General features: G+C 56.2%; 9 protein-coding genes and 1 long non-coding RNA gene across 22 annotated transcripts; 7 read left to right on the plus strand and 3 right to left on the minus strand.

Moving 5' to 3' along the window:
* Positions 1-15590: 15590 nt before the first annotated feature.
* LOC105941939 (large ribosomal subunit protein eL39-like) lies at positions 15591-17140 on the plus strand. 3 transcript variants are annotated; one of them, XM_036492968.2, is made up of 2 exons: positions 15591-15725; positions 16772-17140. In XM_036492968.2, exon 2 carries the CDS (start codon positions 16821-16823, stop codon positions 16974-16976), a length of 156 nt encoding a protein of 51 aa, XP_036348861.1. In that variant the 5' UTR covers positions 15591-15725; positions 16772-16820; the 3' UTR covers positions 16977-17140. The 3 variants fall into 3 exon arrangements, with proteins under 3 accessions (XP_036348861.1, XP_036348860.1, XP_058536649.1); XM_036492967.2 differs by having other exon boundaries at positions 15604-15737; XM_058680666.1 differs by lacking the exon at positions 15591-15725 and adding an exon at positions 16213-16249.
* Positions 17141-22121: 4981 nt separating this feature from the next.
* Positions 22122-45310, minus strand: BCL7C (BAF chromatin remodeling complex subunit BCL7C). 2 transcript variants are annotated; one of them, XM_012927542.2, is made up of 6 exons: positions 44884-45310; positions 44256-44334; positions 43822-43930; positions 43572-43733; positions 41848-41933; positions 22122-23443 (listed from the first exon to the last, which is right to left on the minus strand). In XM_012927542.2, the coding sequence occupies exons 1-6, from the start codon at positions 44973-44975 to the stop codon at positions 23249-23251; spliced, it is 723 nt and encodes a 240-aa protein (XP_012782996.1). In that variant the 5' UTR covers positions 44976-45310; the 3' UTR covers positions 22122-23248. The 2 variants fall into 2 exon arrangements, with proteins under 2 accessions (XP_012782996.1, XP_004586951.1); XM_004586894.2 differs by lacking the exon at positions 22122-23443 and adding an exon at positions 41178-41373.
* Positions 24021-24523, plus strand: LOC101518630 (small integral membrane protein 29-like). Its single transcript, XM_012927543.2, has one exon. It carries the CDS (start codon positions 24117-24119, stop codon positions 24423-24425), a length of 309 nt encoding a protein of 102 aa, XP_012782997.2. The 5' UTR covers positions 24021-24116; the 3' UTR covers positions 24426-24523.
* Positions 45311-47697: 2387 nt separating the features above from the next.
* On the plus strand, positions 47698-52446 carry CTF1 (cardiotrophin 1). 2 transcript variants are annotated; one of them, XM_058680855.1, is made up of 3 exons: positions 47698-48346; positions 49441-49556; positions 51838-52446. In XM_058680855.1, exons 1-3 carry the CDS (start codon positions 48322-48324, stop codon positions 52303-52305), a joined length of 609 nt encoding a protein of 202 aa, XP_058536838.1. In that variant the 5' UTR covers positions 47698-48321; the 3' UTR covers positions 52306-52446. The 2 variants fall into 2 exon arrangements, with proteins under 2 accessions (XP_058536838.1, XP_058536837.1); XM_058680854.1 differs by having other exon boundaries at positions 47699-48346; positions 49438-49556.
* A 204-nt stretch (positions 52447-52650) lies between these two features.
* LOC101518070 (cardiotrophin-2) lies at positions 52651-69633 on the minus strand. Of its 2 annotated transcripts, XM_058680857.1 has the most exons (4): positions 69346-69633; positions 60459-60502; positions 55192-55328; positions 52651-53877 (listed from the first exon to the last, which is right to left on the minus strand). In XM_058680857.1, exons 3-4 carry the CDS (start codon positions 55225-55227, stop codon positions 53419-53421), a joined length of 495 nt encoding a protein of 164 aa, XP_058536840.1. In that variant the 5' UTR covers positions 55228-55328; positions 60459-60502; positions 69346-69633; the 3' UTR covers positions 52651-53418. The 2 variants fall into 2 exon arrangements, with proteins under 2 accessions (XP_058536840.1, XP_058536839.1); XM_058680856.1 differs by lacking the exon at positions 69346-69633 and having other exon boundaries at positions 60397-60533.
* FBXL19 (F-box and leucine rich repeat protein 19) lies at positions 67584-86788 on the plus strand. 5 transcript variants are annotated; one of them, XM_004586896.3, is made up of 11 exons: positions 67584-68459; positions 69657-69857; positions 71052-71195; positions 71288-71374; positions 71467-71685; positions 72177-72338; positions 73363-73874; positions 80592-80755; positions 80845-81006; positions 84774-84992; positions 85089-86232. In XM_004586896.3, exons 2-11 carry the CDS (start codon positions 69681-69683, stop codon positions 85265-85267), a joined length of 2025 nt encoding a protein of 674 aa, XP_004586953.1. In that variant the 5' UTR covers positions 67584-68459; positions 69657-69680; the 3' UTR covers positions 85268-86232. The 5 variants fall into 5 exon arrangements, with proteins under 5 accessions (XP_004586953.1, XP_058536834.1, XP_058536833.1 ...); XM_058680851.1 differs by lacking the exon at positions 67584-68459 and adding an exon at positions 69006-69146; XM_058680850.1 differs by lacking the exon at positions 67584-68459 and adding an exon at positions 69219-69242.
* A 230-nt stretch (positions 86789-87018) lies between these two features.
* On the plus strand, positions 87019-91741 carry ORAI3 (ORAI calcium release-activated calcium modulator 3). Its single transcript, XM_004586898.2, has 2 exons — positions 87019-87509; positions 90503-91741. The coding sequence occupies exons 1-2, from the start codon at positions 87282-87284 to the stop codon at positions 91169-91171; spliced, it is 897 nt and encodes a 298-aa protein (XP_004586955.1). The 5' UTR covers positions 87019-87281; the 3' UTR covers positions 91172-91741.
* LOC131483242 (uncharacterized) lies at positions 89113-92844 on the minus strand. Its single transcript, XR_009247583.1, has 3 exons — positions 92739-92844; positions 91911-92043; positions 89113-89241 (listed from the first exon to the last, which is right to left on the minus strand). It is a non-coding gene; the product is annotated as an uncharacterized LOC131483242 (long non-coding RNA).
* A 1568-nt stretch (positions 92845-94412) lies between these two features.
* On the plus strand, positions 94413-117469 carry SETD1A (SET domain containing 1A, histone lysine methyltransferase). Of its 4 annotated transcripts, XM_058680849.1 has the most exons (19): positions 94414-94571; positions 95131-95295; positions 95503-95598; positions 97322-97592; positions 101309-101430; positions 101660-101886; positions 102124-102964; positions 103096-103851; positions 104306-104482; positions 104603-104690; positions 105537-105694; positions 105834-105921; positions 107404-107748; positions 113408-114469; positions 114787-114959; positions 115038-115148; positions 115246-115365; positions 116517-116654; positions 116731-117469. In XM_058680849.1, the coding sequence occupies exons 2-19, from the start codon at positions 95146-95148 to the stop codon at positions 116902-116904; spliced, it is 5097 nt and encodes a 1698-aa protein (XP_058536832.1). In that variant the 5' UTR covers positions 94414-94571; positions 95131-95145; the 3' UTR covers positions 116905-117469. The 4 variants fall into 4 exon arrangements, with proteins under 4 accessions (XP_058536829.1, XP_058536831.1, XP_058536832.1 ...); XM_058680846.1 differs by having other exon boundaries at positions 94413-94571; positions 114787-115148; XM_058680848.1 differs by having other exon boundaries at positions 94413-94571; positions 107458-107748; positions 114787-115148.
* A 510-nt stretch (positions 117470-117979) lies between these two features.
* HSD3B7 (hydroxy-delta-5-steroid dehydrogenase, 3 beta- and steroid delta-isomerase 7) lies at positions 117980-120944 on the plus strand. The gene is made up of 7 exons (XM_004586899.4): positions 117980-118106; positions 118469-118640; positions 118884-119039; positions 119247-119355; positions 119435-119534; positions 119651-119813; positions 120046-120944. Exons 2-7 carry the CDS (start codon positions 118475-118477, stop codon positions 120459-120461), a joined length of 1110 nt encoding a protein of 369 aa, XP_004586956.2. The 5' UTR covers positions 117980-118106; positions 118469-118474; the 3' UTR covers positions 120462-120944.
* Positions 120945-121653: the final 709 nt, after the last annotated feature.

The following is a 121653-nucleotide window of genomic DNA, read 5'->3' on the forward strand; positions in this document are numbered from 1 at the left end:
AGCCAATCAGAAGCCAGGAGCCTCTTCCAAGTTTCCCACGTTGGTGCAGGGTCCTAAGTCTCTGGGCCATCCTCTGTTGCTTTCCAAGACCACAGACCGGGAACTGGATGGGAAGTGGAGCAGTCACGGTATGGACCGGCACCCATATGGGATCCCAGCACATTAAAAACTGAGGATTTAACCATTAGGCTATCACGCTGGGCCCCATTTACTGAATTCTTACTGCATGCCAGACACTGTTCCCACTGCACAGGACTCCAAACCACAGACTCTGCCACTTAGATGGGCTCAAGTGCAGGTAGAGTCCAAGGGCAGCCCCTCAGCTCCTCCCTCTCATCCCACTCTGAGATTTGCGACAGGCTGGACAGCCTGGTTGGAGCTGAGCCATTCTCCCCCCAGGATTGGTGTGGGTACCCTGACTGTGCACACCCGGGTGATGTCACCTGACAGGGGAACTCGCAGGCAGGATGAGGGGTGAGCCCGCCCGCGCACACCTTCCATGCACGGCCTACCATCTCGTCCTCTTGCTTGTGGCTGACCAGCCACCTGCAGGGACCTCACACACCTGGCTTTGTGCCCCGTGGCCCAGGCTGCTGAGACAGAGCCCTGCTCTCCACCTTGCACCTCCTGCCTGGGCACTTACACAGAAAGGTGAGAGGTGGTCTAACTTCCTCTTTTCTGTAAAAGAGCTCTGGCCTTGTGGTTAGAAGTGAACCCAGGGCCAGGCTATAACTCAGGGGTCCAGTTGCCATTTGCCATGCCTGGCAGCTGTGGGCATTTAAGTGATGAATCAATGGGCCTGGCATATGAGTGCTGGTTCACGTCCCAGCTGCTCCACTTCCCATCCAGCTCCCTGCTTGTGGCCTGGGAAAGCAGTCAAGGATGGCCCAAACCTTTGGACCCTGCACCCGTGTAGAAGACCCAGAAGAAGCTCCTGGCTTCTGGCTTCAGATTGGCTTAGCTCTGGCCTTTGTGGGCACTTGGAAAGTTAACCAGCAAATGGAAGATTTTTCCTCTCTCTCTTTCTGATCTGCCTGCCTAAATCTGACCTGCCTTTCCAATAACAGTAAATCTTCACAAAAGAAACGTGGATCAGGTATTAGAACCATCACCTGCTGCCTTCCAGAGTGAGGGCTTCTGGGAACTCGGAATGGGAAGCAGAGCCAAGCCCCCGTCCCCAACCAGAGCAGCTCTGCAACGGGCAGGGGAAGCTGCCCCCAGCCCACCTCGGGCAAGACTGGAGCCTTCCTGCCTACAGACAGGCAGCTCACAGGGAGATGAGGTGTTCTGGAATGTGAGAGGAAAGCTGGGAGTTCCCTTCTCTCTCGCAGAGTCAGGGATTCTGGGACCCATCACCAGGGACTCCCTAAGGAGTGCCCCAGACACCTGCTGACTGCAGCATTTCCTGTGGCTCTGACCCAACACTGTCCCTATGTCCTCCTGGCACACTCACTGGGGTCAAGGTCCATGCCCTTGGCCAGCAGCAGCCCTCTTCCTCTCTGCTTGCTCTTCTTTTACCTGGTGTAACACATCTTCCCACTCAGCAATCATTCCATGCTCACTAGCTCCATTGTGACAGAGGTGTCTGATTTCCTACCCACTTCTAGACTTCCGGACTAACTTTCTAGAAAAGCCATTGATCTCGCCTTAGGAACAATGCTGTGCTGAGGTGTAAGGATGGGAAAGGAGGATAAACACACAGTTACACCACCTGAAAACCCAAGAGCTTTCCAAAGGTTTGAAGCCTGATCCCCCGCCCCCATCGCTAACCCTCCAAGGAACCCAAAATTGTGCCACACAACATGGAAGTCAAAACTCTGAAAAGGAGCCCGGTGTGGTGGTCTAGCGGCTAAAGTCCTCACCTCCCATATGGGCGCTGGTTCTAATCCTGGCAACCCTGCTTCCCATCCAGCTCCCTGCCTGTGGCCTGGGAAAGCAGCTGAGGATGGCCCAAGGCCTTGGGACCCTGCACTCATGTGGGAGACCCAGAGGAGGTTCCTGGCTCCTGGCTTTGGATCAGCTCAGCTTCAGGCATTGAAGTTACTTGGAGAGTAAATCAGGAGATGAAAGATCTTCCTCTCTGTATATCTGACTTTGCAAGAAAATAAATAAATCTTTAAAAAAAAGTCTGAAAGGATGGGAACAGCATGGTAGCATCGCGTTAATCCTCTGCTTATGATGTTGACATCCACTTGGGCACTGGTTCAAGTCCCAGCTGCTCCGCTTCTGATACAGCCCTGTGCAAATGGCCTGGGAGAGCAATGGACACCCACTCCTGGCTCCTAGCTTCAAACCAGGCCATTGTGGCCGTTTAGGGAGTGAACCAGCAGATGGAAGATCTCTAGCTCTTCCCTCCTTCTCTCTTTCTGCAAGTCTGACTTTCAAGTAAAATAACTACATCCTTTTAAAATATTTATTATTTTTAAAAAGGTTGATTTATTCTTATTGGGAAGTCAGGTATACAGAGAGGAGAAGAGACAGAGAGGAAGATCTGTCCCACTGACTCACTCCAAATCCAGCTGGGTCCAAATCCAGCTCCTGCGCCCAGCAGCGTGGCCTAGTGGCTAAAGTCCTCTCCTTGAACACACCAGGATTCCATATGGGTGCCGGTTCTAATCCCAGCAGCTCCACTTTCCATCCAGCTCCCTGCTTATACCCTGGGAAAGCAGTCGAGGACGGCCCAATGCTTTGGGAGAAGAGACAGAGAGGAAGATCTGTCCCACTGACTCACTCCAAATCCAGCTGGCACAGCACCGGCCGTTGCACACACTTGGAGTGAATCATCGGACGGAAGATCTTCCTGTCTATCTCTCTTCCTCTCTGTATATCTGACTTTGTACTAAAGATAAAATAAATCTTTAAAAAAAAATCCAGCTCCTCCTACCTCTTCCTCGGAGCTGTCCCACCCAGACTGACTAAGCAGCCCCAGGTTTCACTCACCTTACTTTCCAGCACCCTGCACTGTGATTTAGCTGGCAATTTGCTCCAATTTAACTAATTTCTCTTAATGGGAAGAGACATACCTGAGAAGAAAACTCAATGTCAGTATGATTAATAGAAAACTGCTTATTATAATTATAGCAAGACATTTGTATGTGTGCATTTATGTATAAATTTATATGTGAATAATTTCATATAATTATAGAGTACAAACCTAGCACAAAGTGGAATAAAATCCTGAATTTTATCTTTAATATTGTTCATAGAGTTGAGAAGGATGCATGCTCAGATGGACTGATTAGGGTGGGAAGGGTTGAGGAACAGGGGAACGTGGATGAGATGATTTGTTTCCAATTTTCCATTTCTTCTTCCTGTATCTGGGGCAATCAGGGAGAGAATGGGGACGCTGCACCCAGCATTCTAACTGCCTCGGTACCTGGGGATGGGGGTGGCCGCACAACGTCATTCCAGGGTCCCTAATGTAGAGCATGCTCCGAGGGGATTGCTCAAGTAGTTCCAATAGTTCTGAAACAGTATCGATTTCATTGCTTCAAGGATGAGGAAATCCTTCCAAGGTCCATTGGCTGACATAATCCACCCTAGCATCTCTACTTGCCCAAACACTAGCTATCAACTCTTGTCTGGGAGAGTTGTCCAATTCATTCTGCCCTCCATCCTCTGCTCTGGCACCAGATGTCCACTGTAGGCCCCAGTAGACTGCCGTATCCTCCATGTGCATCCAGGCATGCCGTCCACTGCACAATCTTCAGCAACTGAGGAGGTCTGGTTCTGATATCTAAGCATTCCACAGTCGGACCACACATCCTGAGATTCTCCACGTGGTTGGAGTTCTGAGTTCAAGGGGGTGGGCTGGGTCCCCCCAGCATGTCCCTCCAGCCCCAGCTTTTGCACGCATCAGCAGGTAGTAGGTGATGTTATTTAGCCCAGTCCAGGTCTTCTATTTGGGTGGGTGCCTTAGCCTGACCCAGACACACTCTTCAGTTTCCTTAAAAAAAAAAAAAAAAAAAAAAAAAAAAAACAGTCTGTCTCAGCTCCCTCATTGCAAGTGCAGTGGCCTGGTCTATGGAAGCCACAGTACCCATGAATTCATGTGAGAGATGGGATTGGGGCAGAACTGATCAGGCAGCTGCATTTCCCAATATGTGCATTGACTGATGCTGGTGGGATTGAACCTGACCCTGCACTGGCTGGCACACACAAGAGTCAAATCTGAGATCACCCAGGTGAGGTTTCTTGGGAGACAGGACTACCAGGCTCAAACCCCAGCCACAGGGAAAATCACAATATATGTGTCAGGACTGGCCTCCTCAGGTGCTGATGTCTGCACACACACAGGGGACAGCATGTCCAGATGCATGCAGGGGACATGACAGCCTGCTCATCTGGACCAGCAGGGGATATCAAGTGCCTCATCAGCTGATGGGAAGCAGAACAAGTTGGACCACTCTCCTGGCCAAGCTAGCAGCGTGTTCCTGGACCTGTGGATGCGCTAAGGTGGACCTAGACAGCCAACAGACCTTGGAAAGATTTTCTCAACTATGATGCAGTGAAGCCAAAAATATCTCAGAACTATCAAAACCATTCAAGTAACACCCTCAGAATACTGTTCCCCACACCGTGGTCTCTAAGATGTCATGGCCTGATCGTCCCCCATCACCGGGTGCTGATGTGCTTTGACATCAAGGAGCACCCCCCACACACACAGGAGGAAAAAAAAAAATTGAGACATTTGTCCCACCCACTGCTCTCCATACCATGACCTTCCTATCCTATTCAGAGACCCACATGGACATGCATCCCTCTCAACTATGTAAAAGATATTTTAAAAAAATAAATAATAATAATAATAATAATAATGGTACTTTTTGGAACAACTCTATCCTATTTTGGAGTGCCTGGCTCTAGTCTAAGCTCCTCTCCTTCCCTCCCAGCCTCCTGCTGACAGAGCCTCCTGGCAGCCTCCACTGGGTGGGTCTCTGCCACCCACATAGGAATTCTGAGCTCTTGGCTGAAGCCTGGCTGGGCCCTGGCTGTTGCAGATGTGTGGGAGTGACCCAGTGCATGGGAGATGTGTCTTTTGTGTGTGTAAGTCAGGAACTGGAGGGGAACAGAACTCCGGTACGCTGAGGTGCAAGGGAGGCATCTTAACCGCTAGGCTAGACCACGAGCCATGCTGTTACATAATCTTGTAATTAGCGGTAACTTCCAGCATAGCACATTCAGCCTCTCTCTCTCCATCTTGTCTAAAGGAAGTGAAGAAAGATTTTATCACACACCTTTGCTGAAATCTATATAAATTAGACTTTCAACATTACCTTGGCCTGTGAACTTAGCCTTGTAACTGAAAAAAAAAAAAAAAAATAGCTCCTAGGGCAGGCCCTGTGACACAGCCAATTAAGCCTCCACCTGCAGCCCGGCTCTCCCCAGTGGTCGAGTCTTAGCCACTCCATTTCCAAGACCTTGGGCCCCTGCACTTCACGTGGAAAACCCGGATGAAGTTCCTGGTTCCTGGCTTCAGATCAGGCTCAGCTCTGGCCGTTGTAGCCACCTGGGAAGTGAACAAGCTCTCTCTGTCTCTCCTTCACTTTGTAAATCAGCCTTTCCAATGCAAAAATCAATCATTTTAAAAAACAGACCCTACCTGACATGGCAGATGTGGCGACAGTGTGGTCCCATCTGGGTGGTATCAGTACGGAGAGAGGCATGAAGTGACACCCTCATCTTCCAGTGGTCACACACCCCCATTTTTGTAGGGGATTTTCAAAAAGCTCATGAAAAGCAAGGACTAGAAAATAATTGAGCATGAAGTTCAGAAGATTTTGCATCCAAATAGAATTATTTTAATGTGTTTTTAAAGATGGCTTATCTTGGGCTTGGCAGCGTGGCCTAGTGGCTAAGGTCCTCACCTTGATCCCATATGGCCGCTGGTTCTAATCCCAGTGGCTCCACTTCCTCTCTATCCCTCTTTCTCTCAGTATATCTGACTTTGTAATAAAAATAAAATAAATCTTAAAAAAAAAAAGATGGTTTATCTTTATTTTATTTGAAAAACAGAGACCAAAGAGAAGAATGGCCAGCAACAGCCAGGAATGAGCCAGACCAAACCCAGGAAGCCAGCACGCTGTCCGGGTCTCCCGGGTGGGTGGGAGCAACCCCAGTACACAAGCCATCACCTGCTGCCTCCCAAAGGGTACATCAGCAGGAAACTGACCCAGAAGTGAGGACGTGAACCCAGCACTCAGTGTAGGACTCAGTTCCTGTTAACCTTCCGCTTAACAAGCTGAATGCCTGCCCCTTAATATGCCTTTCAAGTCCGTTTTCTATGAACTTTTTTTTAAAGACTTATTTATTTTTATTGGAAAGTCATATTTACAGAAAGAAGGAGAGACTGAGAAAAAGATCTTCCATCTACTGGTTTACTCCCCAAGTGGCCGCAACCGCTGGAGCTAAGCCCATCAGAAGCCAGGAGCTTCTTCCAGGCCTCCCACATGGGTACAGGCTGCCAAGGCTTTGGGCCATCCTCGACTGCTTTCCCAGGCCACAAGCAGGGAGCTGTATGGGAAGCGGAGCAGCCGGGACACAAACCAGCACCCATATGGGATTCTGGTACTTGGAGGTGGAGGATTAGCCAGTTGAGCTGATGCACGGGGGCTACCCATGAACGTCTGAAGTGCCTGTACGTATAAAGGACTGGTAAATGTTGGTCGGGGCCACGACTCCTGGGAACTGTGTGCCATCACCACTGCCTTGAGGAAGTCGTTGATGTCCTCGCTAGGCTCACGCTCCTGAGTGCTCTGGGATTATGTCTTGCTTGGGAGGCTGGTCTGTGTCTAAACACGGGCTAATCAGGACACCAGTGGGGACAAGGACGTGCAGCCCTTCTCTAAGAGCCAAGACTGCAAGAAATGAAAAAGACACCTTTAACTGGGTCACGTAAAAAAGACAGGGGAGTTTTGCAGTGTGTGTTTATTTGTATCTTTATTTATATCTCACTTGGGTTCAAAGAGGAGGCCGGGCATTCGCAGAGCCATGGATTAAACAACAGGTGCCTGGCATCCGCCAGGACGCACAGCTGCCATTGTTGCTGACAGTGGCAGTGGCAGCGGGCACAGTAGTACCACTGACAACATACAAATAAAACAAAATTAAATCTAATAAAATAGCATGGAACATCAGCTTGGGGGGAGGGGATGGTAACTTGCACTTGGGTTGGTACACGAATCATATGGTATAACGTTCTGTTTATGCACCTGTTAAAGATGGGACTGGTACTCTAGTGCAGGTTGAACTGTGCCTGTGATGTCAGCAGGCATTCTATATCTGAGCACGGGTTCGAGTCCCAGTGGCTCTGCTTCTGATCCAGCTCCCTGCTGATAGCCTGGGAAAAGCAACGGAGGATGGTCCAGGCGCTCGGGCCCCCCGCACCCACGTGAGAGACCAGGATGGAGTGCCTGGCTACTGCCTGGTCCAATCCTGGCTGGTGCAGCCATCTGGGGGAGTGAACCAGGGAATGGAAGATCTCTGTTTCTCCCTCTCTCCATGTAACTCTGCCTTAGAAACAAACAAGCAAATCTAAAACTAATTCATTTTAAAAAGCGACTTACGGGGGAGCAGGGGCTCAGTTTCGCCACGAAGATCCCTTTGTCCCCCCCGTCAGGGGTCACTGGGAGGCTCCGCTTGCGGCGCCCTCGGCCTGTTCACGCAGACGCTAGGGGGCAGCACTGCTGGCTCAAATGCCTGGGGCCCTGAAGCCTCAGGGAAACCGGGATGGAGCGCCCAGCTCCTGGCTTCCCCCGCTGTTGTAGGTGGGCATTTGGCAGGGCATAAACCAGCCAGTGGGTGGCACGCTATCTGTGCCTCTGGAATGGTTCATGTTTGTCAATAGCGGGTGGTTTGCTGACTGGAGGCCTAGGTATACATTGGTCATGTGGCTGGTGCAAGCTGGGGTTGGTGGGGTAGTCCTGCCGGCCTCTGTCAGCAGTAGACATGTAGCCACTGCAACGTCCAGTTCTTGATCCAGTCCAACCTGGAGACAGGCGGGCAAACAAGAGCGCAGAGGTGCAGACTGTTGCTTGGTAGGGCTGTAAGTGTGCAGGCTTGCTGGCCAGGCTGCTGTCCCAGGTGCCACAGCCCAGGCGTCCCCCGAGAGCAGTCACCGCCGCGGACCAAGTGAGGGTCGAAACACTGCTGAACGCTAAGACATGGCACCTCCGTCATGCATGTGCTGCTTCCGTGGACGCCCGGGGCCGGGGACAACACTTCCTTCAGCCCTGCACCAGGGTTGGTTCACAAAGAACTGAACACGTTGGGTTTCATTTCTTCCCATCGGAGGTGAGGGTGGAGTATTGGGAAGCTTTTTTTCTTTTCAATTTTTAGAAGATTTATATTTATTATTATTATTATTATTATTATTATTATTATTATTTTGGAAAGGAAGATTTACAGAGAGAAAGTCAGAAAGATCTTCCATCCATTGGGTCATGCCCTAAGTGGCCGCAATGGCTAGAGCTAAGCTGATCTGAAGCCAGGAGCTTCATCCGGGTCTCCCACTCGGGTGCAGGGTCCCAAGATTTTGAGCCATCCTCTACTGTTTTCCAAGGCCACCAACAGAGGCCTAGATGGGAAGTGGAACATTTGGGATACAAACTAATGCCCATATGGGATCCCTGCAGATGCAAAGCAAGGATTTAGCTACTAGGCTGTTACTTTGGGCCCTGTTTTTTCCATTAAAAAAAAAAGTTTTCATTGGGGCCAGACTCGTGATTCACAGGCTAATTCTCTACCTCCAAGTGCTGGCATCTCGTATGGGTGCTGGTTCTAGTCCCAGCTGCTCCACTTCCCATCCAGCTCCCTGTTAATGGCCTGGGAAATCAGCAGAGGAAGGCCCAGGTCCTCGGGCCCTTGCACCACATGGGAGACCCAGAAGAATCTTCTTGCTCCTGGCTGCAGATCTGCTCAGCTCTGGCCAATGCGGCCATCTGGAGAGTGAACCAGTGAATGGAAGATCTTTTTCTCCCTGCCTCTCCTCTCTGTAGGGTTTGCCTTTCTAATAAAAACAAATCATTTTAAAAAATATTTTCATTTAAGTTAAAAGGAAGTGGGGGGAGAGATCTTTGAACTACTGATTTAGTACCGAAATGTCCGAAACAGTCAGGGTCAGGCTGAAGTCAGGAACCTGGAACTTAGTCCAAGCCTTCCATGTGCACGGCAGGCACCCGAGTACTCGAGCTGGACTGGAAGCCAAGGAGTGGCAACTTGAACCAAGCACTCCCACACGGGATGCTTGAGTCCTAAGCCGTGTCTTAGCCACAGTGTCAGGTGTGTACCCCTGCTGTCTGCTGTTTGGCCCTTGTGGTCTGCCCAGCAGGTTCAAGGCAAGCCTGCCTAGGATGGGTACAGTCAAGCTGTGCTGGCATCCCAGCTCCAGCCCCTGCCAGGCCGCTCTCCTGGCCTCCCAGAAGTCTAGGGCCTTTACTCTCCCTGCCAGGGCTGGGATTTGACGTTCCACTTCCCACTCCAACGCATGTCTCCTGTGCCAAGGGCCTCTTGCCACAAGTTATTTTTGTCTCCGCCATAGCTCTGGCCTCCCTGAGTCCAGGCTGCAGAAACTGAAGTACAGAGTTGAGAGGGAGCACCCCTTGGCCCCTTGCCCTGGGACGCCTGCGGGGGGTGGGGAGGGAGCGAGACTCCAGCACCATCCTGCAGGGCTCCAGGCACTGTGCAGGGCCAGCGCCGACCTGTCCCGGCCACGCAGCGTCCCTGACTCCTGCTTTAGAATCCTTGCAGCTCTGCTTCAAGCCTCTCAGGTTTTGGTCTGCAACGTCCTTTGCACCCATCCAGCAGCAAGGCCGCATTTGTGGTCCCCAGTCGTCCTGCATCTCCTGGGGTCCCGTTCTCTCATTTTACCTGAGTCAGAGGCAGAAATTCACTCAAAGCAGCAGGAGGTTTTTAAAATCAAATGCTGTACATCCCCCATTAGGAGCCCATGGCTGTCTGGCTGTGCTACTTGAAAGTAAGCCTCATGACGCAGATGAAGAACAAGCATAAAATGCCATTTCTAACCTAAGAGATCATCCAGTAGAATTTGATTATGTACTGTTTGCAGAAATAGCTAACCCTTGCTAAGTCTCTACCTGTGGTGCCAACATCCCATATGGACAGCAGTTCAGGCCCTGGCTGCTCCACTTCCCATCTAGCTCCCTGCTGATGAACTTGGGAAAGCAGCTGAGAATGGCCCAAAGCCTTGTGCCACTGAACTCATGTGGGAGACTTCAAAGAAACTCCTGGCTCCTGGCTTCAGATCTGCCCAGCTCTGGCCATTATGGCCAGCAAATGGAAGATCTTTGTCTCTCCCCCATAACTCTGTCTTTCAAATAAATATAAAATAAATCTGGACCTGGTGCAGTAGCCTAGTGGCTAAAGTCCTCGCCTTGCACACACTGGGATTCCATATGGGTGCTGGTTTGTGTCCCAGCAGCTCCATTTCCCATCCAGCTCCCTGCACGTGGCCTGGGAAAGCAGTCAAGGATGGCCCAAAGCCTTGGGATCCTACACCAATGTGGGAGACTCAGAAGAGACTCCTGGCTCCTGGCTTCGAACGGCACAGCTCTGGCCATTGTGGCCACTTGGGGAGTGAATCAGCAGACAGAAGAACTTCCTGTCTCTCCTCCTCTCTATATATCTGACTTTACAATAAATTAAAAAGAAAGGTTTCTAATGTTGATAAACTATTAAGAAAAAAAGAATCAGAGTAGCTTGGACTTGACCCAGTACTCCAATATGAGATACCTACACTGCAAGCAATCACTTCACCCACTGTGCCATGATTCCAGCCTCCATCTGCTGACTGGGTTTGCACTGCCATTTCTCATGTAGCCGAGAAGTGAGGCTTGGAGACACGTTTCTGCCCCAGTGCCCCAGTGGGAGGCCGACCAAGAGGGCAGAAATGATGACCCTATGTGTCAGCCTCCTGAACTCACTTTTGTTCATGGGGCCAGTAGACACTGGCATCTTCCTTTCAGACCCTCCAAGTTCCCTCCCCTACACTTTGCCAGGTAAAGTCGGGGGCCACACTTTGACACCCCGCCCAGTCCCACACCCACCTTGTGCCTGACCTGAGGTTTAGCTTTATGCCACGCCTGAGGGAACAGGTGCTGTGAGGAAGCGCCCCCGGATGTGCAGTACATAGAGACCCACCCCGTGCAGTCCCGTTTCTCACCTGGAGGCAGCAGCAGGCCAAAGCTTTAGTAGCTCTGAGGAATGGGGACATGGCCCCAGAGTGCCTCCATGGGCCCTAAGGGCTGGGGGAGACGCTGCCCAACCTGGCCCAGCCTGGCCTGGAGGCAGGCCGAGCCTTGTCTGTCCAGGGTCCAGCTGTGTTCATACCACCTAGTGTGCAGCCTGATTCTGATTCTGAGTTCCAAACTCTAGAATGACAACAGTGGCCACCGTGTACTGACCCGACTGAACCGAACGCTTCCATGTGCGTTATACTTGCAGCCCCCTGTCAGCTGCAGTGGGGCCAGTCCCTAAGCTGAGGTCTCGGTGTCTGAGTTATTCAAGGTCAAGTGGGCCAAAGTAGGAGGTCTGCTCCCTCTGGGCTGAATCTAGGGTCCCTGGCTTTGTGTTCCTTTAAAATATCAGCTTGTACGTGAATCAGTGGATAAAGCCACTGCCCGTGTGGGGGCCAGTTCCTGTTCTGGCTCTTCTACTTCTGATCTAACTCCACTGTCAAGGTCATTAGCAAGGAACTAGAGCAGAAGTAGAGTAGCCAGCTCATGAACCAGTGCCCACACGGGACGCTGGTGCCACAGGCAGAGGATTAGCACGCAGTGCTACCGCACCAGTCCCACCGCACCAGTCCCTGACACATGCCTTTTTGCAAAATACTCAAAATCATAAGATCTTCTTTGTTGTAAAACTACCCAACAGATAGTGGGTTAATTGAGTCATACGTTCACTTTCTTTTTTTTAACTTCTGTATTACTTTGATATTTCTTAAGGATTTATTTATTTTTATTTGAAAGCCAGATTTACAGAAATAAAGAGTGAGACAGAGAAATCTTCCTGGTTCACTCTTCAAGTGGCTATAAGAGCCAGACCTGAGCTAATCTGAAGCCAGGAGTTTCTTCTGGCTCTCCCATGTGGATGCAGAGGCCCAACGCCTCTACTGCCCTCCCAGGCCACAGGCGGGGGGCTGGATCAGAAGTAGGGCAGCCAGGACGTGAACCAGCACCCGTACAGGATGCCAGTGCCACAGAGAGGATTAGCCTGATACATCAACAGGTCTGACCCTCAACTTGTTTTTTTAAGTTTATTTAAAGGTGAGGAGATGACAGGGATATAAGGAGGACTGAGAGAGGGCAAATATTTCTGCCTTACATGGGATGAGAGAGATTGCCCTTCCATGTTGCCAGTCTTCAGATGATCTTGGGAAAGGGAGTGGTTTCCTAATACCACCCCAAATGCCTGGGAAGAGGGTATGTCCTGGGGAGGGGTCACTGACAGGTGGGATGGCATTTACAAGGAGCAGAGGGAGTGTAGTTTCCAGACCCCAAGCTAGCCACCTACCTGTCCCATTTCATTTCCTCTCCGGAATTTTCAACTTTAAATGTAGGAGTTGCTGAAGGGTGAAGAAGGATCTGTAATTACTTCCTGATGATGAAGGGTGTAGGGCTTGCCTAGCCCAGGTTTGAAATTCTTCCTGGTTCATCTGTTGGATCCTTCTCACGAACTGCAGAATTTTCAGTGTCAGTGGCAATGTCCCCATGCATCATTACTCTGAGATGTTGTTGGCTTGTCTGCGCAGCAGTCAGTAATGCAGGTGGTTTAGGCACGCAGCGTGTGTGCTGAGGCCAGACCACACACCACGAGTTCTGGTCCGTAAGTCCAGAGATTCTGACATGCCTGAGGCCAACATGAGAAGAAAGGACACGTTGTCTGCACATGCCTAAGTACAAGGCAAACTAGGCCCACAGTTGGGGGTAGAAGGTAGGTTTTTAGTAAAGATATAATGAAGTAGACATTTAATACTCAGTTGCATGAGTAAACTGTTCAAAGGGTACTCACCCTCAAAAATGCCTCCAGAGAAGCCTCATGCTAAGGGCATCCTGAAGCAGCCCGGAAAAGGAAAACCATAAAAGATTAAGACACTTGGGAGGTGCTGTGCCACCACAGATTAAACCACTGCTTATAATGCCAGCATCCCATATTGAGCACAACTTCAAGTCCTAGTGTTCTTCAGATCCAGGTCCCTGTCAATACTTCCGCAATGGAACTGAAGGACTGCCAACTCCTTGAGATTCTGCCAGCCAAGGGGGAGATCCAGACGGAGCTTCTGGCTCCTAGCTTCAGTTCAGCTCAGCTCCGGCCACTGTGGCCATTTGGGGAGTGAACCAGTGAATAGAAGTTTCTCTGTCTTCTGTCTCTGTAAAATAGGTCAAAGAAAGAAAGAATCGCCCCCCAAAAAAATATGAGAGTAAAAGAATCCCCCATCTCAAAAAAAAAAAAAAAAAAAAAAAAGACAAATTTTCTATCTGCTGGTTTGCTCCCTAAATGCATGCAACAGCCCCAGCTGGGTGCCTGTGATACTTGGTCTGTGTCTCCCATGTTGGGGGTGGGTGCAAGCACTTGAGTACTTGAGAATTGCCTGCCACTCCCAGGGTGTGCCTGCTGGTGTGAGCGTCCCAAGCGGCCTCTTAGCCGCTTCACCAACTACTCTCCCCCACTCCATCATTTCTATTCCTTCCACATCTGTCCTCTTCTATGCAGGGTAGCCTTTGTCAGGGGCCAGTGTTGTACGGGCATTAAGCCACCTGTTGCCAGTGCCTGAGTTTGGAGTTGCCACCTCTTCTTTCCATCCAGCTTCCTGCTCACGCACACCCTGGGAGGCAGCAGGTGATGGCCCAAGTACCTGGGTCCCTTCTCCCCGTGTGGAGATCCAGAGTTCAACCTGACCCAGCCCTTGCTGCTGTGGACCTGTGGGGAGTGAACCAGTGGGTGGAAGTTTTCTCTCTTATGTTGCCTTTCACATCAATGAAACAAAAATTTGCCACAAAGTTCACGGGTCAAGGTGCACTATCTTTCAATTATCTTTTAATCCCACTGCCATGACCTTTTGGAGGTACACTGTAAACACACAGAACCTCAGAAGCAGCAAAGGCACAGGCTGGTCTATTATTTTGTTTTCTGGTCTCTAAGGAGTTTCTCATTCTTATTTGAAGGCAGATTTACAGAGAGAAGAGCCAGAGAGCTCCTCCCATCTGTTAGCTCACACCCCTAAATGGCCACAATGCCTGGAGCTGAGCAGATCCGAAGCCAGGAGCTTCTTCTGTGTCTTCCATGCAGGTGCAGGGTCCCAGGGCTTTGGGCTACCCTCTGCTGCTTCCCAGGCCATAATCAGAATGCTGGATCAGAAATGGAGCATCTGGGATACAAGCCAGCACCCTTATGGGATGCCAGCGCTAAAGGTGAAGGAGACTTGGCTGATTTCAGCATGGCACTGGTCCTTCTAACTTCTCATTGAATGTAACTGTGGCACTGAGGCGTAACACACATTCACTTCCTCTAGCTATAAAGCGTACATTTCAGTGATGTGTAGTACATTCAGAATCGGGCAGCCATCACCAGCATCCGTCTTATGGCATTCTCATCACCCACAAACAAACATCGTCTCTCTTAGCTGCCACCATCATCATCACCCACGCGCTGTCTGGATGTCTCACGTAAATGTCGCTCCCCATGGCTTTTTGATTTTCCTTATTTGGATGACCACAGATGACAAAAGCAAGTTTGGGACATCACAGCTGAGCAGTTCTGTAGGGATCAGAGTGACAATGAGGAAAAACAAAAGAATTTGCTTCTTTTTTCAAGTTATTTGAATAGTTTTGTTTGAAGGGTAGGAAATTTCCAATCTCCTGTTTCCCTCCTCAAATGTTTGCAACAGCCGGGCCTTGGCCAGGCCAAAGCCAGGAGCCCCGGGGCTGAACTCAGGTTTTCCACACGAGTCACAGCGACCTGACCGCTTCCTCCAGGCCTGTACCTCACTTTTCAGGTACTAGCCTACACCTGTCGTTCCTTCTGGTAAGTTCTGGAAAATGAAGGTGGCTAAGAAGACCGTAATGCAAACAGCTTAGATCCCTAGAAAAATGTCAAATCTTTACAAACAACGTTGACCCAGGCGGGCAAGGGTAGTACAGGCCTGCTCATTCATGATTGAGGACCCGGAGCCCAGAAACTAGCAGCGCCGGACACAAGGCGCAAGCTCTTCGGGGATCACCAACGGCGCCTAGGACACCGGGCTGGCGCTGGCCGAGGTCCCGCGGACGAATCACCGGTCCCGCTCAGCAGCGTCCCTGGGGCCCGGGGCACCTCTCCCGGCGCGGAGCTCGGGGAAGTCTTCGGGGCGAACTCGGGTGTTCCTGCCAACGAGCCGCCCCGCCCGGTCCTCCTCCTCAGGCGGCCGCGGTGCCCACGACGCACCAACCGCCAACTCCCGCTCGTCGTGGGACCTGAGGCCACGCAGCCACCTGCAGGGGCACGCCGAGCGCCCCGAGCTGGGGGGGGGGCGGGACCCACGCAGCAGCGGGCCAATCCCAGGCCCCGCTCTGTGCTGGGGGCGGGACGTCCGCCCCTCACTCCGCCCCCTCGCTCCCTCGGGCCGGCGGAAGGCGAGGGGTGACCTAGGCAACCGGCCCAGCTGAGCCGCCCTGCCGCCGAGCTGGCCGCCGACCCGCCCTTCTTGGCACCGCGGTCGGGAAGCCAAGGTCTCGGAAAGGGTAAAAAGGGACGGAGGTTGTTGATTGGTTGGCTGCGTGGGGCCTTACCCAGGCTGGTGTGGTGGTGATCCCGGGCCGCGCGCTTTCGAAAAAGCCAAGCTTAGTTGAGCTTAGTTGGAGGTGGGAGGGGGGGACGGTTAGAGAAAAATTCTAGATTTTTCCATTTAAACTCGCGGATGAAGCGGAGTTGGGGCTCACTGCCGGAGCTGCTCGTTGTGGCGTGCCGCTCCGAGTGGCGGCATTGGCAAGGAAAAGGCGGGCGTTTGGTGTCGGCGTTTGAACCGCGGAGTGGGCTTCCTCCCTTCTCCGAAAGGCTGTTGGAAGCGGTTACCTCACGCCATGGGCGCCCGGGGGAGGCAGGTGGCCGGCTTGGAGAGGCGCAGTCCAGGCTGAGGGTCCGTCCGGCTGGCTGGCGCCGAGGGGCCCCAGGACCCGGGCGGGAGAGGACAGGGCGAGGCAGTGAGCCGAGGCACTGGGGTGTGATGCGCGGCTTAGGATCGGACTCCCTCCCGGTGGGATTCTGAGCTGAGGAGGGCCAGCTCTAAAACTGTTTAAAAGGATCGCTCTTGGCTGCTGCCGGTTGGGAACTGATTGGAAAGGGGCAAGGCTAGTCTCAGGAAGGCCCCCCACCTTCCCCCAAAAGCACTCCCCCACAAAAAAAAAATCAATACACATACAGTGCAGCCTGTCCCCATATGCACGGCTTGACCAGGGGCTTGTCAGTACTTGCAGTATTCCCCTCGGAGAAGCCAGGCGGTGAGCAGGGCACCCGGCAGCAGGTGAACCTAGCCAGGGAGCAAGGAGGGGCCATGTGGCCCATCCCCACTCCTGGGGATCCAGCTTCACTCCTGGGTCTTGGTTTTGGGAGTGGGGTGTGTAAGGAGGGGGGGTGTGACCACAGTGCGGTCCAGATGGCAGTGCAGGTTGAGGGGGGAGGGCAGGATCTCTGGACAGAATCTCCTGCAACAGTTTAATTGGAGATGAGGCAGCAAGGGGCGGAAAAAAAAGTAACAGGCTTGTCTCTTCCTTGCCAGCCTGCCCTCGTTGCGCCTGTGGCAAGTGAAGTCTCCATTCTGCCTTGCCATGTCTTCCCACAAGACTTTCCGGATCAAGCGGTTCCTGGCCAAGAAACAGAAGCAAAACCGCCCCATCCCCCAGTGGATTTGGATGAAAACTGGCAACAAAATCCGGTACAACTCCAAGAGGAGACACTGGCGGAGAACCAAGTTGGGCCTGTGAGGGGCTGCAGTGGAGACGGCACATGTCTGCGCTGTGCCCAGGGTTACTGTCATCTTGTCAAGTTGAAAATGTCACCGCTCTCTGGACTTGGAAAATGGCTTTCCCTTTTGTTTCTATAGTCTGTACTAGTATGTTAGTTCAGTAATAAATTTGTGAAAACTTTGGTTTTTGGCTGCAAAGTCAAAAAAGAATTCTGAGAAATTTGGAAATTCACAATATTTAGGAATTAAGCAACACACTCCTATAAAATATTTTACGTATTATTTGAAAGGCAGAATTGTGAAGATAAAGCAAGAGAGCAAGACAGAGATTTTCCATCCACTGATTCACACTTGCCAAACGGCTGCAATGGCCAGCGCTGGGCCAGGCCTGAGGCAGGAGCTTTGTCCAGTCTTCCACGTGGGTGCAGGGTCCCAAAGCTTTGGGCCACCCTCTGCTGCTTTCCCAGGCCACAAGCAGGGAGCTGGATGGGAAGTGGAGCCACTGGGACACGAACCTGTGCCCATATGGGAGCCTGCTGCTCACAAAAATACAAACATAAGGCACCATGCAGTAGCCTAATGGCTAAGTCCTCATCTTGCATGTGCCAGGATCCCATATGAGCCCCAGTTTGTGTCCCAGTGGTTCCACTTCCCATCCAGCTCCCTGCTAGTGGCCTGGGAAAGCAGTCGAGGACGGCCCAAAACCTTGGGACCCAAAAAAAATCATCTCTAGGAGGAAGCTCCTGCATGGACTTCTAGCCTGGACTTCTCTCACCAGTTCCAGGATCCTATATGTGTATATATGTACCTGTGTGTGCATTTATCTCTGGTTATCTACTTGATATCCTCACTTGGATGCCAAGGACATCTTGAACTCAACATGTCTAAAACACACTCACTCAGCCACCCACCCCACAACGCCACCCGGCTACCTCTGCCATCCTTAGTTCCTCTCTCCTAACTACTCACACGTTGGTTGCACTACGAAGTCCTGCTGAGTCTCCCTCCAACATTTCCTATATTCCTCTATTCCTTCCCTCCTGGATGTTGTCTCACTAATCAAAGCCACGTTTCCCATCTGGATGACACAAGAGCTTCCAGCAGGGTCTTCCTGCTTCCTTGTCTGTGTGTCTGTAAGGCACTGTCATATGGCCACTCACTGACCTTGGGACGGCATCCAGTCTTCTAACCTCCAGGGGCTCCTACTGGCTAAATACGGGCGACTTGGACACCAAAATCATTCCTGTTAGTAACCAATTATAAAATTATGGAAACTAATAGAAATCTAAACATTCTGTTAAGGGTAAATTGTAAATAAGTGGTTGGAACAATGTCAAACGTTAGCTATTGCACATGGAGGGAGTGCTGGAATTGAAGAGGTAGGACTTCGAAACCATCACAAAGATTGATTCAGACAGGAATCATCATAGATGTGAAATGTTATCTATTTAATCATCAACGTGGAATAGGGTATTTTCACAGTCTTGAAGTGTCCCCCCATAGATTATTAGACACAGAGGAAATGGTAACTGCAAAGGAGGTATCAGATCACGCTGCTGGGGGAATCAAAATGAAAACCACCCGGGGGGAACAGCGAAGAACACACCCTCACTTAACGTAGTCTTCCAGTCAGGAATGCATCACCCCATACATAACAGCAAACCGTAGATAAATCCAAACAGAGGAATGCACCATTCAAACAAATGGAGATACCACAGTCTTAAGTGAGGTCAAGGTCACCAAACAGGAAGAAAGGTGAACTATCCCAGACACTAAAGAGAAATGACAACTGAATGTAACATGTCATCCTGAACTGGATGGAAACTGGATCCTGGACTAGAGGGAAGGCGCTGGAGAAAGGACATGGTTGAGATGACTGACGAGACAGGCGGAAAACTAGCTACCGGATTGCATCAATGTCAAATTCAGGGGCGTGGCTAACCGCACTTCAGGAAGAGACACCGCGTTGTGGGCTAAGGGAGAGTGATGTACACAACATATTCTCAAGAAGTTCAGAATCATAATAATAAAAAAAAAACCTCACATCTAGACGTGGTAAGTACAGACAGCAATCAACGCAAATCGGGTAAAAGCTTAACAACAGGTGAACCTGTGGGGAAAGATCTGGGTCAGAGACTTCCTTGGCACTGCCTGCAACTTTTCAGTCATTATTTCTTCCTCTGGCCCACGAGGTCCCCGTCTCTGGCCCTGTCCAGCCCTCCCAGCCTCATCTGGCCACATCTCCCTGCACTCAGTTCCAGCTACATAGGCTCCCAACGTGCCAAGTTCTTCCTCTCTCTGTCTTGAATCTCAGGGTTAGGGTAATTTGTTCTTTCTCAAAACAGCCTTCTTTGCCACCCTGCCAAGCCTGATTCAGAGCGGCTACAGTTGTCTCTGAGCTCCCAGTTTCTCCTTCATGACACCTGTCACAGTGTATTAAAGAGGATGTGTTCGGGGAAGATTGCTTAGCGCCATTCTTCCCTAGCAGCCTAGAGTGTCTCTGATGCCAGGGAGTCTTGACTCATGAATGCATTCAAGGTCCTGGTGACTGGATCCAGCCCAAGGCCGGGCACCCAGAAGGTAGCTGAATGAATGAATGAATGAATAAATGAATGAATTCGCTCCCCCAGATTTGCTCCCAAACTGCTGGCCCATCTCAAAGCCCGAGCACCTAGCCAAGAGAATTTTGTCTTTCAAGGCCTTGTTGGACTCCACCTCTCATGATGACAGCATTTGAAACTCAGAGGGCACGGTGGGCAGGAAGGGGACTTGGGAGGAAGATTCAAGAGGAGAGATGAGTTAAGGGAGAAATGTTTAATTAGTTGAGAGCCTGGAATTTCCAAGGACCCATGGGGAGGCAGCTGATAGGTCAGGCTGGTGCTGAAGGGGGAAGCCTGGGCGTAAATGAGCAAAACAAAGAAAAAAGTGAAAATCGGGCTCCAAGGACCTTGTGGGCTAAGCAGAGCAAAACAGCCCCAGAAGCATAGTGTAGAGGAGGAGGAGGCAGCAGGAGAGGAAGGCTGGTTAGCGCAGGCAAGAGAGGACACTTAGGCGCTGGACCCACCACCTGGCACCTGGTGGATTGAGGCAGCTTGGTAGGGAGTGAAGGGCTGGGTCACAGCATCTAGACAGTGTGGCCTTGGGCAAGGGCCTTATCTCTCCTCCCAGACTCCCAAACCTCAGCTGCAAAGCCAGAATCAAGCTGGTGTTTACGGGGCTGCTGGCAGGGTTATAGAAGTCTCTGGAAGGACCCCTGGAGGAGCCTGGGTATGCAGTCTCTGGGATGAGTAACATCTCAAGTGCACAGCCAGTGGGAGAGAAGGTTCCGGCTCCGACCGGTGGGGAGCGCTCCCAAGTTCAGCCTGCACCAGTCAGTTCCAAACAATGGTCAAGGGGCCTCCTTTCAGTTCCACGTCCCCTCCCTGGGATGTGACCGCTGATGCAGTGACCAGGTTCTCCCGGACAGCAACCTTGCTCCAAGCCTCTGCATGCAAATCAGCATGCCCCAGGTCAGAGCACACTATGGGGTTTGCTCATTTGTCTGTAACTGACCCTCACCTAGCTGCACCTTACGCCTATTTTTTCTGCCAACCAGGGCACACCGCCTCCTCCACACAGCTCCCTTCTGGGGCTGCCTAGTTGGGAGGGAACGCTAAGAGCAGAGCTGCTGACAAACTCATCAGGAGAGGCAGGAGGAGCAGGTACACATCAGTTCACAGCTTAGAAAGTCCTCCTCCCACCCACCGCCTTCCTTGCCTCCTCACAAGTGCCCTGGGAGCTACACACCACAGTGCCTCACCCCCTGATTTATATGAATCAAACAGGTGCTACAACGTGCTCTGCTCCATGCTGGGAGTTTTCCATGTTGCAATCACACTGAAACTCACTACAACCCTCTGTAACAGACTCAGTCGGGGGTCCATTTTACAGAAGGGGAAAATGGAGTGGTTACAACTGACCCCGAATCATCAAAGAGGTAGTAGGTAACAGGGCCAGGAATCAGGCCTTAGGCAGACTCCCAAGCCATGGCCCCTCCCAGGTTATTTCCCACACGTGCTTCTACATTTAAACTGAGAAAGGGATCTGAAAGAGCCGGCATCCGGCCCAGGAGCCGCACGGTCTCGGCTCCATCACACAGGCCCTGCATCTGGAGTGTCCCACAGAGCAAAGCCTTGTGGCACTTAGCAGGAAATTCATGTTTTACTGAATTTCAATCTGCCCCAATACACAAAATGAGGAAAAAAAACAAATAGAAGTCTCCTGTGAGAATGAATGCCTCCCAACCTACACAGAGGCCTTGCTGGATTGAAGGAATTCACTTAAGAAGCCAGAAAAGGAAAGGCTGACCCAGCGTCTAAAGTTAGGGGAGACATTCCCACATCTCCCCGTGGAAGGTAAGACAGAACCCAGGGAGGCCCTTCAGTAATTAAGGAAAAGACTAAAGTGAACGCTTGGTCGTGTCGGCTGTGAGCAGGAACTCCTTTGCACAAAGTGAGTATTCACTGTGTATACACACCGTGTGTCTTCTCTAAATCTTAGGAATGATGTTCCAAGAAATACTGGGTTTGGAAACCAAGCAAGCCCTTAAGTTGGCAATCTGAACTCAGTGTAGTGTTTGCTGAAGATACAAAACATTTTGGAAACAAAGATTAGCTAATAACACTTGCTGGAATGTCTCAGGTTTTTAACGTTGCTGTGACCTCTAGGTCTTTGTCACTGCGACTCCAATCTATATCCCTGTCACGTGTTCTTAGCCAAAATGCTGAGAAGTGAGATAAAGTACAGAAAGTTACGAAAGATGCAGAATGAGATGATTTTCAAGAATTCCAATGTCTCAGTTCCAAATCCCCTTGGTTTGTGAATTTGGAAAACTGCCCAGAGAAACTGGAATGAACTTCCCAAGTGACTCAGGTGGCCAGGGACCACATTCCCTAGTTTCCAGGAAGGTTCCACACAGGAACTGGTCCTGGAGCCCAGCTTCCTTCAGCATCACTGTTCTAGAGGGGTCTGGGAGGAGGCCATTCCAGGGACTCACGGGCTGAGCCCAACATATCAGCTACAAGTAGGAAATGTCATCTCAGTCACCCGTGCACATGTGACTCACGCACACGAACGCGAAGAGCCGTCTATCTAATTCACTACCGAGCCCCATGGATGCCTCATCAAACACACAGCGTCCCAGAAGTGCTACCGCATGTCGGCTATGGAGTTGGCAGGCCAACCTGGGTCTGAAGGCCACTTCTACAGTTTACTAGCTGTGTGGCTTTGGGCAGATCCCTTAATATCTCCGAGCCTTACTTCCTTTGTAAAATGCTGATCATCACCCAGTACCTGTGTCACTGGGAGCCCCGCAAGGGTTAAAGTAGTCCCACAAATCACAATGCCCAGCACAGGGGAAGCTGCCTCTTTAACAGGCAACAACATTAGAATATCTGAGTGTGACTGGTCCTGCAGTGAAGCCAGGAAGCTGGAGGTTGGTGGTGAAAGCCCTTTGGAACCACTGAACGGCCCGAGAGGCCTAGAGCTGTGGGGTTTTTCCAGCTAGGTTGGGCCGGCTCAGGGCTGCGTCAGAAAGTCTCCTGGCCACTCCACGCGGAGTCCCGTGGCACAAAATGAGGGTCTGGGCTCAAAGGCCTCTTGCCCCTGCCTCCCTGGGGCGGGGGCTGTCAAGTTGACTGCTGAGGTTGGCACCTGGTGGAAGCTTCCAACGCAAGTGTTGGCGCTGGAGGTCGTCCTGTCACCCTGCCTGATGTACAGGTGCGGGGCGAGAAGGCAGTCCAGCACAGATCCTCCACAGCTGCGAAGACCTGCACGTGCTGCCCGTGGAGGAGACGCATGCGCAAATGTCTGTGAAGGCCATTCCGGCACCATGAGGTGTCGTCGCAGGAGGCCAAATTCCACCCACGCCAGTGGAGCCCGCTGGCCAGGGCGGACCCTGTAGTGCTGTGCTGGCAAGACTTGGCCCCTTGAGGTGGGCAAGGCAGCCTGGTGTCCCCACCCCACCCTCAGACACCAGAAACCCGGCAGGCAGGTGACTTCAGGCATCCGGTGTGGCCGTACCCTAAATCCTCCTTGCCTTTTGTGGGACACCGGTAGGCCTGCTGTCCGTGAGAGCCAGCAGCAAGCCAGGTGGGTGCTGTAACCTCAGGTTCTAGGCAGATGGAGGGCCGCCAGCCCGGGGTGTCCCCACGGTGGGTGTCCAACCCCCCTCTGGCCAGGAGCATGGCAGGTGACTGGAACCTGAGGTTGGCAGAGGGAGGCTAGGGGCCTCTGCTGGCCCAAGGAGCCAGCTCACCTCCCTTTGCCCTGGGGAATCGTCCTGGGAGCTCTGGGGGCCTTGCCTCCTGCCCCGGGAGCCCTGGCTTCTGGGCCTGAGGTGGGCCGAGCATTGGTCCGCAGACCCCTCCTGGGGAGCAGCCTTCTCAGGGGCTCCGGCTTCAGGCCTTTCTCATGGAGGGCCCTCCTCGTCAGTCTCACACCTGGGTCCTGCGGGGAGAAAAAACAGCAGGGTAGTGTCTGTGCCTCCCAAGCCTCCCAAGCCTCCCAAGGCTGGGAAGCCCTCCTAAATGGGGCCAGTCTTAATGCCTGAGTTCTGTGTTTCTGACAAGGTTAAGCCAGAACCCTGGTGGGATTCCTGTAGGGGCTGTTAGTGAGGTGTTTTATTTCATTTTTAAGATTTATTTTTACTGGAAAAGCAGATTTGTAGAAGGGATAGATAGAGATCATCTGCTGGTTCACTCCCCAAAAGGCCATAATGGCCAGAGCTGAGCCAATCCGAAGCCAGGAGCTCAGAGCTTCTTCCGGGTCTCACACGAGTGCAGGGTCCCAAGGCTTTGGGCTGTCCTCTACTGCTTTGCCAGGCCACAAACAGGGAGCTGGAAGGAGAGTGGGGGGAGCCGTGACATGAAGCAGGGCCCATATGGGGTTCCGGCATGTGACATGAACCGGTGCCCATGTACAGTTCTGGCGTGTACAAGGCAAGAATTTAGCCACTGAGCCATCGAACTGGGGCTGATGGCAGAATTTTAATAAATTCTAAATTTGGAGAGCCAGGCGAGGGCGTTCCTGTCGGGGCTGCTGCGGCGGGAGGGAGCCCAGAGGTGCCCTCCCAAGGTGCCACTGCCCATGCTGACCACCAGGCCGTCAACCTGCAGATGCCATGTGGAACACCACAGCGCCCAGTGCTCGCCAGGCCAGCAGTGACTCCTTGGTGGGCTATGTGCTGGGCCCCTTCTTCCTCATCACCCTGGTCGGGGTGGTGGTGGCAGTGGTCATGCATGTCCAGAAGAGGAAGCGGGTGGATCGGCTTTGCCACCACCTGCTCCGCACGTATAACTACAACCCAGCAGAGGAGCTACACGAGGCCGAGCAGGAGCTGCTCTCGGATGTGGGAGACCCTAAGGTGATCCATGGCAGGCAGAGTGGCTACCAACACAAGCGGACACCCTTGCTGGATGTCAAGACCTGACCCCCCAACCCAGCCCTTCTGAACCTTGGGGTCCATCCCTCCTCCCACCAGCCCCATAGCTGAAACTCCACACCCACCTGCAGGCACTCACAGGAACCTCCTCCAGGGGTGGAAAAGGAGCTAGGAACCAACCTGGCCCCTCTAGGTTAATCCTCACAAGGGCTTTGGGGTGATGGACCCAGATGTATAGTATTCATTATATATTTTGTAAATAAAATGTTTTGTAAAAAAATAAATACATAAATTCTAAATCGCTGTACTTGTGTATTTTAAAACAAATGAAGTGGACTCGGCGGCGTGGCCTAGTGGCTAAGGTCCTTGCCTTGATCCCATATGGCCGCTGGTTCTAATCCCGGCAGCTCCACTTCCTCTCTATCTCTCCTCCTCTCAGTACATCTGACTTTGTAATAAAAATAAAATAAATCTTTAAAAAAAAAAAAAAAGAAAAATGAAGTAACTTTTAAAAAAACAGCCAAAAGGAGTTTATATTTGCAGTTTAAATTATTTGATATTTTAACTGGATCAATTTTAATTAAAGCCGAATTCCTCTACTAAAAATGGCTTTTAACTTTTCTTTTTTAAAATAGTCTAATACATTAAGCAAATAAACAGAATAAATGATAGTTGATATTCATTTCCAGCCCAGGAGCCTCTTACTATGAAATAATCTACAAGTGAGTTGTGCAGATTTTATACATTTTTAAATGTTTTTCATTTTATTTGAGAGGCAGAGAGATCACTGGCCACGTGCCTGGACCAGGCTGTCTCCCGTGTGGCGGCAGGGACCTAAAGCACTGAGCCTTGTCTGTGGCCTCTCAGGACGCACGTCGCACGTCGGCAGGAAGCAGAGCCAGGGCTCCAGAGAGGCACTCCAATGTGCAGGGCAGCAGAGGACGCTCTCGGATCCAGTTCAGCTGAGCTGATGTGGCAGAGCGCGGGCTTCTGGCAGGAGCATCGGGGAGGCAGGGCACTCCCGGGTATAGGTCGGCCTGGCTGCCTGTCATCCAGCCATTCAGCACCTGACTGCACACCGGTGCACCGGCCAGCGCTCCTCACTCGCCCCTCTCCAGCCACAGATGGCTCCCCACCATGCTGCCCTGCGTGCGTTTTGCTCTCGGTATTAACTTGTCACTTGATTCAGGCCACTTGATGGCCATCTCAGTTCAGCAGCAAGAAGGGTTTTGGGGGTGAAGAGAAATGCCTGTTGCACGGACAGCAGTAAGCAGGGCCACAGGCTGGGAAGGCACTGTACGTAAAGGCGACCCCAGGGCCACTGGGCTGAGTTGGGCAAATTGTGCACTGGCCACCTCTAGGTGCCGTGCGCTGTTGGAGAAACAGAGATGTGTATCGTTCTTTAGCACATTTCCAACAGTACATTCCAGGAAACAGCACGCTTCAAGCGGTATACACAAAGTTGCTACGACTTTCTGAACCTGGGCTGGCACTGGGGCACAGCCTCTGCCTGCCCTGCTGGATCCCTGTATGGGCGCTTGGCTACTGCATTTCCCTCTCAGCTCCCTGCTTGTGGCCTGGGGAAGCAGCAGAGGCTGCTCAGGTCCTTGGGTCACTGCACCCACGTGGGAGACCTGGAAGATGCTCTGGGCTTCTGGCTTCAGCCTGGATGAACTCTGGGTGTTGCAACCATTTTGAGAGCAAACCAACAGATACAAGATCTCTCTCTCTCTGTCCTCCTCTTTCTATAACTCTACCTTTCAAATAAATAAATTCTTTTTTTTTTAATTTTTTTTTTTTTGTTTTTTTATTTTCCGCCCCTCCTCTCCCTCCTCCCCCGTCACCCCCCACCCCTCTCCCGCCGCACCGGCCTAGCCTCAAATAAATAAATTCTTAGCTGAGTCTCCTCAGTGGCTCAGACGGAGCAGTGGACAGCATATCCAGATGAACATGGGGGATATGACAGTCCACTGAAGCCTGCGGAGGACACCTGGTACCACAACAGAGGACAGAACAAATCAATCAACTAACCCAGCCAAGTGTTGGCAGTGAAAATCTGGGCAAACGGAGACTCTGAGGTGGACAATGTCAACCAGTGGATTCTGGAGAGATTTCACTGTGTTTGGAATGGCAAGAATGGCAGCAATTCAGAACTGTTGAACTATCAAACCCACTTGAGCAGTGCCCTCGGAGCATGCCCCATCTCAGGGATCCTGGGATGGTTGGGAAGCTAGATGGAACTTCCCCCTATAACTCCCCCTTCCCCCAAATACAGAAAAAAAAGTGGGAAAATAAATAAATCTATACATCTTTAAGAAAAAGAAATTTCAACACAAATAGATGACCATGTGAAAACACAAAGAAAAGCTCCCTGTTTATAAGACAAGGAGAGAGGCCTCAGAAGAAATCAATCCTCCTGCCACCCTTAGCTCGGGGACTTCTGGCCACTGAAATGGTGGCAAAATAACGTTCTATTGTTCAAGCCACCCACCCTGGGGCACCTCACGGTGGCACCCCTAGCAAACCAATCCTCCAGCCTGCCCAAGAGGAAGCTCTTGTTTCCACTCCTGCCACTAAGAAAACCACAGTCATTAAGGGATTCGGCAGCCCAGGTCAGGGCCTCAGAAAACAGAGAAAGCCAAGGCATGCCCTGTGCTTGCCCTCTCTCCTGCTGGCAGAGCCAGGCAAAAATGTACAGAAATGGCACCTGGATGGGCAGGTCATCCGTCGGCCCTGGACCTGGGGTGGCCAAGGAAAAGAACGCGTTTGGTGTCTGTCCCATCTTTGCATCTTCAAGGGCAGCTTGGTCGGTGTCAGTCACTGAGTGGCTCATGCGCAAGCGGGCTTTAATTCCTTCCCCCACAACCAGCCAGACACAACCCCCCAGGAGGTCAAGGGCCCTGATGGGGAGAGAAGGTCCTGCGGTCGGGGTTGATGTCCCAGGAGCCCGAGCACCTGCTCTGTGAATGAGTCCTGCCTTCCGGACACCTCCAAGCCTGCTCCCCTGCTTTCTACACCGTTTCCATGTGGTAACAGGCTGCCGCTGCACACACACACATACATCCTCACAGGTGGGTTGGGAGATAACACTTCACTCACAAGCAGAAGCTGCGGTTGTGTGGTTTCCTTGATGTCTTCTGCTTTGGTATTCAGTCCCTAGCAAGCTCCTATACCAAGCAAGAGCTATTTTCTTAAAATATATATATATATATACATAATATAAATAATATATAATATATAAATATATTTATAAATATAATACATCCGATGATTCACTCCCCAAGTGGCTGCAACGGCTGGAGCTGAGCCAATCTGAAGCCAGGAGCCAGGAGCTTCTTTCAGGTCTCCCACGCAGGTGCAGAGTCCCAAGGTTTTGGGCCGTCCTCGACTGCTTTCCCAGGCTACAAGCAGGGAGCTGGATGGAAAGCAGAGCTGCCGGGATTAGAACCAGCGCCCATATGAGATCCCTGGCGTGCATGAGGACTTTAACCACTATGCTATCACACCAGACTCGCTCACCAGACACTTTTGAATGTGTCTGGATTGCCTCATCGTAGGTGCCATGGGCTGGAGCTTGCTGCAGAGCCATGCTCAGAACTGGCAGGCTCACAGGGGTCTCCATGGATGACACATGTTGCTTGTAAACCCCAGATCAGCCACCAAGCACTGTGCCTCTCACACAGGTTGTATGAGGTTCAGCTTGTCTTCCACCTGGGGACTCGTCACAGGGCCTCAGGAGTCCTACTGTGCTGGCGGGCCTTGGCATATCCTGTGTTTACTTCCCTGAGGGAGCTGAGAGTGTCTGTGGACTAGAGGCTTATCACAAGTCAGGAGCACCTGCCGTGATGGTTTATCTTGGTGCAGCCAAGTCGCAGTACTCCCTCCGGTTGTAACTGACACAAGGTCTTCCCGACCCCAAGGCTGTCTCCTCCTCTCTCCCTTTGCTCAGGTTGGCTATGTTGTGCTTCCCTTTTGGTTTTCTTCAAGTTTAATTAACATAGGAAACTAACCTCAGCGACTCTTAGTTCCACCCAAGATGGTGATTAACAAACGATTGCATCCCCTGGACTTTGTAACCAGAGCTCTGACACCCTGGATTTTTGGGATGTAAAAGTCTGTTTGTTCTTAAGACAAGGTGCGTCATCCTAAAAGCATGGATGATGGCCGCAGTGTAGTGTAATAAAATAATTTCTCCATTAAGCATCTTTCCATTGTCTATTCGATCAATCCAGACACTTCCTACCCTTTTTTTTTCTGGTCTGCATATGTCCTCCCAGGCAACTAAGGAACTTGTTGCTTCCTGTTCATCAGATCCAATAACGTCACCATGGCAGAACATTGCGATGTTTCGTGGGATGGCAAGATGATTAAGATGGCTGTGAAACCGTGTTATGAGAGAACAGAACTGACGTAGCCTTGAGGCAGCCTAAAGATAGTAGTTACATGAGTAAGCTACCTTGGCCAGCCAAAAGCCCCACTGCTGTTGGTGGACGTGGCATTTGTGTGGAGAAAAAGCCAGGGTCCCACTAATGGGTTGCAGCAAAGGTCCTGTATCCAGGACAACAGCTGCGATGGACGACACTACCTGAGGATGCTGCTGAAAGTTCACCGTATTTCTCCAGAACCCACCTGGCTCTGCAAGGGTCGCATTGGTGGCAGAAATGGCTGTGTGGCAGCTGCCAGCAGCCCCAGTCCTTTCAGTTCTTCGACAGTAGCATCAGGCATGCCTGTACCTCTAGGGGAGGAAGCAGCTCTACACATTCTTATAGGTGAAGAAAATGCCAGGGGTCTCCACTTAGTCCTTCTTGCCACACTGGCCCTCGGCCTGTGAGTAGAGAGCCTTTGGGGGCATTCTGCCACTGTGTCAGTATTCGAAGTTACTACCTGCCATCTCCCAACTCACCCGCCAGGACTAAGACAATGGACTGGACCATTTTACCGACTTATCCACGCAGAGCATCATACAACACTTTGTCAGTAGAGGGCGCCAGTGGGCCGTTGAACGAGCAAAGCCAGCCTCTTCATTCTGGTCCAGTTGAGATTTCATGTTTCTTGCTCTTACTGCATAGTTTTTGGAGGGGCGTGTGTGTGAGAACAGCCCAGTAATTCTCTGCCTTAGATGCATACCCAGAGTCCCTGGGAAGCTTGCCTCTCCCCACCTCCCAGTGGGGACACCACATAATGCCTTTTTACTGAGTGGACTTCTGACCCTCAGACTGCCTTCCCATACCCACCCGGCCTTGACATTCATGTGGCTTTCCCAGCACAGTAAGCTTTCTCTTAGACTTTTTCTCTTAGACACTTTGTCTAGTGGATAGAAAGCCTGGCTTTCCACAGCACTCGATGTATGTGTTGTGCAGCCTTCTCCAGCGCTGGGCTCCTGGTGTGCGTGCATACTCTAGCATTGTAACGGGCAGACAGACTCCAGCATGTCATTCCTTCCTACTGAGAGACAGGTAGGATTGGGAACGGCAGTGCTGGACTTTCTGCAGGCACTGGGAGGCCCTGCGGAACACACTTCCTATGATTTATTCCAGCAGCGCTCTGGGAAGAGTGGCATCACTGGACACCTGGCAGCTCCCACGGGGGCAGGAGGCAGAGGACATCTGTGATTTCTGTCCCACCCTTTCAAGTGCAAGTGTGGATCTCAGTCTTGGAGGGAGATAACTCATTCTGTCCGAGCTGCTCTTCATTTGAAACACAGAGTTTCAGAGAGAAGAGAGACAGAGAGAATCTTTCATCCACAGATCTGCTCCCCAAGTGGCTACAATGGCTGCAGCTGGACTGGTCTGAAGCCAGGAGCCAGGAGCTCCACCCATCCATCCATCCAGGTGGGTGCAGGGGCCCAAGGACTTGAGCCATTCTCTGCTGTTTTCCCAGTCTACAACAGGGGGCTGGATGGAAATTAGAGCAGCCAGGCCATGAACTGGCACCTATATGGGATTCCTTCCTAACTTAATTGGTGGTCCACATGAGTATGCATCCTTCGCAATTATATAAACATCACCAAAAGGGCCCAGCTAGTGGCTAAAGTCCCACCCCACCCCCGCATACACCGGGATCCCATATAGGTGCCGGTTCATATCCTGGCTGCTCCACTTCCCATCCAGCTCTCTGCTTGTGGCCGGGGAGGCAGTCAAGGACAGCTCAAAGCCTTGGGACCCTCCATCTGCATAGGAGTCCCGGAAGAGGCTCTGAGCTCCTGGCTGCTGGCTTCAGATTGCCACAGCTCCGGCAGTGGTGGCTGCTGGGGCGAGGGGGTGGGTGTGTGTGTGAATCAACAGACCAGAAGATCTTCCTCTCTGTATATCCAACTTTCCAATAAAAAAATTTTTAAAAAGCCATGCTATTTTAAAAAAAGAAATATTAACTTTATTTATTTGAAAAGCAGAGAGAGAATATCTTCTATCTGCTGGTTGGCTTTTTCAAATAAAAACAGCTACACATAACTGGGCCTGGCCAAAGCCAGGAGCCTAGCAATCCATCTGGATCCCATATGTGGGTGTCCCCAACACCTGGGCCACACTATACTGCTTCCCCAGGTTCACCCACAGGGAACTGGATGGGGAGCGGAGCAGCTGGCACTGGCACCCCGCTATGGGACGCTGGCATCACAGGCAGTGACATTAACTGGCTGCATCCTACCTCTACGCTGACATCCTGGACCCGCGTCTTCTACCCCTCTCCAAGGGCTCAGCTCGGATCTGACACAGAACTGAGGCTCTGAGACTCCTGAGGGAGCAGGCAGTAGAACACGGCACAAGGTGACCCCTAGGAAATCCCCCACCGACCAGCGTAGAACAGAGCAGGGCATGGAAGAAAGCCTCGCCTCTGGCAGCGTGTGTCCCGCACCACACAGGCTGTGTCGCACACTCGGCCAGAGCCTGACATCAGCTGCAGAACCAGCAAGCAGGAGCCACTGGGATTGCCACAGGGCTGTCCCCTAAGTCACCTGAGAGCTCTCATCTGCTTTGCCTCACACCCTAAGCCCCTCAGCCTGGCTGTTGCCCATGAAGCACAAGCACCGAATGTTCCAAGGAGCAGGATTTCCAACCCCCTTACTCCTCTGCGCCCCCAAGAGTCAGACTCCCTTTCCTCAGAATGCCCCTTCATGGGCCTAGTGCAGTAGCCTAGTGGCTAAAATCCTTGTCTTGCATGTGCCAGGATCCCATATGGGTTCTGGTTTGTATCCTGGCTGTTCCACTTCCCATCCAGCTCCCTGCTTGTACTCTAGGAAAGCAATCGAGGACTGCCCAAGGCATTGAAACCTTGCACCCACGTGGGAGAAGCTCCTGGCTTCGGAACAGCGCAACCACATTGCAACCACGTGGGAAGTGAACCAGCAGATGGAAGATCTGTCACTCCTGTCTGCATGTCTCCGTTTCCAATATAAATAAATAAATCTTAAAATAAATGCGCTTTCACAGTGCTTCCTGAAGTCTACCTCACTGTTCTTGCCTGACAACCTTAGAAAGTCTTATTAGGATTGGGTATTCTTATTTTCAGGATAAGAGGGTTGATTTTTTTTTTTTTTTTTTTTGGTCTAAGATTTATTTACTAAGATATTTTTAATTTTGGGCCCGGCGGCGTGGCCTAGCGGCTAAAGTCCTCGCCTTGAACGCTCCGGGATCCCATATGGGTGCCGGTTCTAATCCCGGCAGCTCCACTTCCCATTCAGCTCCCTGCTTGTGGCCTGGGAAAGCAGTCGAGGACGGCCCAAAGCTTTGGGACCCTGCACCCACGTGGGAGACCCGGAAGAGGTTCCTGGCTCCTGGCTTCAGATCGGTGCACGCACTGGCCCGTTGCGGCTCACTTGGGGAGTGAATCATCGGACGGAAGATCTTCCCCTCTGTCTCTCCTCCTCTCTGTATATCTGACTTTGTAATAAAAATAAATCTTTAAAAAAAAAAAGGATATTTTTAATTTTGTTAGAAAGGCACATCAGATTAATGGAGAGAAGGAGACACAAAGAGAAACATTTTCCATGCGCTGGGTCACTCCCCAAGTGGCCGCAATGGCTGGAGCTGAGCCGATCCAAAGCCTGGAGCCTCTTTCTGGTCTCCCATGTGGATGCAGGGTCCCAAGGCTTTGAGCTATCCTCCACTGCTTTCCCAGGCCATGAGCAGGGAGCTGGATGGGGAGTGGAGCAGCTGCTACTTGATCTGGCACCCATTTGGAATGCCAATGCTGCAGGTGGAAGATTAACGTGCTGTGGCACTGCCCAGGTGCCTGGATGCTCTATTTTTCACAAGTTTCAAAGTAAAGCTGCTTCTGGAAAAGGAAGCTAGCTCTATTAGAAACGGGCTCTTAGCTTCGTGGGCTGTTTATTTCACTGCTAAAACAAGATGTGAAGTAGAGTTAGAGGGCCTTGATGAAGGTGATGAGAAGAGATGGAAATGACCCCTGGCCAGGATGCACACAGAGCGTGTCCTGGCACATGTCCCATGACCAGGCTCCAACAACAGCATCCTGTGTGAGGACAGGTGCCTGTGTGGCATTCCAGGACACATGGCAGTCTGGCGTAAGAAGCCCAGAGAGCCCGCTGGTAGGAGGGGGCAGAAGTCCAGGGTCCTGGGGGCGCCGTGTGGGCTCTGGCCAGTGACACCAGCAGCTAGCAGCAGGAGCCGCACATTAGATTCTACCCTCATCCTCTCATGCCTGTGTCCCACCCCATGCATGGTTACCCAGGCAACACCTCCTGAGTTGTGGCACTTCTGCATCAAGTCCAAAATTACATCAGAACAACATCGGCAGGGTTGGAGTCCTGGTGTAACAGACTGAGCATCTGCCTGCAACACAACATCCTATGTGGGCACCTGCTTGGAGTCCCGGCTGCTCTACTTCTGATCCAGCTCCTTGATGATGTGCCTGGTTAAGCAGTGGAGAACGCCTCAAGTTCCCGGGTTCCTGCACCCACTTGAGAGACATGGAAGAGGCTCCTGACTCCAAACTTCGGATTGGCCCAGCTCAGGCCACTGTGGCCATTTGGGGAGTGAATTAGCGGATGGAAGATTTCTCTCTGTCTCTTCCTTTTTCTCTGCTACTCTGTTTTTCAAATAAAGATTTATTTATTTTATTTTTATTGCAAAGTCAGCTATACAGACAGGAGGAGAGACAGAAAGGAAGATCTTCCATCAGAAAGGAAGATCTTCCATCAGATGATTCACTCCCCAAGTGACCGCAATGGCTGGTGCTGCACCGATCCGAAGCCAGGAGCCAGGAGCTTCTTCTGGATCTCCCATGTGGGTGCAGGGTTCCAAGGCTTTGGGCCGTCCTCGACTGCTTTCCCAGGCCACAAGCAGGGAGCTGGATGGGAAGTGGAGCTGCTCGGATTAAAACCGGCGCCCATATGGGATCCCAGAGCGTTCAAGGCAAGGACTTTAGCTGTTAGGCCACTGCGCTCGGCCCTAAAAAATAAATCTTAAAAAGAAAAAATGGGTGGAATGTGGTTTCTCCAATAATTAAAAAAGCCCAACGTAATAGAAATACTGGAATATTTGTTTAAAGGGACACCCAGAAAATGTAGTCACCCCAGCACTCACATGTTTGGGTCCAGGAAGCCCGGAGTCAGTGTGTGGGCTCATTACCAGCTATTTTATGACCATGGGCAAATTTAGGCAAATCAATCATTTTAGTAATTATAGTGAGGCATCCCAGCTGGCTTTGCAATCTGCCTGGCCAGTTTCCGTTGCCTGACACAGGGGCAGCTTGTTTACATAGAATCGGACCGCAGGGGTCACAGAGATGGAGGCTGTGAGGCCTGCCGATTGTTGTTTTCAACAGACTGAAAGCCAGAGGCCAGCGCTGTGGCACAGTGGCCAAAGCAATTGCAGCACTGGCCGGCGTCCCATAGGGGCGACAGTTCAAGTCCAGGCTGCTCCACTTCCAATCCACCGCCCTGTTAGTGCACCTGGGAAAGCAGCAGAGCATGGCCCAAGGCCCTGGGCCTTTGGATCCTAGTGGGAGACCCGTTAGAAACTCTTGGCTCCCGGCTTCAGACTGGGCCCAGCTCCAGCCATTGTGCTCATCTGAGACGTGAACCAGTGAATGGAAGTCCCCTTTCTCTGCCTCTCCCTCTCTAAATAAATCTTTTTTTTTTTTTTTTTTTTTTTTTGGTTAAGTTTCACTTTTTAAAAAGTTCCCCCAATCAGCCAGTAGGAAGCACGCCGGTGCTAGTCTGGGAGGATCGGGGAAAGGAGGGTGGTTTCTTCTGAGGGTGATAAAATGTTGCAAAATCGCGATCACTGCAGAAACCGCGCCTAACACCAGAACCACGAACCGTACACTCTCAACCGGTGAACCGCAAAGTGCACGGAGCTTAAGCCCGATTCTCTCAGAAGCACCTGACGGTGTTTAGGCCCGCGCCTGCGTGGAGGAGTGAGGAGCAGGTACTGAGGCACAGAACCACGCAACCCTGAGTCCTCATCCATCCCGCCCAGCGAGCCGGCCACCTGCCCCGCCAATCCGGAGAAATCGCCCGCGCGGTGGCCGCTCGCGGTGTGGACGACAGGCCCTGGGCCTCCCCAGAGCTCTGGGTCACCAAGTCCTTCGGAACGAGGACACGGTCTGTCTGTGCAAGGTACCACTGCCCCCGCCCAGTCCCGGCCCTCACACCGCCGGGGAAGCCAGAACCCTGCCCTCGGTCAACACTGCCAGTGCGGGGCCTCGGGGAAGAAAAGCGGCCGCCCGGGGTCGGCCTAGAGTCCTTTGGGACCCCCGCGCGTCGCGGGTACCGGGGAGCGCGCTCCCCGCTCCGCACACCCTCCGGCCCCGCCCCACCGGAAGTCCGCCACCGGCCCCTCTAGCACGCGCGCCCGCCGCGTCGCTGGCCTTAACCCTTCCCTGGGTGCCGCCCGCGCGGAGGCACGCTGCCCTTCTTTGTTCCCTCGGAGCTTCACAGCAGGCCGAGGCGGAGGTCGGGCGGCAGGCTCCGGCTGCGCAGAGGGCGACCAAAGGCGCGCAGCCTCGGTGCTGGGTTTACTTGGTGCCCTCGTGTCTCTCCAGCTCCCGCCCCAGGCGCCGCGCGTGTTACCACCGAGGGGGCTCACTCGGCGCAGCGTTTCCGAAATGCCCTAAACACCGCGGGGGAAGCCACACACACGTGGAAAACATTCACCTCGCCAATCCCGCGCTTCCCACGAGCCCCACAGCCCCCATCCCCCGCGCCAGGTTCACGCTGGTGGCCGACCTGGCACAAAGACCAGGAAATGAGTTATCGGCTCCTTTTTTCCAGATGCACACCCCCCTCCCCCCCAGCCGCGAAGGTCTGGACAGGGCAGGTGACTTTGTCCAAAGCACAGCTGCTACCAATCCGCCTGATTCTAGGATGGCGTGTTCCTCTCCTGGGGCCTGGCCCATCCGGGAGGGGACAGCCACAGCGGAACAAAGGGGAGCAGTAAGAAAGCCAGGTACACACGGAGAAGCCACAGACGCACGTGAGAATGGAAAAGCAAGTGCTAGCCCGGGTGGGCTTCCGAGGTCCCCTGCCCTCCCAAGCTGGCAGAGGCTAGGAAAACAGCTTAGCAGAAACGCATTCAGAATGGCTTTGGTTCTTTTATCACTCATCAGTGAGCACCTGCTGCTTGCCGGAAGGGTGAGATAAACGTGACCCTATTCTAGCAGGGCAAATGTGATGGCAAATGAAAGAGGAAGTCCAATGGGTAAGCAAGGAAGGGCCTGCCCTGGGTGACAGCAGGTCAGGGAACCTGGAGGACATGCGACGGACCTAAGGATTAAATGAGCCTTGGCCAGGGACCTGGAGGAAGGGGCGAGCTGGCCAGGTGGGAAGAGCATCGAGCACAGAGCTGTGAAGCAAGCTGAGCAGGAAGTGGGTAGCCGCACAAAGCAGGGAGCACCAGTGGGCAGGGCTTCATCAGCTGAGGAGGGGCGAAGACGGGTGTGAGTGGGCACCAGGAGGCCCTGGACTCAAAGGCCAGAAGTGAGGGGTGGCAGGAACAGTGAGTGGAGGAGAGAAGGCGAGCAGAGACCGGGGTGCTGGAGCGCAGCCAGCAGCCTCAAGCCTCCCCAGGGAGCAAAGGTATTGCATTGATTGCCAGTGAGCACACGCCCTGTGTCTCAGAAAGGTTTTTTTTGTTTTGTTTTAAGATTTATTCATTTTTCGGGCCCAGTGGGATGGCTCAGTGATTAAATCCTCACCTTGCAAGCACCAGATCCCATATGGGCACTGGTTCCTGTCCCAGCTGCCCCGCTTCCCATCCAGCTCCCTGCTTGTGGCCTGGAAAAGCAACAGAGAATGACCAAGTGCTTGGGACCCTGCACCCACGTGGGAGACCTGGAAGAAGCTCCTGGCTTCGGATCAGCTCAGCTCTGGCTGTTGTGGCCACTTGGGGAGTGAAACAGTGGATGGAAGATCTTTCTCTCTTTTTCTCTGTAAATCCTCACTTCCAATAAAAATACATGTATTTTAAATAACACGCTTTCTTAAAAAAAAATTATTCACTTTTTTAAAATTTGAGAAGCAGATTTACAGTGACGGGAGGAGAGATAAAGATCTTCCATGCACTGGTTCACCTCCCAAATGGTCATCAATACCCAGAGCTCAGCAGATCCACAGCCAGGAGCCTCTCTCCAGCCTCCCACATGGCTACAGGGGACCCAAGGACTCAGGCCATCCTTGAACCGGTGCCCATATAGGACGCTGCCACAGCAGCGGGAGGCTTGACCTGTTAGGCCATGGCAAGAGCCCATGTTTCAGAACTTGTGGTTTCAACAGTAGCTTAGGGCCTAGCATTGTGGCTCAACAGCTTAAGACGCCACCTGCAATGCTGGCATCCCATATAGACAGTCATTTAAGTCCCAGCTGTTCCACCTCTGATCTGTTCTCCACTTCCCCTCTTCTCCACTGAGAGCAATCTTGCTCAAAATGAAGTCTGGGGGAAAACAACCAGGCAATAAAAGGACCATGTCTCTGATCCAGAAAATGACACAGGCTGCTCTCTAGAAAACTGAAGGACATGTGTCCCAGGGCCACAGAGGAAGCCTCTGCGGTAACACTGCCACTCTCAGTCCCTGCTGTTCCACTTCGGATCACGTCTTGTGGTAATGTGCCCACAAAGCTAGCGCATAATGCCCCAAGTGCACCCACATGGAAACCCAGAGTCGCAGGCCTGGCTTTCAGCCTGGCCTCCCCTGGCTGCTGCAGACACTTAGGGAGAGAACCGGTGACAGTCTCTCCTTCTCTGTCACTCTGCTTCTAAAACTACATCTATGTACATATAACACTTAGAGCTGGCACTATGGTAGAGCAGGCTAAGCCTCTGCCTGTAGCACTGGCAACATATACAGGGCACCAGTTTGAATCCCAGCTGCTGCACTTCTGTCAGGAACTCGCTGCAGTGACAGGCACGTTCCCACTGGACAAGCCTGCCTGTGCATGTGTGAAACCCCCTGAATCCTACATGGGGCACCTGTGCTCTTCAGGACACGGATGTGTTCTGTGCATTGAGAGGTAGGAAACTCATTCATAGAAATGAGGCCGCTGTGGGGGATACGGGTGCCTGATGGCTTAGAGGGAAGTGTTCGTTGTCTGCAGATCTGGAAATACACAGAGGAAACAGAATGGATAAGTACACGTGAGAAGGTATGCAGCCAGTGCTTGGGACTAGGCGGCAGGTGTGCGGGTGGCACCTCTGCAATTCTTCATGTTAGGACTGATGGATTGATTTGACAAGCAGAGTGACAAGAGTGAGAGGGAGCCTCCATCCCTTGTCCGCTGCCCTAATGTCAAGAACTCCGGCTGGGCCTCCCATGTGGGCGGCAGGCAGCACGAGCCCAAGCACTTGAGCTTTCATCTGCCACTTTGCCGAGAGCAGTAGCAGGAAGCTGGGGGGGACGCGGAGCAGCCAGGACTCAAACTGGAGGCCTCCGATGTGGGAGGTTTAACATGCTGTACCACAATACCTATCCCACTTTTCCAAAGAATTGCTAATTTCCTACCTGTGTTACTGAAAGTGACATAAGGGCAGGGTTGATTTTGTTTCTGCTTTTTTGTTTGTTTGTTTGTTTATGCTGTACCCCGGGACCTAAAATAGTCCCCAGCAAAGAATCAACACACAGCATGTCCCCGTCACTAATAAAGGACTAATAAAGGACGTCCTAAGTCTTGTGCTGAAGAAGCTGACAGACTGGACAATGATGAGGCGACAGTCACCAAGTGCTCCGGGTCCTACTAGAGGGCGGGGCCAGAGGACGGGGGTTTAGAAGACAAGAAGACATGTGCCAGGGGACCAGTGACAGGCAGGGCCCCCCTGGCATAGTAGGGGGTGGTGCCCGGGGTGGGAGTACTCAGAAGCAGGTGGGAAGATGCCTGGGGGGCGGGGTGCACCCTTTAGGGGAGAAAGGGTGGCTGTGGGCGGTGGGGCAGCATGGTGCATATGGGTGAAGGTGGGGCAAGGGGAAGTGGGAAGTTTGACTGGTGGCTAGGACCCAGTAGAGGAAGCACAAAGCCTGGTTGCGGATGGTGGGGGCAAGTGGAGTGCAAAGGCAGCTAAGGACAGCCTGGTGGATACCCAGTGTAGTCATCTGGTTCCTTGAGTGTGCAGGAAGGGACAGAATCTGTGGGCAGAAACCATTCCCTAAAAGGGAAGATGGCAGGGCTGGGACAGTGACCTAGTACATTAAGCCTCCGCCTGCAGTTCTGGCATCCCATAGGAGTGCCAGTTCGAGTCCCGGTCGCAGTTATTTGGGGAGTAAACCAGCAGGTGGAAGCTATCTCTGTAAATCTGCCTTTCAAATAAAAATAAATCTTCATAAAAAAATTATTTAAGGGAAGGTAGAACTGAGGGGGGCAGGCATCACTGGGAAGAGGAGAGAGGCCAGAGTGGGTTCAGCAGAGTAGTGGGGAGCCAGAATCACTAGGGGACCCAGGGTGGGAAAAACCCTGAAAAGGAGAGAGACGAGCCTGGAGGCACAGCCAGGGGATGGAGAGATGGGGTATCAGAAAGCAACTTCTGCACGGGCGTCCACCTCCTACGTGTGGCACTAAGGGCCCTGTCACATTCCTTCTCTGTAAGACTCTCCATTTTACACAAGAGGAAACCGAGGGCCTCCGGAGAGGCCAGGGCACTTGCTCAAGATCATACAAGTGGGTGCGGAAGCTGAGATTTGAACCCAGACATAGAGTTCCGTCTCCCCCCACACACACAGCTACCTGGGCATTAACCCGCGAGTAGCACTCACCCACGCCTGGCAGCTCACACAGTTATCACCTCAAGGGACAGCAGACGCAAACAAGACAGCCACCCACACGCCCAGAGTGGTAACTTGCTCCGGGCACTGGCGAGGCTGGATCACTGCCCTGCAGACATCCACCCCCTCGGGGCCTGAGGCCATGACTGTGTCACCGTGACCCACAGGACACTGCAGATACACGGATGCCAAGGAGCTGGAGGTGAGAAAAGATGAGAAAAGATGATCCAGACTGGACCTGAGGTCATCACGGAGCCCTCTGAGCAGGTGATGGGACCGAGGAGAGGAGACTGGACGACGCCCCTAGCCGACAACACTGAAGACAGGCTATGGCCCCCGCGGGGGCAGGTAGTTTCCCAGCCCACAGCTACCTGATGGAGCCAGCCCCCGCTGCTCCCACCCTGAGCACGGCACGGGCAGGCTAATTTTGGACTTGGGATGTCCAGAACGATCAGAGAAGACATGTAGGTGCTTCATGGCGCTGACTGGGCGCGGATTTGCTACCGAGATAGGAGGTGGAGATGCTCTGTCACCCCACACCTGCCCCGCTGGCCAGCCCAGCCACCACTGCAGGACCCAGCCTTGGTTTTCAGAGTTCCTTTAAAGTCCCAGGTTGAGCCTCTCTCTAAACCTGTGGGGATTTTTTGCTTTGTTTTGTCTTTTTTTCATTTGTTTAAAAAAAAATGGGGTGGGGGGCAATGCACTTGACTCTGCCTTTCTTGCAGGCACCAGAAAGGGGACCTAAGATTATTGGAAGATTCCCACAAGCTACTGGAGCTAGCAGGTAAGGGAAATTAGTGTCCCCATTGCTCAGATGAATAAACTGAGGTTTCAGGGCTAGAAAGAGCCGGTCTAGAGTCACACAGACAGTGAGGGGCAGAGCCAGGACCTGTACCAGGGTGTGACTCTCCATCTGTGTCCCAGAGCCTAGCTCCCATGCCACCTCCTCAGAGAAGCCCTCTGGATAGGCCCAGCCATTCATTCGTTCATTCATTCATTCATGAAGCAGTGGCTGGACTGCCCCATTCCCAGTGTCATGCTAGGCAGGGCTGGGGGAGCCACTTCCATCCTCAGGAGCCCATGGCCTTACAGACAAGACAGACCCACACACCTAGGAGATATGCTTGAGTCCAGGGAGGGGAACCCAGTGCGAGGTGAGAACTCAGAACCAGGGGTGGGGGGAGGTGGGGGAGTGTAGAGGGAGAGTGAATGAGTCAGGGAGGGCTTCTCAGAGGAGGTGGCCACTGACCTGGGGCAAACAGGACTCAACTAGAAGTGCAGGCCAGGGCGCAAGGCTGAGGATCAGCTAAGCCAACCCTGAGGGCAGGAATGGGCCTATGTGCGACTTGGATAGTCATCCTGGGCCAGAAGAGGAGTGGCTGTGGAAGTTCCCGGGGAGGAAGGTGAAGGTCAGGGGTTAGGGGATGGGGGGAGGGGGGCCCTGGCTCCAGCCCTCACTCACAGGTGACTCAGGGGTGACTATAGGAAGGCCCTCTCGGCGCCTCAGTGACCCCATCTGAGAAACGGAGCATGAGACAAAGCTGTCTCCAGAGCCCCTCCCCAGGTCTGACGGGCAAATGACAGGACACGAACTTACAAAAGGGTCTTTATTGATTAAAAAGCCCAAGGGTCCCTGGGGCGACGGGACAGGCAAGCCGGCTTCTCAGGGGTCGGGGGCATTGGGACAGATGCGCTTGAGTGGGGGGGCGCCCTCCGAGTCCTCTGTGTCACCCTGGGCTGCCTCGGGGACAGGTGGCACTGGCTCAAAGACGGGGTAAGCTTCGGGGGCCTGGAGAGGAAGGGCGGACAGGCGTGAGCCCCACCCCGAGGCAGGCGTCCAGCTTCCGAGCTGCCTTGGCCGTCACCGCAGCCACCACGCCCACGCCATGCCACGCCCCTCCCGGACCCAGAAGTTGGCTCAAAGCCCAGCACAAGGGCATGCATTCTTTTAGGAGTTACCGGGGACTCTGTTAGCCTAACCTGACACTTTAGGCCTTGCTTTCTGGAATGCCTGGGGCACACCATGGTTTTTCATTTTTGTGTTTTCAGGCTTTTCATGTTCTGAAGTCAGCCCTGAGCCAGCCCGCAGGACCCTGGCTCTACCACATCCCTTCCTTGTCCATCCCAGGAACTCAGCCGCTAAGGCTGGGGCTGGCTCCAGTTGGTCCATGTCTGTCTCCCTCCCAGACCCCAAGATGCCACCTCCAGGCCTTGGGGGGCCCTGCCCCCAGCCCCGGGAATGTAGCCTGCAGGCCACGCTCACCTCAGCCTCCAGCAGCTCTGGCACAGGCTCCTCCTTGGTCAGCATGGGGGGTTCATCAGTGCCACCTGCGGTCATGCCCCCAGGATCTGGAACGTGAACAGGCGTCGCCTGAGCAGCTGTGCTATGCCCGGAGGATGGGCAGTTAGAGCAGCACACGTACGCATGTACACACACACACACACACACACACGCATACATGCACACAGGGCGCTGCACAGCAAGGAGCCTCCCGGTCAAATTGAGGGAGGAACGCTTATACAGAAATCTTGACAACTGCATAGCATTGAAGCAGGCAGGCCACGGGGGCTGGGGGGAGGACACCATTTTAAGCAGAGGCAGCACATGCTGAGGGAGCAGAGGTTCTGTTTAATGTCTCTCTTTTCCAATGGCCTCTCTTTACTCATCTGTAACATGGGGCCAGGGACAGTAATGCCTGCAGGAAGCTGCCCCCAGCTTAGCCGGGTTGATAGATGGAGCCCTTGGGGAGCGTCTGGCACTCCGTGCTCCTTATCGTTTTTCTATTGGCAGACGTGTGCACAGCCTGGCACCCTCTGGGCTCAGCCCACAGGCCCAAGATGAGGTGGTCTGGCAAGCAGGGAACAGGACAGGGGCCCAAGGCTCCAAGGACCCAAGGCTCCAAGTGAACCGTGGAGGAGGCAGTAGCCACAGGGATGTGCAGTGGGAAAATGACCCCATCCAACCCAAGCTTTAGGAAAAGCCATTACAGCAGCTATGAGGATGTGACCACAGGATACCCAATGGGGAGGCCGGAGCGAGGCTAACGTCTGGAGAGTCAGAGCAAGGTGGCTACCCTGGGCAGCAGGGATCAACGGCAAGAAAGAGGAGCTGGCGATATGGGCTCAGGATGCTGGCTCCCAGCTGCATGAATTCAACCTCTTCCCATCTCAGCCTGCTCATCTATAAATGGGGAAGTCCACAGGCATCGGAACCCTTTCAGGGTGCCAGTGAGGATCCAATGAGATAAAGCACACAAAGTAGGGCTAGTGCTGTGGGACAACAGGTAACGCTGTCACCTGCAATGCCAGCATTCCATGTGGGTGCTCCACTATCCATCCAGCTCCCTACTTATGGCCTGGGAAAGCAGCAGGACAGGGTGTAAGTGCTTGGGCCCCTGCACCTATATGGGACACCTGGAAGAATCTCCTGGCTCCTGGCTTCCGACTGGCCCAGTCCTGGCCATTGGGGCCATCTAGGGAGTGAACCAGCAGGTGGAAGATCTCTCTCTTTGCCTCACTCTGTCTGTTCCTCTCTTTGTAACTTTCAAAGAAGTGAATAAAACCTAAAAAAAGAACTATCAGGTGGCGCCCAGCACACAGCAGCGAGCTCAGTCAATATGGGCTGCTGTTGCCAGTTCCCCCATGACACGTCCCATCTCTAATCGCACCCTGTCTGTCAGTCACTGAATAAATATTCATCAAGCACCTACTGTGTGTTCCACTGAGAGTGCAGTAAGCAAGATCAGCGAGGACATGATATTCTGGAAGCTGATGGGGGTGTGGGGGTGGGAGATGCATTAGTGAAAAATGAAATATCTATGAAAATGCCAGACGATGATACCCAGACAGAGAGAGCCAGAGGAGAAGGAAAAAAGCCATCAGCGCGAGAAGCTGTTCCCATAGGAGCCAGGGGATGAGCTGGCAGGGGCAACGTCACGGAGGACAGGGCCTAGAGGGGGCTCCTGGGAGGGAGGCATCTGCTCCTACCTCGCTCTTGGCCCAGCCGTGGGGGCTGCGACTCCTCAGGGACCCCCTCGGGGGCTCCGGCAGGTGACACAGGCCGGCTGGGCTGGGGGGTGCCACCGGGGCTGGGCTCGGTGCCCTTGTGGAGGGAGGCCTCCGAGTGGAAGCTCTGGTTGCTGTTCTCATCTGCGGGAGCAAAAGCCCAAGAGGGTTGGCCTAGGGCACCCTCCTCCTCCAGGACCCCCCTCCCCAGAAAGCTCGGTTCCCCACATACCATTGAGATCCAGCAGAATGAGAGGGCCACCCCCTCGCGGACTGGCACCCCTGCCCCGACGCTCCCGGCCGCGAGATCGCTCTGCCACGCCACCTGCCCGCCGCCGCTCCTGGGGGAGAGGGGACACAGGGGGACGAGAGTCAGCTGTCTCGCCCTCCAGCTCTGGCGTACACCCCCCCACACACACACTTTAATTAACGAAACTGAGGGACAGAGAAGCCAAAGGCCTGTCTGAGGTGACACTGGCTGCTGTGTACACGCTGGGTTTGCCATGAAACAGGGTGCAGGGTCTGGAGCAGGAAACGGGGAGGAGCCAAGAGTAATCCTGAACATCTGGGCTGCCGCCGCCTTCAGGGCCTCTGGGGGTAGGCACGGGAGGGTCAGCAGGAGCGGGGACTGAAGCTGCAAGGAAGCAAGGCCCCGGGCTCGCTCACCTCCTCCTGGGGGTCAACCACAGGCACCCACTTGAAGATGCGAAGGGAAGTGTCGCCCACAGTCACCCACCGCTTCTCCCTGTGGGAAGGTGGGGCGCTGGGGTCAGAGGGGCTCCAGGGGAAAGCCCACCCACCCCACCTCACTCCCCAGGTGGCAGCGGGAAGTGGGGGAGGGGTACGGGGAGGGAGTTTTGTGAATGGGGCATAGTTGGAGAAAGACCAGGGCTGAGAGGAGGGGTGGGCAGGCGCGAGGAGAGGAGATGTCCCTGAGCATGCCTCAGGGGCTCCGAGGCTCAACAGATCCCTAAGGGCACCCTCACCCCGGGAACGCGGCTTGCTGGCCCGGCCCAGGACTACCGCGGCGCCTAAGATCCCGGGCGGACTTGCGGGAGGAGGAGTGTCAGAACCTCAGGGGGCGGGGCACGGAAAGAGGGCTCCTGCTCGGCTGGGGACCACGCTTTGTAGACCTCGGGGAGCAGCCCGGGAAAGGGGGCCAGAGCTCTGCGGAGCCCGTGCCCAGTTGCTGGGCGGGGGCGCGTCTAGCACCTGGGGGGCACAGCTGGCGAGGGGCGGGAAGGCGCAGGAGAGGAGAGCCGGCGAGGATGGGGGGGGGGGGGGCAGTGCTCACCATCTCCGGACCTTCTCGATGGTCGCCATCACCTTCTTGATGTCATCCTTGGCCCGGCTCCGGGTCTCGGCCCGCACGGTCCGGCCGGCCATGCTGGCGGGGCTGGGGCCGGGGCCGAGCCCGCGGCGGGGCTGCCTCCCGTCCGGCGGGCTCAGGCTCGGCGCCAGGCCGGGGCGCCGCGTTAGCCGCCAGCCGTCCCTCCGGGAGTTGGCCGCGCCCTCCCTCGCTCCCCAACGCCTCCGCGAGTCCCCGCCCCGCTTCCTGCCGCCGCGCCCCGCCCCGGCCCGGCCCCGGAGCGGCTGGCGGGCGGCGCGGGCGGCGGGAGCCCAGGCCTGGCAGCCGGGCCCGCCTCGCCCCGCCCCGGGCCCGCCCCCTCGGGGCGTCCGGACGCGCAGCGCCCCCTGTCCGCCGCCGGGAATCAGAGTTGGGGGCCCCCAGCTCGGCGACTGGAACGCGCGCCCGAGGCGGTGCGTTCAGGCCACGTGGGCGCGCGGCTGCACGGAGGGTCGAGGTGCAGGAGGGCGTCTCTGAAGCGCTGTGTGTGTGTGTGTGCGTGCGTGCGTGCGTGCTTATGTTCTCCTACCCACCGCCGCCGGGCTGTCTGATTCCAGGCTGCCCGACTGAATTCGTTCATCCATTCATTCAACCCTCTGGTAGCCAAGTGCCAATTATGCGCCAGCCGCTGCCACAGGAAGCATGGCGAGAAAGAATGACAGGCTACACCAAGTGTGGGCGCGGGAGAGGAGCTAGCCGGCCTCCTTTAGGCTTCTGGGGGAGCGCGAATTGGTGAAGCTCCTTTAGGAAGCTGGCAGTTTTCCAGCAAAGCCAAACAAAGGCCCACCTATGCCGCATTCACGGCACTTGAAGGTTGTCAGCACCCGACAAAAAGTGCCCAAGAGACCTGAGCGGGCACACCGGCAGCACTGTTAAGAGCCTCAACTGTAAATCAGCAGGAAGCTGAGGAATGAATTCTAGTCTATTCACACCTCGGCCATGCACACAGCAAGGACAGTGACCAAGGTTCCCACTCCACCCGGCCATGGGGACAGAGCAGCAACCAAGGTTCCTGCTCCACAGGGACAAGGCTCCTGCACAAAATCCTGGGTGGGGCCCGGCGGCGTGGCCTAGCAGCTAAAGTCCTCACCTTGAACGCCCCGGGATCCCATATGGACGCCGGTTCTAATCCCGGCAGCTCCACTTCCCATTCAGCTCCCTGCTTGTGGTCTGGGAAAGCAGTAGAGGACCTTGTGCTCGCGTGGGAGACCTGGAAGAGGTTCCTGGTTCCTGGCTTCAGATCGGTGCAGCACCGGCCGTGGCGGTCACTTGGGGAGTGAATCATCGGACAGAAGATCTTCCTCTCTGTCTCTCCTCCTCTCTGTATATCTTTGTATTAAAAATAAATAAATCTTTAAAAAAAAATCCTGGGTGAAAGAAACCAAACGCACCACGTGCTTCTGTCTGGATCAAGTTCAAAAACAGACAAGGAGAACGTATGGTGTGCAGCCAATAGCCTCCTGGGAGCTGGTAATTTCCTCACCTGGAGCTGGTTCCCTGATTCCCAAATCTATTCTGAAAACTCCCCAGGTTGGATGCTGGTGCTGGATGTGTGTCTAGTTGACTTTAAAGTTCCCTACTGGGACAGGCACGATGGCTCAATAGCTAAATCCTCCCCCTGCAAGTGTTGGTGTCCATATGAGCACGATAGTTCATGTCCTGGCTGCTCCACTTCCCATCCAGCTCCCTGTTTATGCCCCTGGGAAAGCAGTGGAGGATGATCCAAAGCCTTGGGACCCTGCACCTGTGTGGGAAACCGAGAAGAAGCTCTTGGCTCCTGGCTTTGGATCAGTGCAGCCTAGTCATTGTGGCCACTTGGGGAGTGAACCAGCAGACAGAAGATCTCTCCTTCTTTGTCTCACCTTCTCTCTGTAGATATGTCTTTCCAGTAAAACATAAATAAATATTTTTTTTTTTTAAAGAAAAAGCTCCCCTACAGAAAATAACCAGGTGGTTTTCCAGCTGGTCACTCAGCAGGTGTGATCACATGTATACGTGTGCTGTGTATGTGTGTGTGTGTGTGTGTCACCCCAGGGTGGTGCCTCTTATATCGCTGACCATGTCCAGAGCTGTGAAGGGACAGGGAGGGACTCAGGAGAGCATTTCTGGGAACCTGGCTACACCCCAGAGTGTGCATTTGGACTTCCTCTGCACTGCTGGGAATAATATGTATACAACTCAATGGTCAGCCCCTAGGGCAAAACCCTGATGCAAATCTGCTGTGGAGCCGGTGCAGTGGTACACAGGGTTAAGCCACTGCCTGCAGCAATGGCACCCCCCCCCCGTATCCCCTGTGGGTGCCAGTTCTGAGTCCTGACTGCTTCATTTCCCACCCAGCTTCCTGCCGATGTGCCTGGGAAAGCATCAAAGGATGATCCAAGTCCTTAGGCCCCTGTACTCATGTGGAAGACCTGGAAGAAGTCCCTGGCCCCTGGCTTGGGCCTGACCCATCCCCAGCTCTGATAGGGCTATTTAGGGAGTGAATTAGTGGGTGGAAGATCTCTCCCTGACTCTGCCCTTCACATAGATCATTGTGTTTCTTTAGAATGTGCTGTTGGTGAGGCTGGGATGATGGTGACACAGTTTGGCTTCCACTGCACCTGCTGGGCCCTCTGCTGGTTGCTGCCGGCAGCCATTCTCCACTCTGTATCCCTGTGGACACTCAGGCCTCCCTGTCAGGCTCACTGCTCACAAATCTTGGCCTCCATAGCCTGAGAGATCCATGGGGGGGGGGGGGGGAAGGGGGAGGCGGTAGAAGGTAACTGTGCATCCTGCCTGTCCCACGCCAGGACATAACAGGTACCAAACTTGTTCCTGGGACAGGAAGAGCCTGGTGGGGGAAGAGGGAGGGGGGGCGGGTTCTGCTGGCAAGGGGAGGCCGTTGTTCTGCCTCTCTGGCAGGTGCTGCTGCCGGCTGCAAGGCATCTAATGTAGCCCACGAGGTGTCGGGACAAGCGAGTCTGGCCCCCCACTGCGGCCTTTGGCACCCCGCCGCCAGGCAAGAGGGAGGACCTACCAGCGCCCACAGTTCCCCGTCCCTCTGCCTCGGGGTGCCAAGCCCTGTCTCAGATCGCAGCTGGCACCTCCTCCCTCCCCGCAGCATGGCACAGAGCTGCCTCCCAAGCCCCGAAAGCCCCAGCCCCTGAGCCCACCCTGCAGTCTTGCCTGGCTCCCTCGGGCCCCTTCCCCCCAACACCCGCGGCAGGACCGCGCGGGCGGGAACCTGAGCTCAGGGCCGAGGAATCTGGCTTGGAAGTGGAGGGGGGTCAGGTTTGGGGTCTGGGCTCTGATTGGCTGCGCCCGGGCCACGCCCCTGCCCTCTCCCCATCCTCCCCCCTCTCGGAAGGGGGGCGTGGAGGGAACCGGGATCACCCAGGGGCCAGCATGAGCCGGAGGGAGGGGAGTCTGGGTAAGGGGCTGTGAGGGACCTGACGCTGGGGACGTGAAGGGAGCAGGAGCCGGGGAAGGGTGGAGTCGGGGTGGGGGCTGCGAGCTGGGGGTCTGGGGCTCCACAGCCGCCGGGCCCGGGAGGGGAGCGGCTGGGGCGGCGGGGGGGGGGGGTGGGAGAACAGGGCTCCGGTGTCAGGTAACAAGCGGGAGAGTTCTGAGAAAGGGCAGGCTCCGGAGTGTTAGAGGCGGGCCGGGGCCGAGAATTTAGGGACTTGGGCTCAGGGAGTTAGATCACCAGGTCAGGTACCTCCTGAGGGAAGACTGGAGGTGGGGTGGGGCAGAACACCTGAGTCCCGCCCGAGTGTTCCGCCTGGCGTGTAGCTGGAGGGAGAAACAAAGTTAGGGCAGACCGTTTCTGAGCCACCGCAACTAGTCAGCGACACCGCAGGACCCGAAAAGTTGAAGCCGCCCAGGACGCGGAGTGGCGGTGGGAAACTCAGCCGGGGGCGGGCGCGGGGTGAGAGCGGCCGCTCGGGGACTACTCTCCCCAGCATGCGCTGGGCGCGCTTTGCGTCTCGGGAAATGTAGTTCGCGGTGCAGTCCTCCGAGCCGGAGAAGGCCAGACCCTAATTCAATGGATGCCACCTAGTAGAGCACCTTATGAAGAACGGGCATTTGGGAAGAAACGGGACTTCAGTCTCCCCTCAAGCGGTCCTTCGATTTGAATTCCATCAAGTCTGCGAGTGACAGAGATATTGTGCGCTGTGTCCCCAAAGGGTTCCCAGGCTAAGGTAGATAGACACAGATCAAAGTGCCAGTTAAAAGAGCTAAGCTGTCTGGGAAGTAGGAACACTAGGTGGCCATGAGTCGAAGGAAGAAGTTCATGTAAGGGGAGGGAGGCATGGCTCAAGTAGGATCTGGGGACAGGAGACACAGAGCAACTGCTTGACCAACGTCTGATGCCTCCGTTGGAATGGGCAGACCGTGCCAACCTGAACAGTGGTGAATCCAGAGAGGGGATTCCAGGTTCAGGGAGAAAGAGCCAGCCTGGGCAAGGTATTCTGGGAGCAGGGAGCTGGGCTATCCTCACTGCTACCCCTTTCCCGCCAGAAGACCCCCAGGCTGCCTCCTCAGGCTCACTCCTCCCCCCCTTGGAGGCCAAGATCCGTCAGACACACAGCCTTGCCCGCCTTCTCACCAAATACGCAGAGCAGCTGCTCCAGGAATACGTGAGTGGCAACGGGGCCAGGGGCACCTGGGCAGGCGGGAAGCACGGATGGCAGGAGTCCTCAGCTCTGCCTCCCCACTTCTCAACCTCATTCTCAGCGGAGGAAGTCAGGGCCCATAATGCTGACCAGAACTCCCTCCTGGCTGCACAGCAAACTGAAGGGGCACCCTCTGTGTACTCTGAACACCACTCTGGTGGTGGGTGGCACCTCAGTTGAAAGGTGACCTCCTTGGCTGTTTGAAGCCACAGGTAGCCCAAGGGATGACAAGAACCACCGTCTGGGAGGCAGGGGTCCTGGAGTGTTGTGCAGGCTTCTCCCCTCTCCTCCACTGGTGTTGGTCTCAGTGGGGGGATTTTATATTCAGGAGAGTCCAGGAGAGGTTCCAAACGGGTAAAATTCTAGCCCCAAAGGAGTCCTTTTTGTTTTTGTTTTAAAGATGTAGTTACAGAGAGAGTGGGAGAGACACACAGATCTTCCATCTATTGGTTCACTCCGCAAATGGCTGCAATGGCCAGGGCTGGGCCAGGCCATAGCCAGGAGACGGAAACTTCACCTGGGTCTCCCACGTGGGTGCACAGATTCAAGCATTCAGTCCATTGGCTGCTGCTTTCTTAGGAGCATTAGCGGGGAGCTGGATCAGAGGTGGAGCAGTCAGGGCTGGCAGCGTGGCATGGCAGTTAAAGTTGCTGCCTATAGTCCTGGCACTGGTTCAAGTCCCAGCTACTGTGCTTCCCATCCAGCCCTGCTATTCTGCCTGAGACAGCTTTCGAAGATGGCCCAAGTGCCCTTCTACCCACATGGGAGACCCAGAAGAGGCTCCTCCCTTTGGACCGGCCTAGCCCTGGCTGGAGTGCACCAGCAGAGAAAGATCTCTGTCTTCCCTTTCTGCAACTCTTTTTTTTTTTTCTATTTTGTTTAATTTTATGGTACAATTCCATAGGCTCTGGGATTTCCTCTACTTCTTCCCAAAACTCCCTCCCTGCAACTGATTTCCCCTGTAACATTTCATTAGTATAGTCCTTCATAATCAGTCATAAGTCCATCATTCTGTTTTTTAAGTGTATCCTGACATTGCTAGTACTGACAATGGTAGGCAGTGAAGCCTCCTGTTGTCAAGAGACATCCAACAGCTTCATTGGGAGTCCATCTTTGATCTGGGCAATTCTGACTTTCAAAAAGAAAAAAAAGTGGAGCAGTCTGGCCTTGAAATGGCGCTCAGGCAGGGCGCTGGTGGCATTGCAGGTAGTTGCTTTACTGCTCAGGAGTCTTTTCCAGAGGAGGTGGGTCTGCCAGCATGTTTGGTCGGGTAGAGAATCCTGCCCAGGAAAGATGGTGATTTCCCCAAATCCCCTGGAAGAGTGTAGGGAGTGTGTAGACCGTGGGCCTGACAATTCCTGAGCTCAGGCAGTCAGAACATTAAGAACCATAGTGCAGTGCGCATGACAGCAGAGTGGGGTAACAGAGCTAGCCTCACAGTCCTCCCAGCCTGGGCTCCGATCCCAGCCCTGCCGCTTCTAACATGGGTGACCTGTGTACCAGACGCCAGTGTCTCTTCAACCTCAAATTGTCCCACATACCACGAAGTCATCCACTGGCGTTTACACCCGTTATTTAGGAAAGCAGAGTGGATCAAAGGAGCTGATCCAACACTGGAACCAGAGGTGGGTGGGGAAGGCTTGCAAGGACGGGGGTTGGGCGTCTGCAAGGTGCCAATCACCTGCGGCCGGCATCTGTGTGTTCACATGATAGTTACTCACTGAGCCTAGTACAGGCACGGAAATCAGGGAAGCAAGAGGGAGGCAGTGACACACTTCCGGGGGGGGTCCCTGCTCTGTGTTAAATGATTTTCAAGAAACCCCTTGGGAGGACAAGAAAGGGAACTCCATCAACCCCCTTTTTTTTTTATGAATGCGAAGACCAAGACTCAGAAAAGAAAAATGGTTTTGCTTGAAACTGCACGGCTAGGGAGTAGGTGGTGGAGATGGGATTCGAACCCTGCTATGCAAGGTCACAGAGATAAAAGAGCCAACCTTACTAAAGGCTTTCTGGGTCCCGGCCCTGCCTTAAGCACTTGCTGATAGTCGTCGTGTGGATCCTGTTATCAGAATCCATCTTAGAAGTGAGGTGCCTAAGGCCTTGTTGTTTTATCCCCAGACACAGCAGCCCTGTTGCTAGGGCTTTGTTTGTGAGACAGGGAAAAAGCAAGGGTAGAGTTAAGAATCCGCAGCCTGGGACCGCGCCTGCGAGGGCGCTGCTCTGACCCGCGGCCGTGTCTCCGCAGGTGCAGCATCAGGGAGACCCCTTCGGGCTGCCGGGCTTCTCGCCTCCGCGGCTGCCCGTGGCCGGCCTGAGCACCCCAGCACCGGGCCACGAGGGGCTGCCCGTGGCCGAGCGCCTGCGGCTGGACGCGGCGGCGCTCACCGCGCTGCCTCCACTGCTGGAGCTCGTGCGCCGCCTCCAGGCCGAGCTGAACCCGCGCGCGGCGCGCCTGCTGCGGCGCCTGGAGGACGCGGCGCGCCAGGCCCGGGCTCTGGGGGCCGCCGTGGAGGCCGTGCTGGCGGCGCTGGGGGCCGCGGACTCCGGACCCCGGCCCGAGCCGCCTGCCGTGGCTTCTGCTGCCGCAGCCGCCGCCGCAGCGGGCGTGTTCCCAGCCAAGGTGCTGGGGCTCCGCGTGTGCGACCTCTACCGCGAGTGGGTGAGCCGCACCGAGGGCGACTTGGGTCCGCTGCTGCCCGGCGGCTCAGCCTGAGGGAGCCGACACCTGCGGCTGCCTCTGCAGCCTGCGCGCGTGTCTGGCGGGTCCTGACGCCATCGCTCTGTCCACGCGGGCTGTCTGCTTTTTGCGCCCGGGTTCTTTTTTTCAACTAACCCCTGCATCCTGCAGGACGCCCGTGTGTCTCTGGTGCCTTCTGGCTTTGCCCCACTTTCACTCCACCCTAGACCTGCCTCCATTTTTCTCCACCGCCCCCTTTTCCTGGTCAGGATGTGGGGTGTCTCACTCCCGGGGGAAGGTGGCTCCTGGCATTTTGAACCCCACGGACACCTGCTGCGCGCTCACCCCGTCCCGTGGGCCCCGCCCCTGAGACGTCCTCCCTGTACTCTACCCCACCACCTCCAACCTGGGTCTTATAAAGAGTGACCAAAAAAAAAAAAAAGTGGCACCTTAGAAGGGTTTTATTTCTGAGAATAAATTAATGCTTTTGTAAATAAAATGTTTAAAGAGAAAAGCAAAGGGAACTTTACCTGTACAGACGGCTTTGAGGATGGGAGAGGGGCTGTCTGGTTCCTGAGACCTGTCCCAAAGGGCACTGTGAGATTCGAGAGGGGATGGCCATCTGTCTGTGGCCAGAACAGAAAACAGGTGTGGCGTGGACCCTCGGTACATCGGGGATTGGACTTCCAGAGACCAGGAAGTGAAGCCCCTGCAGGCACAAAGTGGGGCCATGGCCGCCAAGAGGTAGACTAGCCAAAGAAAGAACTCCAGCCAGAAGAAAAGCCCTATCTTCACACAGGAAGTGAGGTAGATGGAGACAGGAAGTTATCCCCTGGACATCTCTAAAATTCGAGGATGAGGATTACTGGGGTTAGGGGAAGGGAGACAGCCCAGGAAGCCTCAGAGGAGGCACATTTTGCCAACCAGGATTACAAGGGATTACTAACCAGCAAAATGGTCTCAAAATGAAGACCCACATACATCTGGGCCAGGCAGGCCCTGACTGCCCAGGAAATAGTCATAAAGACCCATCCCACAGCTCCTTGTGTCACACAAGGTGTGCCTTCCTCTTGAGCTGGGAAGCCAGGCCGGACAGAGTCCACTGTGAGAGAGAGGAAGTGCTGAGCTCCGGCCCAAGGTCCTGTCCCTCTAGGCTGCATATTTGGCCTTGAGCAGAGCCAGGTCCCTCACTGCTCGGTCTGTCCAGTGACCATACTCCCGGGTCACCACGTAGCCCCGACATTTCCTCTCGAAGGCGGAAGCCCCGAAGGGAACAAGCCCAAGTGTGTCCTCTTCCTTGAGCACTGGCAGCCCCAGGGCCGTGGAGATCGTAGCCATGTTGCCCAGCAGGCCTTGCGCCCTGAGTCTCGCAGCATTGAGCTGTGCCAGCAGGACGGGGCTGTTAGGATTCAGGTCGCTCTGGTCGTCTCCCACCAGTTGCAGGTGCTGACTCAAGGCCAAGAAGGCCTCCTGGGCACGGCTCAGCCGCTCCCCGTCATCCAGGGCATGCCAGATCTTGAAGGAGATGGCGGCAGGAGGAAGACTGCTGAGCTGAAGCTCAGGCGCTGAGAAGCCAGGGTCACTGAAGGGGCTGCCCTGGTGCTGGAGCTGTGAGAGGAGCAGAGACAGACCGGAGTCAGGGGCAGCTGGCACTCCAATTCTACCTCCGGGACTGAAATGTTCCAAGGAGGAGATGCTCACAGAGTGGAGTCAGGAAGGACTTGCTGTGCACTTGCCCGGTGACATTGAACCTCAAGTCTGAATATTCCTATTGGGATGCTGGATAGAAATGACAGAGGATAGCATCTAGAAAGCACCTGACAGACAGGGCATGAAAAGCCCCTGTTAACTAATAATCTGTTTATATCAATGACCTCTGGGATTCTACCACACATCATGACATTTTTTTTTGTTTATACAGTTTAATTGCTTGCACCTGTTAACTGTATTCTCATCAAAAATAAATATTTGGCATAATCACACTGGGATGTCTTTTCTATCATAGTTCTCACCTCCACCAACCCCACAGACAGATCTTCTGGGTAGCTCACATGGCCTCATACCCACTTCACAGGAAAAGAGACTGAGGCACGTGGACCCAGAGAATAACAGCAGATATGGGGTTGGAACGCAGACTGGATAAATTCAATAGGCCTAGATTATAGCAGTGAGAGAGCGGCAAACGCCAGGGGCCCAGCAGATGCTGGAATGTGGGAAGGAGACAGGGCTAGGAAGGAAGAATTGGCCCAACAACACACTATCAGTTTTGTTTTTAAGATTTATTTATTTTTATTGGGAAAAGGCACATTTACAGAAAGGAGAGACAGAGAAAGAACTTCTACCTGCATGTTCCCTTCCCAGGTGGCTGCAACCGCCAGAGCTAAACTAATCCAAAGCCAGGAGCCAGGAGCTTCTTCCAGGTCTCCCACATGGATGTAGGGACCCAAGGCTTTGGGCCATCCTGTACTCTCCCAGGCCACAAGCAGGGAACTGAATGGGAAGTGGAACAGCCAGAATATGAACCAGAGCCCATATGGGATCCAGGTAGTTGCAAGGCAAGGATTTAATCACTAGGCTTATCACACCGGGCCCCACAACACCTTGTTTTAGGCAGGCCTTCACATTCACAATTGAAGCAAGCATGAAGCGGACCAAACAGAAAACATCTGTGAGTCCTACTGGCCTACAGGTTGCCCTTGTGGACGGAGGAGTGGGCACCAGGGTCATAGGACTCCACCCCTTGGTTTTGGATCCTGGCCGTGCCATGTGTTAAGTATGGGACCTTAGGCACTGGATTCACTGTCATCCAGACTCAGTCGCCTAGCATGTAAAATGGGCTGTGATTGCACAGCCTGAAATGTCTGGAGGCTTCAGGGTTTGGTTGGTCTCCCCCAGCCCCCCGCTGAGCGCAGTGTCACTCACGTAGGTGTGCAGCAGTGTGGACGTGTTCTTTTGCATGTACAGCGCCAAGCTGTAGGCTTGGCGAATGGGCTCAGCAGGTGACACAGGGGCGGCCAGGCCGAGGGCAGGCAGCAGCAGGCTCACCAGGCAGAGCGGGGCTGGCAGGGAAAGCACATGTCAGCATCCAGGGCCCCTCCCGCCTGCCTCTCCTTCCAACCAGCCATCCACCCCCTTGGCCTGCGGTTGTCTTATATATGTAAGATAAGGCAAGAATTACCCAGGCCGTAGGTTATTTCCAGTTCTGCTCACAGCTCCACTTAAACCCCAGGCCCATGCCTTCTGCTTCCTCCTGGACGTTTTCACTTGCATGGTGGCGAGTCACTCAGCACCTCCAGTCCTCGGCTCTGGACGTGCTGCCTGCAGCCACCTTCCCTCCTGTGGTCCTCATCCCACCTGGGCAGGGCCGCTCCGGGCCTAGCTGCCTCCTGTGGGAGGCCCCGCTTTCTTTCTAACCCTACACATCCCGTTCGACAGCTGCTTTTGTTATCTCTATTTCTTTTTTCAAGATTTATTTATTTATTCGAAAGGCAAAGTTAAAAAGAGGGGGAGAAGCAGAGTTCTTCCGTCCATTGATTCACTCCCTCAGATGGCTACAAAGACTGGAGCTGAGCCAGGCCAAAGCCAGGAACCTAGAACGCCATATCCAGGTCCCACATGTGGGTAGCAGGGTTCCAGGCACTAGAGCCATCTACTGCATTAACAGGGAGCTAGCTCGGAAGTGAAGCAGCCAAGACTAGAATCCGTGCTCATGTGGGATGCCATTGTTGCCGGTGGCAGTTTAACCCACTGCACCACCGTGATCACACCCCCCACTCACTCTTGTTAAGTTAATAAATTAAACAACTCATTTAGTTATTTAGAAGCCAGAGCTAGAGAGAGAGATCTTGCATTTGCTGATTCATGTCCCAGATGACTGCGCCAGACTGAGGAAGCCAGGAGCATTTTCTGGGTTTGCCACATGGTTGCAGGGCTCAGGCACTTCAGCTGTCTTCCTCTGCTTGCCCAGGTGCACTAGCAGGGAGCAGGGCTGGAAGAAGAGTAGCCTGGACACAAAGCAGCATCCATATGAACTGCAGGCTGTGGCCTTAAGGGCTCTGCCACGACATGACCACTTTCTCCCTGTCTCTCCTCTTTGTATATCTGACTTTGCAATAAAAATAAATAAATCTTAAAAAAAAAAATCATTGGCTTGCATGTGAACTGAATTAGGGGGAGAACCAGGTGGGGCTAAGTGATTATATCCACTGGTGCTTGCATGAGCCAGAGTAAGTGTGGGCTGGTCAGGTTTTTGCCACAGAATCAACTGGCCGGTGCTGAGACTTGAGGCAAATCCTGTCAGGCTAGACCACAGAACCACCCAGACAGTGCAAGATCCAAGGCTGGAAGTGAACCTTGTAGGGAAATTATAGGCACCCCTCTGATGGGCTGCAGCTCTCATGGGTGAGCATGAGAACCAGGGCTGGGGGTGGGCTTGCTGGACAGGCGGTAGCACTTGCCAGCATGAGTGTGGGCTGGATAGTGGGGTTGGTCAGGCTGAGCTCAGAACATGCTCCACATCAGGGACCCTGGGATGACATCAGGTGGCCGTCCCTCATCCCCGGGTATCAATGTGGTTAGGGTGCTAGGTGAGGCCCTCTCCCCTTCTCTTCCCGCTTCTCCCAGATACAGGAAGGAAAAAAAATGTGGAAACAATTGTCTCATTAACTTTCTCCTATTCTTCCATTCTTTTCATCACCCTAATTGGTGGTCCACATGGGCATACAGCCTTCCCAACTATGTGAACAGTATCAAAAATAAAAATAAATTTATTATTTAAAAAAAAGGTCTGGCTGGGTGGTGAGTATTTGGCCTGCTGTTCAAGACACCTGCGTCCCACATCAGCGTCGCTGGGGGGATGCTCAGTTCTGGCTCCTGATTGCAGCTTCCCACTGATGCGCAACTGGGAGGCAGCAGGTGACAGCCCAAGAAGCTGGGTCCCTGTGACCTACGTGAGAGGCCTGGGTTCCTTGGCTCTTTGCTTCAGTCTGGCCTAGCCAGCCTTGTTGCTGGCACTTGGGAGTTGGGGACAGGTGAGTCACATAATGGGAGATGTCTCCCTCTGTCTCTGCTACTCAATTAAAAAAAAAAAGATAGAGTGACCGGCGAATGGTTCTGCTGGCTGATCCTTCACCTCCAAACGCCAGCATCCCGTATGGACACCAGTTCGTGTCCTGGCTGCCTCACTTCCAATTCAGCTCTCTGTTTGTGGCCTGACAAAGTAGTGGAGGGTGGCCCAAGACCTTTGGACCCTGTGTCATGTGGGAGGCCTGGAGGAGGCTCCTGGCTCTATGCTTTGAATCCGCTCAAAGCATATGCTATGTCCATTGTAGCTGTTCATTTGGGGAATGAACCAGCAGATGGAAGATCTTTCTCCTTCTCTGTAAATCTGCCTTTCTAATAACAATAAATAATGAAAAGGATGTGTATGCTAAAATAATAGTATAGTACGTCAAACTGCAGCATGCAGTGCTGGCATCTCATAGGTACCTAAGTTTGTGTCTTGGCTACATCTTGGCAGGTAGCTGAAGGCAGCCTGAATGTTGGGTCTCCTGTCACCTAAGTGTGAGATCTGAATGAAATTCTGGGCTCTGGACTTCGATCTGACCCACTCCTGGACATTGGGGGTGAACCAGCAGATGATTCTCTCTGTCCGTATCTCTGTCCTTTTCAAATAACTTTTTAAAAATCTTAAAACTTTTTGAAAATGTAAAATGTATCCTAAATTTTTAAAAAAGGATTTTTTTTATTGGAAAGTCAAATCTACAGAGAGAAGGAGAGACAGAGAGAGGAAGATCTGTCCACTGGTTCACTCTCCAAGTGGCCGCAACGGCCAGAGCTGTGCTGATCCAAAGCCAGGAGCCAGGAGCTTTTTGCAAATCTCCATTGTGGGCACAGGGTCCCAAGGCTTTGGGCTGTCCTCCACTACTTTTCCAGGTCACAAGCAGGGAGCTAGAAGGGAAGTAGAATAGCCGGGACATGAACCTGTGCCATATGGGATCCCGGCCCATGCAAGGTAAACATTCTAGCCACTAGGCTCTCATGCCGGGCCTAAGTGTATCCTGATTTTATGTTCCCATCAGGCATGTGCAGCTCCAGGAGGAATGACCTAAGGCCATCAGCTAGGAAGCAACAGAGTGGGAAGCAAACCCAGGTGGACCTCTGTCCTTCCCTTCCTACAATCCGGAGTTTCCAGAAGTTCAGAGAAGATCAAAAGGAAAGGTTCTTTCATTCGTTCAGAGTGGATCGGTGCCTCACTTTCCAGCATAGTGGTGTTACACTTTATTTATATATCTCATGGGCAGTGTTTGTTTTATTTTTTGTTTCTTTATTTAAAAGATTTATTTATTTTCATTGGAAAGGCAGATGTACAGAGATGAGGGACAGAGAGAAAGATCTCCCACCTGCTGATTTACTCCCCAAGTGGCCACAATAATTGAAGCTGAGCCCATCAGAAGCCAGGAGCCAGGAACATCTTCTGGGTCTCCCACATGGGTGCAGGGCCATCCTAGACTGCTTTCCCAGGCCACAGGCAGGGAGCTGGATGTGAAGCAGAGCAGCTGGAATATGAACCGGCAGCCAAATGGGATGCTGGCCAGCGCTTACAGGTGGAGGATCAGTCTGTTGCAGTATGGTGCCAGCCCGCAACTGCTTTGTGTTTAGAAGGACATTTCTCCGAGGCCACAGGTTCCTGTTGATTTGTGTCCTGCTGTGTCCCCAGTGCTTAGCCCAGTGCTTCCAGTCTCCTAGCTCTGGGCACTTTACATCTGAAGAGTCAACTCATCCGCATTTGAGCTTTTCAAAGGGAACATCGTATCTGCACAAAGCACCTAGATTGCCCTCTTATTACACACACCCCAGTGTAACCAGGAACGGTGAAGCGACCACTGAGCAGCACTGACACTGTAGCAGCTATTTCAAGTCATCCAGAGGTGATTTCCAGGACTCTGGAGGGGGCAGGTGGCTAAGCTGCCCCTTGGGGTGCCAACGTCCCGTATCCGGGTGTCTAAGTTCAAGTCCTGGTCCTGCTCCTGCTTCCAGCTTCCTGCCGCTGTGCACTCTGGGAGGCAGCAATGCAAAGTCTCCACCTGGCAGACCTGGGTGGATTGCCGGCTTCCTGGCTTTCGCCTGGGCTAACCTCGGCTGTTGTGTTGTGGGCACATGGGCTGGGGTGATGGGGTGACAAGGTGGGAGGGAACCAGCAGATGGCACCTTTCCTTCCTATGCAAATGACAGCATACAAATACAACATCCACAAGATATACAGTCTGTGGGAGGCAATGTGCGGGTCATAAACACTGCAAAACACTGCACTACTGAGGCACTTGATGCTGGAACCCATCCCCGGCGGGAGGGGTGTCATTGAAGACCCCCTAGCACCTGGCACCCAGTTGACACTGAATAAATTCTCAGTGAATAAGTGATGAAGGCAGCCTTTTATGGGGAGAATCTAGGGGCTCCTAGCAGCTACCGGGGACCAGGCACATGAGCTAGAGGGGCCAAAGGGGCCTGGCAGGGGTCCCTCCCTTCCTGGCGTCCAGTCCCACCTCTGTACCCTGGCCCCCTCACTCACCTGGCCGCCAGCTCATGCTCCCTTCCTTGGCGCCTTCCTCTAGCAGTCTCTGGGCCTTCCCGGGGCACCTGTCCTCCCACCCCTCAGATGCATTTATCCCTGGGACCGCCCAGCAGGAGGGAAGCAGGCACACCCTGCGGGAGGTGGGGGCAGCAGACATGGTCATGGTGAAGTCCCGAGAGGCAGACCTGACCTCCAGCACGTCATGGGAGGAGGTTTGGGAGTGTTGGCCTGGAGGGCGGTACCAATTCTAGAACGTGGGACTTTGAGCACTGCAGGTGCAGACTAGGCAGAGAAGGGGACATAAGTGTGTATGTGGGGGTCACCCTGTGGCCCCCAAGTTGGACCTTACACCCTAGCGGCTGGGAGGGAGGGACCAAGGCGGGGAGGGAATTATGGGGTACAAAGGGGCTGCCCCACTGGCTCCCTGCAGCTCCGCACGTCCTGGGATCCAGTTTCCTGAGGAGGAGGCGGCCCCCTGCTCCGCCCACGGGGACCCGGGCCATCCAGACCTTCGTTCTTGGTACAGGATGGGAGTGGTGTGTGGGTAACATCACTCACAGCCAGGGACACCCTCCTCTGACGTGGAGCACGCGTATGGTCACACTCCTGTGGGTACCTGCTGAGCCTGGGTGCGTCTTCTCACGTGTACCTCCTGGGCATCTGTCCACAAAACAAGATGAAAAGCTCTGCCCTTAGCATCCCGCACGCCTGCACCTACACGGGTCACCCAACAGGGCGCCAGGCGACACCCAGAGGGCACCTGTGTGCCTGCAAACACACGTGTGCTCTGGGGATCTGGATCCAGGAGTATCCATGCCCAGCAGCAGAGGGGCTCAGAGATGGCATCCCCATGCCCAAGCACAGCACGCAGACACAGGTGGGCTTGCAGGCCCGGGCCCCTTTCCCTGGGCAGGAGCAGACACTGTGAGCCAGTTCCCTTGCAGAGCTTTCTCAGCCTCTCCTGTCAGCTCTGTCTTAGGCTACCCTGCTTGCCTGAGCCTGGTGGGCAGCTGAGGGGCACATGGAAGGACCACAGGCTCACTCAGTGACACCCACTGTGGGTGGTACCCAAGGCAAACTGGGTCCCCTCAATGGACACATTGATCTCTGAAAAAGGCAGGATGTTGAGAAGGAGCTAGATCCACAGGATCAGCAGGGGGTCGTTGGGACCTAGATAAGGAGCCTTAGACCCAGAGAGAGACAACCACTTACCTGGAGTCACCCAGCAAAGCCGGGGCAGCTCCTAAGCTACTAACCCTCCAGGCTCAGGGCAGGATGCGGCATGTCCCAGATTTGGCTTATAAACTGAAGGAGTGAGGAGGCTGAAGAGAAACTGGGGTTCAGAGGTGGACAGGGTCCCCAAGATTAGGGGTTACTAGGGGGGCAGGGTGGCCCTGGGCCAGGCAGCGGTGATGTCAGAGGATTAGGTGAAGCCATTGAGTGGGTGCATTGAGGCATGGGCCAGGTCCTGGGCGGGGAGGGGCATGAAAGAAGGAGGGGGAAGAGAGAGAGCAGACACTTGATCTGGTGCTATTCACAGGTGGCCTGTGGACGTGGGCTGGGCCTCACCTGGAGGACAGGCTGAGCCCAGCCCGACTCCACTACCTCTCACCTCCCCTGGCTTCTCTCTTCCTCTCTCTCTCTCTCTCTCTCTCTCTGGAGCCCCAGGAACCCTCCCAGGTAGAGAGACCAGCCCCCAACCTAGGCCCAAGCCAGTTTATCCAAGGCACCCTTGGCCAAGTTCATCAGCTCTGCCACCCTCTTCTACCTGCCCATGTAAGCTGCCTTGCTGTTTTGATCTTATCATAAACTGGGACAAGAGGTGTTGTGGCACAGTGGATTAACATACCGTCAGCAACTGCCAGAATCCCATATGGTCACCGGTTCATGTCCTGGCTGTTCTGCTTCCTAACCAGCTCCCTGATAAAATAACTGGGAAAGGAGCAGAGGATGGCCTAGGTGTTTGGTCCCTGCTGCCATGTGGGAGACCTGGATGAGGCTCAAGCTCCTGGCTCCTGTCTTCTGCCTGGCCCAGTGCTGGCCTTTGGGGAATGACAGTGGCGGGAAGATTTGTAGTTGTTACACCCATTTTTGCACATGGCTTTTAGAGTAGCCTGCTGATTGCCAAGGTCACCCAGAAAGTTGGGTACAGATGGCTTGAACTCAGGACCAGCTCCAAACATCTTCTCTGCCCCCTCCCCAGTATCTGCCTCGCAGTCTGTACCCGTGCAGGGGATACGTGGTCAGATGTGACGACAGCACGGAGCACCCGGACCTGACCCAGGCTGGCTCTTCCTCTTCCTGCTGGGCAGCTGAGTGGCCCTCGGCCTGACCAGGAGCTGTGGAGGCAGAAGCTTCATGACAGGAAATGAGGTGTTGCTTTGGAGCCAGGAGACAGTGAGCTGAGGCCCAGTAGGGCTGGTCCCACACTCAGCAGTAACCTCCCACATGGCCATTTCGTGTCCTGAGCTTCCCAAAGGAGTGACGCAAGAACTGAGTCCCAGGAGATGAGCAAAGCTGGGAAGAAGATGCAGAATAGGACAGGGAGGTCATGAGGGAAAGACTGTAACCAGGGGCTGGCACTTTGGCATAGCGGGTAAAGCCGCTATGTGCAGCGCCAGCATCCCACATGGGCGCTGCTTTGTGTCCTGGCTGCTCCACTTCCCATCAAGTTCCCTGTTAATGGCCTGGAAAAGGAGCAGAGGACAATCCCAAATTCCTTAGCCCCTGAATTCACATGGGAGATCGAAAAGAAGCTCCTGGTTCCTGGCTTCCAATCAGCTCAGCTCTGGCCATTGTGGCCATCTGGGGAATGAACCAGCAGATAGATTTTCCAATCTATTTCTCCTCTCTGTAAGTCTGATATGCCATTCCAATACAAATAAATGACTCTTTAAAAAAGAATTTTTTAAAAATTGGGCATGGCTTGATTAGCTAATCCTCCCCTCCTTCAAGCACTGGGGTCCTTACATGAAGTACTGGTTTGTGTCCCGGCTGCTCCACTTCCCATCTAGCTCCGTGCTTCTGGTTTGGGAAAGCAGTGGAGGATGGCTCAAAGCCTTGGGAACCTGAACACACATGTGGGAGACCCAGAAGAAGTTCCTGGCTCCTGGCTTCAGATCTGCTCAATTCCTACAGTTGGCAGCCATTGAGGGATAGATGAGCCTTCTGTTTCTGTTTTTCTCTGTAAATCCTATATGGACGCCTGTTCTAATGTCAGCAGCGCTGCTTCCCATCCAGCTCCCTGCTTGTGGCCTTGGAAAGCAGTAGAAGATGGCCCAAAGCCTTGGGACCCTGCACCTGCATGGGAGACCTGGAAGAGGATCTGGGCTCCTGGCTTCAGAGTGGCACAGCACCAGCCGTTGTGGTCACTTGGGGAATGAATCATCAGACAGAAGATATTTCTTTTGCTCCTCCTCTGTTCATATATATCTGACTTTGCAATGAAAATAAATAAATCTTGGGCTTGCTGCAATGGCCTGGTGGCTAAAGTCCTCACCTTGAATGCACCAGGATCCCATATGGGCATTAGTTCTAATCCCGGTAGCTCTACTTCCCATCCAGCTCCCTGCCTGTGGCCTGGAAAAGCAGTTGAGGATGGCCCAAAGCCTAGGAACCCTGCACCCATGTGGGAGACCTGGACGAAGTTCCTGGCTCTTGTCTTTAGCTTAGCTTATCTCTGGCTGTTGCGGTCACTTGGGGAATGAATCATCGGATGGAAGATCTTCCTTTCTGTTTCTCCTCCTCTCTGTATATCTGACTTTCCAATAAAAATAAAGAAATCTTTAAAAAATAACATTTTAAAGATTTATTTTAAAAGATTTATATTATTTTTAAAGATTTATTTATTTTTATTTCAAAGCCAGATAAATAGAAAGAGGAAGAGAGACAGAGAAGATTTCTCATCCGATGATTCACACCTCAAGTGATCATAATGGCCGAAGTCAGGAGCCAGGAACTTTTCCAGGTCTCCCATTAGGTGCAGGGTCACCACACCAGGCCCAAAGATTTATTTATTTTTATTGCAAAGTCAAATATACAGAGAGGAGGAGAGACAGAGAGGAAGATCTTCCATCCGATGACTCACTCCCCAAGTGAGCCGCAATGGCCGGTGCTACGCTGATCCGAAGCCAGGAACCAGGAACCTCTTCCGGGTCTCCCACGTGGGTGCAGGGTCCCAAAGCTTTGGGCAGTCCTCAACTGCTTTCCCAGGCTACAAGCAGGGAGCCGGATGGGAAGTGGAGCTGCCGGGATTAAAATCGGCGCCCATATGGGATCCCGGGGCATTCAAGGCGAGGAATTCAGCCACTAGGCCATGCCGCCGGGCCGAAAAGTCAAATATATTAAAAGAACGAGAGACAGAGAGGACCCCAGCGCATGCAAGGCGAGGACTTTAGCTTCTAGGCTACAATGCCGGGCCCTAGATTTATTTATTTTTATTGGAAAGTCAGCTCTACAGAGAGGAGAGACAGAGGGAAAGATCTTTCATCTGCTGATTCACTCCCCAAGTGGCTGTAACAACCAGAGCTAATCCAAAGCCAGGAGCCAGGAGGTTCTTCCAGATCTCCCACGTGGGTGCTGGGTCCCAAGACTTTGGGCCGTCTTCTACTACTTTTCCAGGCCACAAGCAAAGAGCTGGATGGGAACTAGAGAAGCTGGGACATGAACTGGCACGCATGTGGGTTCCCATGTGGGATCCAGGCAGTTGTAAGGTGATGATTTAGCAACTAGGTTACTGTGTTGAACCCAAATAACTTTAAAAAAAATGTTTTATTTTAATTTAAGGAATTATTTATTTATATTGCAAAGTGATATAGAGAGAGGAGGAGAGACAGAGATGAAGTTCTTCCTTCTGCTGATTCACTACCCAAGTGGCCACCACAGCTGGAGCTATGCCAATCTAAAGCCACGAGTCAGGAGCCTCTTTTGGGTCTCCCACGTGGGTGCAGGGTCCCAAGGCTTTGGGGCATCCTGGACTGCTTTCCTAAGCCACAAACGGGAGCTTGGGGAAGCAGGGTTGCCAGGATTAGAACCAGTGCCCATATGGGATCTGGGCACATTCAAGGCGAGGACTTTAGCCACTAGGCTATTGCGTCAGGCCCTCAACACTCTTTTTTAACACTGAAATAAGCTTTTCATTCTATTTTTCATGAACCATTGGAAGCATGCTTGTACAAATATTATCTGTTCATGATGAAGACTTTTACTTGAAAAAATGAACATTTTTTTTTTGTAGGTTTTTATTTTCCTTCATTTATTTGAGAGCACAAAGAGTTTGCTTTCTCCCAATTCAGGCACCAGGAACTCAACCCAGATCTCCCGCGGGGGGGGGGGGGGCAGGAGCCCAGTCACCTGTGACGGTACCGCTGGCCAGGCCTGAATTAACTGGACTGCTCAGCAGTTCTCTGAAATGTCTATTCCCACGACCTCACTTTTCTCATCCATAAAATGGGAGTATATTTCACAGGTCTCTCACGCCTCATAAAGCTTCCTATGCAGTGGAAAACACAAGGAAGAAATCTCCTGGTGGGGCGGAGAAGCGGGAAGAAGGACGGGGAAGTGAATTACCCACAGGCTTCCTTGGGATGGCGGTGTTTACATACAATCCTGAAAGATGGGCCGCTCATTGGGTGAAGCAGGCGATCGGAGGTGGGGAGACCTGGACCAGGACTCTGAGTTCCAAATAGCTCATTCTTCAAGGGAAAAGGGAAACACGCTGAGAGGTCAGGGCCTGAAACCTTGGGACTGTCGCCCACCTGGCCTGCAGAGAAACCACACCCACCCAGAGAGGGAAGCCCAGGAGGCCAGCCTGGAAGTCAGACCGGAGCGGATTAAGTAAGGAGGGTAAGGTGACACCGAGCGGGGGGCTGAGGGGTGCAGGCGGTCGTCTCCAGGTCATCGGGGGTCGGAGACGCCAGGGTGCGCTGCACCCACCACACAACTTGAGCTGGAGGAATTAGCTGCAATGGAGAACGGGCGCCCCCTGGGAGCAGCGCCGGGTAGTGGCGCTGCCGAAGGGCGGAGGGGGGTGCTGCTCAAAATGGGGTACGCCTGCGCCCCCCAGGCTTCTTGTCATTAGCGACTTCTGTCCGGCTTTTTGGACTCTCGGACTCCCCGGAAAGGAAGCACCGTCCAGTGCCCCGCGCCAGAGCCGGGCCTTTGGTGTGAATATTGTCTTGTTTAACATTCTTAACATTGCTTTCCAAGTGGGTAGTCTCATCCCCATTTTTCAGATGAGAAACATCGAGCGTTGATAACTTTCCGCGGATGGAGCGGGCCTGGGATTTGTGGCATTCCAGAGATTTGTTTTCCTTTCTCCCGCCCCGGGAGCCCTAACGACTTGCAGGATTTCGGTTTGGGGCTCAGTGGCATCGGAGCTTTCTCAGGGACAACGGCGGCGTGACTTCTGGCGAGACCACGCCTCCTTAGCGGCCACTCTCCTGATTCCTGCTGTTTTCCCAGCCTTCCTTTGAAGTACAAAGTCCTCGCCACGCGAGAAGGCGGACATTCGCTATTCCTGGATCGCCCGGGCATCTTTTCCCCTCATTCGCAGTGAACCCCACTGGTGACATACATTCCCCCCACCCTCCTCCACCAGCGAGTTCAGGACTGCATCTCCCGGCAGCCCGGGCCGAACGGGCTGCCGGGGCGAAGGGGAAGGGCACTTTCCGTTTCCGCCGGCTCGCGATTCGGCGTGTCCGCCCGGGATGCACATTGCAACAGCCGACGGCCTTTCTCTGGAGAGCTCAGGACAGGACTACGTCCCCCAGCAAGCACTAGCGAAGGGAACCGGCGTCCGGGACGCCATTTTCCCCGTAGTTCCTCGCCTCCCGTTTCCGCCGGGAGCAACCTCAGCGCTGGACTACAAATCCCATGGTGCTTCGGCGCCTTGGCCTCTCGTTCGCTTCGGCCGCCATCTTTGCCGGCAGTCCCCGCCCCTCTCCCTTCCATTGTCTGGACTGAAGAAAATAGTGGGGAGCTGGGAAGACTACAACTCCCGGCAGGCCTTGTACCATCGGGAGGTGGTAGGGGAAGATTAGGAGATTGCAGGCGTGCGAGGTGCCCAAGGTGATGCAACGAGGCGGCCGAGAGGCTAGGCAGCCTGCCATCTTTACGGTAGTCTACTTATTCTCTTGGTTCCGCCGTTCTGAAAGAATAGCAGAAGACTAGGAAACTACTCTTCCCAACGCACCTCCTTAGATCAAATCCTAGTCAAGTGTACGCCCCCTTCCGCCATCTTGCTTGTAGTCCTCATTCCTCTTCACCTTTCCATTGTTCCTGACGAATAGAAATGGCAGCGGGAAAGCAGCAGATGGACTGCGACTCCCGTCAGGTACCACACACGCGGAGGGTTGTGGACAGGAGACCGTGTGAGTGCCTGGGAAGGAGGTCGGGTCGGAGGAGAAGGCCATCTTGCTTGTAGTCCTCATTCCACTCCTTCTCCATGATCTGCAACGGAGAGCCTCGGGCCAAGTGACTACAGTTCCCGGCATCCTCGGTTCCCGGCGTGGCAGTTCTCCGCCATTTTGTTCGTAGTCCTTGCTGGTCCTAGCGTCTCGTCGTCCCTGCAGTAGCGCCAACGTTCTCCGGACTACAACTCCCATCGTGCCCTGCGCGCGCCCTCCTGAAAAGTGGAGGCGGTGGAGGAAGGAGGGGGCAGGGGGCGGAGTTCCTCTGGGAGAAGGAGGGAGTAAGAGGAGGAGGAGGGAAGGAGGAGGGAGGGGAGGGGGGAAGAGGAGGAAGGAGGAAGGAGCTGAGGAGGGATGAGAGAAGCAGCCAGGGTCCCTGGCTGAAGAATCGCGGGGCTGGGGGACCAAGGGGGCTGAGACACTCCTAACTGCCCCCTTCCCCTTTCCCTGCTCCCTTGCATCCTTTCCTTCCACCCTCACGCTTGAGGAGGGGGATTTATTCAAATTTTATTTAAATCCCTGTCTCCCGAGGGTCGCGCGCTGGAGGGGGGGAGGGGAGAGGGCGGGGGTGCGCGCGGGCTGGGGGGCGGGGCTGAGCAGCTTCCTTTGCCCCCCTCCGCTGGCTCCGGAGGCGTTGGGCAGGGGGCCGCAGTCCAGGGGCGGGCCCAGGGGAGGGGGGCAGGTTACAGCGACCCCCCCCTCCCCGGGAACCGGTGGTGGGCGGGGCTTGAACCCCGGAAACGGTGGGGGGCCCAGGCCTGGCCCTGGACCCCTGGGCAGTGGGGGGCCGAGAAGGGGCCAGTTAAAGGGCCGGGGGCGCTGAGGAGAGGCGGGGCGGGGTGGGGGGAGGGGAGCTGGGACTCGGACCCGGGACTGAGTGGGGCCCGGGGAAGAAGCTGAGCACCCTGCGCCCGAAGAGCCCCCGTTGGCCTGGGGGGGCTGAGGGACTGAGCCCCCCAGAGCAGGACCTCCCCCTGGAAGGGCCGCGCCGCAGCCCGTGGGAGGGCCTCGCCCCCGGCGCCCCCCAGCTCCATTCGCCGCTGTCCCGGCCTCCGCCGGAGGGAGGGGCTGAGCGCCCTCGGGGGGCCGTGGACCCCGGCGTTCTGAGCGTTCTGCGCCCCGCGCCGCCCGGCCCCCCTGCCGCCGATGGCCGCCGACCCGCCGGGAGCTGCCGAGAAGGGAGAGATGGCTCCCGGGACACGTGTGAGGTGGGTTCGTGCGGCTCCTGCTCACCCCGAGACCTGGGCAGCTCCCACTCCCATTCATCCTGGCCCGGCCTCACTAGGCCTTCCCCGCCCCCAGCCTCACCCTCTTCTCTGGTCCAAACTCCTCTCCAGCCTTTTCTTCTATACCTCTCCACTCTGGGGACCTGGCCTGCTCTCCCAGAGCCTGCCTTCCCCCTGCGGACCCCACCCCCCACCCACGCAGGCCCACCCCACCCCCTCCTGCCATCGCAGCCCTCCAGGCCCCTCCCCTGGAGTGCTGGAGGGCCCCTTACTCCCGTGGATGGGTCTGGAATTCCCTGGAAAGGGGGAAGCCAGGGTAAGACTCTGGGAAGAGATCCTGGGGCCTGAGTCGGGCTGGGACCCTAAGGCTCTGGTTTCCTTGGGAAGGAGGCCCAGGAGACTGGGAGGACAATCGGGGTTGGAAGGCAGCAGCAGGGTTTAGCCCATCCTGAGTTGGGTGGAGGTGTCAGGCCAGGATTCTAGAATCCCAGCGAACCTGCGGGGCGGGGGAGGGGGGGTGGCCAGGTGGAGCTGAGGAATCCTAGAGGAGGTGGCCTTAGGGCAGGAGTGGGCGGAGCGGCTTTAGGGCAGGAGTGGGTGGAGGGGTCGTGGAACCGGAGGGGGTGGACCCGTACCTTCTCAGGAATCACGAGAATTCCGCTGGATCTGGTGAGGATGCCTAGGTTTGTGGGGCAGGGAGGGATGGCCTTGGTGGATGAGAGAGAAGTGTGGCATTCCAGCCAGGAGTCTGGGCGTATCTCGGAGGTAAACCTGGTGGACTTGGGTTGGGGAGAGCCTAAGGTGTCCTCGCATTAGGGGAACAGGATGGAAGTTGGATCCTCCCGAGGTCACACCCCAGACAGGGCACCCCTACCTTGCAGGAGCTCTGAGAAGAGAGGCCTCTGGGACCCTCCCTGAGCTGGAGCAGGGCTCTGAGGAAGTCTTAGGGGGAGGAGTGAGAGCATGGGGGGGGGCAGTTCTTGTGGCCCCCAGAGGAGCCAGCTGGGCTGCCACTGGGCGCTCTGCAGGAGAGGGAGTGGTCCCCTTCACTCACTCCCGCAGCAGGGCTTGCTTCAGCTGCCTAGAGTGGGGACAGCTGCCAGGACTGCCAGGCCAGGGATCCCTCACGCGCCCCCAGCCGTGGGTCCTGCATCCGACCTCGCCCCCATCTCCCCACAGCCCTCGGCGTTGCTGACGCCCCCAATGTCGTCGAGCAGCCGGGGGCCGGGGGCCGGAGCGCGCCGACGCCGAACCCGCTGCCGCCGCTGCCGGGCCTGTGTGCGAACTGAGTGCGGGGACTGCCACTTCTGCCGAGACATGAAGAAGTTCGGGGGGCCCGGGCGCATGAAGCAGTCGTGCCTGCTCCGGCAGTGCACCGCCGTGAGTTCCACCCCTGCCATGTCGGGCACCTTGCAGTGTGGAGGGCCGCTGGCCCAGACCCCTTCTGGGCTGGCCATGGCTAGTTCCAGAGGGCACCAGGGAGCCACCATTCCGCCTGCTCACTTGCTTCTTTCCTTCATTAGTTGGTTTAAATGTACATTTTCATCCTTGGCTCCTAGCTGGGGGTGCACGGGGGTGCCCAAGGGTGCAGAGTCCCTCCCTCCTGGCTCCTTCCTCCCCTGCTTTCCAGAGCCCCTAGCAACCCCACCCCCACTGGACCACTCCCTAGAGGTCTGCAAGGGGGCCCAGCCCAGCTCGGACCTCTTCTGGGCTCATCTGGGTGGGATGGCATTTGAGATCAGGCTCATACCCCTTTATGTGACCTTGAGCACATCCCTTTGAACTTGAGCTACCTTCCCTGTAAAACTGTTTTTTTCTTTGCTGAGTTGTAAAGATGAAACAATAGCATGGACGTGAACCTGCCGTGCGCCAGGCCCGGCACCCAGTAGGTATCGGGGAAACGTGGGTTTCCTCCTTGCCTTCCTCAGCCTTTGAGTCTCCCCCGGCCCCGGCCCCACCCCAGCAGCCCCAAGCCGCCAGCTGCTTCCTGTAGCCCCCTCCCCACGCGGCACCTCCTGCTCCTCTTTCCTGGTTGGTCTCTTTGGCCCACAGCCTCTGTCTTCCTTTAGCCCCTAACTCTTAGCCTTGCTTTCCTATTTGTTCTTGCTCTCCCTGTTTTGTCCTTGATCTCCTCCTGTCCCGCAGCCTCCAGCCTCCCTGGTAGGATTCAGTCTTTCCACCTTTGTGACCTTGAGAGTCACAGGGTTGGAGGGTTGTGTCCTTAAGTATTCCCTGGGGTCCACCAAAACCCCTACACTGCAGGCTTGAGCGCCTAGGAAAGCCCCGCAGCTCACTCTGAGTGTACCTTTCGCATTTGCCTGTGGTCTGCAAGCTGTTGCAGCACGCTTGGCCACTGTGTCCCCAGTGTCCCCCCTTCCCCCTGCAGTCCTGCCTTCTAGAGCTGCTTCGCCCCGTCCTATAGGTGCAGATACGTAGCTTGCTAAATACGGGAGCAGGCTTCAGGATCTGGCCCGGCGTGGCCTAGGGTTTCTGGAGTCTTCTGCTAGCTGGCCAGGACCCCCAAAAGCAGGGGCTTTGCTTTCAGGGTCCCTGATCTCCCCTCTCCCCCAACAGCCCGTGCTCCCACACACGGCTGTGTGCCTCCTGTGTGGGGAGGCTGGGAAGGAGGACACAGTGGAGGGAGAGGAAGAGAAGTTTGGTTGGAGCCTCATGGAGTGCACAATCTGCAATGAGATCGTCCACCCTGGCTGCCTGAAGGTGATAGCCCCGGGGAGCCCAGCGTCGGGGGAGCCGAGCGGCCCCACGGCTTGCTGGCGCCCTTCACCCGCCGTCTGCCCTCCTACCTGCAGATGGGGAAGGCTGAGGGTGTCATCAATGCAGAGATCCCCAACTGCTGGGAATGCCCTCGCTGCACCCAAGAAGGCCGCACCAGCAAGGTAGGGCCGGGGGCTGGACCAGACTGGGGGCTGGTTCCTGGAAGCTGGTGGGTCAGCAGGTCCTCATGTCCGGCTTCCTTGTGTCTCCCCAGGATTCAGGTGAGGGGCCGGGCCGCCGCAGGGCTGACAACTGCGAGGAGGGCGCCAGCCTGGGAAGTGGCTGGAAGCTGACAGAGGAGCCACCGCTTCCACCGCCACCACCCAGGCGCAAGGGCCCCCTACCTGCTGGACCCCCCCCTGAGGATGTACCTGGGCCCCCCAAACGAAAGGAGAGGGAGGCAGGGAATGAGCCCCCCACTCCAAGAAAAAAGGTGAGCCATGGAGCATGCTCACTAAGGCTGGCAGGGCTTTCTGGGAACTGTAGTCCTGGCCATTTTGGAGGGGGATGTGGTCTTGGGTGGCAGGTCCTGAGTTTTCCCCAGGGGGTTGTTGTTTTCCTGGGGAAGATGGAACATGCTCCAGGCGAAGGCAAGGTCCAGGTGAGGCCGAACTGGCCCTGGCCAGGAAGCTTTACAAGCTCAGGGTGGTTTGGAGAGGCAGGAGAGAGCATGCTCAAGCTGATGGCTACCCAGGAGGTAGAAGGAAGGGCTGGAAAAAGCCTGAGGGGGGAAAAGAAAGGAGATGAGAGCATGCTCGGTGAGCCCAGCCACTGGGTGTAAGGTGAACAAGCTCAGAGTTCTCCCTGGGATGGGGACTTCTGGGATTTGTAGTCTTAAGAGGAAGGCATGGACCGTAGTTCTTTGGGCAGTGAGGACCTAATGGGGTATCTCTCTTACCCCATTTCTCCCCCTTTCCCTGGTAGGTGAAAGGAGGCCGAGAGAGGCACCTGAAGAAGGTGGGTGGAGACGCCTGCCTCCTCCGAGGATCGGACCCAGGCGGCCCTGGCCTTCTGCCCCCCAGGGTTCTGAATCCGAGCCAGGCTTTCTCGTCCTGCCACCCTGGTCTCCCTCCCGAGAGCTGGGAGGTGTGCCGGGGACCTCCTCCCTCCCCTCCCACCTCACCTTGCTCCACCCTCCACCCTGCAGACAGCTCACCTTGCCCTGCCCTAGCCCTGCTTGGCCCCATGGGTGTCTGGAAGGGTTGGGTGGGAAAGTGGGTCGGGTCCAGACTGCAGGAAACACTGACTCCCCAAGAGCCCTGGGAGTGTCTCCTGGCCTGTTGGCTTCATCTCTGCAAGCTGAGTTCATGTTGCTGCTTAGCTGTAGGGTCTGGGTAGGATCATGGCAGCATGTCATCTGTTTGGAACCTCAGTGTTCTCATCTGTAAAGTGGACATGCCTTGAGTCTCATTCCCAGCCTCACCTGCCTCTCCCACAGAGCCGCATTAACCTAGTTAGGCCATGAGAGTCAGTGAGCTTTGTAAGTAGTCAGATGAATTTAGATTGAAGGGGAACGAGGCCCAGAGAGGTGGGAGACTGGCCCAAGGTCACACAGCAGTTGCAACCGCTTGAGACCTTGGCACTGATACACAAAACCCGCGTTCAGACGCCTGCCGTGCTGTTTGTGGGTGTGTAACTCCAGGCGTGTTGCAGGGTCCATTTTTACCCATTTCTTATTTAGCAAGAGGGGTCCATGTTGCTCAGCACCATGGAACACTGAATGGATAGAACAGGAGTGACATGGGGTGCCATGTGTGCGTCCTGATGCTTGCTGGTGTGTTGCATCCAGCATGGGTGATGGCGGTATCAGACGGAGAGGTGACAGGCCGACTGGGCCTCGGAACCAGGGTCTCGAACGGCTTTCTATACCTTTCTGCTCTTAAGAGATTTGGAAGCCCCTGAAACCCACAGCGCTTTGGGGCCAGAGAGAATGAAACTGAGTCCCACTGTAGGCCAAACTTGGCTGAGGTCTTGCAGTGTGTAGGGGCATTGGCAGGGCTGGAACTCGGCACCGTCCCTTGGGCTGCTCATCCCCTGGGACCTCCTCAGGGGCCGGGGGTGGGGAACAGCACGCCCCAGGCCCTAGAACAGCCTCCCCATGTCTCTGCAGAAACCAAAGCCGCCTCTGGCCTCTGCCGAGGGCCCGGCGGTGCCATCCCCGTCACCACAGAGGGAGAAGCTGGAGCGATTCAAACGGATGTGCCAGCTGCTGGAGCGGGTGCCCGATACCTCCTCATCCTCCTCGGATTCCGACTCGGACTCCGATTCCTCGGGTACCTCGCTGAGTGAGGATGAGGCCCCTGGCGAGGCTCGGAATGGGCGACGCCCAGCCCGGGGCAGCTCTGGCGAGAAGGAGAACCGTGGGGGGCGGCGGGCTCTGCGGCCTGGCACTGGGGGACCCCTGCTCAGCTGGCCCCTGGGCCCCGCCCCTCCACCTCGGCCCCCTCAACTGGAGCGGCATGTTGTGCGGCCCCCACCTCGGAGCCCCGAGCCTGACACACTGCCTTTGGCTGCTGGATCCGATCACCCGCTGCCCCGGGCCGCCTGGCTCCGTGTCTTCCAGCACCTTGGGCCCCGAGAGCTGTGCGTCTGCATGCGTGTCTGCCGGACTTGGAGCCGCTGGTGAGTGCCCCATCTGGCCCGTCCGGTGCCACCTGGCTTCGCACCTGCCGTGCGACCCGGTGACAGAACTCTGGTCCTCTGGTCCTTGCCCAGCCTAGTTTGTGTGGCGTTTGGGGCCTTCCTGTAGTGTGCGGATGTCACTGTGAACTACCACCCTTGTTCAGAATGAGTCCCCCAAACCCTCCCAACAACCTTGTGAGGTTGACATTATTAGCTGCTTTCTCAGCAGAGGCCCAAGGTCATGGGGCACGGGAGAACAGGGGATTTGAACTCGGGCCTTTCTGGCTCCAGAGGTTTGCCTGCTGGTAAAAGCTATTGATCCCCTGGGTGCTGAAATTCATGATCTCACTTTCCTGCTGCCCTTTTTTTTTTTTTTTAATGTAAACATTTTGTTGTATTTGAAAGAGTTACAGAGAGAATAAGAGAGAATCTTCCATCTGCTGGTTCACTCCCACATGGCTGTAACAGTTAGGGCTGGCCCAGGAAGAAGCCAGGAGCCAGGAGCTTCTTCTGGGTCTCCTACATATGAGCCAGGGGCCCAAGCATTAGACTATCTTCTGCTGCTTTCCCAGGCACATTAGTAGGGAGTTGGATGCGAAGTGAAGCAGCCAGCACTCTCCAAATGGCTGCAACAGCCAGGGCTGGGCCAGGCTAAAGCCAGCAGCTTCACCCAGGTCTCCTATGTGGTGGCAAGGGCCCAAGCATTTGGGCTATCTTCTACTGCCTTCCCAGGCCAGTAGGGATCACAAATGGAGCAGCCAGGTCTCGAACTGGTGCCCATCTGGGATATCGGCTGTGTAGGCACCGGCCCTTCCTGCTGTTTGTTCTGAGGACAATCTGATTCTTGGTGCTGTTTTCATGTGGGGAAGCCCTTCACTCAAATGGCCTGTGCCAGTGCCAAGGCAGCCATGCATGCCCGCCTCGCTCCACTCTGAGCTACTTTCTTCTCAGGATGGGTTGCTCACACCCTTGGTCCTCACTCACCCTCTGTTCTTCCCCTTTCAGCAAAATTCTCCCTCCCCTTCCTCCCAGCAGACTGCCCCAGCAGCTGGTCCCCTGATAGCGGACAAGAGGCCTTGGGCTCCTTGTCAAACCTCCGCTCACGAAGTATCCATTTTTGTGTTCCCATCAGTGGCTGGTGTGGCAGGCAGAGCATGTGTCTATTTTATCTTTGGGTCCCCAGCCAGAGTCAAAGGGCGGCGGATAAATGTTCCCCGAAATGAGCACTTTCAGTCCTTTCCCATGCCCATTCTGGGGACCTCCCGCGCACACGTTCCTCTGCGTAGCCCTCAGGGCGGCACGGGCAAAGGCCTGAGGGACACCTGAAGCCACAGCAAACATCAGTGACTGAACTCAGCTCCCACGCCGTCCCTCTGGGACAAGACCTAGGGCGCCATGCTGGGGTCAGAAGGCGACGGAGGATTTTGGGGTTGGGGAAGGGGACTGCCTCCTCTGATGCATTGTGAGCTGTGCACCGTGGGCCAGTTCCCTAGCTTCCCCTTACCTTGCTGGCTTCAGATGGAAAACCAGGATGTGCACAGCCGCTGCTGCACGGGAAAGGCAGGGCTCCGGGCCTGGGCAGTGGGAGCTACTGAATGACCCAATTGTGATGGCCATTCCCTGAGTCTGAGATAGGCACTGAGCCCGGAGAAAGCCCGTTTGCGCCCTTGAGGCACACCTGCACCAGAGAAACAAACTTCCAACAGTGGTGATTAATGATGGCAGGGACGTGGGCTGTGGCCCCTTCAAGGCCGGACCTGAGGTCCAGATATGGAAAGGACCTGGTGTCGGGCGAGGGAAGGCTTGTGGCCGGAAGAGGGTGAAGCAGAGAAGCTAGGCCGCACTGGTTCCAGGATGCCAGCATGTTTTTGCAGTTGTCTCAGATGGAGCAACATAGTCATTCCTGCGGTCTCTGCACATCTTCCTGTATTCCTTCAATCGTCTGCTCCCTGTGCTACATGCAGTGCAATGGCTTTGTGAATAGTTGCCGTACTGTATTGTTCAGGGACTGAGATTTTTAAATATTATTTAGAGAGCGAGAGATCCTTTTCATCTGCTGTTTCACTCCCCAAATAATTGCAAGAGGCCACAGGCAGAAGCCCACATTTCCATGTGAGTGCAGGGGCCCAAACCCTTGGACTGTCATCTACTGCCTCTCCAGCCGCATTAGCAGGAAGCTGGATGGGAAGCAGCCAAGTAGCTGCGACTCAAAACTGGCACTCCAGAATAGCACGGCAGTGTCACAAGCAGCAGCTTAATCCACTGTGCCAGGCCAGCCCTTCGCTGCTTCCTCTGTGTCTCAGCCATTTGCTATCCATGGTGGGTTGGATGTGTGGATACAGAGGCCTGACTGCTCTCCTTTTACTGAGATTAAATGAGGTACTTCCTGGAAAGCACTTAGTCTCATGCCTGAAGGGGCACTAAATGCCCAGGATAATGGCATCTTTCAGAGAGCTGGGCGGGGCAGGGCTGAGCAGGGGCTACTCTTCCCAGCATAGGAGCCAGGGTAGTGGCATTTAGCAGTGGGGAGCTGAAAATTAAAAACAAAAAATTGTGTATTTGTTCATCAAAACAAAGGCAGAGCAAATGAGAGTCTTCCATCTGCTGGTTCACTTCCCAAATGCCTGCAACAGCCAGGGCTGGGCCAAGCCAGAATCAGGGGCCAAGCATTCCACTCGGGTCAGGAACCCACTGATTCCCCTTACCAGCCAGATAGGAAATGGAGCAGCTGGGACCCAAACCAGCACTCCGATGGAGGATGGGGGTATCAGGGAGCTGCTTAACTGGCTTTGCCACAATACCCAAGAACTTTGTGAACAGACACTAGTGTCTTGGACTTGTGACTCAGTGACCACTCTCAGCTGAGTCTCTGGCTCAGCAGCCCCAGTCCCCAGGTATGGGTGTTAGAGCGGGGAGCAGGCTGCAGGAGGAAGTGAGGCGCCTCGGTGGACATGTGTGTGGTGGTGAACAGCCTGTGGGCCAGGCGGACAGTCAGTGGGACAGCTCCAGACCTCTGGCTCAGGTCCCAGCGAAGATAGGAGTTTGGGAAGGATAGCAGCCTGGATAAAGAGGACAGAAAGCAAAAGGTTTGCCCACAGGAAGGATTATGGCACCATAGGTGAAGGATGCCCGGGGTTGGGTCCTACCTCTGCTTCTGGTTCCGGCTCCCTGCAGGTGACAGCCCTGGGACTTGCAGCCCTGCCCCCTTGGAGGAGACCTGGTTGAGAGATGCTGGCTCCTGCTTGCCATGCAGACTCCTCTCTTGAGAACAGAGGCTCGGAGGGAAAGGCTAGAGGTAGCCTTGGAGGAGGGAATGCTCAATGCTCAATGGTGGGTGATGACAGTAGGTCAAAAGGGGACATTTGGCTCCAAGGAGGTCATGGTGTCCATGGCTGTGTGCTGGCAGAGGAACCCAAACCTCATGGTAGGGAGTTGATGCCTCTAAGGTGGGGGCTTGAGCTGCTGGGTCTTGCCATGTCATTGGCTTCTAGAATGGCACCTCATGGAGTTGAATGAGTATACATGAAAGTGAGGCCCCAAGGATGGAGTGTGAAGACTTGCTCTTGGGTGCGGCTGGTGAAGGGGTCAGAGGAGGGGGAGTAGGAAGAGGCAGGCTTTCCTGTCTGGTGGCTTGGAGAGCCAAGTACAGGACTGGTGTGGGCTGAGAGGGGTGCAGGAAGAGGGGTGGGGAGGAGGCCAGGAGGGAGCTGCATGCAGGGTCAAGGCCAGTAGGGTTGGGGGTGATGGCCTTGGGGACAGATTAGAGCTCTGGGAAGTGACAGTTGGCGGGGAGCAGCAATGGCTAGCCCCCTCATGAGAGGTTAGGGCTGAGATTTAGGGTCTTGTGAGTGGACCTAGGAAGGTGATGACTTGACAGGGGTGGCCTGGAGCCCAGGAGAAGGTGACTGGGAGAGGGAACTTGACAGCCAAGCCCTGCCTGCCTGGGGTCATGACCTTGGGCTCACTGGGCCTTCCCTGCTCTGTCTCAGTGCCCTGCTCTGCATGAGTGAGCACCTGTCGGCGTGGGACTCCCTGTCTCCCTCACAGCGAGCTCCTGCTGCCATAGTGGGCACTGGGATGGGAGCCAGGCCCTTGGTGCCTGCACTAGACCCTGGCCCTCTGCTGTCTGCTCTACCCGGCACAGCAAACCGTGTCCAAACAAATGCTGGCCTTGCCTTTGCTTCCCACTTTGTGAAATGGAGACCCCAAGGAGGAAAGGGACTTGCTTGAAGTTCCCCAAAGCAGGTGGCAGAGCTGAGGTTTGGGTCCAGGGCAGTTCACGCGTCTCGCCTCCGGGCTCCGTGGCTTCAACCACTGGTGGCCTGGCTGCCTTGCCCAGGGCCGCTGCCACAGCCTCACCCCTGCCACCTCCGCACGCTGAATCCAGGCTTCCATCCAGACACTGGTGATGCAAGCCCTGGCTCCGCCCCTGCTTGGTTGCTGGGGGCCCTGGAACAAGTTTCTCAACCTCTCGGGGCCTTTTTTTCTTAAACCATAAAAAGGTGATAAAGTTGTGTCTGCCGCTTTAGAGCCACTGTGGGATAGAACAGTACTCTGGGCCAGCAGTGACTGTTAGTGCCGGAGGCCTCATGGCGTGGCATGGCGACTGCCCCTTGTCCCTGCTACCTGGCTTCCCCGCACTCTCTGTGGTGTGTCTTGTCTCTCTCCAGGCCCCGCACAGGTTCTTCCTGTCTCCAGGTGCTCCTCCCATCCCATCTCCCTTCTAGAATCCCACCAGCTTTTCACAGTTTCACTTGGGACATGTTGTTGTTGTCTCAGGAGGCGCTCTGCCCCCCTCCTGGAGTTGACCCTCCTTGCAACCCCCATAGCCTCGGGCTCCCCTTTTGTCCCTTTGCACTGTGTGGTCAGTGGGAATCAGGTCCTCCCTAGCTGCTGGCCCCTACTCTGAGATCTGATCCCAGCCTTGCTGGTTTCACAGAGGGCAACATGGCTGATGAAGAGCCCCAGCCCAGAAAGTCTCTAGGGAGACTTCCTGGAGGAGGAGGCAGTGGGGCCAAGCCTTGAGGGATGGTGGAATGTTTGGCATTTCTGGCAGAGGCACACCACCCATACTGAAAAGACACCGGTGGCTTTGGGCTGGCGGGCAGGTGGCTCGACCTGCTCTTATGGAATCTGTTGCAGAGCCACAGCAGGGGAACCCAGGGGCTCCCCAGAAAGAACTTCCTCCTGCCCCTGGGGCTCCAGCTCCTAGTGGCAGTTGAGCTGGGACCAAGGGTTGGGCCAGATGGGGCAGAGCTAGGCTTTGGCTGGGGTGGAAGGGCAAAGGGCAGGAACTGGGCCAGGTGTGAGCTGGCTTTGGTTTTCCTTTTCCTTCTTGGAGTTGAGATCTGCCAGTGTTTACTGGCTGAGTGGAAGGAATCGGGGATGGAGGAGGAAACTGAGGCCATGGTGGTGGCACAAAGTACAGCATCCCTAGCTGCTCTGGGGCCTGGGAGAGCTTTGCCCACCTGCCTGCACCTGCTGAGGCTCTGCATGGGCTCCCTCTGTTTGTGTTGTATTTATTTTGAATGGTATAACAGGCTTATGTGAGAGAAAACTGTTTTTAAGTGCAAAAGGGGGGCTGGCTCAGGAGGAATTCCTGGGCTACAGATCCATGGAGCACTAATCACTAGCCTGGGAGAAGCTGCTCCAGCCAGGATTTCTGTTAGGAAAAGCCCTCAGGCATGGGGGGTTGTGGGAGGCCCTGCCCACCTGCTGCTTCAGGCCCAGCCAGGCCAGTCCAGTGGGAATTTCCTGGTTGGCCTTCTGGAATGCCTGGCTGGAAGACTGTTGAGCTCAGAGGGACTCCAGCATCCCACAGCTCAAGAGCAGATTCCCGTTGGGGGTGGGCACAGGTTCCTTGGGGAAGGGAGTTGGCGAAGCCCTTCTCCAGCTCCCTGCATGTTGGGCAAGGCCAGGCTTTCCCTGGCAAGGATCAGCAGGCCTGTTTCGTGTGGTTCAGGCTTCACCTGTTTGCATGGCTTCCAGACTCAGCCCCCCAGCCCCCAGCATGTGTGAGAAGCCGTGGTCGAGGCGTGCTAGGGAGCGCTCAGTGTGGGCGTCCCGTAGTTGGCTCTGGCAGTGTGTAAGCTGCACTGGGGAGGTGGAAGCAGAAGTGACCCAGGGCTGCCCGTGTGGAGCTTGGATTCCAATAGGAGGAACTCGGCTAGTCCAGCTGGGGTGCTGGTGGGCAGGCACAGCATACGTGGCTCCAGGCCAAGAGCAGGATGGATGGGTGCCCAGGAGCCAGCTACCAGGGCAGCCGGGGAAGGTGGGGGCCAGGACTACTGGCAGAGCCCTCTGGCATACATCAAACAGCGTGTGTGTGTGTGTGTGTGTGCGTGTGTGTTTGGTGAAGTGCTTTAGAAGCTGCAGGGCTGGCAATATGTAATTACCCCCATTTGATCTTGCAGCAGCCCTGTGGGGCAGGCAGAGTCGGCATCATTATCTTCATCTTATAAACGGGGCCTCTGAGGCTCTGGGAGAGGAGTGCACTTGCCCAGGGTCTCACATCTAGTTGGGATGGAGTTGGGACCCAGAGCCTGTGCTCTTGGCCCCAGTTCAGGGGCTTCTTGCATTGCCTCCCCCCTCCCCACCGCTGTCTTGTGTGGGCCTGCAGAGGGCTGGGGTGAACCGTTGGAGCGTGGGAATTGTGGGGATCCTGGGCTCCCTGGGAAGTGTGGCTTGAGGTCTCTGTCTCCCCCGTGTGGCTATCAGGTGCTACGACAAGCGTCTGTGGCCTCGAATGGACCTGAGCAGGCGGAAGTCCCTGACCCCGCCCATGCTCAGCGGGGTGGTGCGCCGCCAGCCCCGGGCCCTGGACCTAAGCTGGACAGGTGTGTCCAAGAAGCAGCTCATGTGGCTTCTGAACCGACTGCAAGGTAGGGCAGGGTGGGACAGGGAGAGGCCTGGGATGGGGTCCTTCTGGCATCCACTTCCTGACACTAGGTCACTCCTCCCCTTCCCCCAGGCCTGCAGGAGCTGGTGCTCTCTGGCTGCTCCTGGCTCTCTGTCTCTGCCCTGGGCTCAGCCCCACTGCCAGCTCTGCGGCTCCTGGACCTCCGCTGGATCGAGGATGTTAAAGACTCCCAGCTCCGCGAGCTGCTGCTGCCTCCTCCTGACACCAAGCCAGGTGCGGCCTCCTCTGTAAGATGGGCTGAGAGTGTGTATGTGTGTGGGGGCTCCAAGGTCTCTTCTCCCTTGCAGTGAACCTGAAAATATGGCAAGAAAAGAAACGACACCACGAATCTGTCCTTTTGCCCGCTGTGTACTGTTGATAGGTTTCTCTGAGGGAAAGTCAGACCATGTAGGCAGAGCGAGGAGCTGGGAGCCAAGGCCTGGCCTCATGGCAGTGGGGACACTGAGGCCTCTGACCCCCACCTGTGCTTGTCCTGTCTTTCGCTCTGTGAACACCGGTGTGTACCCCAGTCACTGAAGCCTAGTCTGGCCGGCCTGCCCCTGGTCTGTAGTCTGCATGCATTCAACATACTGTGTCTTCTCACCAGCTCCCTGAGCCTGGGCCGGGGAGTTCCTTTGCCCACCCCTCTCCCCCCTCAGCTTTATCCTTCATCTTATTGATGGTGCTTCTGGCCACTTCCTCCTGCAAGCCCTCCCTGATCCTCCCCCACGGAGTAGTGGCCCTCTCTGCCAGCAGTCTCGGCCAGTGTGGCACTGGACGGATGGGAAATGGTTTAAGAGCTGCTGCTCCTGCTGCTTTTTTATCTGAGGGGCAGACAGACCTCCCACCTGCTGGTTTACTCCCCAGGTATTTCCAGTGGCCCTGGTCAGAAGGTCAAACGAGGAGCCAGGAGCTCAGATAAGATCTCCTGTGTGGGTAGCAGGGACCGAGCCCGAAGCCCTCACTGCTGCCTCCCTGAGTCTACACAAGTAGGAGGCTGGAGTCAGGAGTTGGCGCTGAGCACTGAAGCTGGCCCTCAGATAAGGGTTGCAGTATCCCAGCTCCCCCACTGTCCCCTCTCCCAGAGCCCCTTGCTCTCTACTGTGCTCAGGAAGAAACGAGCCGATTGGGCAGAGAGACAGGCCTGAGGACCATGTCTTCCGGAGGAGGCTTCCCAGAGACAGGCCGACAGATACACATCCATCCCCATGGCAGCCCTGGAATGGGGAGCTTCCGCCTTTCTGGACCAAGTTCCACAGGCACCAGTGGGCCAGAGCTCCAGCTTACACTGTCCACTCTGAGTGGGAGTGCCCTGTACCTAGTGGGGCACAGGCAGGAGGGGCAGGCAGGCCACAGGAGCCATGCTGTGAGCTGATGGCTCTGTGGCCCCACCTCCTCCCGCCTGACTCACTGGGATTAGCAGCCCATAGGAGCAGCCTTGAAAGCTGCGTGTTGGGACTACACACCCTCTGCTTGTTACTGTTTCCTGTGCTCCCACCTCGGTGTGTGTCAGACAACCCCTGCCCCCTCCTTTTTTTTATAAGACTTATTTATTCTTATTGCAAAGTCAGATATACAGAGAGGAGGAGAGACAGAAAGGAAGATTTTCCATCCACTGATTGAGTCCCCAAGTGACCACAATGGCCAGAGCTGAGCCAATCTGAAGCCAGGAGCTTCTTCTGAGTCTCCCACACAGGTGCAGGGTCCCAAGGCCTTTGGCCGTCCTCCACTGCTTTCCCAGGCTACAGTCAGGGAGCTGGATGGGAAGCAGGACTGCCGGGATTAGAACCCGTGTCCATATGGGATCCCGGTACATTCAAGGCAAGGACTGTAGCTGCTAGGCCACTGTGCCGGGCCCAAGATTTGTTTCTTTTTATAAGAAAGGCAGATCTACAGAGAGGAGAAAGAGCGAGATTTGCATCCCCTGGTTCACTCCCCAAATGGCCCCAGCAGCCAGAGCTGAGCTGATCTGAAGCCAGGAACTTCTTCTGGACCTCTCATGTCGTGCAGGGGCTGAAGAACCTGGATCATTCTGAGGGTTAGTCAGCTGAGCCATCGCACCAGCCCCTTATCAGAACCGTCAGTGGCCCAGCTTAAGTGCCGCTGTCTCAGTGACAGTTCTTACTGTTGTCTCCCTCTGCTGACCAAGTGGCAAACGACTTTTCCTTCATGGCGTTTTGCTGGGGTCCAAGGTGACAGCATCTCCAATTCCTTGCAATCAGCAGGGCTTACAAAATTGAGTGCCCCCAGAGGTGATTTGGCAAGAGACAGAATGGTGTGGAGTGCCAGGGAGTGGCTGCCACGTGGCTCAGCCATGCCAGCTGTGACAGCTTTCCATGCAGAAACCCTCTATGGAAATATCTTTCTGAGCAAATGTCTTTATTGCAGAGTTAGTCATTAACTGGATACTTTGCAGCACTACACACGCCCCATGGAACGCGCCTGTGGTTTCGTGGGTTCAGGATGGCTGACTGGGTTTGTGTTAGGGCTGGCTGGGCTGGCTGGCACCCATCGTTATCCTGAGCGTTTGCCCTGTCAGTCAGTCACCCGGGCCTCCAGGCTGTCCTGTCTAATCCTGCTGTTGAGCTGCCGTTTTCCCACCTGTGGACAGGAATGGCAGTTTGAGTGTTTGCCTCCTGGTTATCCTCCATCATCCTGGAGAAGTTGCTAGAAAAATAAACCCTGAAGTCCAGCCCCAGAACACACCAGGCACTCTCCCCCTACTCCCTCAGGTGCCTGCAGTGGCCGAGGCTGGGAGTGGGCAGCTTGGGGACCATGTGCCACAGCTCTCTGTGGACACCCAGGCCCTGCCACCTGCTTGAACCATCCTCATTGCCTCATGGGATTGTAGCAGGGAGCCGAACCCGGGAGCCAGGAGGGACAGGCCTTTTGACACAGGACACAGGCATCTTTACTTGTTTATTTATTTGAAAGGACAGAGGAGCAAAAATTTCACCTACTAGTTCATCTCCCAATATCTGCAACAGCAAAGGCTGGGACAGGCTGAAGCCAGAAGTTTGGGTTTCCTGCGTGGGTGGTGGGGACCCAAAGACTTGAGCCATCACCGGCCACCTCCCAGGGTGCACATGAGCAGGAAGCTGGAGTCGGAAGCAGAGCTGGGATTAGAACGCCTGTGCTCTAATGAGGAAGGAGTGTGTCCTAAATAGGGTCCTCATTGCTGTGCCCAATGCCCATCCTGTCCGAACAGATACGCTGCCCATTGCACCAGACACCCAAGCCAGGGCCTTCCAGCAGCATTCCTGAGCCTCTGGGCTGCTCTCATGTGAGAGGCAGTGGCAGGAGAGGGACAGGCCAGATGCTTTGTGTGCAGCAAAGTAGGGGCCTAAGCCCTTCAGCCCTGGGGAAGGAGCAGGTGGGAGCGCAGCCAGGGCTGGGCTAGACTGATGCCAGGATCCCAGAGCTTCTTCCTGGCCCCTCAGGTGGGTGCAGGCGCCCAAGCATTTGAGCCATTCTCTGCTGCTTCCCTGGGCACATTAGCAGGAAGCTGGAATGGAAGTGGAGCAGCTGGGACTCAAAAGCAGCACTCTGCTGGACTCTGACCTTCCCAAGTGGACCGCGGTGCCCCTCCCCCCAGGCAGGCTGTTGGCAGGGCTATTTGTGGAGTTGGGGCTGGGTAGGGAGGGTCAGGCTTGGAGTCGGGGATGAGATCCAGTGAGAACTGGAATGTTCTGCTAAGGAGCCTGGACTTGTTGAACTGCTCTGAGACGTTTGTCAGAGGAATAAGTTCCTGTGGGTGGCTGACTGTTCTGGAGAATGGGGGCTAGAATGGGACTGGGTGGCCCAGCATGGAGACCCAAGGCCACAGGGCATGGGGGAGGGGCCTGCTGGCTGGAAGACCAATCTGTGGAGGTGATGTGGGCAGTGGCCCTGATAGGTCAGCACATGTGTGGGTGGGGAGCCACGTGGGGTTGGAGCCTCAGGGTGTGGGTGCAGAGGTGGGAGGGACCCAGGATCTGACCTCTCCCTCTTGGCCCCCCCAGGGCAGACAGAGAGTCGTGGGCGGCTGCAGGGGGTGGCTGAACTGCGTCTGGCGGGCCTGGAGCTGACTGACGCCTCCCTGAGGCTCCTGCTGCGCCACGCACCCCAGCTGAGTGCCCTGGACTTGAGCCACTGTGCCCACGTCGGGGACCCCAGTGTCCACCTTCTCACGGCCCCCACGTCCCCACTCCGGGAGACCCTGGTGCACCTCAACCTTGCTGGTAAGCCTGGCCCTCCCTCCTGCTGGCCTGGCTGCCCCCCAGCCCACCTGCGGCTGGCAACTCACCTGCTGGATTTCGGTGGCCACCCATCCACAGGTTGCCACCGCCTCACGGACCACTGCCTCCCGCTGTTCCGTCGCTGCCCACGCCTGCGCCGCCTGGACCTGCGCTCCTGCCGCCAGCTCTCACCTGAAGCTTGTGCCCGGCTGGCAGCTGCCGGGCCCCCTGGCCCCTTCCGCTGCCCGGAGGAGAAGCTCCTGCTCAAGGACAGCTAGTTGGGTGCCCCCCCGCCCAGGACGCATCTGGAGCCTGGACCACCGGCCTTCATTTCACCCCTCCTGGGAGGCCGGGTTTCCCACCTCACCTCTTGGGATTCCTGCCCAGGGACTCGAGCCAGCCTCTTCCCCCTCCTCCCCCCTGCACTGATATCTCTGGGGGTCTCTCCTTCCCATTTTCTCCCTCTTCTACCTGTTTCATTGTCCATCCCCTGGGGGGAGTGGGTCAGAGGTACTGGGTGCTGAGCCAAAGGGATGGTGGGGGGGGTTAAAGTGCAAGTCTGAGGGGGGGGAGAAGGGGGCAGGGTATCTGCACACAGGATACAGGGGGCTGGGGGTGGTGGAGGTTGGGTGGGGGGAGGGGCAGGAGGCAGACCACCAAGGGTTCAGGGAACAGAGACCCTATACTTGGGGTGGGGGGCGGGGCGGGGGGGATTTCAAAAAGGGAACACGAGGATCTGGTGGTAATCCGGTGTCAAGAGGTGGGGCCTCGGGATCCAGGGCGAGCCAGAGCCAAGCTGAGGTTGTAGGGCGCAAGCGCACGTGGGGCCACAGAACCTCTGTGTGTGCAGGGGGTCGTCCTCTCCTTCCCCCTCCCCTGCCCAGATTTCAGTTCCTTTCCCCCTGCCCTGACTCCTTGAACGTCACTGAAAATGGCAGCTATTGCGAGGAGTGGGGACCGTGGGTCTATCGCTCTTGAGGCCGTGGCCCAGGGGAGTGGTGAGGGCTGCCCCAGCCCCTGCCTGCCTCTCCACACAATACTTGAACATTCATCTGTACTGAAGTGTTACTTGAACTGGGGGAGCCGGAGTGTGATGGGACGGGACCAGCCTGGACTGAGACTGGACTGGTGGGCTCCCCGTTTGGACGGCCCCACCCCCAGCTCTCCCTTCACTGTGTTGGGCAGCTCTATGACCCGAGTTGGGGTTGGGGGTGGTGCCAGCCCAATGATGGGGAAGATGGGACTCCTCCAGCTTGGCTCTTCCCACTCTTTCATCGTCATGGAAACTTGTATCCCATTTGCCCAGGGAACTGCCACTCCGGGTTGCCATGGAAATAGCAGCCAATGGACACCTCCCGATGCCATTGCTAAGGCTGGAATGTCCTCTCATAGTTGCCATGGGAACTTAAGTCACAGGCTCTAGGCCCTCCCTTCCCCCGCCCCTCCCTCCAGCGCAGGGGTGGGGCTTTGGGGCGAGGGAGGAGTCGGGGTCTAGTCCCGCCCCTCAGCCCGGATCTCCGGGGTGGGGGGAGCCGGGTCGTACCATGTAGGGGAAGGGGGATCTATCCACATACCTCAGGTAACAGGGAGGTGCGCGGGTGGGGGGAGGGACTGGGCGGACCAAAGGCCGGAAGGGAGGGGGGCCTGGGTGTCGCGCGAGGCTTGAGGATGGGGCCGCTTTGGGGAGGGGGAAGATGCAGCCCGGCACGGGGTAAGCGAGGGACCCAGCCGGGCTGGGCCCCTGAGCCCCAGGTCTGTACCATACGGTTTGCTATAAAACTCGAAATCTTCCACCCTGGGCTAGGGAGTTCCTGTTGTGTGTGTGTGGCGTCGAGGGCGTGGAGACGGGGTGGGGTGGCATGGTCCCTTGCGGGTACCAGGCTCCCTACTCCGCAGGTGAATGGGCTCACCTCGTAAGAGTTCACCTGGGGACGCTCGGATGACCCTGCGAGGACTGGGGTATGAGCGTCTGGTAACGTTTCAGAGTGGACATGGGTTGTAGGATACCTTGGGGTAGGAGGTTCTTCGGGGGCTCGGTACCCCGACTCCACCCCATCATGTGGCCGCGCCGGCCCCGCCTCCGCCCCAGTTCCTGTTTCGGCCTCCGCCGTCCAGCTCGGGCCCTTGGGGCTCCCCGCAGACGTCCGCCGCTCACGTTCCCGCACACCCGGCCCGGGGGCGGGGATGGGACCGTCCCCTGGTTTCAGCCGGTCCTTCAGGGGCCCCAGAGGCGCCTTGGCCCCGCCGTGACCACTGCCCGCCTGATTCCGGATTCCCCCAGACCCCTCCAGAATGAAGGGCGGTGAGGGGGACGCGGGCGAGCAGGCCCCGCTGAACCCGGAGGTCGAGAGTCCCCCGGGCTCTGCCACGTACCGCGAGTTCGTGCACCGTGGCTACCTGGACCTCATGGGGGCCAGTCAGCACTCGCTCCGGGCGCTCAGCTGGCGCCGCCTCTACCTCAGCCGGGCCAAGCTCAAAGCCTCCAGCCGCACGTCTGCCCTGCTGTCCGGCTTCGCCATGGTGAGGGGCAGCCCAGGGGAGGGATAATGATGCACGTGGGATGCCGGGGTCGTGGGCGAGGTCGACTGGTGTCCGAGGGCAGAGGAATGGGAAAGATGGACTTTAAGGGGATACAGAGGGGCACAGCCCATGAAGATCCCAGGGTACACCAGTAGTAGAAACGGCCGCGGGGGAGGGGTCCCGGGCATGCCTGGAGAAGGAGCCCAATGCCTGGGAACAAGTGATTCTCAGAAGCCCAGTGCCAGCATCAGTGCCTTCAAGGCCTCAGGAGCGGGTCCGAAGTTGGGGGGTTGTTGCTGATTGGGCCCATTCTAATCCCAAGGAAGGTACCGACTACCCACCGAGCACAGAGGGCGCTCCTGGCTCCGGGGAGGGTAGAGGCAGCCGCTGGGCAAGGAAACCGATTGTTGATTCTCTGGCTGATTAACTGCAGGTGTGGCTGCTAACAGTCCCAGGGTGAGGTCTTAACACACAAGTCCTGTGTAGGGGCCGCTAGCCCTGTGACCCTGGCCTGTCCAGCTGCCTAGGACCTGGGAGGTGATGCAGTATATGCCCTCTGGAATCTGCCAAGCACACCCCCTCTCTCCTCCGAGGAGCCATCAGTAAGAAGGACCACACCAGACGTGTGGCACGTGTTAGAGGAGGTAGCGTGGACCCAGTTGCCAGCTGGACAGCGGCAGAGACTGAGGCCCGGGGTGGGGGAGGAAGGGCAGTGGCTCTGCTTGGGACTCTCAGTACCGAAAGGGCTTGAGCCCAGGGTGTCACCCACGGATCCCTATGGATGGCAGTGGGCTTCTGGTGGGGTTGCAGAGTGGGGTTGCATGATTGATGTCTGCTCTGATAGACTAGGAAGGTCTCCAGCCCTAGGGAATCTGCCGAGGCTGCTGATTTTCGCTGAGGAGTTGCAGAAGCCACAGATCTGCCCTCCTTTTCTATGGGGGGGCCAGGGGAAAGGGGCTAGTATGGAGACAGGGAGTCTGCCCCCGCCCCACCTCCCCAGTCTGCAGCCACCCACCCATGACCTTGCCCTGGTCTAGCCCATTCTCAGGGGGACAATCCGGCCTGCTGCAGGACTTGGCGTTGCTAGGGTGACAGCTTAAGGGCCAGCAGCCTTCTCTGCAGGATCAGGCAGCTGAGTGTAGGTTCTAGGGACAGGACTGGCCGCGAGGCTGGGCCAGGATCTGGGAGAAACCAAGACTAGACCTGGCCCAGAATCCCTGCCTGTGGAAAACACCTGCTGAACACCTGCCATGGCCTAGTTCCCCCAAATACCCTCATCTTCCTCCCGCTAAATATGGAGCTCTGCACCTTCCTCCTCTGTCCCCCAGCACCAGCTAATGATCTGGTTCTGAAGTTAGAATTACAGACCAACACGCTGCGGCATGTGTGGCCAAGTACCAGGCACTGCAGCCAGGACTTCCACAGGCAGCATCTTTTTCTCATCATATCAAGAGGGTACCAATACCATGGCTATTTTACAGATTACAGAGATGGAAAGACACCTACCCAAGGTCCCACAGCAAGTAAATGGCAGTTTTTGAACTTGAGCAGTCTGATGTTAGAGTCCACACCCACACATGCCTGTCGGTTGTGGGGTGTGCACAGGCTGGTTGGGTGGGGTCTGGAGACGCCGAGAGACCCTATGGCCATGGGAGCAGCCAGGCTTCGGTCCTGACTGCCATGAAAGAATGCGTGCTTCGTGTGACCCCATCTGCCCAGTGTTCAGGAAGATCTGGAAATAGGGATATTTATATGCAATCACTTGAGTTTCCAAAGTTAGCATTTATTCACTATTTGGAAGAAAAAACAGTGCAGTGTGTGAGCCAAGCAAAACATGCCTGCGAGCTGGCGTCAGTTCGTGGGACACAAGATCACAAGCTCAGCCTCGGATTCGAGCATGAACGTAGTGGCCACAGCCACCACTCAATGGGGGCTCCTTGGTCCTCAGCACCTGCTGTGGTCTTGAGTCCTGGTCATGCTGGAAGGCAGGTTGGTGCTGTTATCTGTCTCTTGTCCAGATAGGAGACTGCACTGCACACAGCTCAGCTTCAGATTACACAGCTTGTGGAGGGTCAAGCATGATGGCTCAGTTGGCTAATCTTCCCTTCGTACATGCCAGGATCTCTCTTGGGTGCCAGTTCATGTCACGGTGGCCCACTTCCCACTTCCCATCTAGCTCCCTGCCTGAGGCCTAGGAAAGCATCAGAGGATGGTTCAAAGCCTTGGGACCCTGCATGCATGTGGGAGACCTGGAAGAAGCTCCAGGCTCCTGGCTTCAGATCAGTTCAGCTGCAGCCGTTGAGCTATTTGGGGAGTGAACCAGTGGATAAAGGATCTTTCTGTCTCTCCTCCTCTCTGTAAATTTGCCTTTCCAATAAAAAATAACATTTTTTTTTTTTTTTACATACAGCCTATGGAGCTAAGAAGTATTTATTTATTTGAAAGATAGTTACGGAGAGAGAGAGAGGGAATCTTCCATCTAACAATTCACTTCCCAAATGGCTATCACAGTTGGGTTGGACCAGGCCCAAGCCAGGAGCCTCTTCCAGATCCTTCATGTAGGTGCAGGGGTCCCAGCACTCGGGCCATCCTCTGCTGCTCTTCCAGACACACATAACAGGTTGCTGGATTGGAAGTGGAGCAGCTGGGACATGAAGCAGCACCTAGGATGCTGGTACCCTAGGCTTGCAGTATAACCTCCTCTAAAGTGCTGGCCCTGGTACTGAGCCTTTTGTAACGTCTGTGTTAAAACCAGGTAAACCAGTTGTCCAGCCCTCTTGATCGTGATAGCTATATGGAGGAAACCAGGGCCCAGGCCTGGTGGGAATAAACTTCAGGATTTAGTACTTCTCCCCACCCATTCACCCAACAACAAAACTGAGCACCTTTTATTCCACTAGGCACCATTGTAGTTCTAAGGCTTTAGCAGTGATGTTGTAACTGGGGGGAGGGAAACATCTTTAGTCAGGCACTCATTGGCTGTTGTGCTGCAGGTGGCCATGGTGGAGGTGCAGCTGGAAAGTGACCATGAATACCCTCCGGGCCTGCTGGTGGCCTTCAGTGCCTGCACCACCGTGCTCGTCGCGGTGCACCTGTTCGCGCTCATGGTCTCCACGTGTTTGCTGCCCCACATCGAAGCCGTGAGCAACATCCACAACCTCAACTCAGTCCACCAATCACCACACCAGCGGCTGCACCGTTATGTGGAGCTGGCCTGGGGCTTCTCCACGGCCCTGGGCACCTTCCTCTTCCTCGCCGAAGTGGTCCTGGTGGGCTGGGTAAAATTTGTGCCCATCGGGGCACCGCTGGACACGCCAGCTCCTGGGGCACCTGCATCCCAGGCACCTGGGAATCTGCCACCAGTGGGCACCTCACTCAGTCCCGCGTCCCACCTCCCACCAGCCTCTGCATCCCTAGCCCCTCCGCAGGCTAAACCTTCTGAAACCTGCCCGCCTCGGCAGGTGTGTGGTGACAGCAATGGGACCCACGGGCCGGGATGGCAAGCAGCCATGGCCTCCACGGTGATCATGGTACCTGTCGGGCTGGTGTTTGTGGCCTTTGCCCTGCATTTCTACCGCTCCCTGGTAGCCCACAAGACCGACCGGCACAAGCAAGAGCTGGAGGAGCTGAGCCGCCTGCAGGGCGAGCTGCAGGCTGTGTGAGGCCGGTGTTAGCGACTGTTGTATCAAGTGTCACCTGCAGGGGGAGCTGCAGGCTGCGTGAGGCCGGTGTTAGCGACTGCCACAAACGCCGCTCCCTCCAGAGGTCTGCGGGACGCGCCTTCCGGGGTCCCGACGGCAATCCCTGCCCCAGGTGGCCACACTCCCGCCCACAGGGTCCAACTATACCAAGGATGTTTCGTGTCTGTCTGTCCCAGCGAGGATGTGGAGGTCCCCGTCGAAGCATCAGATGGTGGATGGAGTCAGGAGGGTGAGGTCAGGGGCCCCTTGGGGGACCATGGTGCTGTGTCTCTGCCCCTTGCAGAAGGTCCCACACAATTGTGGCAGAAAGCGGTCGACCCTTGCTTCATTCTCCTAAGAGTCCGTTTCTGAGGGTTGGTGTTTTAGGGGAAGCTTCTCCCCACCCCCAGCTGTGTGGGGTGTGTGTGCCACATTCTTGGCATGGGAGGATTTGGGGTTCTAGTCCAGCCTCCCTTAGGATAAGGACTTCCCAACTGCCCATGACCTCTCCATGTCCCTCCCTACTACTTCCTCCCGCTGCCCTAGGCCCATGCTTACAAGTCTGTCTCCGGGTCTCACTCTGCCCACCTGTGCCGGGGGGGTAAAGATGGCCCTCTGCAGGCTCTGGGACCCGTGTCCCTGACCACTCAGCAAGGGGTTGAAGCTCCAGTCCTTGTCCCTGAGAATGCGGACCTGTCGGGACACTGAATTTTTGATGCACCTTGTTTTGTACAATAAATTGTTTCACAGATGTCCTTGTGGCCGAGACTGGTTGAAGGGGAGGCTTTGTGGGGCCAAGGAGAGCTGGGAGGCCCCGGTGGGTCTCAGGAGCAGACGAGGCTGGGTGCTTCTGACTGTGGAGAGAAGGAACTTCTCTGGCTCTTGTGGGATTTCAGTGATTATTTTATTTAATCCTCACAACCACCTCTCTCTTTTTAGTAAAATGTACTTAATCTTATTTCAATTTTAGTATATGTGCTGCCGAAGTGAGCACTTAATTTTATTCCAAAGCAGATACAAATATTCCACCTGCTGGTTCACTCCCTAAATGTTCACAGCTGCCAGGGCGGGGCCAGGCTGAAGGGAGGAGTTTCTGCAGGGCTTCCAGCTTGAGGGGCAGAGGCCCTAACACATGCATCACCTTCTGCTGGGAGGGAACTGGCGGGGGAAGCGAAGCAGCTGGGCTGTAACCTGGCACCCATATGGGACGCCAGTGCTGCAAGTGATGGTGGTGCCAGCTTTACCCGTTAAGCTACAGTGCTGGCCCCAGGGACAACTCTTGATTTTCACTCCAAAGATGAGGAAGCTGGAGCCCAAAGCCAGGCCTCTGGTCAGTGAGAACTGAACTTGGATTACCTCCACATCACACGGGCATCTCTAAGGAACTTCTAGGGGCTGGTGCTGGGGCTCAATAGCTAAGCTTTCATCTTCAAGCACTGGGATCCCCCATGGGCGCCGGCTCAAGTCTGCTGCTCCACTTCCCATCTCGCTCCTTGCCTGTGGCCTGGGAAAGCAGCAGAGGATGGCTCAAAGCCTTGGGACCCTGCACCTGGAAGAAGTTCCTGGCTTCAGATCAGTTCAGCTCTGGCCATTGTGACCATTTGGGGCAATGAACCAGCAGATGGAAGAGCTGTCTCCTCTCTGTAAATCTGTCTTTCAAAAAAATTTAAACAAAACAAACAAAAAACACCTCATAAGGAAAGAAGTCAATAACTTGTCCAAGGTCATTTGCAAAGGACAGGTGCAGCCACTTTGGGAGCTCAGGGCACCTGGGTTCTGGTAGCAGGGCCTCAGGGAAGCGCTGCCTGCAGCCACATTGGATGCAAAGTGTGACCTCAGCTCCTGGGTCACAGGTGAGGCCTGGCCTCACAGGGACGCGCAGCCACAAATGCGTGGAAAATGGATGTCCATAGCTCACCTCTGGCCCCGTGGGACTCAGTTTCAGGGACCCATTCAAGGGGTTCAGGTCCCACCAGGCCTAAGAACATAGAACCCATGGACTGCCCATGGCAAAACACACTACCTCAGATTCCCTGTTTGTCAAATGGGCATCAAGGCCCAAGGCGGGCCACTTCACCTCCCCCCACCGCACCCCTTCTCCAAGGCTGGTCCTCCAGGAAGCACCCCGCACTCCAGGCATCCCTTCTCAGGGGCTGGTCCTCCACCCCGGACTCCCCTTCTCCAGGCTAGTCCTTCAGGAAGCGGCCCGCACCCCAGCACCCCTTCTCCAAGGCTGGTCCTGAAGCGCCCCTTCTCCAGGCACCCCTTCTTAGGGGCTGGTGTTCCACCCGCGAGCATCCTTTCTCTGGGGCTGGTCCTCCACCCCCAGGCGCCCCTTCTCCACGCTGGTCCTACAGAAAGCGGCCCGCACTCCAGGAATCCCTTCTCCGGGGCTGGTGCTCCACCCCGAGCACCCTTCTCCGGTCTGGTCCTCCAGGAAGCGGCCCGCACCCCGGGCGCCCCGCACGCCAGGCCCCGCCCCGGCCCCGCCCCCGCGCTCTGCCCCGCCCCCGCCAGGCTCCGCAGATTCGCCAAGCTGCTTTGTGAGAAATACGCGGGCGGCTGCGGGCTCGGCAGACCCTGGCAGGAGCGCTGGGCCGCAGCCGTTCCTTCCTCCCCGGGTCCGAAGGGGGCTGTCCTCTGAGTGGTGCTAGTAAGAACGATCTCGAAAAAAGTGGCCGACCCGGCCCACAGGGCTTGGCTGCCCGGGCGTTAATTTCCCTCGTTCCCCCTAACCACCAAGGCGGATGAAGGGAAGCGACGGCTGAGTCCAGGAGCGGTGGCGAATCTGCAGCTTCTCAGACCTTTGGCCGCGCCAGGAAAGGCCCCGGGCCCGGGAGCCGAAGAGCGCGCATCCCGTCCTCCGATTGGCCCCGCCCGCCTGACGAATCTGCGTCCGCTCAACGCGCCGCTCCAACTTCCCCAGCCCTGGCTGGCCGCCCCGCCGCCCCGCCCCCTATCCCTCCGAGGCCAGTCGCAGCGTTGGTCGCCGCCGATTCGTCAAGCAGCACAGGCCGGAGCAGCTGGGTCGTGGTGGCGAAGCCTACTCTCCGGGGGATGCGGCCGCTCTCCAGCCTCCCTGGGCCGCAACTCCCGAGCCTCCCAGGGCGCCGGCTAAGGCAAGGCCCGGACCCTGGGCCCCCGAGGGTGTCCCCGCAGCGCCCGTGGCGAATGTGCGGGCGCCGACGCGGCGCTCGCTGGGCCTCGCGCAGGTGGCGGTGGTGTTTGGTGCGCGCGCCGGGGAGGTGGTGGTGGTGGGGGGCGCCGCCGCCGCCGCCGCCGCCGCCACCGCTGCGGGGCCGGGTCTCGCGCTGCGGCCACCGCCTCGCGCCGCGGAGCTGCCGCGCGGGCTGGGGGGAGGGGAGCCGCTCGCCGCGCGCGGGTGAGTGGGGCCGCGGCGCGCGTGCGCGGAGACCGGGATTTTGGGGCTGGGTGGTGGTGGTGGTGGTGTGGGGGGGCGCGCAGTGCAGAGGGCAGCGGCGCGCGTTCCCCCGGCGTCCCCCCGCCGCCCCGATCGGGGCTCGGGCTCGGTCTCGCGGTGTTTTCAACGCCCCGCAGAGGTGCCACCTCTCGGGGCCCAGCGATCGGGGCGCGGGGCCGGGAGCGGTCCCTGGAGGAGCGGGAGCCGGGCTTGGCCCGGGCCGCTGGCCGGTGAGGGGGCGGGGGGCGGGGCCTGCGCCTGGCCGAGTAGGGGTGCGCGCTGGGGGAGAGCAGGAAGGTAAGGAAGAGGGGCGCGCGGGGGGCGGGGGGGTGGCTGAGGAGAGAGTTGGGAGATGGAGAGGTCTTGGGGACCAAACCAGGGCGAGCCCCGGGTCCCTGGTCAAGTGTGGAAGAGCTGGAGGGATGAGAGAACGTGGCGTCGGGGGTGGCCAGCCGGCCAGCGACACCCGGGGAGTGTGGCCTAAGCCCGTGTTCTGGCGTCTCCTCCCTTCCCTGCACAGTGTCAATGAGCAGAGATGGATCAAGAAGGTGGGGGAGATGGGCAAAAAGCCCCGAGCTTCCAGTGGCGGAACTACAAGCTCATCGTGGATCCCGCCTTGGACCCTGCCTTGCGCAGGCCTTCGCAAAAGGTCTACCGCTACGATGGAGTCCATTTCAGCGTCAACGTGAGTGCCCTGGGGGCAAGGGAGGGCTGGGTCCCTCCTCCTGCAGCCCTGCACCTGCTGTGGTCACCGCTGGGCCTCTTCTTGGAGCAGGCCTTTGAACCCCGCTCTGGAGTGAGGCGGGTGGGGGGGTTCTCCAGCGGGGATCCTTGGGGCTCATCTACCTGCTGTGGTCCTGAAGTGGGTGCTGCACCCCGCCTTCCTCCCCAGGACTCTAAGTACATCCCGGTGGAAGACCTGCAAGACCCCCGCTGCCATGTCAGATCCAAAAGCAGAGACTTTTCCCTCCCCGTGCCCAAGTTCAAGGTAGGTGTCAGCATCTCCGGGCATGCTGGGAGACCCGGGAGGGTGTGGAGGGGCCGGGCACCCATGTGTTTGCAGAGCCTGAACGCAGGGCTTTGCTAGTGAACGGCTGTCAGTCCCTGTGACAGGTCCGTGGGGGACTGAGGTGCTCCATGCAGGAGGTGGGAGTGAAATGTCCCTGGTGTAGTGCTGATGGCAGGGTAGCTCCTGCACCTGGCGTTCCTGGACAGTGAGCAGCACGATGACAGGCTGGCACACACCCTCAGCCTGTCGGGGAGGGACATGGCCACTGCCGTGCGGCCCCACACCTCTGCGCTGATCTGCTGTCCCAGATCTCAGGGTGCTGGGCGCTCCGGGCACTGAGCCTCAGGATGACAAGGGACTCGGATTTCCTCCTTTCTCGGTCGTCATTGGGGTCCTACACCCCTGCTTGTTCTCAGCCTGGGCAATTCTCTTTCCACCTCAGCCTTGGACAGTTACCTAAATGTCCATGACTTCCAAGTGTCTGTTTCCAGCCAGCTCAGTCGCTTGAACTTGGGCCTTGAAGGCTTTGGTGGGGGCACTCCCGGTCCTGACAGATTGTGCAGGAGCACTGCTTCTCCCCCTGACCCCGGGGTCGCTTTGCCTTTCCTCCGCTGTGGGCCCCTCCCTTGGCTCACCCTGTCTCCAAGCACCGAGGACTCTTTCCTCCTTACTCTTCCCGCTGCGGTTTCCTTCTGGCAGAGCAGATCCTCTCACCCTTATTCTCTCCTCTGCCTGCTGCTTCCTGCTGTCATCTCTCCCTGGTTCTGATTCGTATTGCCAGGTCCATGGGTTTGGGCATTGGCATGTGTGGTTAGTAGTCCGGCCTGGCAGGAATACTACATGCACTTGGTGTGGTTTGCAGTGTATAGAAAATGCCAGGTTGTTTTCTTTTTCCATGTCCTGAAAGTCCTGGGCATTTGAGCAAAGCCCTGTGTGCATCCTGAAGCCTTTGAAGAGAGCCCCTCTCTTGCTGCTCCATCCAGGCCTTCCTTCACCTGGCTCCCACCACTGCTGACGCTGGGGCCTGTTGTGGTGTGTGCGTCTCTTGACGTTTTCGCTCTTCTGAGCCAGCATCCTTTTCCCCATTTTTGTAGTTCTCATGTGCAGTCTGTGAAGTCACTTAGCAAAAATTGAACTCATAGCGTATTTCTCTGTAATCTAGTTTGGTATATATTTATTTGTTTTGAAATCTGGAGCTGGGTCAGGGGTCCGGGGAGAGAGAGATCTTCCATCTGCTGGTTCAATCTCCAGGTGGCTCAGTGGCCAGCTCTGAGCTAGGCCAAAGGGAGGAGCTTCATTCAGTCCCCTGTGTGGGTGCAGGGGCCCAAGCACTTGGGTCATCCTCTGCTGCTTGCCCAGGAGCATTAGCAGGGAGCTGGGGTGGAAGTGGAGCAGCCAGGACAGGAGCTGGTGCCCACACAGGATTCCTGTGTTGCAAGCAATGGCTTCACTCACTGTCATGATGCCAGCCCCGGAGCACAAGGGTTGATGTCTTGTTCTGTGTATTTTTGTTCATGGTTCTCACTGTAATTCTGCAAGGAGAGTTCAGGGAAGAGCAAGGTCGCTGCTGATGTGACCCGTCGTGCCCTTTCACACATTGTTCTGCTGCTCTGAGCTGTGCGTGCTGCCGCTACCGTTTCCCTGAGGGCAGAGCAGCTGTAGCCAATGTTCAGATCCTAGAGTCCTGCTGTTTTCCCCACAGCTGGATGAATTCTACATCGGACAGATCCCCCTGAAGGAAGTGACTTTCGCAAGGCTGAATGACAACGTGCGGGAAACCTTCCTGAAGGACATGTGCCGCAAGTATGGCGAGGTGGAAGAGGTGGAGATCCTGCTTCACCCCCGCACTCGCAAGCACCTGGGCCTGGCCCGGGTGCTCTTCACCAGCACCCGGGGCGCCAAGGAGACAGTCAAGAACCTGCACCTCACCTCCGTCATGGGCAACATTATCCACGCCCAGCTTGACATCAAAGGTGGGGCCCCGCCTGCTGCTGGGGGTTGTCTCCCCGCGGAGGTTGTATGCGTGTGGGTCAGGTTCCAGGTGCTGGGAGAGGACCCCGCCTGCTGCTGGGGGTTGGCCCGCAGAGGTTGTGTGCATGTGAGGTCAGGCTTAGGCCGCTGGGAGTGAAGCTGTCAGGGCCAGGTGTGTGTCTGAAGACAAGTTGGGACATAGGTGGTTTGATGCAGATGTGGTTGCTGCTTGAACGGTACCTCTAGGATGACCAGGTGCTGCTGCATGGACTATGTGTCCAGTGACCATCCAGGGAGGGCCAGCTGGCCTTGGGGACAAGTTGCTGGCCAATTCCCTGTGTTCTGTATCAAGTGCTTGGGTTTGGCACCCACTTTGGCTCCTGACTCCAGCTTCCTGCTGACATGACCCCTCGGAGGCGGTAGCCACACCACGGCTCCTGCTGGTGCGGCCCCGACAGCCATGAGGGGGAGAGCTGGATTGAGCTCGCTCCCCGCAGCTGCCTGGCCCAGTCTCGTTGCAAACATTCAGAGAGTGAACCAGCAGTTGGGAGCACTCTGCTGTTTCTTTGTGTAAGTCAATGAAGCAGTGTGTGAGTAAGCATGAAGGACCTTATGAGATAGAATGAGTAAAAGCTGTGGTAAATTGGGTCTGATTTGCACATCAAGGTCTCAGAAATCCTGTGTTCTCAGTTACATTTTAGGTATTGAAATTTCAGACAGAGACTCGGGGATCTCTTAAGTAAGTGCCGTGGTCCAGGTGGCTTTGTGGACAGCAGGGGGGGCAGGTTGGTGGGCACCGGAGTTGCAGCGTCAAGGGAAGCATGAGCCAGCTTGCAGGTGGGGACTAGGGCCAATTCCCAAGTTTGTTTTATTTTTCTCTTCTAAAAAGCTTTTGTGAGGAACAGCTGTTTCCCATCCATTGGTTCTCTCCCCAGCCCAGGGCTGGGCCACACAGCAGCCAGGAGCTGGTAGCTACATCCATCTTTCCCCCTCGGCTGCTTATGCCATTGCCAGTGTCTTCTACAGTGTGCCCTGAGCAGGAAGCTGCAGCTGGGAGCCAGGCATGAACATAGAGCACTCTAGTGTGGGATGTCGGCATCCCAGGTGGCATCCTTATACATGTGTGTGTGTTATATATATATGGTGTGTGTGTGTCCTGAAGGACAGATTCACAGTGAGATCCACACTGTGGTCACAGTGAGTGGAGCTGAGTCAGGCCAAAGCCAGGAGCTTCCTCTGGGTCTTCCTTGGCTGCGCAGGGACCAAAGCCTTGGCCCATCCTCCAATAATTTCCTTAGCAGGGAGATGGGTCCGAGTGAAACAGACAGGTCTTGAACTGGGGCCAATATGAGAAATGTGCTACAGGCAGCGGCATAATATGCCGTGCTGCAACACCAGCTCACAAACTAGCATCTTAACCACTAGACCCAGTGCCCAACCTTCCTAATTTACTTTTTGCTTTTTAATTGTTAAAAAAGGTTTTTAATAGGACTGTTGCAGATATAAAGCTGTTCATCTGTAGTGTTGGCATCCTATATGGACACCAGTTGGAATCCTGGCTGCTCCACTTCCCATCTAGCTCCCTGCTAATGCACCTGGGAAAGCAGCAGAGGAAGGTCCACGTGCTTGGGCCTCTGCATCCACATGGGAGACTGGGAAGAAGCTCCTGGCTCCTGGTTTCCAGCCTGCCCAGTTCCAGCTGTTGAGGCCATTTGGAGAGCAAACCAGAGGATGCAGACCTCTCTGTGTAATTGATCTTCAAGTGATAAGTAAATCTTTTTTAAAAATAATTTTTTTTTAAAGATTTATTTATTTATTACAAAGTCAGATATACAGAGAGGAGGAGAGACAGAGAGGAAGATCTTCTGTCCGATGATTCACTCCCCAGGTGAGCCGCAACGGGCCAGTGCGTGCCGATCCGAAGCCGGGAACCAGGAACCTCTTCCAGGTCTCCCACACGGGTGCAGTGTCCCAATGCATTGGGCCGTCCTCGACTGCTTTCCCAGGCCACCAGCAGGGAGCTGGATGGGAAGTGGAGCTGCTGGGATTAGAACCGGCGCCCATATGGGATCCCGGGGCGTTCAAGGCGAGGACTTCAGCCGCCGGGCCAGAAATAATTTTTAAAATAATGATTTTTATTACTTATTTGAAAAGCAGAAAGATGGAGAGACACAGAGATTGAGTCAGTTGTTGGTTCACTGGCTATAAGTAACCCCAAAGGCTGGGGATGGACCAGGTCAGAGCCAGGAACCAGGAGCCAGGAGCTTCTTCTAGGTCTCTCCCGTGGGTACCAGGCTCCATACATCTCAGCTAACTTATGCTGCTTGCTTCCCAGGCCGTTAGCAAGGAGCTGGTTCCAAATTAGAACAACTTGGACTTGAACCAGCGTCTGTATGGGATACTTATTGTGGGGAGTGGCTTTACTCACTATGTCACAATGCTGACCCTTCCCCAAATTCACTTTTAAAGTAAAAGTCAGAAATGTAGGTATTTATGGGAGATCTCAAAATTCCTAAACGTTTTACCACGTCCCCAAGGTCATGCAGGGTGGGCAAGATTTTCTCTGCTTCATCCTGGTGGCTTTCTTTGGGGATGCGGAGTGTGAGCAGGGTCACAGTTAGCATCAGAGAGACTGGGCAGGAGTGCCCCTTGCTCCCAACCTGCTCTGTGGCTTGATACAGGTCAATTCATTTTGTTTTGTTTTGTTTTTCTTTGTTTGATTTTATTTATTTGTGAGGTAGAGACACAGATACAGATCTTTTGTTCATTGGGTCACTCCCCAGTGGCAGCCTTGGTCAGGAGTGGGCCAGGCTGAAGTGAGGAGCCAGGAGCTCTATCCAGATCTTTTTTTTTTTTTTTTTAATAAAGATTTATTTATTTTTGTTGGTAAGGCAGATTAGATTTATGGAGAGGAGAGACAGAAAGATCTTCCATCTGCTAGTTCACTCCTCAAGTGACTGTAACAGCCATAACGAGGCTAGTCCGAAGCCAGGAGCTTTTGGGTCTCCCATGCTGGTGCAGGGTCCCATGGCTTTGGACCACCCTCTACTGCTTTCCCAGGCTATAAACAATGAGCTATATGGAAAGTGAAGCAGCCGGGACATGAACTGGTGCCCATATGGGATCCTTTTATTTGTTTATTTGAAAAGCAAAATTACGGAGAGAGATTGGTTTTCCGTTCACTGGTTCACTCTTCAGGTGTCTGCAACGGCCAGGGCTGGATCTGGCAGAAACCAGGAGCCTGGAATTCCATCCCAGGTCTTCCACCCACATGGGTAGTAGGGACCCAAATGCTTTGGCCATCTTCCATTGCTTATCAGGCTCATCAGTAGGGAGCTGGATTGAAAGTGGAGCAGCTAGGACACAGAACAGTGACCACATGGGATGCCAGCCTCATAGGCAGCAGTTCAGCCCACTAGGCCACAACATTAGCACCCCAGGTCAGTTTCTTCATAAAGCAAGGATGCTTTTGTCCTGATTATCATTCAGTGTAGTGAATGTCGTTGTAAACTGTGAAGTGCCACAAGGTTGTGTTGTATAGAGATTCGTAGGTGGAGATGACACAGGGAAACTGGAATCTGAAAACACAGGAGTCCAGAAAATGGTAGGCGACTTAAGGCCCGGGAAAGAGTCCAACAGTAGGCCCAGAAGGAACTGCTCTCCCCCCATGACCGCTGGCTCCCATCTTCCTCTTCCCTCCCTTCTTCCCTCCCTCCAGGACAGCAGCGAATGAAGTACTATGAACTGATTGTCAATGGCTCCTACACCCCTCAGACTGTGCCCACAGGGGGCAAGGCCCTCAGCGAGAAGTTCCAGGGCTCTGGTGCAGCCCCTGAGACGGTGAGAAGCTTGAGGCAGCTGCAGCCCTCACCATGTGGGCATGGGGCCTCGGGGACCAGGAGCAGGAGTTGGAGCCAGGAGGATCTGGACTTGACTGAAGTGCAGAAAAGGGGCAGGAAAGCTACTGAGATGCTTCTGAAGCTGGGGGGCTGGGAGCCTTGGTTGGGGGGAGGGCCGATTCTCCAAAGGTGCTCATGTCCTCTTCCTCCTGGCCCCACTCTTCCCCCAGACTGAATCCCGCCGCCGCTCCTCCTCAGACACTGCAGCCTACCCAGCGGGCACTGCTGTGGGCACCCCTGGCAACGGCACTCCCTGCTCCCAGGACACAAGCTTCTCCAGTAGTCGGCAAGACACCCCTTCTTCCTTCGGCCAGTTCACCCCTCAGTCCTCGCAAGGCACCCCGTATACATCTCGGGGCAGCACCCCCTACTCTCAGGATTCTGCCTACTCCAGCAGGTAGGGCGCACCCCTTCTGGGCCCATGTCAGGTGCAGGGAGCTGCCCCCTTGCGGCCCGGGAGAGTTGGTGGAAGCTGTTCATCCCAGTTTCCCTGTGGATTCAGTCAACAAACTGCTGTCCTCAGGGAGCGTCCTGGCCAGAAACCCAGCCCTCAGTCCTGCTTCCAGGGCTGCGGGCCAGTCGCGTGGGACCAGCCACCGTGGGCCTGTCTTCTAACTGCCTGTCTTCTCCTCAGTGCGACATCGGCCTCCTTCAAGCCGCGGCGGGCCGAGAACAGCTACCAAGACTCCTTTTCCCGCCGCCACTTCTCTGCCTCTTCAGTCCCCACCACCGCTTCTCCAGCCATCTCAGCCACCACTGCAGCCACCGCCACCCCGTCCTCGTCCTCCTCGTTGTCTTCGTCCTCCTCCTCATCCTCCGTTCCTTCAGCGTCTCAGTTCCGTGGCTCTGACTCCAGCTACCCAGCGTATTATGAAAGCTGGAATCGCTACCAGCGCCATGCTTCCTACCCACCCCGCCGGGGGACTCGGGAGGAGCCTGTGGGTACCCCCTTCGCTGAGAACACAGCCGAGCGCTTTCCCCCTTCCTACACCTCCTACTTGCCCCCCGAGCCCGGCCGGCCCGCTGACCAGGACTACCGTCCTCCCACCTCCGAGGCGCCCCCACCAGAGCCTCCAGAACCAGGTGGAGGCGCTGGGGGGCCCAGCCCCGAAAGAGAAGAAGCTCGGAGCTCCCCACGTCCGGCCTCCCCTGCACGCTCTGGCTCCCCGGCCCCGGAGACCACTAACGAGAGCGTGCCCTTCGCGCAGCATAGCAGCCTGGACTCCCGCATCGAGATGCTGCTGAAGGAGCAGCGCTCCAAGTTTTCCTTCCTGGCCTCAGACACGGAGGAGGAGGAGGAGAGCAGCAGCACAGGTCCCGGGGCCAGAGAACCAGGGAGCGAGGTGCCTTCCGGGGCGGGTCACGGGCCCTGCACGCCCCCTCCGGCCCCAGCGAATTTTGAGGATGTGGCACCGACAGGGAGTGGGGACCCAGGGGCCCCCCGGGAGTCTCCCAAGGCCAACGGACAGAGCCAGGTGAGTCTTCCATGGAGTCAGCTGGAAGAGGGAGCTGGGAGGCAGGGCAGGCCCTGGGCAGAGGAACAGGAAGTCGGCAGCCCGTGGGGACAGAAGGACACTCTGGGTGACCTCCCTCTGCCCTCCCACAGGCCTCTCCATGCTCTTCAGGCGAGGACATGGACATCTCGGATGACGACAGGGGCGGCTCGCCCCCTCCAGCCCCAACACCACCCCAGCAGCCCCCACCCCCACCGCCACCCCCACCCCCGCCCCCTCCCTACCTGGCCTCCCTTCCCCTTGGCTACCCTCACCAGCCTGCCTACCTCCTCCCTCCCCGCCCCGACGGGCCCCCGCCCCCACCCCCCCACATCTATGACTTTGTTAATTCTCTGGAGCTCATGGATCGACTTGGGGCTCAGTGGGGAGGGATGCCAATGTCCTTCCAGATGCAGACCCAGATGTTAACTCGGCTCCACCAGCTGCGGCAGGGCAAGGGGTTGACGGCTGCCTCAGCCGGGCCCCCAGGGGGCGCCTTTGGGGAGGCCTTCCTCCCCTTCGCACCCCACCAAGAGGCAGCCTATGGCTTGCCCTATGCGCTGTATGCACAAGGCCAGGAAGGCCGCGGGACCTACTCCCGGGAGCCCTACCACCTGCCTTTGCCCGTGACAGCCGAGCCGCTGCTCTCCTCGGGCTCAGGAGAAGAGGCACGGCCGCCTCCCCGGGAGGAGACAGAGCTGGCTGACAGCAAGGCCCTGCAGTCAGCAGGCACTGTGGGACGCGTGCTGGCCACCCTGGTGCAAGAGATGAAGAGCATCATGCAGCGAGACCTCAACCGCAAGATGGTGGAGAATGTGGCCTTTGGAGCCTTCGACCAGTGGTGGGAGAGCAAGGAAGAGAAGGCTAAGGTGAGGGGTGCTGCACGGGCGCCAGGCCCTGGCTGAGGGAGACCTCAGGCTCCGGCCTGCCCAGTGCAGACCAGGAGAGAGCACGGCCTGGCTCCCAGAGGACGAGGCTTTAGGCACTCAGGAATATGCCAGTGAGGTAGGGGTGTTTGGGGGGACACCCAGTCGTGAGGTTGGAAGAGCTTTGTCCTGGTTCCACTGCCTGCTTATGATAGACAAAGTCCTTGAGTCTTTCTGGCCTTCAATCTCCACTCCACCATCTGTGAAGGGGGAATAAGGCCTGCTGTTTGCCGCCAGTAGTAGGTTACGCTAGCAAACTTTTGAAGACGTGTTGTTAGAGGAGTGTTGCAGATCCATGCCAACCAGCAGGGCAAGTGGATGCAATTGTGTGTGTGGGGTCTCAGGGTAGTTCTCGGGCAGCAATGGGCCTGGGGCTCAGTCCCTGTGCTGCCTGCAGCCTTTCCAGAATGCAGCCAAGCAGCAAGCCAAGGAGGAAGATAAAGAGAAGACAAAGCTCAAAGAGCCAGGCCTGCTGTCCCTGGTAGACTGGGCCAAGAGCGGGGGCACCACAGGCATTGAGGCCTTCGCTTTTGGATCAGGGCTGCGTGGGGCCCTGCGGCTGCCTTCATTCAAGGTACTGGCATATGGCCTTACTGAGCGGGTGCAGGGGAGCAGCCCTTCCTCTTTGGGTAGGGCTGTTGGGGACCTGTGTGTGCTCAGGTTCCCAGTGGGCTCCTTCTCTGTCCCGTCCCAGGTGAAGCGGAAAGAGCCATCAGAAATTTCCGAGGCCAGCGAGGAAAAGCGACCCCGGCCCTCCACTCCAGCCGAGGAAGATGAGGATGGTGAGTGGGAGAGGAGGACGAAGGTGGTGGGGCTGTTGGATTCTGCTAGGGAAGCATGAGATGGGGTTTGAGGGCAAGGAGCAGAGGGGAGCCCCCGGCACTGGGCAGAGCCAGGGGCTCGCCTCAGAGTGGGGTATGCTGACCTTGGAGTGGACTGTGTTGCTTTTCCTGGAGTGGGGTATCCTTAAAGTAGGATGTGTGGTTTGCCCCGGCGTAGAGTGTCCTGCTTGCCCGGGAGTAGGGTGTGCTACTCACTCTGGAGAGCCAACTAGGGTGTTCTGTCTTTGATCTCCTACCTGCCATGTAGAGGGCAGCGTTAGTTCCTAGAGTTAGAGGGCCAAGGTGAAATGCAGCATCCCAGCACAGGGCTGCCTGGTGCTTCTGTCCCCCTGCCTCTCCTGTCCACCCACCTCTCCTGTCCCCCTGCCTCTCCTGTCCCCCTGCCTCTCCTGTCCCCCTGCCTCTCCTGTCCACCCACCTCTCCTGTCCCCCTGCCTCTCCTGTCCCCCTGCCTCTCCTGTCCACCCACCTCTCCTGTTCCCCTGCCTCTCCTGGCTTGCTAGGCCCATGGCTTTCCTTGTCAGTGTGTGAGGCTGCCTAGTCAGATCTGCTTCCCTGGAGACCCCCTGGCCTTAGCACTCCTTAAGGCTGGGCCTGACAAGTCAGCTTCTTCCCCTGGTTTAGAAAAGGGCAGAGGGTTGGGACGTGTCAGTGAATAGGTGTTCTGGTTTCTGTGGAGCGAAGCCAGGAAGGTGAACGGGCAGTGGGTACAGCTGCTCGCAGCGGGCAGGGGAATGGGGGCCCTTGCTGACAGCAGAGGTTCTTAATGCCGCTCACTTGGCCCAGATCCTGAGCGGGAGAAGGAAGCTGGAGAGCCGGGCCGTCCGGGGACCAAACCTCCAAAGCGAGAGGAAGAGCGAGGCAAGACCCAGGGCAAGCATCGCAAGTCCTTCGCCCTGGACAGTGAAGGGGAGGAGGCGTCCCAGGAGTCCTCGTCAGAGAAGGTGAGGGTCCAGGCCCTGCCAGAAGTTTATCTGCTGAGTCCTGGTTCCCGCTCTGCTTCTCTGCACTGGAGCCTAGGCAGCTAGCCACTCCAAGGACCAGTCATCTCAACCTGAGTCCCTGTTTGTCCTTTTCCTCAAGGATGAGGAAGATGAGGAAGAAGACGAAGAAGATGAAGAGCGGGAGGAACCTATGGATAGCACTAAGAAGCAGGCAGAGGCATCCGATGGTGAGCTTAGTTGGCTACGTCTGGCTAGGGGAGGAAGGCATGGGCCACATGGCCAGCCCTTCCCTGAACCCACACAGCCATCCTGCTAGATTCTGGGTCACATTTGCCCTCTGCAGGAGCAGCTGTTTGAGCCTCAGCCCTAGGAGTCCTGGCCTCTTGGGAACAAGCATCCTAGTACTCAAACACTCTGCTCTGCTCTCCCCTGAGGACTGCCCAGTGGGGCCCCGGTCTCTCTCCAAGCCCTAGATGGAGGCGTGTCCTCTCATAGTGCCCGGATGCCCCAGCCTGTGCCTTACCCTCTTCTCAGAGCTGACCTCTCTCCCTCCAGCTGCTGTTCCTAGCCTGTTGTGTCCCTTGGTTGGACACCTGCGTGCTGCCCCATGTTCTTTTGAGGCCTGGGGTACATCTTTTAAGTTCTGCCCTGAGTCTGTCCCGTGTGCCCGGCCACATAGCAGTGACCAAGGCAGTGTGATACCTGCTCTTGCAGAGCCAGGAGGAGAGGAGGTGGCTTGGTCCTGCCTCTTCCGACAGATCTGTGCTCTGAAAAAGATAAACTAGGGACCGAGGGGTAGAGCCCACCACTGGGCTCAGGGGACAGGCTGGCTGCTGGGTGACAGGCAAGACATGCTTGTGTGGAGCTGCTGCGACAAGGCCTGGGTGGCGGGAGTGCTGAGCTGAGGGGCCGCTCGGCAGTCACGTGCAAGCTGCTAACTCTGCAGGTGCATCTGCTTCCAGGGGCCCGGAGCTTGGCCTGCCTCTGTTCCCACTCTGTTCCCTCTGTTCCAGTTCCGTCTTCATGTTGCCCACACAGGTCTTGAACTCTGACCCTGGTGCTTCTTTGCTAACATCTTTTTTGGGTTCAGTGCTTTCCACAAGATGGCCTGCCGGCCCCGTGCTGTGGTCTCTGTCGTCGGGCTCTTGCTTCTCCTCCTCCAGTCCCCTGTGGTGCCACCAGCACCCACCTCCCTTTGGATTTACCCTGTTGTCTTTCTGATGGTGCAATGCCTAGATTGCTCCAAGCCCTGCCCATGTGGCCGTTCTCCCAGAGGCTGAGGGCGGGCCATGTCTTCCAGGCTCTTCTGGCTCAAGTCCTCTAGCAGGCACTGTGCCCTCCGTGTCCCCAGGACCCACTTTGGGAAAGTGTCAGTCCTCAGAGCAGACGGCTTGCGAGACAGGCGGTCTCCAGCTCTGTGTTCTGATGTCTCTGCTTCCCCTGGGAAGGCCAAGGGCATGTACTCTCCCTCCCTGGCCTTTCTTGTAGCATCCTTTTGGGGCCACGGTCCCAGACTTGCTCCTCACAGCATGGCCCAGGGCTTGCCTGCACCTCGTCCCTGTGGCTGGACCGCTGTGAGCACGTATCTTTGCGACAGCCTGACCTCCCGTGCAGCCCAGCCTCTGTGATGGGGAGCTTGTGCATGGACCCACAGCTTGACCCAGCAGAGGGTCGGCCCGCTCGCCTGACCGCCCCTTCTGGCTTTCCAGGCGAGGACGAGGAAAGCGATTCGTCCTCCAAACATTCTCTGTATGCCGACTCAGATGGTGAAAATGGCAGCACGTCGGACTCGGACAGCAGCACTTCCTCCAGCTCCTCCTCCACCTCCTCCACCTCCTCATCCTCCTCGTCATCGTCATCTGAGTCCTCGGATGAAGAGGAAGAGGAGGAAGAGGAGAAGCCACCAACCCTTCCTTCTGCCTCACCGCCTCCCCGAGACATCCCAGTGCTCCCAGCAGCGTTCGTGGATGAGCCCAGGCTGGAGGGCATCGCTGCCTCCCCCATCACACCTGGCACCGAGCGGGAGAAGTCCCCAGCTCCAGGCCGGCCGGCAGGTAGGTGCTGCAGGGGTGAGGCTCAGAGTGGGCTGTGGAACCACAACGCAGGACTCTTCCAAGTAGGAGAAAAACTCCCAGTTCGTACATTCCTCCTGCTCCTTGTTTTTCTTAAGCACTTTTTTTTAATGTATTTGTTTACTTGAAAGACAGACTTAGAAGCTGAGAGAGGAGAGTCTTCTGTATGAGGGTCACTCCTCAAATGGCTGTGACAGTCAGAGCTGGACCAGTCTGATGCTGAGAAGCCAGGAGCTTCCAGGCCTCCCACATGGGTGCAGGGGCCCAAGCACTTGAACCATCCTTTACTGATTTCCTGGGCAAATTAGCAGGGAGCTGGGCCAGAGGTGAAGTAGTAAGTCTCAAACCTGTGCCCATATGGGATGCCAGCATTGCCTGCTACACCGCATTGCCAACTCCAAAGCCCATTCTTTAACATGTGCTGTGTATATACAGGAGATTAAAGGGCAAATATCTCAAGAACAAATATTGACACAGTAATTCAGAGCACTTCTGGCATTGCCTTCTTTTGTGGATTTGCATATTTAGTTATTAAATCCTATGCAGATAATTTATTCTGAGTGACATGTTCAGACATCAGTTTTTTGTTTTGACGATTTATTTATGTTTGTTTGGAAGGCAGAGCCACAGAGGGAGAAGGAGAGAATGAGATCCATCTCTGGTCTCTTCCCCCAAATGGCCACAATGGCTGGTTAAACCTGGGACCTGGGAGCTCAGTCTGGATGGCCCGTGCAGTACAGGGAACCCGAGTGCTGATTATATGATGAGCTGGGATCAGGAGCAGAGCTCAAGCCTTCCCGTGTGGCATCCTGGCTACCGTGTCAGCTGCCATGCACGGACTCTGCAGGGTCACCAAGTACTTGCTGCAGCCAGACAGAAGCTGCAAGGGATACGGCTGTGCGCCCGGCGGGCCTTCCTCTTGCCCTCAGGAAGTTGATGGTGTGTAGGGAGATGGCTTGGCGGAATGGCGAGTACAGAGGCCAGTGTGAGGTTACAGACGGATAACCCAGGAAGGAGAGCACAGGGCCCTGGGAAGCCGAGCCTGCAAGTGAGATGTGCTTAGGCGGAGTCTTGGCAAAGTCAGCATGGCAGCAGTGAGCCGGTGACCAGGTGCGGTGGGCAGTGCCGAGGCCCTCCGGCAGGGAAGCTCCAACCTGGAAGGTGCAGGAGAACGTTAACCTGAGCCTGGGAACTGAGAGCTGGAGCTGGCCCAGCTGCATGAGTGGTGGGCAAGAGCTGGCCTGGAAACGTAGGAGGAGTTTGGTCTTTATCTCGTGGGCAGTAGGGAACAGAAACGGTGAGATCAGATTTATGTTCTAACAAGGTGCACTGTGGAGAAAGTTTGGAGTGGGGCTGGCATGGGTACAGGGGGACAGTAGAGTGCCTGTTGCAGCACGTGGGCAAGCTGTGGTGGTAGCTGGTGCTGGGGTGACCCAGCCCTGGGAGTCGGCCAGGTGGTTTTCAGGATGGATGCTTTGGAGGTGACCCAGCCTCTTTGGGACGTTGGAAAATCTTGTGGCCTAGGATAGCCACTACCTGCGAGAGGACCTGGTGGCACTGACATACCCAGAGCAGGACAGAGCCTTGGGGGCCTCCACTGAAGGCTTGGCTTCTCTCCCCATCGCTTTGAGTCATAGAGGACCTTGCTTAGACCTGCTGGGCTTTCCCTCAGGAAGGAGAGGGGCATGGCCAGAAGTGTGTCTCAGGTGCTACTTGGAGTGGAGATCAGGTGGTATTAGGTTTGAGGGAACACGGCTGAGGTTGGCACAGCAGGGTGTTGGTCCTGAGGTCCAGAGGGGTAGGGATGTGGGTGGAGAAGGAGCATTTAGCTTGGTGAGATTACTGCTTGGGGGAGGAAATGCAGGAAGGAGAACCAGGATGAGCTGAGTTGAGGTTGGCCGTGTGGCACCTCTGGGACCTCCAGGCAGAAGCGTAGGCCATGGGGTGGATGGAGCTGATGCCCCAGAAAGAGACTTGGGGGGCGATGGCAACTGAAGGTGAGTGAGGGTGTGGGTGTGAGCCTCCTGTGTCCCCAGGGCACACATGGAAGTCCTGTGAGAGATGGATAAGCCAAGCCAAGGTAGCAGCCACAGGAGGCTGTGGAGGGGCCAAGGGGCCGAAGAGGAGCCAGCTTCTGCCCCACGGGGTTCAGGTGTACAGGAAGGGCTGGCGTTTGGCACAGTGGGTTGAGAGATCTCTTGACGCCTCTTGGGACACCTATATTCGTACCCTTGCCCCCACCTGGACCCCAGCTTCCTGCTAATGCACACCTAGGGAGGCAGCAGATGGTGGCTCAGGTGCTTGAGTCTCTGCCACCAATGTGGGAGACCAGAAGTGAATTCTGGCTCCCTTCGTATATAGTGAAAATAAATGAAACTAGTGTTTATGTGAGGGTGTGCCCCACCTCAGGACCCAGGGGGAGGTCTGTTGGATTTGACAGTTTGGGTCATGATCGGTGACCTTACCAATTTCAGTTGAGTGGTGCAGACTGCAGCCAGGTGATAATGGCTGAGGAGTGCGAAGGGTAGGGCGTACAGCCGGTGGGCTTCCTGGGCTGAGACGGAAGAGAGTTCAGGGGTCCTCAGCCAGCACGTTGGTTCCCTGATGTGCAGGCACCAGGCACAGCATGTTGACAGCTCATTGCCTCATCCAGCCACAGTGATGTTCCTGTATTGTCTCATTTCACAAATTAGGAATTTGAGATGCAGGGACAAGTTCAGGGTTCCCCAGCTGGGGCTGGAGAGGCAGCTTGAGGCAGGGGTCAGCTTCTCACAGGGGCTGAGACCTGGGCAGGCTCCTGGCCTATAGGGGAGTGGGCATGGAAATGGGCTGAGCAGAGGGGAGCTGGTGCCAGGGTAACGTGCCCCGGGGCTGGGGAGCTATGAACTTGTCTGCCTGTGGCCTGAGTGTGCAGGGAGCCTGGGTGGAAGGTGGCAGGAGTTTGCTGCAACTGGGCTTGGCATGGAAGGCAGAAGGCTGTGGTCAGGTGCCTAGGTAGAGGAGATGCAGGGTCCGTACATGGAGCTGAGGAGTGCTGTGAGATAGGGTGGGGCAGGGCTGGTGCTGAGAGAGACGTTTATTCAGGAGGGTGACAGGCTAGCTGGCGTGGGGGACGACCGCTCCCAGCCTTGCACACAAGGTCAGCGAAATCGTCTGGTCTGGCCCTGCCAAGGCAACTACATGCAGGACTCACACTTGAGTAAACGTACAGTGAGCTTATTGTATTTTTTTTTTAAGAATTTTTATTTTATTTTATTTGGAAGGCAGATTTATAGAGGAGAGAGAGATATCTTTCATCCACTGATTCCCTCCACACAAATGGCTGCAAGAGCTGGAGCTGAGCTGATCCAAAGTAGGGAGCCAGGAACTTCCTCTGAGTCTCCCGTGTGGGTTCAGGGGCCCGAGGACCTGGGTCAGCCTCTGCTCTTTTCCCAGGCTCTAAGAAGAGAGCTGGATTAGAAGTGGAGCCGCAAGGTCATGAAATGGTGCCCGTGTGGGATGCCGATGCTAGCAGGCTCAGAATGACTGTGTTATGCTACTGCACCAGCCCCCAGCAGGCTGATTGTTCAAGTGGGTCACCTCATATGGTCCACAAGGGGTGTTGTAACTATGCAAAGGTTCCCTGCCCTGGACAGGCAGATCCAAAGGGTGCAGTGGAATAACTGGAGAGATACGTTTGGGCTTGTGGTCCAAGGCTCAGGGTCAAGGCTGAGTCCTTTGTGGAGTCTCTTGGGTTGGTCAGGGCAGGTGTGTGTCCACTGAGGGGTGGCTGACGATGAACATGAGTGGAGGTGTGATGACCTGGAGAGATAGGACACAGCGGGGTGGGAGAGGAAGGGAGTAAGGCAGGGGCTGAGTTTTGGGAGAATGACAGAGCGAGTCAGGGAGAGCCAGGTTAGTGAGATCAAGGCTGGTGGTGGGCTGGAAAGCCAGCGGCTGGAGCCCATGGAAGGCAGCCACAGCCACCAGGCAAGAGGGAGGCTCCTGGGAAGCGGGGGGCCCTCGTGAATGGTTTGGGGAGTTTCTGTAGCAGGAACTGGTCATAGCAGTTTCAGCAGTAAAAGAGGCTTGTTGGTAGCATACGTTTGGAACCCAGAGACAGGAAGCAAACAGCCACAGGGTCCCTCTCTGCCTTCCAGTCTTATTCACCTCGTCCTTCCCAGTGTGCGGGCTTCCACCAGAGGCTGCTGATGGCCCCTGGCTCCTGTCCTGCTCAGGGAAGTCTCTCTGGTTGGCTGGTGACCAGAGGTGAATCCTGTCAGTTCAGGATAGCCTTGCCTGGCTGGAGGGCCCCAGGGCGCAGTTGGTTAAGAAAGGAGGGAGTTGTGCTGTTGGGGCAAGCACCCTGGCACCATCTGCTACGCTAGAGCACCAGTGAGGAGCGTAGGGGCATCTGAGAGGCTGAGCAGTGAGGGGTCCTGGTTTCACGAACAGAGGCCAGGATGGATAACTGCCCAGCATGGGGAGAGGATTATGGACTGGGAGGGAGCTGCAGAGCTCATGAGCTTCTGAGTCTGGGGTACTCCTGTGAGGGCTCAGGGCACCCCGAGTCCAGGACATAGCAGGCTGAGGTTCCTGCTCCGAGGGCTGGGGCAGAAAGCAGTGTGGGAACTGAGCTCACTGCCCTCTGGGGCCAGGCCTGCAGCCAACTAACCAATTCTTTGAGGCCTGGAGCCCACTGACCTAGGGTGAAACATCGTGGCTTGTCACTGCCATGGGTGTGGCCATGTGCAGCTTGTTCATCCATGCCTCGGGTTCCTGGTGTGGGAGGTTAGAGGTAGTAGAGAATTAGATGTGCTAAGGTACGAAAGGCCCTGATTGGCACAGGGCACAGAACACTGCCTTGCACCATGCTGCAGTCATAGGGTTCCAGGTGGCCAGCAGGCACGGCATCTTGGAGCCGTGGCCCTGCACTGAGACTGAGGGCGCATGCGGGCTGCCCCCGGGGTGGGGAGAAAGATGGCCTGCCCCGCTCAGAGACATAGAAAGGAATCTCAGAAAGATAAGATGTCTTGGTGCAAGGTCATTTTGAAATTCTTGCATAGTTTTCTCATGGTATGTGTTTTCCTCCAACTTTCTAAAACTCTTCCACGGCCTGCTCCTTGGCCCTTGTGTCCCTGCCTCTTGGGGGGACTTGTGCTACTCTCCCCACACCAGGGCACACCCCCAGTTGTGCTTAGCAGGCTGAGGGGGTGGCTTTCACCGTGCTGAACCAAGACTGTTGTTCGTGGCTGAGATAATGGATTTTTCAGTGCAGAACCAGTTAATTGGATCTTTAGAGGGTACAGTTGGTAACATTGACCTGTGTGTGGTTCTGTCCCTGTCACTCCAGGCTTGGTGAGACCACTAGACCCCAAGTGCTGTGTGGAGCCTTCCCCTTCCCACTCCTTCCCACTGGGGCTGGGTGCTGGTGTGAGCTGTGGGAAGGATGCTGGCTGCACTCATTGGGTTAGCAGGTGCAGAGGGCCATCCTGGGTTGAGCACGTCGGGACCACATGTCTGCCGTTCTCCCCAAGGCTCAGGGAGGTGGGCGGGCGGGCATGTGAGTGCTGCCTGGGAGCCAGCAGTGGGACCTGACTGGAGCCCATGGCGCCTGCCCTTAGCTACCTGCCTCTCTTCCCTTGCTTGCACCTCCTCCCAGGTCCCACTGAGGAGCCACCTCCTAGCGTGCCCCAGCCGTCCCTGCAGCCCCCAGCTGGACTTCCTGCCTCCACCCTGCGCCCTGAGGAACGCCCCTCTTCCCCTATCCCCCTCCTGCCCCCACCCAAGAAGCGTCGGAAAACCGTCTCCTTTTCTGCTGTGGAAGAAGTGCCAGCCCCAGAGCCTCCGCCAGCCGCCCTACTGCAGGCTAAGGCTCCCAGCCCAGTCATTCGCAAAGTTCCGCGGCCCATAGAGCGGACCATTCGTAACCTGCCACTGGACCACGCATCCCTGGTCAAGAGCTGGCCCGAGGATGTGTCCCGAGGGGGTCGGAACCGGGCTGGAGGCCGAGGCCGCTCAGCTGAAGAAGAGGAAGCTGAACCGGGCACAGAAGTGGACCTGGCTGTCCTTGCTGACCTGGCCTTGACCCCAGCCCGGCGTGGGCTAGCCACCCTGCCTACTGGTGACGACTCAGAGGCTACAGAGACCTCGGATGAGGCCGAGCGCCCTAGCAACCTGCTCAGTCACATCCTGCTGGAGCACAACTACGCCCTGGCCGTCAAGCCCGCGCCCTCCACGCCAGCCCCGCGACCCCCAGAGCCTGTTCCCGCCCCTGCAGCCCTCTTCAGCTCCCCAGTAGATGAGGTCCTGGAGGCCCCTGAGGTGGTGGTGGCTGAAGCAGAGGAGCCCAAGCAGCAGCAGCAGGTACAGCAGCCACCAGAGGAAACCGGGGAGGAGGAGGAAGAGGAGGAGGAGTCCGAGTCGTCGGAGAGCAGCAGCAGCAGCAGCAGCAGCAGTGACGGCGAGGGCGCCCTCCGGCGTCGCAGCCTCCGCTCCCACACGCGGCGCCGGCGGCCACCCCTCCTGCCACCGCCACCGCCACCACCGCCACCCTCCTTCGAGCCCCGCAGTGAGTTTGAGCAGATGACCATCTTGTATGACATTTGGAATACGGGCCTGGACTTGGAGGACATGAGATACCTGCGGCTCACATATGAGCAGCTGCTGCAGCAGACAAGCGGGGCCGACTGGCTCAATGACACCCACTGGGTCCAGCACACCAATATCCTGCACCAAACTGGCCTCCCCTGGCCTCTCCTCACACCCGCACCTGTCTCCTTCCCTGCCTCTCCAGCTCACGGGGCTGCGGTCTGTCCAGGGGTTCCTCCTACAACCCCTGAGCCTTGTGCCTCCTTGAGTTTGCCAGGCAGAAGGCGCAGCTCTGAGGTTTGCTCGGTCCCTGGCCTCCTCCTCCTGGGAGCGGGCTTGCCAGCTCAGGCCAGCCACCTGGCTGTGGGCGGGAGTGGGGTGGATGGCAAAATATAGTAGGCAGCAGGGCTAGGCCAGCCAAGACTTGTGCTGTTCCTTAACACTCCGCACTCACCAACCTCAACACTCCGAAACGCAAGCGGCGGCCCCTAGATGGGCCCCGGGAACACCAGACAGGCTCGGCCCGCAGCGAGGGCTACTACCCCATCAGCAAGAAGGAGAAGGACAAGTACCTGGACGTGTGCCCTGTGTCCGCCCGGCAGCTGGAAGGAGCAGACACTCAGGTGGGCTCTGTTGCATTACCGCCCACAGGTACCTCCCCCCCAGCCCCTCCTGTCACTCATCTCACTCCTGTCTCACAGGGGACTAACCGAGTGCTTTCTGAGCGCCGCTCGGAGCAGCGGAGGCTACTGAGTGCCATCGGCACCTCTGCCGTCATGGACAGCGACCTGCTGAAGCTAAACCAGCTCAAGGTGAGGGGCACAGGGCTGTATGAGCTGGGCACCCTCACCCAGGGCAGGAGCTGGGTCTTGGGGCTTGCAGCAGCACCATCTCCCTTCTACCCCTCAGTTCCGGAAGAAGAAGCTCCGATTTGGCCGGAGCCGGATCCATGAGTGGGGGCTGTTTGCCATGGAGCCCATTGCAGCCGACGAGATGGTCATCGAGTACGTGGGCCAGAATATCCGCCAGGTGAGGAGGCTGCACGCCCAGCCTGGCTCAGCCCAGCTGGCCCCAGGCAAGCAGCACCTGTAGGGGTCCATGAGCTCCATCCACTTGGGAGAGCTGAGCCTCCTCTTTGTTCTCCACCTCCCGCCAGCCGTTAGTGACAGGTGTCAGCAAGCAGCCTGGCAGCAAACTGGGCAGACCCTGGGAAGGGGGAAGGCAGGCCCAAGTGACCAGCAGGGCAGGGTGTGGGAATGTGGAAAAGTGGCAGAGGTGGTAGGAGCCGGTGACCCTGAAGACAGGAGCTGCAAGATGGGGACGAAATCCCCAGCCCAGGTAAGGGGAGGGGCAGCGCATGTGAAAGCCCGGAGGTCGGGCAGGGAGTGCCCGGTGACATGATGTGGGGCTGTGAGAGGCCCACGGTGTGGCCCGAAGAGGGGGTCTTGGGCAAGAGTAAGGGGGCTGGCTGTGGAGACCAAGGGCCAGACAGAAGGTGAGGTCCTCTCCCCTGAACCATCAGGGGTGTGCGCGAGATGAGCCATGATCCTGGCGCAGGACTTGCTGCGCCTAGGACTTCTGGGGGACACTGCCAAGCAGTTCCACTGAGGCGGCTTCTGGCCGGAGATGGTGTGTGGGCGGAGTCCCCACTGCTCCGCTGGCAGCTGGAGGCCAGAACGGAGCAGGATCACTGAGGAGAGAGCAGAGGGCTCAGGGGCCCCATCTCGGGGAGCTGGGAGTTGCTCCTTCCCCCGGCATGTGCCATAACACAGCCAACCTGCTTTTTGCATTGGCCAGTGGTGGCTCTCTCTATGGAGAGAGGGTCCTAGGAGAAGAGATGAGGAAGTGTAGTCCGTGAAGTGGCTGGTGGCATTTCCGGAACTGCCCCAGCCCCCCGCAGCCGGGGGCCGCTGTGACCAGGCAGGTGCTCTTGGAGGAGCCAGTGGCTCTTCTGAGCAGGGGCGGGTACAGTGCAGGCCCCCCTGGGGTGGCCTGAGGGTGACCTAGTTGAGATGGCAGCCAGGGGGCGAGGAAGAGGAGGGTTCCTGGAAGCAAAGGCAAGTCAACACCTGGAGTCTGGCTGTGGGAGTGGGAGGTGGCACCTGGGTAGGTGACCATCAGAGGGGCATGCAGGAAAGCCGAGGGGGCAGGCCCGTCACCCCCACGTTCCATCCTCCCAGATGGTGGCTGACATGCGGGAGAAGCGCTATGTGCAGGAGGGCATCGGCAGCAGCTATCTGTTCCGCGTGGACCACGACACCATCATTGATGCCACCAAGTGTGGCAACCTGGCGCGGTTCATCAACCACTGCTGCACGGTGCGTGGGGGGCAGGGCCTTGGGGTGGGCGGGCTCTGGCTCGGGCGGGCTCTAGCTCACTTGGCCCTCCCTGTAGCCCAATTGCTACGCCAAGGTGATCACCATCGAGGCGCAGAAGAAGATCGTCATCTACTCCAAGCAGCCCATTGGCGTGGACGAGGAAATCACCTACGACTACAAGTTCCCGCTCGAGGACACCAAGATCCCGTGTCTGTGCGGCACCGACAGCTGTCGGGGCTCCCTCAACTGAGGTGGGCCCGGCCCGCCGCCCGCGCCCCTATTTATTCCCCTTGGGTCTCCGAGCGCCCCGCACCCCCAGCCTTAGTGGGTCCAGTGGGGCCCGCACGCCCCCATCTCCGAGTGAGGGGTTGGGGCAGCTCAGCCTCCCCCCCACCATCACCCTGACCTCACCCTCATTTTTTTTTCTTTGCGGAGAAGAAGCTGTAAATGTTTTGTAGCTGCCAGCAGCTGTTTCCTGTGGAAACCTGGGGTGCCGGCCTGTACAGACCCTGTTCTTGGGGGGCTGCCCAGCCCTCATGCTTTGTGTTAATGGGGACTTCCCCTCGTGCCCTGCGTGCACCCCTCCCCGGTTTAGGGGTCTCTAGGGGCAGCGGCCATGTTCTCCCCCTGGGGGGGCCCTGCGCTCCCAGTCCCAGGGACTCTGTGCCTGGAACCCTGCCTCATTCTGTGCTCCCGCCTGACCCTGCAGGTCACCTTTGCCCCCTGCTGCTTGACCAGGGGGTCCTAGGTGAGTCTTGTGTCAGGCTGGACTGTATATATGTTAATAGCGCAAACCCAACGCCACATTTTTATAATTGTGATTAAACTTTATTGTAAAAACGCGTTTGTTCAGTGTCTAGAGGAAAGAGGGTGGGATGGGGCCAAGGACACAGGGTGGGGCAAGATGGAGAGGAGAGGCGGGTGGACGCTTGGAGTAGGCAGGGCACTTGCAGTTGAGGCCAGAGGTCAGATCTGCAGAGCCAGCTCTGGACCACCTGACAGGCTGGCTGCCGCACGGCGCCAGGAATCCCCCAGCAAGGCCAGCCAGACAGGGCCAAGGTCAGGCTCCCTCCCTTCCCAGAACTACAGCTGCTGCTGGGCCTCTGGCCTCCTGGGGAAGGCAGAGGGAGGGGACGGCTGAGGTCATGCACCGGGAATGAGGCCACCCTGCCGATGTCATCCCGAGGCCCCCAAGCCCCTCTGTGGCTTCTGGCTCTTCCAGCCTCTGTCCGCGCCACTCCCCGCTAGGTCCACAAATCAGGCCGAGTGGCCGCCAGGGGGCGCCCTGTAGCAAGTGTGCAGGGTAGGAGGTGGAGCGGTTGGAGGCTGCGTTGCTCTCCGTTCCTGGAATGGGCCAGGAGGGAGGAGGAGCAAGCGGAAGGAAGACGGTGTGAACTTGACTGGCCAGCCCTTCCAGTGGCCAGTTTGGACTCCTCGGGACAGTGGCCGCAGGTAGGCAGGGAGATACCAAGACCCCGGCAGCCTTTCTCCCCAGCCTTTCCCACCTATGAGCTTACTGCCTCCACCCCTTCCTGACTTTTAACCCCTAAACCTCTTTCCCCATCCCCCTCAAACCCCGAATCCTCCCTGCATCCCTAATCCCTGTCCCTCTCCCCTCTGAGTAACCCGGCCATGGCAGGCTGTGAGGACAGCCCTGCGGCTGGCTGCCACACCCACTGCTCCACAGCCTCTACCCTCCCCCAACCCTTCACTGCATTCCAGTCCATCTGGCCAGTAGGTGCCTCCTGGGTGTCGCAGGCAGCCCAGGCAGGGAGTGTCAGGCAACTCAGGTGAGCCACCGTTCTCTCCGCTAGCCGAGCATGGCTGACCCTGCCCAGGCCCAGAAGTTGGTGTACCTGGTCACAGGTGGCTGTGGCTTCCTGGGGGAGCATGTGGTGCGAATGCTGCTGGAGAGAGAGCCCCAGCTGCGGGAGCTGCGGGTCTTTGATCTGCACCTGAGTCCCTGGCTGCAGGAGCTGAAGACAGGTGACTATGCGGGGAGGCAGGCTGCTGGAGCGGGCGGGTGGGGGAGGGCAGAGAGAAGAGACTCTTCCCTCGCAGCTCCACCTCTCTTGGTGGAAAACATGATCCTTGTTTGTGCTCCACTAACAAGGATGGGACAAGTGAGTCACATGGGCAGCATGTGGCTTCCAAGGGTGTAAGTTAAATCAGCCACTGGTCGCTAGCCTCGAGCCTGACCACCCCTGGTCTCCCCGAACCCCATCACAGGACCTGTGCAGGTGACAGCTATCCAGGGGGATGTGACCCAGGCCCATGAGGTGGCGGCCGCAGTCGCTGGAGCCCACGTGGTCATCCACACAGCTGGACTGGTGGACGTGTTTGGGAGAGCCAGTGCCCAGACCATCTACGAGGTCAACGTGCAGGGTGAGGCGTCCTGCTCCCGGGCACCTGGCCTGAGCTTGCTTGCTTGTTCACCTCCACCTCTCTGACCTTGACCTAGGTCAGTGGCCCCATCCCCACCCCCCCCCAGGGTGACAGTCCACTCCTGTTCCAGCCTCAGGGAACTTGGAACAGGAAGAAAAGGAATGAGGGGAGGAGGACTTGGCCCCAGCCCCTGTTCCCCTACCGCAGGCACACGGAACGTCATTGAGGCTTGTGTGCAGACTGGAACTCAGTTCCTGGTCTACACCAGCAGCATGGAAGTTGTGGGTCCAAACGTCAGAGGCCACCCCTTCTACAGGTGAGCAGAGGTCCTGATGGGCCTTCTTGGCTCCCAGTTCCACTCGGTGTTGAGTCTCTTCCCCTCCCCCCACCGGCAGGGGCAATGAGGACACCCCATATGAGGCCATCCACAAGCACCCCTATCCGCGTAGCAAGGCTCTTGCGGAAAGACTGGTCCTGGAGGCCAATGGGCGGAAGGTGAGACTGGGGAAAGGAGACGGGAGATGGGAAATGCCTTGGCAGCCTGGCCAGGGCCCCCACTGCCCTGTCACAATGCCAGGCCCTAGCAGTGTCTTTGTGCCTTTTGCCACCAGGTCCATGGGGGGCTGCCCCTGGTAACGTGTGCCCTGCGTCCCACGGGCATCTACGGCGAAGGGCACCAGATCATGAGGGACTTCTACCGCCAAGGCATGCGCCTGGGGGGGCGGCTGTTCCGGGCCGTCCCCTCCACTGTGGAGCACGGCCGGGTCTACGTGGGTGAGGAGCAGGCGTGGCTGGAGGAGGGAAGCCAAGGGCAGGTGTAGGGTGAGGTGGGGGAAAGGGGGCATTGTGTGGCTCTGGAGAGTCAATCTGTACCCTAGTTAGCAAGATGGTCTATACTGCGGGTAAGCTGGCAGCCCAACAGTGTGCTGATTCCGGCCACTTGCTTGGAAGCAAGTGCGCAGCATGCAGGGACACCTGTGTTATCCCCTACCCTTCCTCACCACAGGTAATGTGGCCTGGATGCACCTGCTCGTGGCCCGGGAGCTGCGGCAGCAGGCAGCGCTCATGGGTGGTGAGGTGTATTTCTGCTACGACAAGTCACCCTACAAGAGCTACGAGGACTTCAACATGGAGATCCTGGGCCCCTGCGGACTGCGGCTGGTGGGCTCCCACCCGCTGCTGCCCTACTGGCTGCTTTTGTTCCTGGCTACCCTCAATGCGCTGCTACAATGGCTGCTGCGGCCTCTGCTGCTCTATGCACCCCTGCTAAACCCCTATACACTGGCTGTGGCCAATACCACCTTCACCGTCAGCACAGACAAGGCACACCGCCACTTTGGCTACGAGCCGCTGTTCTCCTGGGAGGAGAGTCGGACCCGCACCGTTCTCTGGGTACAGGCCACAGCGGGCTCAGCCCACTGACAGCGAGCCTGGGGCCTAGGGATGTCCCCAGAGCCCACACCAGCCACAAGTTCCCCACTTACCCCACATTCTAGAGCAGCGTCTGGGGACAGGCACATCTTCACTCTCAACCTAAGGAACTGAGTACCCATGTTCACACTGCCCCTCCCGCTCCTGCCTTCTCTGCCTGTGCTGACTGTGGGAGACCCGGCACTGGCCGAGACCTTCGGGCCCAGGGGCAGAGTGGAGATGCCTCCTTCTCTGGTTCCTCTTGCCATCTGTCCCTGCTTGGGGTGGGGGCAGGGGATTGCAGTACCCTGATTTTAAACCATGTATCACCTTTAAACATTGCTCATTTAATCCCTCCTTGGTGACAGCAGTGCATTTTCACTTCTCATCTCTCCACCCAAACTCAGTTCCTGCTCTGTGGTCGTCAGCTCAGCCTGGGGCTGCCCCAGGAATGCTGTATACCTGGCCGAGCCCTGATTAAAATCTGCGTTCCAAGTCTGTGTCCATCCATCTGTCCGGCTCCCCACCAGCCTGCTCCCCAACGGCGATGGTCCCCCAAAGGGACAGAAGGAAGTGAGCACACGGTACGCCCGCTGTTGGATTGGTTGCTATTTCCCCTGTCCCATGGGGGACTTGGGGGGGGCCCGACCTGGCCCGGGGTGGGGATGGGAGAGGGAAGGACTCCAGGGACAGGACATGCAGGGCTGGGGTGGGAGTGGGATGTGTCTGTGTTTTAATCCATTTGCAATTTGGTCACCAATAGAGAGAAATGGGTCTCTGGAGGGCTAACAGGAGAGGGTGGCCTGGCTCTGGGCCCCCAGCCAGGTCCCAGAAGTCCTGTCCCCCTCGGGAGAGCGGGGTTGGGGGGGAGAGAGAAAGAGAGAGCGCTCTAGAAACCAACAGAGAAACAGAGGGGGCAGGGGCTCATGTCAGCAAACACGGCTACATCACGTGACACGCCAGCGACACAGAAACACACGCCAACGCACACGGCTGCACAGCGAGCAGGGGCAGGCGAGGAGAAGGGAGCCGGGGCCAGGGGTAGGGGTACCCATCATGTCCTCTGCGGGGCGGGCGGGGAAGGGCAGGCTGAATGCATAGAACACGTCTCGTGTGCACACACAAGGCGTGGCAAGAGCGTGCGGCGCCCCACAGGAGCATGGGATGCACACGCACTGTGCTTTGTGAGAGGTGGGGACTGGGG

Source organism: Ochotona princeps, chromosome 24 (assembly GCF_030435755.1).
Source record: "Ochotona princeps isolate mOchPri1 chromosome 24, mOchPri1.hap1, whole genome shotgun sequence".
Classification (NCBI taxonomy): Eukaryota; Metazoa; Chordata; class Mammalia; order Lagomorpha; family Ochotonidae; genus Ochotona; species Ochotona princeps.

Bases quoted from the DNA above. Each gene is read 5' to 3' on its own strand.
- HSD3B7 (XM_004586899.4), top strand. From the start codon at position 118,475: ATGGCTGACCCTGCCCAGGCCCAGAAGTTGGTGTACCTGGTCACAGGT. The intron at 118,641-118,883 runs GTGACTATGCGG...ACCCCATCACAG, and splicing joins GCTGCAGGAGCTGAAGACAG to GACCTGTGCAGGTGACAGCT. The intron at 119,356-119,434 runs GTGAGCAGAGGT...CCCCACCGGCAG, and splicing joins AGAGGCCACCCCTTCTACAG to GGGCAATGAGGACACCCCAT.
- LOC105941939 (XM_036492968.2), top strand. From the start codon at position 16,821: ATGTCTTCCCACAAGACTTTCCGGATCAAGCGGTTCCTGGCCAAGAAA.
- SETD1A (XM_058680846.1), top strand. From the start codon at position 95,146: ATGGATCAAGAAGGTGGGGGAGATGGGCAAAAAGCCCCGAGCTTCCAG. The intron at 104,483-104,602 runs GTACTGGCATAT...GTCCCGTCCCAG, and splicing joins TGCGGCTGCCTTCATTCAAG to GTGAAGCGGAAAGAGCCATC. The intron at 105,695-105,833 runs GTGAGGGTCCAG...CTTTTCCTCAAG, and splicing joins AGGAGTCCTCGTCAGAGAAG to GATGAGGAAGATGAGGAAGA.
- BCL7C (XM_012927542.2), bottom strand. From the start codon at position 44,975: ATGGCCGGCCGGACCGTGCGGGCCGAGACCCGGAGCCGGGCCAAGGAT. The intron at 41,934-43,571 runs GTAGGAGCAGAT...TTCACGTTCCAG, and splicing joins ACGGCTGGGCCAAGAGCGAG to ATCCTGGGGGCATGACCGCA. The intron at 23,444-41,847 runs GTGAGCGTGGCC...TTCTCCCCGCAG, and splicing joins CAGAGCTGCTGGAGGCTGAG to GACCCAGGTGTGAGACTGAC.
- ORAI3 (XM_004586898.2), top strand. From the start codon at position 87,282: ATGAAGGGCGGTGAGGGGGACGCGGGCGAGCAGGCCCCGCTGAACCCG. The intron at 87,510-90,502 runs GTGAGGGGCAGC...GTTGTGCTGCAG, and splicing joins TGCTGTCCGGCTTCGCCATG to GTGGCCATGGTGGAGGTGCA.
- FBXL19 (XM_004586896.3), top strand. From the start codon at position 69,681: ATGTCGTCGAGCAGCCGGGGGCCGGGGGCCGGAGCGCGCCGACGCCGA. The intron at 71,196-71,287 runs GTGATAGCCCCG...TCCTACCTGCAG, and splicing joins TCCACCCTGGCTGCCTGAAG to ATGGGGAAGGCTGAGGGTGT. The intron at 84,993-85,088 runs GTAAGCCTGGCC...ACCCATCCACAG, and splicing joins GGTGCACCTCAACCTTGCTG to GTTGCCACCGCCTCACGGAC.
- CTF1 (XM_058680854.1), top strand. From the start codon at position 48,322: ATGAGCCGGAGGGAGGGGAGTCTGG. The intron at 48,347-49,437 runs GTAAGGGGCTGT...CTTTCCCGCCAG, and splicing joins CCGGAGGGAGGGGAGTCTGG to AAGACCCCCAGGCTGCCTCC. The intron at 49,557-51,837 runs GTGAGTGGCAAC...GTGTCTCCGCAG, and splicing joins AGCAGCTGCTCCAGGAATAC to GTGCAGCATCAGGGAGACCC.
- LOC101518070 (XM_058680857.1), bottom strand. From the start codon at position 55,227: ATGCAAAAGAACACGTCCACACTGCTGCACACCTAC. The intron at 53,878-55,191 runs GTGAGTGACACT...CTCCTCTCACAG, and splicing joins CCACACTGCTGCACACCTAC to CTCCAGCACCAGGGCAGCCC.
- LOC101518630 (XM_012927543.2), top strand. From the start codon at position 24,117: ATGTGGAACACCACAGCGCCCAGTGCTCGCCAGGCCAGCAGTGACTCC.